Source organism: Equus asinus, chromosome 9 (assembly GCF_041296235.1).
Source record: "Equus asinus isolate D_3611 breed Donkey chromosome 9, EquAss-T2T_v2, whole genome shotgun sequence".
Lineage (NCBI taxonomy): Eukaryota > Metazoa > Chordata > Mammalia > Perissodactyla > Equidae > Equus > Equus asinus.
Window position 1 is genome coordinate 51,711,895 of NC_091798.1, and position 144,179 is coordinate 51,856,073.

At 37.5% G+C, this 144,179-nt stretch overlaps 2 long non-coding RNA genes across 12 annotated transcripts; one reads left to right on the top strand and one right to left on the bottom strand.

The window, feature by feature from the left end:
- The first annotated feature begins 46,822 nt into the window (after positions 1 to 46,822).
- LOC123290211 (uncharacterized) lies at positions 46,823 to 90,311 on the top strand. 11 transcript variants are annotated; one of them, XR_011505867.1, is made up of 9 exons: positions 46,871 to 47,282; positions 50,051 to 50,207; positions 53,150 to 53,221; positions 55,706 to 55,788; positions 57,442 to 57,715; positions 59,637 to 59,862; positions 60,644 to 60,730; positions 66,139 to 66,231; positions 67,731 to 90,311. It is a non-coding gene; the product is annotated as an uncharacterized lncRNA (long non-coding RNA). The 11 variants fall into 11 exon arrangements; XR_011505868.1 differs by having other exon boundaries at positions 68,638 to 90,311; XR_011505866.1 differs by having other exon boundaries at positions 46,823 to 46,907; positions 47,199 to 47,282; positions 60,644 to 90,311.
- Positions 90,312 to 103,906: 13,595 nt separating this feature from the next.
- On the bottom strand, positions 103,907 to 108,365 carry LOC123290221 (uncharacterized). Its single transcript, XR_006534595.2, has 3 exons — positions 108,092 to 108,365; positions 107,512 to 107,625; positions 103,907 to 106,456 (listed from the first exon to the last, which is right to left on the bottom strand). It is a non-coding gene; the product is annotated as an uncharacterized lncRNA (long non-coding RNA).
- Positions 108,366 to 144,179: the final 35,814 nt, after the last annotated feature.

Genomic DNA, 144,179 nt, shown 5'->3' on the forward strand with positions numbered 1-144,179 from the left:
AATTCCATGTGAATCTATCTCAAAACAAAGAACTTAATTTAAAAAAAAGATTTTGTAAAAAGTAAACCAAAAAAATTTGTAGATAGTAGAATATTCAGCACTGCTCCTAATAATGAATTTTCTCAGCTTTTATTTGCCATAAAAAGATTTTATTTCTTGTATGTTTTTAACAGATATTTTCACTGGGAACGGGACGCTGGGATGACGGTTTTATTTTTCCCTGCCTTAAGAATATCAGTCTGTCGTCCTCTAGCTTGTATAGTTTCTGATGAAAACATTCCTTTGTGCGTAAAGCTTCTTTTTTCTCTCTGACTTCCTGTAGGACTTTATCTTTCTCTTTGATTCTTAGCTGCTTGAATATGGTGCATCAAAATATAATACTTTTGTTATTTTTTCTGCTTAAGATTCTCTGCATCATTTCAACAATCTGGAAAATCTGAACTAAAATCAGGTTTTGAGGGATAAATCCTTCACTTAGCTACAAAAGTCAGTTGTAGGGAAGTACTTCCAAATGGCAGACTAAGAACCTCTGAAAATCCTTTCCTCCATAAAAGCGCTAAGAACCGTGCCAAATGGTCAAAAATCAACATTTTTCTGAACTCTTCAAATTAACCAAAATCTTCCAACAATCAAGGAGCATTTATTCAAGAAAAATGGCTGAATCTTGGTATGAACAGCAAGATAATGGTAATGAACCTGCCTTGTGTCCATTCCCTTCTTCCCAGCTTAATGGAAGCCTCGGAAACTATTAGCCTCACAGCCATGATGGCTACGAAACCCGGAGTCTAGCGGCCACTGTAGGGGCAACATTTGTTTGGAGCTGCCCTACAATCCATATCACCAAAGAGTTGTCACTCTTTGCCTTGTATGACAGCTCTCTGAAAAGCTCATTTTCAAGAATTCGTCTTTATTTGACTTGACTCAGAACTCACTCAGTGGGAAAGGCCCTATCCATAGAGTGTTCATTGAAAATAATTTAAAAAGTTTAGAAAAATTCTTTAGACAAAGTGTTGAGGAAAAAGAGGAAGAAGGAGAAGCAGGAGACAGATCATCCTGCCTGCTGTAATGAGAATAGAATTTACAGGTAGATGGGTGGAAAGAGGATAGAGACATAGGGAGTAGTAAGAGGACTGAGAATGGATCGTTGCATTCAGAATGTGGATGTTATTGGGTATTGTACGTAACAAGAGCATTTGTAATGAAGTGGGAGGGCAAAAGCCTGATTGGACAGAGGTTAAGGGAGAAGGGCAAGGAACTGCAAACAAGAGCAGACAATCTGAGAATCATGATACTTGTGACCTCCCTGGTACCTTAGGTAGATGCTTCATTTTGTAGGTGTGGAGTGGAAACCTTCAAGAAATTGACCACAAAACATATATATAGTTAGTTAGTGGCAAAGAGGGAGCTAGCACCCACATTTCTCACTCTCATTTTAAATATCCTTCAATCACACAAGATTGCCTCCTGTTGAAAAAAAGAAAAAAGGTAGATTACTTTTATTTATTATTAGTTAAAAACAGAGACTCTGGACTTTCAAAATAAAGTATTTTTGCTTTGTCCAGGAAGAAGCTGCCCATTATTCGGTTATGATATTCTGGAAAAGATGAAAGTACAGAAATGGTTTCGCCTTCCCTTTTCCATCACTGCTGTCTTTTTCAGAGTGGTTTCAGAGTGGTTTTTCAGAGGGGCGATCTTCCCCTTGGTGACTTATGCAGATCCCACATTCAGCCATTGTTTGACCTAGGAATATTAGCAGCAAAAGGACAATTTCATTTTTGTATTTTGGTCACTTTTTTTTAAGCCCACAAAAGAATATTATCTCTGATTCTTAAATCTTTTGCTTAGAATGAGTTATATCCTGTTTTAGAATAATGAGACTTGAATTTCTCTTTTTACTCAAAATCAAAGCCTTCTAAAGACCTCTCTGCACCCCGTTCCCCCAAACTCTTACTCAGTTTTGATGTTCTCTGGAGAATATAGGCAGGTGAATAATCTCAAGTTTTTGTCTATGTATCACCCAGCTCAGTGTGATGTCATAGAAGAAAATGGAGAGAATAATCCACAGTGGTCAAGGAGCTTAAGACTAAACTTGATCCATAATTAAATAATATTTGCATGTGACTGAGCAAAGAGCTTGCAGCTATTGCTAATCTCTGATGTTCTTTTATAAGGCTTATCTCCATTTGAAAGCTTTCTTTTAAAACATTTCTTTGCCAAATAGTCTAAATTATTCACTGCTTCCAATATTAATTTTTGTTATATATTTATAGTGTTTTCTATACAACGGGGTAGAAACATTTTATGCAGACTTTTAATTAAGATTAGTCAAAGCCACTATGCTAATAATAATAACAAATAGACGCACACCACACATATACACTGTGTAGTTCTGGCTCATTAGACAGAATATGCAGAAAATAGCAATCAAAGCATCATTTCTTTGAACATTTAGTTTAATTATGATACTATATACTACATGTAATATTTATTCTAAGGGTGTGTAAAGGATTTTAAGATGAAAAAGTGTAATTATGGTAATTATGATTTGAGGGCTTTCTTTCTTGAATATTTCCTTTGGAGGTATATGTGCCATGAAAAAATATGAAGTAAAAAAAGGCTCTGGGCATGAACAAACACTTCGTTTTTTAATAATCCTCCTCGTATTCAATGTTGCTGCCATATTAGCATATTGTCATTTCTGCTTTTTTCTTTTCTTAAAAAATCAATTTGCATAATTATGTAGAGTGCAATCTCTCTTTCAGGTTGTTCTTGGGTGTGGTGCACTTAGCATTGCATATTCCTACGGGAGACAAGCTTCTGTAGATATTCATGACTTTTTGGATGTGAAAAGAAAATAAACGTACGTGTTTTTCTCTTTTTTGCTGGTTTCCTTGTGAAGAGGAAAGCTTTGGCACATTAGAACAATGAATGTAAATTTATCTTATTCTCTTTCTGAAATGCCATGTGTCATATAAAAATACATATGTATACACAGGCTTTCATTTTTGTTGTGACGAGAAATAGTTACGTGAAATTCTGACCTCTACATTTCTTTCTGTTCAGATACATAAATGAGTTATGAATACATGATTAAAAAAATAGGAAAAAATTAGTTAACTAGTGGACTTGTGTCCAATGATCCTTAAATAGCACACACACAAACACACTCATACACCCACAAGTATACACTCACATGCAATGAATTGCCTACACAGGGAAAAATATTTTTTTATGTCAATAAATATTGTGAATGAAACTGTTCACATACACCAATTTTTACTGTAATTATTTATGGCTTTTATAAGAAATATCCACTCATATTTAAAAAGAAAAATAGTAAGGCAAAATGGAAAGTTACAGAAAAGAAAACAAAAATTTATTACAAATCTCATTACTCATCACTCAATAATTAGTTTTGGTGGCCATTGAACTACTCTTCCTTTGTTCACATGTAAGCAGTCTAAAAGACAGGAATAGTTTAGACAATGAAATAGTATCATCATAGTATTTTAAACTTAAAATTAAGTTTAATTTTATTAGACTTTAACTGAAAAAGGAAACTAAGGTGAGACAAAGAAGTAACTAAGCGTGTGTGTGTGCCAAGCACAGACGTGCATGCATGGAAGACATACCTCTTAAAGATAGCCTTTAAATAGAGAATAACAAAATGTAGAGTCCTTTATTTTTAGCAAAAATGTCCAGTTTAGTAAAAGATATTATGTAGCTTACAGAACAGTTGGGAGAGCTGGAGGACCAGGTTTATGACTAAAATTCAACAAATAATATGCAGAACCATATCAAAAATCCAGTGTAATAAGAAGTCACTCCCACCACTTCTACTGTTCATATCTGAGATGCTAGAAATGTTACTTGACAAGTATTACCAAAATCTGAACATCTTTGACCATCCATTCCAGAAAAAACAAAAAACAAAAAACAAACAACAAAACTAAACAGCTGGATTTGTTGCATTTCTTGATTTGAAATTGAAGACTCATGTGGAAACTTCTCTCTAGCAGATCCTGGGCCACGTGCCTGCACGCTAGCTGCAAGGTGGCTAGAGAGGCCAGCGTTCTGGATGGTACCTGTGGGAACACAGCACTCATAATATGGGAATTTATCATTCTGTTGGGATTTTTGAAGGATTGGATGGTCACGTATCACAGTTATTCATTGCATATCTCTTGTTTCCTGATCTTACAGTTTCCTTTTTCATTACTTCCTCCTTTTCATGGATCACACTCAACAAAACTTACTGAGAAATTGTACATGGGAGGTTTAATTTTGAGCACTTGTATGTCTAAAAAAATAGTTATTTTTAACTACATATTTCAAGCTTGAAAAATATTTGACTCTGCTGAGAAATATGAGGAAAATATCACTAATACTTCCTCCTACATCTGCTCTTTTAGCTTCCATTTTTAATTATATTATCATTTTAACATTTCCAAGAATTATTCACACTAGAGCATATAACTATAGTTGCTTTGGTTTTTTAATCTTTGGTGTTGGCATAAATGAATTCAACTCTCCCAAACTGTGCTTTTCTACAGTTTCTATTTTCCTAATCTCTTTATTTTGTGTTATCTCTTGTTTGGCTAAGTTTCATTATGCAGCTGTCTTTTACTTTAAATATGAAGGACAAATTCACCAGATATAAATCTGGGGTAACATTTTTTCTTAGAAATTTATAGATATTTCTAGACTTTTTCTGGAACTGAATGTTTCTTTGGAGACCTCTAAAAACTACCTGACATTCCCCTTTGAATGTGACTTGCTCTTTCACTCTTTGGTAAATACCCATATAATTCTTCCTTTGTTCTTAAAGACTGAGGAATTTACAAGAATGCATGTATTTTTATCAATCCCTTTATATCCATTTTTCCTGGAATACTGTGAGATTTCATCTTTAGATTTAAGACTACCAAACTCAGGAGGCGTTAACTGTGGACTTGACTTCCATGATACTTGCTCTGTTCTTGAGAACACAAATTACACATAGCTAGGTATCCTTTGCTGTATCCATCATTTTCTCCATAGTCATGTTCATGTTCTGTTTTGTTTTCTACTGCTTAATTATGTGATTTACTTCAGCCCGTCCGCTACACTTTTTACTTTGTTTTCAGTGATGTTCATTTTTGTGTGATGTTTTTAATGTAAACTTTCAGAACCATTATATTTTTATAGTTCACATGCATTTGTTTCCTAAGATTTATAAGCTCACTTTTTTTTTTTTTGTTTTGCTGAGGAAGATTAACCCTGAGTTAACATCTATGCCATCTTCCTCCACTTTATATGTGGGTTGCTGCCACAGCATGGATGACAATTGATGTATGTCTGTGTCGGGGATCTGACCCTACGAACCCGGGCTACCGAAGCAGAGCATGCCAAACTTAACCCCTGCACCACAGGGCCAGTCCCTATAAGTTCACTTTTCAACTCTTTCTTTCTTTTATATTCCTTTATTTGAACATGTCTAACTCTTTTTCCATTTGTTAAATTTAAACTAATTCTATCATCTGTAATTTCCTTCTGTTTTTCTGATTTTACCTGTATTTCTTTGAATAATTATTTTCTCTCTCTTCTTCATTGGCCTTTTTTAATGCTTTTAATCTTCTATATAAAGTATGCTTTAAAGAGTGGTTTTTATGCTAGAGCTCATCTGATTACTTGATGAGAGACACATCAGGATGGCCCTGGAGCCTTCTCCCTTTTGATAGCTTAGCTGATAGCCGGGTTGGTGGACTGAACTGACTGCAGGGAGCCAAGATCTTTGGCTCATGTCAGCATTCCTGGTATCTAAGACTGTTTCCAGGGCTCTTGGTTTGTATATCTTGAATTTTTTTTAGTAATTTTTATTTAATTAATTTTTGAGGTAACACTGGTTTATAACATTACATAAATTTCAGGTGTATGTCATTATATTTCAACTTCTGTGTAGGCAATATCATTTTCACTACTCAAAGTTTAATTGCCATCCATCACCATACTCAAGTACCCTTTTACATATTTTGCCCTGCTCCTTCCCCCCATCCCCTCTGGTAACCACTAATCTATTCTCTGTAGCTATGTGTTTGTTTGTTGTTGTTGTTTTATCTTTTACATATGAGTGAAATCAAACAGTATTTGGCTTTCTCCGTCTTACTTATTTCACTTAGCATAATGCCCCCAAGTCCATCCTCGTTGTCCCAAATGGCAAGATTTCATCTTTTTATAGCTGAGTAGTATTCCTTTGTATATGTACCACATCTTCTTTATCCATTCATCCATCAGTGGACACTTAAGTTGTTTCCAAATCTTGGCTATTGTGAATAAGGCTGCAGTGAACGTAGCTGTGCATGTACCTTTTGAGTTAGTGTTTTTGTGTTCTTTGGATAAATACCCAAAAGTGGAATGGCTGGATTATGTGGTAGTCCTAGTTTTAATTTTTTGAGAGATCTCCATACTGTTTTCTCTAGTGGCTGCATCAGATTACGTTTCTACCAGCAGTGTATGAAGGTTCCCTTTTCTCCACATCCTCTCCAACACTTGTTATTTCTTTTCTTTTTAATAATAGCCATTCTGATGGGCATGAGGTGATATCCCATTGTGGTTTTGATTTGCATTTCCCTAATAATTAGTGATGTTGAACATCTTTTCATGTGCCTGTAGACAATCTGTATATCTTATTTGGAAAAAATGTCTTTTCAGATCCTCTGCCCATTTTTAAATCAGATTGCTTGGTTTTTAGTTGTTGAGTTGTACAAGTTCTTTAAGTATTTTGGATATTAACCCCTCATCAGATATATAATTTACCAATATCTTCTCCCAATTGTTACATTGTCTTTTCATTTTGTTAATGGTTTCCTTTGCTGTGCAGAAGTGTTTTAGTTCGATGTGGTCTTGTCTATTTTTTCTTTTGTTTCCCTTGCCTGAGGAGACATATTCAAAAAGATACAGCTAAGATTGATGTCAAAAAGTGTATTGCCTATGTTTTCTTCTAGGATTTTTATGGTTTCAGGTCTTACATTCAAGTCTTTAAACCATTTTAAGGTAATTTTTGTTTATGGGGTAAGATAATGGTCTACTTTCATTTTGTTGCATTGGGCTGTCCCGTTTTCCCAACACCATTTGTTCAAGAGACTTTCCTTTCTCCATTGTATGTTCTTGGCTCCTCCATCAAAAATTAGCTGTCCATAGATGTGTATAGTTATTTCTGAGCTCTTGATTCTGTTCCATTGATCTGTGTGTCTGCTTTCTGCCAGTACCTTGCTGTTTTGATTACTATACTTTGCAGTACTTTTTGAAATCAGGAAGTGCAATACCTCCAGCTCTGTTCTTTTTTCTCAGGGTTGCTTTGGCTATTCAGAATCTCTTGTTGTTCTGTATAAATTTTAGGATTCTTTGTTTTCTTTCCATGAAAAATGTCATTGGGACTTCAGTAGAGATAGCATTTAATCTGTAGATTGCTTTAGGAAGTATGGACCTTTTAACTATGTTAATTCTTCCAAAGCATGAGCACAGAATATCTTTCCATCTTTTTGCATCTTCTTTGATTTCTTTCAACAATGTTTTATAGTTTTCAGTGTACAGGTCTTTCACTTCCTTGGTTAAATTTATTCCTAGATATTTTATTCTTTTTGTTGTGGTTGAAATGAGATTGTCTTTTTCATTTCCCTTCTGCTATTTTGTTGTTCTTGTATGGAAACAAAATTGATTTTTGCATGTTGAACTGGTACCCTTCAACTTTACTGTATTTGATTTCTAATAGTTTGTTGGTAGATTCTTTAGGGTTTTCTACATATAAAACCATGTCATCTACAAATAGTGACAGTTTTATTTCTTCCTTTCCAATTTGGATACCTTTTATTTCTTTTTGTTGCCTAATTGCTCGGGCTACGTCTTCCACTACTATGCTAAATAAGAGTGGCAAAAGTGGGCATCATTGTCTTGTTCCTATTCTTAGAGAGGTAGCTTTCATTTTTTCACTGTTGAGTGTGATGTTAGTTGTAACCTTTAGATATTTATTTTCTCTTGAGTACAAGGAAAAGTCAAAATAGTTACAGAAGGATATGTGTCATGCTTGAAAATTATTTTAAATTCTTTTACCTTTGTTCAGAATTCTTTGATGTCTAATAAATGTTATTTTCTAAGAAAAGAAAATATTAAAATTTTAAATATGATGAGTCAAAACTTTTGGTTAGCTCTTCTTTACTTCTTCTGTTTCCCAAGTTGAATAGAATTTGTGGGTATAAACAAGAAATTACCAAAGATGGCACAGCACAAATTGGAAAAACCTCTCATTACTAAGACAGTTGAAAAGAGCAAATGTTTATTGGATTCTTTTCTTCCCAACTCTTTAATGAAAAAGGATATCAAGAGAAATTGTTTTCTTTCCTGCCCTAGTGATGGAGAATTATTAAAATGAAATAAAAAAAATAATGCACCCTGCAAAGATGTACAAAAATTCCACATTTCTACTGGTCTCAGTTAACGAGAAGTCTTGATATATTCTCACAATTCCAATTCTTTCCACATAGTTTGTCTTCTGATATTTATAGCATTATAACTTACATTTCATTATTAGCTACCACAGTAAACAAGTTCTTTAATATATTTAAGGAGTTTTTCCCTTATTCAAAGCTAAGATTTTTACTGTTTACATATAACTCAAGAATTTTTGTTAACTCTTTTTCCAATGAGTTAATAAAAAATATTGGTTTGCCTTGTAATATGTGGTTATGGTTATTGGGCTATATTGCTTAAATGGATATCCTACATTGCCTTTTTATATCAAGAGACAACACAATATGGCATAAATACTACACCATTTCTCAATCACAAAGATTTTATTATCTTCATTAAATTGTCTTCTCTTATGTCACTAGCTTATGCATTATTAGGAATACTCATAAACGATATTTTCCATTGAGGAGTCAGTCTCTACACAGAAAACATGAAGGTGGGAATGGGGGAGAAGACATTGCATCCATGAAATGGTAATATGTAAGTACTATTAATAAATTATTATATCCCCATTGTAGGAAGAACTACTGAAATAGCTGTGTTGTTAATTAACTGTGTATATCAGAGGAAAAAAGACTTGGAATAATTAAGAACAAAAAGGTATCTGAATACTTCCAAGTTCTGAGAACTACTGTAATCCTATTTATGCAAAATTATGCTATTTGAATTCCAAAACTTCCTTTCCTCAACAGATATTTTATATTCCACAAGACAGAGTGTCTAATGTGAGGCAGTTCCTCCCAAAAGGTGCTTTTGATTCTAATTAGTAGTGAGCAGTAAAAAATGTTTCTTTGGAGTTATCAACAAAATATTAAATTCCTGGAGTAAACCTCTTTCATTTCCAGGTATGTTGAATTACCGTTCTGCAGATTAAAGCTCCTTCTTAGAGCAAATGTAAAGTTAAATAAAACACAAAAATCTTCTGTTTGAAGGCTTTAGAGAAATTCCAAGGGAAGCAGGCATTAGAATGCCAAGATTCCAGATGGAAGGGAATGAAAGAGTGGGGAATTGACATTGTGTAAGCCACCTTTCTCATAGAGGCACCTGCTGATACTTGGCAAAGTTGGAAAGGCTGAGAATATGGGAATAGGTCCACAGACAAGAATCAGAGCAGCCAGCAATGCCTCTGGCAATTTCCCAGGGCTAAAGAGACCAAAATTTGGAGTCTAGACTCTAGGACTGCCAAGATAGTTAGCACTCAAGGGACTAACATCCAGAGGGAAGGAAGATGTGGAAAATTAAGCCCTATGCTTGTCATTTCCCCAAAGTGCACTTCCACTTATGTAAACTTCACAGGGAAAATTGCTAAGAAGGTAAGTAGAAAACTTTTGAAAAGCAGAATGAAGTTTTCAGTGGTCTCACTATGCTAAAGAACAAAAATTGAAGATTAGAATCTTCCAGGGAAGAGAGTCGCTAGTAAACAATCCTGGATCTCACCTGAAACCTCAAAGAGCTATCCACTGGAGGAGGTGTGAACCAAGGATAGGCAAAGTTTTTATGAAAAATATAATCTAGTCTGGTGCCAGCACAGTCTTTGATTTGATTGAGGTAATCTGCCTTCACTTTATCCATCTACCACAAGATAAGGGAACTGTCTCTGGAGGAAGATGGCATCAAGATCCTCAACAAGTTTTCATACACAATGTCTCATATTCAATCAAAATTTACCAGGCATGCAAAAAAAATTTCAAGCGGAAAAATAGAACACACAATAGAAAAAGATACACAGGTGATTCTGTACTGGGAAGCAAAATCTTGATATTTAAATCCTAAACAAAATATCTCTTGATAAACTTAGTCATTCTAATAATACAAGGTTGATTTAAGAATCAAAATCCCGTTTGTATTATTTACCTCATTAACAGAATGGAGGAAAAGATGCGGAAAAAAGCTTTGATGAAATTCAATATCCATTCAAGATAGAAACTCATAGCAAACTTGAAATAGATGGAAACATCTCTAATTTGTTTTTAATAAGATTTACAGTAAGTATCACATTTTACTGTGAAATATTGAAGGTCTTCCCCATAAGACCAAGAACAATGCAAGAAGGCCCCATATCATCATTTCTCTTCAACATTTTAGTGGAAGTCTTAGCCAACGCAATAAGACATGGATAAAGAAGATATGAGGGTTAGAAAGGAAGAAAGAAATATGTCATTATTCATAGATGACACTACCTTTCTGGGGATAAAACAAAACAATCCGAATGTTCATGAGTAGTGGAATGGGTAAATAAATTACAACTGAATGTTACACAACACTGAAAATAAACAGACTACTGCCACACCTACCACAGATGAATCTTAAAAGTTGGCGTTGAGTGAAAGGAGAATATACTATGCGATTCCCTTACACGAACCTACGGTGTTAGAAGTCAGGATAGCAGTTTGCTTGAAGGGTTTAGTGACTGGTAGGGGCATGAAAGGATTTGTGCTGATAATATTGCAGTTTTGTGTGTTGGTTATGTGGTATGTCCACTTTATGAAAATTAGATGAGCTTTACCTTATATTTATGTACTTATTTATGTATGCTTAAATAAAATTTATTTATAAAATTGAACAACTGGATGAAAAATAAAATGTTCAGTCAATCACCTAGCTATTTCCCATGTAATTCTGCAAATTCTATCACGTTTAAGAGAGAGTCATGAGCCCAAGGACCCTCAGCAAGTCATGGCTTTCACGCAGTACCTTCTTTGTGCCCACTGCTACATTGGCTTCTTGGGGAGAAAATTTTAAAAAAAGAAAAAACAACTCTACACAAACTCACTTTATCCCAAAGGTAGTAACAATTATTTTTGAAAGACAGAGTGAAAAATGATGTGAATATCTTAAACAATTATCAATAGTGTGTAAAAAGGCAGAGAAAAGCAATCATATATTTGGACAGGATTTTATGTACTTCCAAAGAAGCAAATAATGATAGCCAACATGATTTCAACTTTCTTAGAAAATGACATCAAAGTACTTGGTAATGTTATCAATAACACGAAAACTTAGGAGTGTGCCCGACAAAGACACTGAGACCTCTGTGTAGTCCTTGAAGCACAAAATTATTCTATGCACAGAATTATACTTTTACACACACCACACACAGATGTAAATGATGTAAATATCAATTTTTAAAAAGGTAGAATAATGCCACCATCCTATTCCCTTCACTGAGTTGTTAAAAGGAAGATAATTTGAGGGAAAATCTTTCTAATAATTCCCACTACATAATAATAATTATTATTAAATTTTAGCCTTCACAGTAGCCAAAAACCAGCATAACTCAAATGCTAACTTTGATGTAAATATTATGCTTTTCAATAAAGCTTTATGATACTGGTAATTAACCGTATGTGCAGCTAAGATCTACTTTATGGACTTGATAGTAATGAAAAATCAGATGTTGCTGTTTGTTTATTAAGCTGATACTTGCAGAAACATTCCTTGAGGCACTCAAAAGACCAACTGCAAAGGTTTATAGATTTAATTTATGCCCACCACACCTCCAAAGGGATCTGACGCAGCTACAAACTTTAGTAAGTTATAAATTTGGAAAATATTCAGAGCAGCATTTTACAGAATATGTTCTGCATAATATTAGCTCCATGGGAGGTTAAAAGTGTAACAAAGGGGAAAAAAATAAACTTATTTTATTGCAGTTAAACAAATTGAAAAATGGTAGGTTTATTTGGCAACACCGATTTCTTCAGCGTAGGGCTTCATGAACTAATGTGCACTGTGAATCCACAATGGGGGCAGGACATGTGTCTAAGAAAACCTCACAGTTTCTCCTTTACTCACACACACAATACTTAACACACCAGACGTGTGGGGGTTCCCCTCCCCCACAAAACAATTCTCTACAACACCAACGGGGTGTCCTTAATTCAATTTAATTCTGACACTAACCAGAGTTAGGACAGACACCAGGGGTTGAGGGCTCAGTTCCACAAGGCTGCTTCCCACTTCAGACTTCAACCTGGCACTATAGGTCCCCAGTTAGCCACAGCTTCTAACTTGGTTGCAAATTGGAGGTTCCTATGACCTCCCCACCCCCTTTGGATTTGATCATTTGCTAGAACAGCTCACTCAACTCAGAGAAACACATACATTTACCAATTTATTATGTAATAAAGAATATGATAAAGGACACAGATGAACAGCTGGATGAAGAGATACCTACAGTGAGGTCTGGAAGGGTCCTGAGTGGAGGAGCTTCTGTTCCCAGGGAGTTGGGGTGCACCTGGCACAAGGATGTGTTCATCAACCTCGAATCTACCCTAACTCCTTACTTTTGGGGCTTTATGGAGGCTTAGTCATATACTCATGATTGATTATTGTCTCCATTTCTAGCCCCTGTCCAGGGAATAGGGCATTGGGCTGAAAGCTTCAACTTCTAATCATGGCTTGGGTTTTCTGGTGACCAGCCCACATCTGGCAGCCCACCAAGAGTAACCCCATTAGAGCAAAAGAGCTTCCTTTCACCCAGGAAATTCCAAGAGGTTTAGGAGCTCAGTGTCAGATGCTCCTATCACTCAGGAAATTACAAAAGTCTTAAGACCTCTGTGTCAGGGTCAAAGGCTAAATATGAGAACAAAAGATCCTCCTAGCACTTCTACTTACAAAGTTTTAGGAACTCTGTGTCAGGAACTGAGGCAGAAACCAATATATACATTTCTTCTTATTTCACAACATGTTATGTTTCTCAGATATATTTGGACACTGGAAACAACTTCCTTGACGACATGTCACTTAGTAATATGGTCTGCTATATGCATTTTGGGAAATGCTACTTTAAACTATAATATGAAAGAATATCATTGAGGATTTTCCTAGTTATCCTCTTCAGAGCTACTTTTAATTTTATATCCAGCTACTCCTCAATCCCTTCTGACAACTGGTCAGGCCTGTAACTAACAGGCAGAACTAGGACTAGACTACCAGACCTGTTCTCAGGAGGCCTACAGTCGTAATGTGGTATGGCAGAGAAGGAAAGATATGCAACATTCAGAACTTCTGCCCTTGTTGTACAAGACCTTTCTCCTCCACCTCCTGTGCCACCACCAGCAAACAGTTCTTTGGCAAGATCTCCTTGCCCAGATACAAACCTCTACTTTCTACCATCAGTCTTAGGTTGGCTTGCGTTTTAATCCTCAGTCTTACTGTCTTCTTTTTCTCAAGGCATTGTGGCTATCTGATTTAGTGAGTGTCATAGGACAAACATATCTGAAAGAGGCCACAGCAGGGAAATGATAACAAAAGTGCTAGCAAAGAGCATTACAGCAATTACCTCAGATATGAAATTTCAAGTGTTAAGGCAGTTGGAGGTCAGCGGCAATCTCTGGCACATTTCAAAGGCTTTGGAGCTTACTCTTGCTCTGTGGGAGTATTGTGGTAATAAAAGCATAATACAAGCCTAAGGACCTTTAAATGCCATTAATTAGATTCACCATAAAAGGATTGTGAAATTAGAATTATTATGCTCTCAATTATGATTTAATTCATTAAGATGACACAATTTTGTTTTACAATGACGGTTCAAGACAGTCAATAGAAAGTGATGCTTTGAATGTAGAAACTTGTTTTATACTAAACTCTCTGAAATGTATGATATACTGTTCAAAGGAGTGGCCATACAATAAAAAATATGATTACATGAGCCACACATACACAATCACATGGACAGACAATTATGTTTCCTTTGGCATGTGAAGGGATACTTGAAATTAGGTGGTTACTCTTTTTCTAAGAGATATTTTTATGTAATTAAGTGTAAAAGAGGGAATGATATAATTTTTAACATGATGTATTGCAACTTGTAAACATCTTATAAAAATTCATTATAAAAGTAAGAGGTAGAAATTGATACTAAAGTGATACCTTCTAAAACTGTTAAAAAAAACATTTCCAAAGCTGGCTTCTGTTCTGAAAAACTTTTTATTGCTTAAAAATGATCAAAACTTTAGGGGCTGGCCCAGTGGCATAGTGATTAAGTTTGCACACTCTACTTCGGTGACCTGAGTTTTGCAGATTTAGATCCCAGGCGCAGACCTATACAACACTTATTAAGCCACACTGTGGTGGCATCCCACATACAAAAAATAGAGGAAGATTGGCACAGATGTTAGCTCAGTGACAATCTTCCTCACCAAAAAAAAAAAAAAGAAAGAAAGAAAGAAAAAAGATCGCAATGCTAAAAATGCTCTGTGACTGATGCTGGTAGTCATTAATGCTATACTTACCAGCTTTAGTTAGAAATAATAGAGAGAACTGAGGTGTTACATTGGGGTGTGAGCATAATGGCAGCCAGGAGAGCAATACAAACCCTCTTACATATCGAAAGAAATACTTGTCTGCCGAAAGCAAGGAAGGAAGGAAATGAGAAAGGAAGGAAGGAAGGAATGGAAGGAAAGAAGATAGCTAGATCAAGGGAAACAGCCACATAATGAGAAATTAGGTGTTGGTGTGGGTATCTGTGTGTGAGGAGAGGGGTGAGTATATGGTTTTAAGACTATGTATGTGTGTATGTATGTGTAAAGGAGGAAAACCTCTTAATGACATCGATTTTCCCTAAGTTGACTCATAAATTAAACACGATCTCAGAAAAATATCAGTAGATATTTCTTCCTCTGGAGCTAAGCAAGTTGATTTAAATGTTCACATGGAAAAATAAGCAATCAAGAATATCCAGGAAAACTCTCATTAAAGAGAGCAATACATGTATTGGAGGAGGGGGGGCTTACCCCACCTGATAGTAAATATATTATAAAGCCATTATAATTAAAATAGGTTGATATTGGCTGATTAATAGTCAAATAGAAAGTCTAAAAATGGACTTATTTGTTTATGAAAATTTATTATATGATAAAAGGTTGCATCTTCGGTCATCAGGAAAAATGGACTTAAGTGAGTGATGATGTAGGGACACTGCATAACCATCTGGAAAGAGAGAAAATTGGCTATGTACCTCATGTCTTGCACCATATTAAATTAGGAAGGGATAAAGAACTAAATATTAAAAATGAAATCAGGGGCTGGCCTTGAGGCCAGGTGGTTAAGTTCCCGTGCTCCACTTCGGTGGCCCAGGGTTTCACCAGTTTGGATCCTGGGCATGGACGTGGCACCGCTCATCAGGCCATGCTGAGGCGGCGTCCCACATGCCACAGCTAGAAGGACACACATCTAAAATATGCAACTATGTACCGGGGGGCTTTGGGGAGAAAAAGGAAAAATAAAATCTTAAAAAAAACCACGAAACCATAAAAACTAGAGGAACATATGAATGAATATATTTATAATCTGGAAGTAAGGGAAACTTTTCTACCTAGAACACAAAATCTAGAGGCAAAAGCAAAGACAATTAATACATTTGACTACATAAATATTTTTTAAAAAATAGCTTTTGCATGGCAAAAATAAGCAAAGAAAAAAGAAAATAGGTGAAAACATTTGAATATATATCAGAGACAAAGGGCTAATGTCTCCAATGTGCAAAAAGCTCCTACAAGTTCTTAAAAGAAAAGCCAAGAAATCAGTAGAAAAATGGGCAAACTTTATGAACAGGCAGTTCATAAGAGAAGAAATTAACTTGTCTATTAAACCTATGGAAATCTTCTTGACCTAACTCATAATAAGAAAAAATTAAATTAAAACCTTATCTTAACACTATTTCTTACCTATCAGATTAGCAGACGTCCAAGAATTTGACAATATAATCTCTTGGCAAGATGGCAGAGTGACACACACTCTCATGAATGTCTGATCAGAATGCAAAATTTTACAATCCCTCTAAATATTTGACAGTATCTAATAAAATTGCATATTTCTTTGTTCTTCAATCCAGAAATCTTACTTGAATGACTACATCTCAAAAATACACCAGGAAAACTACCAAGGAACTTACACACGTGGTTATTCATTGCAGCATTACTTGCAATAGCAAAATACTAGAAATAATAATAATAACCCCACTGTCTTTTAAGAGGGTACTGTTTGAATAAACCAGGGTATGTCCTTGTGATGAAGTACTATGTAATCATAAAGGGAAATAAAGAAGGTCTCTATATAATTGCTCTTCAGAACATATAGTTAAGTGATAAGAGCAAGAGGCAGAAGGGCAGGAGACTACAAATATGCATGTGAATATGTGTATTTGTTGTCCTATCACCATGAATGTGATAACCAGACATTATTGTCCTGCTGAGATGATATGCTGTGAAGAACGTAGAGCCACCTGTGAAATATCTTATCCAACATGAACTTGAGTTCAATCAAGCCTTTAGTGATAATATCTAGTGCATATTAGATAGCAGGAATAGAGAACTACAAAACTCTTGACCTGGTGTCTTGAACAAATCATATAAACACAAGAAGTATAAAGTACTATTATAGCTTACAGACACTCAAGAGTCATAACAATTTTGTTTGGATACCAACTAGATACCAATTTTAAGACATTTTTTAAACAATTAATGAAATTTTAATATGGAATTTTTCTTAACTACCTTAGATAATGTGAAGTAAACAATAGTTATATAAGACAATGTCCCTAAATTTAAGATGCATGCTAAAGAATGAAGAAGTGAAATGACACGATGACTGAGATTTGAATTAAAATACTTTAGCAAAAAATAAGAAGGACTAATTAAAACAAGTGGAGCAAAAACAAATGAACAATAATGAAAAAACTCCACTATTCAATGTTTAGGGTGCAAATATGGAAAAATAGAACTTTGCAGTGTTTCCCTAATCCTTGCTCAAATAGAGTTCATAAGGAAAGGTTTTTAAATTCAATCAGTTAAGAAACAGTTTTTTTTACCCACTGGAAGATTTCAGGGGATATGGAGCTAGGGAATTATGATTTTGGGTGATTCTCTTGCTTTATTGGGATCCCCTAAACAGAAATTTTCAATTTACACGTGTATTAGTCAGCATTCTCCAGAGAAACAGAACCAAAAGGATATATTAGCATCCATATATGTGAGGAGATTTATTATAAGGAGTTGGCTCACACAATTATGGAGGCCAAGAAGTCCCACAGTCTGCCCTCCACAAGCTAGACAAGCAGAAAAGCTGGTAAGCCAGGTAAGCCAGTAGTTTATTTGAATCCTAGTCCAAAGGCCTGAGAACCAGGAGTGCCAATGGTGTAAGTTCCAGTCTGAGTCCAAAAGCCCAAGAATTGAGGGGAACAATGGTGTAAGTGCTAATCCTAGACGGAAGGCCTGAGAACCAGAAGTATCAATGTACAAGGGCAGGAGAAGATGGATGTCCCAGCTCAAGCTGGGAACAAACTTACCCTTCCTCCACTTTTTTGTTCTATTGGGACTCTTAGTGGATTGGGCGATGCCCACCTTCATTGGTGATGGAGACCTTCTTTATTCAGTCTACTGATTCAAATGTTAATCTCTTCTGGGATCACCCTTACAGACACACTTAGGAATAATGTTTTGCAGTTGTCTTGCCATCCCTTAGCTGCATCGAGTTGACATATAAAATTAACCATTACAGCCTATATGAACTTTCACTCGCACAGTGGCTGCAAACTGAGAGTGTTGGCATCTGGAGACACTGAAATAGAGTGCCATTTCCCACCCTGCTTATCACTTCTCTAACTGAGATGTTTTCATTTGAAAGCGGTGTTTCATGTGAAAAGAAACTATAAGAGGTAAAATTAAGGAGTGAGGATAAAAGAAATCTGTCAAGTAATAAACACCAAAGTCTAATTAACTTAAACTCAAGTTAATAACTTCGTGAAATCTTTGCCTTCATTACTCCATTCTTTCTTCTGTGAAAATGAAATAATGAGCTCTACGTGTGAAACATTACTAAAAAAGTATAGAGACCAGGTCAATTTTATTAATTGCTGTAAATTGCCATATCCATTTGTTGTTGCATAAAATGTGCCAATCAAATAAATAACTTTGTATTCTAGAATAGCTCTGTTTATTTAGCTTTATGCAGGCATAGCCATAATAATATGCTGAAGGGGATTGTACATACATTAACTGCTACTTGGCTATGGGGATCCTGCAGCCATTCTGGAAAAAATGAAGAAAGGAATTAGTAGACTTTCAGATCCTGGTCTTTTTGGAGTAAGAGTGGTGAAAAGGAGAAAAAGGGACTAATATGTTTGGAGCGCATGCTATAAATGTTAGAGACAGATTTGAGTGTCCCAGGAAGAGATATTTATTTCTTACATCTATTTTGGTAGCTTAGCAAGGGATGGTCTTAGCCATTTGGGTTAGATCAAGAGAAGAGGATGATAACAACCGTTGAACTATGGACATGGCCCCTTCTAACAAAGAAGCTTTGTCACCCAGGAAACATCATTGTTAGGCAGTTATATAGGTATCCTCTGCACTGCACTTCCCTCTCATTCCTCTGCACGTAGATGGTCTATGGAAGCAGTGTGTTGTTCTTGGAGCTTTTGACATGGTGAGGCCAGTTCATTTACGCCCAATGAAATAATCCTGTATTTAGAATAAGAGCTCAGAAAAATATGTCTGCTTTCCTATCTCTCTGTTTATGTTTCCTAACAAATATGATTTTACCTTACACCATGTGGCACTTGTAGTATGTGTGTCCATCCCCTATTTGCCTCAGAAAAATGTTAGGCTCTTTTACGTATATTTTCTTTCAATCTCTACTCTAAGGTGAATTTTGATACCCTCATTTTATAAACAAGGAAATGTACACAAAATTCAGTATTTATTCAGGGGGAAAATCTACCAACAAACTAGAAATAGAAGAGAATTTTCTGAATCTGATTAAGGGACTCTGCAAAGACTTAGAGCTAACATCATACGTGATGGTGAAAGACTGAAAGTTTTTCTCTTAAAAGTGGAAAAGAGGCAAGGATGTCTGCTCTCACCATTTCTAGTCGACATTTTACTGGACATCCTAGCCAATGCTACAAGACAAGAAAAATAAACAGAAAGTCATGCAGATTAGAAAGCAAGAAGTAAAACTGTCTTTATTTGAGGGCAATGTGATTGTCTATATAGAAAATTCCAAGGAATCTATAAAACAGCTACTGGAATTAACAGATGAATTTAACAACGTCTCAGGGTGCAAGTTCAATATTTAAAAATCCATTATCTCTCCATCTTACTTCTATGGTAAGCAGAATAATGACCCCTGCCCCAAAGATATCCACAGCCTAATCCTCGAAACTTGTGAATATGTGACCTTATCCAACAAAGGTAACTTTGCAGATGTGATGCACGATTATCCTGGATTATCTGGATGGGCCCACTCTAACCCTATTCTAAGTGGGATTAAGGTCTAAGTTTATTTAAATTCTTAAAAGTGGGGAATCTTTCCTGCCTCTGGTCAGAGAGATGTAAGGATGGAAGAAAGCTCAAAGAGATGCAAGATTACTGGCTTTGATGATGAAGGAAGGAGGAGACAAGGAAGGAATGCAAACAACCTCTAAAAGCTGAAAAAGGCAAGACAATAGATTCTTCCCTGGGGCTTCCAGAAAGGAATGCAGCTTGACTGACATCTTGATTTTAGCCCTGTGAGACATGTTTTGGAAACATAATACAATAAAAGTTGTTTTAAATCACCAATGTGTGGTAATATGTTACATCAGTAAAAGAAAATTAATATCAATAGCAGTGGAAAATAAAAGTAAAGAACAATATAATTTATAATATTATCAAAAGTATGAAATATGAAAGGATAAATTTAGCAAAATATATGTAATACACATAATGGAGAGCTATAAGATTTTGCTGAGAGAAATTAGAGAAGACTTAAATGAATGGAGATAGACGCCATGTTCGTGGAATAGAATACTCAATTGAAAATTGAAATTTTAAAACCAATAGCACTTCCAGTGGCTATAACCAAAAAACTTAAAATATTTGGGAATAAGTTTAATAAAAATATGCAAGACTTTTACCTTAAAAGCTAAAGCATTTCTGAAAGAGTGTAAAGACTATCTAAATAAATGGAGAAATGTATGCTGCTCTTGAATTAGAAGATAATGTTGTTAAATTATCTAATGTCCCAAAATGATCTATAGATTCTATGCAATCCCAATCAAAATTCAAGAAGACTTTTTTTGTAGAAATTGACAAGCTGATTCTAGAATTCATATAGAAATACAAAGGTTTTAAAATTGCCAAAATAATTTTGAAGACAAGAGCAAAATTGAATGTCTCACGTTACTTGATTTCAAGACTCACTCTAAAGCAACAGTAACAAGATCTTGTGGCATTGGTATAAGGTTATACATATAGATCAATGGAAAAAGAATTAAGGGCTTCAATCCAGAATGTATAAAGAATTTATACACCTCAATTATAAGAAGAAAAACAACCCGTTATGGGTTGAATTGTGTCTACTCAGAAGATATTTTGAGCTCCTAACTCCCGATACCTCCAAATGGGACCTTATTTGGAAATAGGGTCGTTGCAGACGGAATGGTTGAGATGAGATCATATTGGAGAAGGGTGGGCCTGACATCCAAGTTGACTAATGTCTGTATAAGATGAGAAGAGACACAGACACTGAGGGGACAATGCCATGTGATGACAGAGGCAGAGATTGAAGTGCTGCAACTACAAACTAAGGAATGACAGGGATTACTGCCAAACCACCAGAAGTTGGAAAGAAGTAAGGGAGGATTCTCCTCTACAGATTTCGGAGGGGATGTGACCCTGCCAACACCTTGAGTTGGACATCCAGCCTCCAAAGTATGAGACGACGAATTTCTGTTATTGTAAGTCACCCGGTTAGTGGTATTTTATTGTGGCATCCCCAGGAAACTAGTACACGACCCAAAAACAACAAAATGGCCACACTCAGAGAAATACACAAATGGCAAATAAGCACATGAAAAGATGCTAAAAATTATTAGTCATTGGGGAAACGCAAATGAAACCACAGCGAGAAACCACTCTACGCTCACTAGAATAACAAAAATTTAAGTATTCTCAAAGATGTGATGCTAATAAAATTCTCACACATTGCTGGTTAGAACGTGAATTTTATAGTCACTTGGAAAAACAATGTGACAGTGTCTTGCAAAAGCAAATGTACATATACCATATAACTCAGTCATACTACTCTTTCAGCAGTGTTTGGTATTACCCACACCCCAATACACACACACACACACACACACACACACACAGTCTTCTCAAATGTAGCTTTATTCAAAATAACCCAAAACCGAAAAAAGCCTGTAACAACTAGAAACAAACTGTCCATCAACTACAATCTGGACGAATGGCTGTGCGGTACAACCATACCATGGAGCAATATTCAGCAATAAAAAGGAATAGACTACCTATTCCACAACAAAATGGGTGATTATGAAATGCGTTATGCTGAGTAAAAGACCCAGACACAGAGCCAACTTGTTGGATGGTTTCTTTTATATGAGTTTCTATAAAAGGCAAACCTATAGTGACAGAACACAGATCAGTGGTGGCCAGTGGGTAGAACTGACAGCAAAGGGGAATGAAAGAACTTGTGTAGGGTAAGAGGGCTCAATATCATGACTGAGCTAGGGGTTACAACACTCTATATATTTGTCAAAGCACATAAAATTGAACAAAGTTGGCAAATTTTACTTTACGCAAATTACATTTCTAGGAGAATTATAAAAATTTCATGGTTTCGTTTTTTATATAACCAGGTACATCTTCCTATGCCTACTTACCCAGCATTTCATGTTTATATGCATAGAGATGACTAAATAAAGGTTTCTCAGGGTTAGTAGTCATTTCTAGGTGACACAGTTTGAAGATTTATTTATTTATTTATTTATTCATTTATTTGAGGAAGATTAGCCCTGAGCTAACATCCGCTGCCAATCCTCTTCTTTTTGCTGAGGAAGATTGGCCCTGAGCTAACATCCATGCCCATCTTCTTCTACTTTATTTGTGGGATGCCTGCCACAGCATGGCCTGATAAGCGGTGCATAGGTCCGTGCCCGGAATCCAAACCGTCAAACCCCAGGCCACCGAAGCAGAGCATGAGAACTTAACCGCTGAGCAACCAGGCTGGTCCCTGAAGATTTATTTTTCTAACTGTGTGTATTTTGCTGCATCACATGAATTCTTCAAAATATATCATTTCATTAAAAAATTCATTATTTTGGAATAAATGTAAGAAAAGTGCTAACTATATTTTCATATATTGTTGTAAAATATGCCTTTAAAAATTTTATATTGCCATTAAATTGGATCAGAGAGCACATGATACTTGATACTGGATCTATGTATTAATGATTTAGGAAGCATCTACTTTCTAATCTTGTTGGTAAGATCTGGTCTCTGTTATGCAAGTTATTTTATTTCAGCATATATTGGTAATATCATCTGATGTTATCAAAATGGGAATGCTTTCAAGCATTACTCACAGAAATAAATTCCTCTCTGAGACCATTACTTTGCTCTCAACTTTAATCCAAAGGTAGATTATATCTCATCTCCTTTAGTATTCCAGTGATGTATTATGTTTTTAAAGAGATTCTATGGTGAAATGAGTTTGGGTAGCTCTGTTTTAGAAAACATAACCCGTGTCCTAATATGCACAATATTGGTAAGTTGTAAAGCCTTTTAGAGTTTCCCAATTTTCCAAACAGTAGCCTATAAAATTGGGAATAACTGCATCTAAAACCTACCCTTTCAGATTCTGGGATATATCGGATACTAAAAATTCTTCAAAAGATATCACATGTTTAGGGGACTGGCCCCGTGGCACAGCAGTTGGGTTCACGTGTTCCACTTTGCTGGTCTGGGGTTCACTGGTTCGGATCCCGGGTGCGGACCTATGTATCACTTGTCAAGCCATGCTGTGGCAGGTGTCCCACATATAAAGTAGAGGAAGATGGGCATGGATGTTAGCTCAGGGCCAATCTTCCTCAGCAAAAAAGAGGAGGATTGGCAGCAGATGTTAGTTCAGGGATAATCTTCCTCAAAAAAAAGAAAGAAAGAAAAGATTATCACAAGTTTAATAAGGTGTTTTCTGTATTTTTCTGACTACCTATGTACATATAATCCATATATATCAACATCTACATGTCTATCAATTTATCTATTGTGATATGTACGTTAAACATCAAAGAGATTTACAACGTAATTGCATGAATATGAGATGTAGGTGTATCTGAGATACAGCAATATCTGTGCTGTAGTGAGGACGTACCATATGTTTGTGCTTTGTATGCTAAGTACATTCCCATGAGGTTAGATGTGATTGAAATAAAAATACTGATTTGAGTGGCGTGTTTACATTGTAATACATTGCTTGTATTTCCCAGGTCTGTCTTTATACATGAGAGTAAAGCACCCACTTATTAATCTGATTTTAAGTGTACCTGTCTGCGTAATGTTTCAGTTTGGAAGAATTCTAGGTTTGTTTTCAAGGTTCAGGGGTCCCAAAGATATCTTCATTCTTTTTTGGCCTCTTGCCCCACTTCAGTGTCCCTGATTCTGAGGAGGTGGGAAATTCCTACTTTGGAGGAACATCACCTGAAAGTGGAGGTGACATATTTTAGGTCCCAGAAGTATTTATATTTTAAAAATATGCCATGCATGCTAGACCCACAAATGAATCTCTTTGTGGCACTGCAGATCTTTTGAAATGTATACAAAGGAGAGTTTGTGTTAGTGTAAGAGCTTTTGGTCAGCCGTCCAAATACTCTACTAGCGTCTTGTCTTTGACGTCTGCTGACAGGAAATCTGACCAAGTTAAAACTTTTTTATTGTAAAACGTGGAAATATAGCAAGCCTTTGCTTTATTGAAAGTAGAAAAATAATCTCTAGTTATACACTCATCTATGGTAGGACAATGATGAGAGAATAGAATCTTCTATCCCAGGATACAGTGTAAAACATATTCATGACTCCATGCGTTCATACGAACTATGGAGGGTTTTTTTCTCTAATAAAAGCAAATGACTCTAGCATAAAGCAGTCTACACACCAAGCATGAAAGGATTTCACTGAATATGCAAAAAGACACATGATAAAACTGGCAAGTGAGATGTGCGAGTTAAGCTAGTATGTCTTTGGAGCTGGCTGCATATGTAAAGCTTTCAACAGAATAATATTACACTTTACTGACAATGAAATGTCCATTACATAGAAGAATAATCATTATCATTAAGTGAATTTCCTGCTGAGTACATTTTCCACTGTGAGCAGGCTCATCTCTTGGGACATTTGCAAGGTAGTCTCTGTAAAATTGTTTAGATCAGAGAAAGTAAGAGCATTAGTTGTTTGATTTAGTTGTCAAATAAGAAAATAACTTGAGAAATTTTAAAGCAAGCCACCAAGGTAAATTTCTCTTCTAGCCCTTTAGGACAAACTTGTAAACTTCTTTCTTGTATTTTCATCAAAGTAATTTAAAGAGGAGGAGCAGAGATGATGACGTTCTACTTAAAATAAACCAATCCTGTTACAGATGAATAGTTTCTATCGTCCTTATAGTCACAGACATCTGTATAGCAAGGCAACTGCCCCCAAATTCACATTGGTCAAAGGGAAATTAGAAAAACCCTTTGAGAAGGACACTTGTATTCTAATAACACTTAAAATATGAATAAAAACCAAATATTTTTCTATTTAGTCATGGAAAGTTTCATTTTCACTAAATTATCGATATTTTCTAGTTGATTTCACATCTTTGTTTGTTTCTGGCCTTCATGACACTTTTGTAAATACATCACAAAAAGACCTCTCAAAATACTTTTATTTCAAGCTCCAATTTTTAAGCATTCCTTTAGCATCAGCGGTGTTAAAGGGTTACGGGAACAGAAATTGTTCAGATTTTGCTTATTCCCCAGCTCTCCTTTCCTTTGATAATAATCTAGTTGGTAGAGTCAGGAATGCTCATATTGGTCAAAGAGAACGTTCGTGAATATTATGGATTTGTGGCGTCATCACATTCCAATCAAACATATTTTCTGAAGAAAAAGTGTAATAATGGTAAAAATTAGTTAATATTTTATGAGTGGTTATTATGTCCAAGGCACTACTGTGAGAGTTTTGGTTGAATTGTTTTATTTAACCCTCTCAACCACACTGTAAGGCACTCTGGTTATCTTTATTTTAAAGAAACAGAAATTGAAGCTCAGTAGAATTAGGTGATTTTCCAGTAAACAGAGAAGCCAGCATTCCAATCCAAGCGCTCTGACTGTAGAGTGCATACCCTCAGGCATTACACTGTTCTGCCTCTCTGTGGATCAGCCAGCAACAACCATCCAAGTGCCCATTGCATAAAGAGAAGGAAAAAATGTTTGCTGAGTGTATATAGTTGTGTGGATCGGATCTGTTAGCAGAATTCTTTGATCTTGACCTATATTGGTTTTTCTTATTTGTATCCCACAAAGCAGTTGGAAGGAACATAGATGTAAACAAGCCAAACAGGTTTCCTACAGTAGTCTTCCAGCCATGAACCAGAAAGGTCCTTAAAATCAGATTTTCTATATTTAAACCAAGAGGTTTGTTTTGTCATATAATTTTCTTTTTCTTTAAGGAAAATATTAGTCTTAATAGCTAATAATGATTGTTCTTAATCACAGCAGATGCTGAGTTAAGTGCTCCCCATTCCCTAATTCATTTAACATCTGTGTCTGTTGTGCAGGGCACCAAAGCTTGCCCACGTATCCAAATCTGATGCCATAATTTCTTTCAAGGTAAAGCATGTTTTCTAAGAACCAGGATCATATCCATAAGACCAACTATTCTATTGTGCATATATGTGGAAGTGGAGAGCTGGAGTGCAAAACACTCTGTAATTAATGCATACTCCAATGAATTTAGTTAAAAGATGATCACAATGACCAGTCAGTTTTATTATTTCAAACAACAATTGAATTAGATCTACTAAACATTTACCTAATTAACGTCTCAGCAGTAGCCTGTGTAACTGCTAAAAACTATTGGCCCTTTAGTTAGAGCTATATGGATAGGTATTATTTTAATAACGTATTTACTAGCTCACTTTCCAGGATGTAAACTGTGCTTTTTTTGTATGTAAAATATACATGCACTAATATCCAAGAAACAAATCTGTGATTTAATAACTTTCATGCCTTATTTGCAAAAATAAGATCAGTTTATTTCTTAATTGTTCATTCTAATCAACTCTCAATTTTGGTATACTGAGCTGAGTTAGTTATTATACTTTACCTGTGGCCAACTCTGTGTCTTCACTCATGGAAATGGCTGTTCTGTTTTCCTACCAAGTTTTATTATATTTTGCATTTCCACTATATCTTTGCCTTAGAATTAGAATTTCACGAATATCACTGAATTTCATATTTAGGCAGTGAAAGAATTCAGTGCGTTAAGAAATCCATTCTTAAAATTAAAATGAAGTAGATAGAATATAATGTAACTCTTCTTTGGAGTTAAAACTAAAGATTTTGAATCTTAGCAGATCCTTTTGTTGGAGTGTAGTTCTCTATGGGATCCCTTTCTTTATACACGCAGATTTTTAATAGAGAAATGTTCATAGGACATTTAATCTCTACTATATCAGAAACATTTCACAGGCTCAAAAAGAACCAGATCAGAAAGATAGCTACTCATAGATCATTGAGATAGAAAAAGTCTCAAGAGGTTTTCTAATCCACAGCCTTACAATTGAAACCTGAGTAGAAAAATAATAGTATTCTAACTTTTCCTACGCTTGCTCTTTAAAATCAGCAAGAACACCATTATTTGGTAACACTTAATATAACAATCTCCTTTATATTCAGAATGCTCTTCACAGTTCTCATAAAGCTCTGTATTTAAATTCAGTATTCAAATTGATCTCAATAGAGACCTAAAATCTCATCTTCTATGGAATCCTCACTGTCTAGCCAATACTCCCGAGACAGTTACTGCCTCTCCACAGTCTGACAGCCAGCAGACTCCTTTCCAGACTTCTCTTAGGTGTAGTATTACTCTAAATGAGCCCTGAGCAATATCCCCCCAGTGCACAATATGCTCTCATACAGTCCCTAGACCCAGAGGACGTTCCATCTTAGCTCAGTCTGCTAAAATCAAGCCCAGCCCTATGCCACCTCCTTCATAAATGCCATCCAAAAGGGGTATACTCTTTTTGCTTCTCTCTGGCACTGTGTATCTCTCGCTTTTTAATCCAAATATCAAGTGTGTGTGATTTGCTGGACTAATGAAATTGTCCATAGGAGGTGATGAGATGTGCTGGACTTCCTTGAGATCTCTCACTCTTCCTGACATGGAAATAGGATAAGAGAGACTTTTTTAGATATTCTCTTTATTCTTTTAGATAGTCTTTCCCTGCTCATTTCTTAATAATGTTATTTCCTTTTCTTTTTTTATTCTAACTTTGAGGTATTTTATCTAACTCTGAATTTCAGCAATGCTGACTGTAATTGGTGTGTGTGTGTGAGAAAGAGAGAGATTGAGAAACTATATAGTCCCCACAATCCTAGTAGTATTAGTTTTGAATATCTTAAAATGGAAAACTAGACTCATATTCCCACTTAGGTACTACGTAAATCAGTTAAAATTGCATAGCTCTTCACCTCTAAAATAAAAAAAGAAGTAGCAAGACTTCATTGCATACACAGAAAGTGGAATAAATGTAGTTCCTAAAAGTGTCAGAATAAAATTTTATATTCTGATAATTTACAGTTTAGTCTATGGTTTTAGTGTGTAAAGAGACACATATCTAGTGGAAATGGATGAATTGGGTCAAGTAAAATTGGAACCTATTAAAATTCCAGCCTGAACCTTTGAGGGATAGAGAAGCTTGGCCACCCAAGTGATGTGTTATATAGCCCATTTTTTTTGCTTCTGAGTTTCCTATTTTTCATGTGACCAAGAAAATAGAAGGCTCAAGAATCCTCCCCAGAAACTCTTTATTTTAGAAGCCATGTTGGAACAGTTAAGAAAAGATTACAAATCACTGAGTAATATCTGCCCGTCTGAGGTTTCAAACAAGTCTTTAATGCAAAGAATTTTGAATCACTCAGATTCTTGCATTTATCTCAAAACTCACTTTGTCACATGATGCCTAAACTCTAACGGCATGTTTCCATTCAAGATCATTATTTTGTCATTACAACAAAGGCGCCAAAATAAGTCTGCATTTGCTAACCATTCAAAGAGGAAAATCTGCATGCTTCTCACTTGTTTGGAACAACTCGTTTCAAAAGATGCAGTATATTTATATGCATAAAGCAGTATCCCACTAATTATAATTTCTTTTTGCCTATTCAAGAAAAACACAACAGATGTATTTCTACCAACTCTTGGACTGTCACATTGCAAAAGAACAATTGAATAAATGCTTCAAATACGTATTCAAGCACTTCAACAGGAATAATTTTTCAGCATATTCTTGTTGCCATATTACGGCATTTAACCCTAATACTATCTTTGTTGGGAACGCAGATGATGAACAAGATGGTTTGCATTCTACTCAGATCACTCTCCTCTGTGATCAGCGAGCATCAGAAACAGAATCTACAGATAGCAGAGCAATTGCATTTTAAATGTCACATAGCTGCCTTTATTATTCCAGCTGGCTTGTGGAAAGAAAGGTCCCTCTGTTAACGAGACTAACACTGCCAGTCCCATTATAATAGATTTAAGCAAATAAATAACATGTTTGCCATTTCTTCTCTTGTTTTTCATGCACTATTTTTGTCACTGATCTCATCGCTACAGACTTTTGAGTGGAATAACTATAATTGTTGCATAGCTTAGGAAATGAACATTACACTTGGAGTCTCTATTTATTTCAGACAATTCAACATATTAATCCAAATTATCCCAAAAGCCTATTCTCCTCATAGTTCTTGCTCACATTTGCCATTAATGCTAACATGACAAAAAGATACAATGGTTTAGGTTTAGTGGTTCACTAATGCGTGGTGGTATCTATTGCACAATTGACAGAATGAGAGGAATAATAACCATGTAACTTCAAAAGGAACAAAGTCTCCTGCAAGCTAGAAAAGGAATAGTACAAGATCTGTCTAAATTATTGCCAAAATTGATTTGAAAATAGAGACCACCCATTTCTGGTGTTATGTAATTCAGGGAAATTAAGAATCCACTGGAAAAAAATTCCCATCTGTATTGAGGAGCCATAAATATCATTTTATGGAAAAGTCTGCTGTCTAATTGCCCACAATGTTAGCATGTTTAACACTGACTCTATGGCTAAATGGGCAAGCTGCACTATATAACCCATACTACCTTAGCCCTTTCCAATTTAGCAGTTCTCATGTAGACACTACATGAGTCGCATAATGGTTCTTCAACGTATTGAGCTTTTCACTATTTATAGGCTCTCTCTGGGCCACCTAATGAGGAGCGTGTCTTTAAATATCACGTTATACTGATGATTCCCAATCTAGAGTTCCAGTTCTACCTGTCCCTATAACCCCAAATGCAAGTATTCAGCTGCTTAGTTGACATTGCTACTTGAATGCTTAAAAGACATCTCATATTAGTGTGGCCAAAATAGAATTCTTTACCTACAGACTGCCAAAACTTTCTATCCTCATCATTGCCATTCAGTAAATAACAGCACTACCCACCCACTTACTCAAGGCAAAAATCTCAGAGTAATCCTAGACTTCTCTCTTTCCTTTCTTCATGCCCTCCCAACACACACACATGCGTGTGCACACATACATCAGTAAAACATGCCCGTTGGTTCTACCTCCCTCCTACCCCTCAGTTTGTTCACTTCTCTTATCTCTACTACTATCACTGTGGTGCCAGCTATAGCCTTTCACCTGGACTCCTTCAATAGCGTCTTGTCTGGTCCTACCTACCCCTTCCTCTCTCCCCTTCCTACTCCTCACCTCTCCTCTCCCTCCTCTCCTTTCTTTCTAGTATAGAGAGTTCCCATATGTCATTTTAAAATGAATAATGTCAGAATTTCCTAAACTACTTTTAAACAGAAAAAAAAATAGTGGGAGACAGCATATGAGCATTTTTATATTAGAAATATTTAAACTCAGAGAATAAGAAGTGTCTTACATACTCATAGATTCAAACGCAGTTGGGGAATTCACCAACAGGTTTCTGTGCGGTGAAGTGAGTCTGGAAACTCTTCCGTGTAACCTAATCTCTAGCATAAACTCTCTTAATTCTAATTATTTTTAAGTCTGTTGTGTTATAATGATTAGATAGCTAATTATAACATTTATATTGCTAAATTATGTATCATTTTACTTTAGTTTAATGAAGATGTAAGCCCTAAAGAGTTCCAAATATTTAAACTCTCAGAGTTATATGCCTAGTTAAGACTGAGAAATACATCGTCCTCACCATTGTCTTTATTGTTCAATAATTTAGGAATAATGCAGCTTAGAACTGCTTAATTTTAAAAAGGGAGCTCACATTATTTCACCTCCTTGGGATCAGGCAACTGTCAGGTAGGTTTACAAAGAAAGTGAATAGCCAGAGGAGGTAATTTTGTAACGCAAATATAACAAAATTCTTTCTAAATGCACTAGCTCTTTTATTTTGTTGTGGTGCTGGTGGTTGTTTTGATGTATTTGTTCTGGGACGTCTTCAGGGAGAGAGGAGGAGGGAGATCCAGAAAGAGTGACATCTGTGCATATTTCAAAACTGAGCGGTAGAAATCAGTACTACTCAAGAAGCAACACCGAGCATGTTTATCTTCATATATTTTCTTTTAAGCTTCAGTAATGAACCTCTAAAATTGTTATAGTACACACAGATAATAATCAGTGAGGTTTTTCACATTGCTTCTGGAAAAACTGCTTTGTGTTCCAGTTTTAATTAGTGTATTATTATCCATTGCTAATTTGAGGGGTTTAGTCTAGAATTAGCACACAGCTGCAGAGAATGCAAGCACATGAATTGCTGGATTAGCTGGAGGCCACACAAAGGGGAAGGAGTAAATGAGGGAGATGCAACAACCCGTATCCTCCAAATGGCTCCCCAAATTTACCAGCTATTACCTATAATTTAAAAGTGAGTTCCTTGATGGGAAGGAAACTATGTTTCTGTATTTGGGTTATTTTACAATATAGTAATAAAATTTAGGATTATCTGATTTCCTTTTTTTTGTTGTTGTTGGAAAGATTTAAAACACTCAGAAAACTAAAGAGAATAATTTAACAGATGGCTTACCTCCCACCCAGATTTAAGAAACATCAAAATGTTGCCTTTTTGGTGTGGATTTCTTCTAAAAGCGATAAAACTTTGCAGAAGCAGTTTTAGTCACCTCTGTAGCCCTCCTAACCCCTTCCCCCCTTGTCTTCTCTCCCTCCCCAGAGGTAACCAGAATCCCCAGAGTTGGTGAGGGCACTTTCCATCTAGGTTTTTATACTCTTGCCAGATGTTTGTAAATTTATGACATAGCCAGCAGTTTTCCATGTTTGAATCTTATATAAATGATATGCTATATCTATATTATGCTGCTGTGATTTAGTTTTCTCACTCAACATTATGTTTGGATGACTTCTCCGTTGTGATATACATACACTTGAGTTTGTTCATCTTAACAGCTGCAGTAAAAATCTTGTCCATGCTTCCAGTGCACATGTGCTGGAATAGGAATCCTTTACAGCAGAGGTTCTCAAATGAGTGTGATGCCACTCCCAGGAGCATTTGGAAATGTAGGGGAGCTTCTTTCTATCACAATATATTAGTTTGCTGGGGCTTCAATAAAAAAATGCCACAGACTGGGAGACTTAAACAACAGAAATTTGTTTTCTCACAATTCTGGATGCTGGAAATCCAAGACCAAGGTGTTGGCAGGGTCAGTTTCTTCTGAGGCCTTTCTCCTCAGCTTGTAGATGGTCATCATTTCCCTGTGTCTTCATATGCTCTTCTCTCTGTAACATATCGGTGTACAAATTTTCCCTTCTTATAAGGATGCCGGTCCCATTGGATTAGAGTCCACCCTAATGACTTCATTTTAACTTAATAACATCTTTAAAGAAACTTTACTCCAGACACGGTCAAATTCTGAGGTACTAGGGGTCCCAACTTTGACATGTGAACTTGAGGGGAAACAAACCATTCCAAAACACACAACGACTAGGGTTTGCTACTGGGTAGAGAGGGCAGGGGCCGAGGACCCTGACTATCCTGCTCTGAAAGAAGACATTTCACCCGACCCCAGAACGCCAATAGGATACTTCTATAGGATAGACACAAAAAAGTGGAATTCCTGGGTTGGAAGCGTATGTAATTCAGCTTTATCAGATATCATCAAAATGCCCTTTAAATAATTGTGACAATGTAAATTCCCAAAAAGCAGCATATGGAAACTCAGATTTCCCCGTATCCTTGCAAGCAATTGGTATTGCTCTCAGATGTTTAAAATATATGCCAGTCTCATGAGTATGAATCTCATAGGCACGCTCATTGCTTCAATTTTCACTTTGATCCCAAATGAGGTTGGATAAATGTATGTATATGAAGATACATATGTATCATTCGAGTTACCTACTCTGTGAATTACTCCTTAGAGCATTTTCCCGTTTCTCTATTTTATATTTATATTTTATATATCCGGGATACTATCCTTTTGTTGTTTCTATGTTTTTCAAATATCTTCTCCCAACATGTAACTTGCCTTTACCCATTTTTCTGGCGTCATACTGAAGAAGAGTCTAATGTGGTCAAGTTTATCAATACTTTCCTTTGTGTAAGTGGTATTTGAACTATATTTAAGAAAGCTTTCCTAACCCAAAGGTCATGAAGAAATCTCTTGCAGTTTTTTCTAAAAGATTTCAAGTTTTGCCTTTCAAATTTAGGTCTTTACCTAAATGTTATTTTTGTTATTATGCAAGGTAGTAGTTGACTTAGGTTTTCAATATGAATAGCAATTGGCCCATCACCATTTAGTGAAGATGTAATCATTCCTCTACATCTCTCAGATAATAATTTTCCAGTTATGTGTGGTTCTTTTTCTGAGTCCTCTGCTTATACCCATTTGTCTATGTGTTTATGCTACCACCTAGAAGGTTGTGACTGCTGCATCTTTTTGATGTCAATATCTCCTAGGGAAATTATCTCTCCTTCTTGTCCTTCAAAAGTGCCTTAATTTTCATGGCCTCTTATTCTTCCATCTGAATTTTTGAATTAGCTTGCCATGTTCATGAAAAAGAGAAATACGTGAGATTTTCTTTGAAAGCGCATTAAACTTATAGATGCATTTGGTAAACAATATTCATCTTTAAGTATTGTTTTCCTATCATGAACATGTTATATCTTATTAATTCAGGCTTTTAAAAAATTATTTCTTTTAGTAATATAATGTTTTTTCCATATCATGCATCTTAAATTAGATTTATTTATAGTTATCGTAAAACATTTATTGTTATTATGAATGGTATCTTTTCTTTGTTACATTACTAGATTGGGTATTAATGGGTTACTTAAAGGATGATTTTGATTTTTGAATGTTAGTCTTAGATTCCAGCAAAGTTACCAAATTCTCATTGTAATTCTAATAGTTCATTTCTAGAGCTTCTTGGATTTTATATGTAGATTATTTGTATCAACCACAAATGGTCAAATTTTCTCTTATAAAATTTTATGCCTTCTTTTTGTATTTTTGCATTGGCTAGGGCCTTCACAAAAATGTTGAGTAGTGTCAATCGGCATATATAATTTTTTGTCTGTCTTTCAATAAGAATGCTTCTCAAGTTTAACTTTTTTTTTTTTTAAAGATTTTATTTTTTCCTTTTTCTCCCCAAAGCCCCCCGGTACATAGTTGTGTATTCTTCGTTGTGGGTTCTTCTAGTTGCGGCATGTGGGACGCTGCCTCAGTGTGGTGTGATGAGCAGTGCCATGTCCGCGCCCAGGATTCGAACTAACGAAACACTGGGCCGCCTGCAGCGGAGCGCGCGAACTTAACCACGCGGCCACGGGGCCAGCCCCCTCAAGTTTAACTTTTAAGTGTCATGTTTGTTGTAGATTTTTAATGGATACTCTTTAACAATCCCCTATTCATAGTTTGCAAATTTTTTTAAAGATTAATCAGTTTTTATTTTTGCCAAGAAAATGTCTGTGTCTATTGAAATTATCACTTGGTTCATCTCATTTAGTCACCTAAGGTGGTGAATTTCTTGAATTCTTGGGACAAATCTTGATTGGTCAAGCTGCATTATTGTTTTCTATGCTGTGACAGGTTTGTTTTTCTCCTGTCTTATTTACATGGATTTTCATTAGTATATTGTGTCTGTAATTTTCTTTACTTGAACTGTCCTGTCCAGTTTTGATTTTGTATTGAAGTTCTACTTGATTCAGAAAATGATTTGATTAGTGCAGCAGAGGCGTTTACTTACCTTCCAACATCTCTCTCAATCATTTTCCCTTCCCTTCTTGATAATAGATGTCTGATAATATTTGGGCATATTTCCTGTTCACTTTTATCTAGGTGTGACCATGTAGTAAATTCTGGTAGGGCTGTCACCTTACTATGTGAAATGCTTCTCCTGGAATTATGCATGCACAATATTAAAGTCTTATATTATGGCTCTGCATCTAGTCAGGAAGATACAAACAGAAAAGTTGCATGAGATTTTGGGGAAGTTTTCTTAAAAGAGAAGATATGCACCCTTATTTTTCTGCTTTCCTTCTTCTGTCTGGCACACTAGACATGATTGCTAGAGCTCTGTCTGCCATATTGAATCATAACATGACCTTGAAAATGGAAGCCCACATACTGAAGATGGTGGTGGAGAAAGATTAGAACCTGGATTCCTGAAGATGCTATAAAGTTGTCCTGGCTTTTTGCCATGAAAAATGTGTGTGTGTGTGTATAATGAAACTCTATCACATTTAACCTCCTGATATTTTAAGGTTTTCAGTCATATACAGCTGAACTTAATGCTTATTAGTACTGGCAGTAATTTTATTCTTTTTATTTTATTCATTGAAATAATTTGTTTAAAATAAGAATTATCTATCCCTTAATGGTTTGTTAAGAATATCCTGTAGATCCTCTGGCCTTAAGTTTATAGTTTGTCTCAGTAACTCCCCGTCCGAGTTTCCTTCTTTGAAAAGGAGGCTCCTGGTAAGCATGGAGTTGCTATTCTCCAAACATTCATGAGGTAGATCTGCATGGTCCAAGCAGTAGACCGTGGACTCAGGAAGTATGCTGCTCATATCTTCCTTCAGAAAAAACTGTCAGGGAAAATGTAGTTGACTGAAAGCCTTCAGGCTTCAGATGTCACCCTTTTGAATCCACTGCAGTGTTCATGCCAAGGATACGCTTACACCGAACTACTACCAGTTAATGATGGAGGATGATAAGAGTGCTGACACAAGTTATTTCTGCCCAACATGGGACTATCCTAAGTGTCAACATTTACTCAAGGACTTCCTTTTGACATGGTCAAGACTTTCTCAGAACTTTCCTGTCATCAGAATCTCTTTCTACTCAGTCCTCATTCCTACCTTCTCCCCTTCCTCAGGAGACAGACCAACATCATATGCAAAAGGCATTCCCTACTTATTCCTCTTTTCCCTTCTTTATTCCTTCACAAGATTTCCCTCAATAACTGACTTACATGTTTAATTTTGTTTTGGTATATGCTTCTCAAAGAACCAGTACTAACACAGAGTCAAGGGGTTAGAAATGAAAAAGGGAGGCACTGCCAAGTAAGCGAAGAAATAATCCACTTAGAAGATCATCTAGATAATTAGTAATAAAGCCACATGGTCTCAATGTATGCAATAAAAATAAAATTGCAAAAAGACCTAAGAAATTCAAAGCCAGAGTGGTAGGCCTATAGCTCCAGTGTCTGCAGTTGGCCTCCAGTCTACAAGCCACCTTGTGTTCATCCTACCTGATAAGCATGATGTCATTGATGAAAGAACTTCATGTGAGGTTCTGCATGATATCCATTAGAGAAGTCCCACTCCGGGCAAAAATAGCCCTTTTCTAGTCCCTCTAACATTACTCAGGCTGCTGGCAGCAGTTCAGGGCATACATGGCCTTGGAATGAATCTCATGAGGCATCTGAAGATGCAGCAGCTGTGGGCTGTCAGTCAACTATCTCTCCTCTTGCCCCAGCAGCAAGTCCTCTTGCAAAGAAATCTGGGAGGCACAACTCTCTGTCGCAAACCCTAGATTCCATTTTATCTAATATTAGTACTGGAGCATCTATGTCCATGTAGAATTTTATACATGCTATATCTGATATTATATTTGATATTATAACTGCTATTAATACTACTGCTAATTATCTGGTTGTTAGCTTATTGATTATCTGGACTACTTGATTAGTGAATTGTTGTTTGGTTATGTATGCCATTTTCTTTATTATTTTTTCTTGTCTTAAATTTTATTCTACTTGTTATTAATGTTGCTATACCTTGTTTAATATCAGTTTCCTGAAATTTTATAAATGCAGCAGCCATTCTCTTACTCACTAGTAAATATCATGTTTTTTTTTTCATTTTCAAGGATTTAAAAATAGAAAACAAACATTCAAATAGTGTATTTCTTACAATCAAGCATATTTAATCTGAATCTCATAAAATGAAAAAGTAATTCTCAGTAAATAATTCACAAGTACGAAAGCTATTGATGGGGCGGGGCCTGGGAAGGAATCATTGTGATAATAAAACATCAATTATCTCCTATTGTCTTTCAGAGAAAACACACAAAAAGTATTCTAGTCCATGTGGGTAGGTACCAACAAGACGTGAACGAACAGGGGCCGTTGTTTACTTCCACCAAAACCAATTCTGGGTGGAACTAAAGGAGAAACTAATGATATACCCAATCTGAAAATCTTGAGACTTTCCCTCGGGGAGACTGACGTCTATTTGTGGACTGGTTTCTATGTGTTGATTATGTATATGGAGGCAGAGTGTAATAGAGTGAGCAGCCTTGGGTAGAAGTCAACCAGAAGTAGGAGGAGATTTGTCACAGGTGCAAGGTTTTAAGTTCTGCTCTAGCCTCTTTGTCACATTGCCTTTTAACAATCTTTGGCTGTCTCACCTCCATGTAAATTAGGTAGCCCTACCTGCATTGGAGGAATAATAACAGGACGGCACGGAAGTCCTACTGGATGAAGAGTGATGGAAAGAAGTGATACAGACCCACCACCTTCAGGTCTCTCCCAAATTCTGAATCTCTTCATTTACATTGAAATCTATAGATTATGTATAGGTTTTTTAAATTACACCAGTCCCTTTGAGTCTATTTCCATTGTCTGTCATTTTTCTTAGTTTCATTCAAGTTAAATTATCTTTTCATGGGTGTAATTACTTTTTATGAATATCAGACATTGTATATGAATGAACATTTTTAAACATTAACTTCTCTACAAAATATTGGCAAATCAAACCTAGCAATATAGAAAAAAGGATAATACATCGTGACCAAGTGGGATTTATCCCCAAAAGGAAAAGTTGGTTTAATATTAAAAAATTATCAATCCATTTTATCGTGTCAACAGACTGAACAGGAAAAATAAAATGATCTTCTCAATAGATGCACAAAAAGCATTTGACAAAAATTCAAAATCCGTTAACTATTTTTTGTAAAACTCTTTCAGTAAACTAGGAATTCAAGGAAACTTCCTCAACCAGATAAAAGACATTGATTAAAAAAACAAACAAAACAAAACAATCTGCAGCTAACATCACAGCTAATGGTGAAAGACTGAACGCTTTTCCCTTAAGATTGGTAACAGGGCAAGAATGTCTACTCACCATTTCTGTTCACTGGCAGTTCTAGCTAGTATAGTAAGTAAGAAAAAAATAAAAGCTATGTAGATTGGAAAGGAAGAAATAAAACAGTCTCTATTCACAAATAACATGATGGTCTGCATTAAAAATCACAAAGAATCTATAAAATAGCTGCTGGAACTAATGGGTGAATTTTGCAAGATCATTGGATACAAAAATCAATATAAGAAAATCAATTATTTTCAATGTAATAGCAGTGAAAATTTAGAAACTGAATTTAAATAAAACAGTGCCTTTTATAATAACACTAAACTATGAAATACTTTGTGATAAATTTAACAAAATACATGTAAGATTTGTATGTTGAGAATTACAAAACAATATTCATAGATTGGAGGAGTCAATATTAAGAAGTTAATTCTCCTCAAAAATATTGTTTAGATTTGGTGTAATCCAAATTAAAATACTAACAAATTTTTTGTGTGTGAAAATCAAAAAGCTGATTATAAATCTTATGCGGAAAAAGTAAAGAGGCTAGAATAGCTCCTCAAAAACCGAAAAAAATCAAAGTTGGAGGACTTGAAGTACCTAGCTATAGGACCTACAGCAATCAAGACAGTGAGCTAAAGAGAAAGGACAATCATACAGATCAACGAAACAGGCTAAAGGGTCCAGAAATAGACTCACACATATACAGTCAATTGATTTTCAACAAAGGTTCCAAGGTAATTTAACGATAAAATTAATATTTTCAGTAACTGTTGTTGGAACAATGGAGCCATATGCAAATAAGTGAATGTCAACCCATACCTCCTACCATAAACAAAATCTAACTTGCATTGAGAATGATAGACCTGAATGTAAAACTTAAAACTGTAACACTTATAGTGTTATAGTAAAAAGCACAGGAGAAATCTTAGTGACATTGGGGTAGGTAAAGTTGACTTAGGGCACAAAAAACACAAATCATAAAAAACAAAAGTGATGGTTTGGACTTCACCAAAATTAAAGACTTTTGCTCTTTGAAAGATGCTGAGGGGGCTGACCCGGTAGCGCAGTGGTTAAATTTGTGTGCTCCGCTTCAGCAGGCTGGGGTTTGTAGGTTCAGATCCGGGGCAGGGACCTATGCACCACTAATCAAGCCACGCTGTGGCAGCATCCCATATACAAAATGGAGGAAGATGGACACTGATGTTAGCTCAGGGCTAATCTTCCTCAGCAAAAAGAGGAAGATTGGCAATGGGTGTTAGCTCAGGGCCAAACTTTCTCACTGAATAAAAAAGAAAGACACTGAAAAGAAAAGCCATGTGATAAGATAAAATAACTATAAAATATGTATCTGATAATGAGCTTGCATCCAGAATATATGAAGAATTCTCACAAACAAATTGGGAAACAAAAATGCTCATTAAAAATATGGACAAAAGATTTGAACATCAAAGAAGATAAACTGATAGAAAATAAGCTTACAAAAAAAAATTCAACATCAGTAGTCATGAGGAAATAAAAAATTCAAACCACAAAGTGACAACAGTGCACACTTAGAATGGCTAAATGTTTATTTAATCAAAGAAGAGAAAACTTGACCATATCAAGAGCTGGTGAGTGTATGAAGCAACTGCAGCTCTCATACCTTGTTGGAGAGAATGGAAATGGTTACAGCCATTTTGGAAAACTAATGAGCAGTTTCTTTAAAAATTGAATATATACTTATCATATATTTACCATATGCAATTCCACTCCTAGGAATTTATCCAGGAGAAGTAAAAATATACATCCACTCAAAAATCTGTACATAAATAAATATGTCAGATATATAAGTATATATTTGATATATTTATAAATACAAATGCAATATATGTGATATATTTATAAGCTTTATTCAAAAATGCCCCAAACTGGAAACCATTCAAATGCCCATGAACTGATGAATGAGAAACTGTGGTACATCCATACAAGGGAATACTACTTAGCAATAAAGTGGGAAAAAATGACAGATTTATATAAACACAGAGATGAATATCAAATGCACTATGCTAAATGAAAATATCCAGACTCAAAAGGCAACATACTGCATGATTCCATTTGTATGGCCTTGTAGGGAAGAGGAAACCATGGAGACAGAAATCAAATCACTGGTAGCTGTGGGCAAGGGTTGGGGGAGGCTATTGATCACAAAGGGACAGGAGGGAACTTTTTGGATGATTGAAATATTTAATATCCTTATCATGGAGGCAGTTACTCGAGTGTATGTGTTTGTCAAAATTCATAGAACTGTACGCTAAAAAGAGAACCTAACTGAACATAAATTGCACCTCAATAAGCTTCATTTTAGAAAAATCTGTCAATTAAGGATGAATATGATGTAATTTGTACATTTGTTTTAGTAGACAACTGGTAGCACTAGCAATCTGGGATCATTTCAATCACTAAAATTGGATTAAAGTGACTGGAAGCTGGTGTCAATCCTTGCAACAGCTGGTCTATAACCAAATCAGCCTTGCTCCTGGAGTGTAGCCATCAGGGTCTCCTAATCCTTGGTGGTCCTTGGACTTCAATTTTTGTCCCTCTAGCTTTGCAAGTCAGCCACAAATTCTACTCAGCTTCTGAGCCTCTCACTTGCCTATTCCAGAATTGGCAGCTGTCTTTAGGAGAAACTGTCCTCAAATATTGTCCCCATTTCTCTGGATTTCTTGTCTTGTTATTAATCTTATTCCCATAATTCTTTGCTCTTTGATAGCTATCAGGTATCTTCAAGCAGATTTAATAATACTAATAATAATAGTGATTATCTAGATTTTCTGATGATCCTCGTCATGAGAGTTGGTTTAATTTATCTATTCCACTATTATGCAGGGGAGCTCTGCCATTTCCAACATTCATCTTCCAAGGCTGTCTTAGTCATCACTATTTCTAAGCAATAGGAAAAAAATGAATGTTTAGAGCAAGAGTTTTTTGTTTTGTTTTGTTTTTTTAATCCAGTGATATCCATTTGCTCACCTTTCACTGGGGAAAGCTTAGTCTTGACCACACATCTCTAAGGGAGTCTGAGAAATGTAGTTTAGATGCACAGCCCAGGAAGAATGAGACACCAACCACCTCTGCCACATGAGGCTACCAAATAATATTCTAAATTCATATTTTGCTTCCTGTAGCTCATCAACTCAGAGATCTGCTCCTCATTTAAATCTTTAGGGTGATAGATATCTTTTCTTGTTATGTAATATTTTTTCATATGCTTTATGATGAACTTTTAAAATTTATCCTAGAATAGAGACTTATCTGGGCTTCCCCTTTGTACACTCTCAAGGCTTCTGGCCTCCTCCTCATCCTAGAGGGAAGATCACACTTAACCCCTAGTCTAATTCCCAGAGTTTACCAGCCCTTTGTCCACAGCAGTCCTGCGGCCTTGAGATGAATTCTTTGTCTGGTCCTGACCCTGGATTTGCATTTTAATTCCTGAAGCTGCAGTCCTATCTCCCAAAGCAAACCGCCGACTCTCTGCCTGGATTTCTGCGTGTTTTGGTGGACCATCTCTTTCTGTTCACAGTCAGAAATCACAGCTAGTGTGAAGGGAAGGAAGAGATGGCAACGTACTGCTTCAGAATGTAGCAGCCTCGGTCCTGAGAACAGCTGCCTGGCTTGGTTTTCAGTATGGACAATTTTCTGAGGCAGGGGTGAAGCACTAGGAAAGAAACGAGGGGCTTTGAACCACTTTTGAGGGAAATGATTTCCGCTGTTTCTAATTGTACAGAACCTGGAAGTCATTTTATTTGTTGTTGTTTTAATTCGGAGGTAATTGGAAACGCCCTGATTCTGGTATTGGTTAACTTCAAGTCCTGTTTTGGTGACAGCAGATGAGTATTCATCCCTTCTGAGTTTTAAAGAAAATATTTAGTGGGAAAATTGGGATAGGCTGGGTCAATGACTGCTTTCCAGACCTCATTTTAAATCAGAATATTGTTGTGTTTGGCCCTATTTTACCTGATTTTTTTTTCATCACTTAGTCTTGAATTATCTTTAGAAAATTTTCCAAATTCTTCAGCCCCCTTCATCAGGTTTAAGAGCACTAAATTGAAGCCTTCCTAATGTCTACGGTACTTGGACAAAAAGATAAATAAAATCAAGGGCATAGCTCTGCAACTGGGAATTGCATTATACACTGAAAATGATTTAGTATCTGACAAGCCATATGAATAGTAAAAAAATGTTAGAAATACTTTCTACTCATATCTGCACAAATTCCGAAGACCAAATCACAAATACCAGAGCCCTCATTTTATGCCAGTGAGTGTTAAACTCTGGATGCAATTTTCATGCACAGAAAGGGATCAGAGGCAGAATTATATAACTATTGAACCTCTACTTTTGTGAGGATATTTTGTTTTGTTTTTAAACTCAGTGAGTTAGTTCAATATGTTTTTTTGTGATGAAAGGAAAAAAAAACATAAGAAGAGGTTAGCCACTTAATGCACTCCAAAAAGAGGGTGAAAATGAAGCAAATTTTCCACTTTCTTGGTTATTATTTGTGGGGCTATAATTATATCCTTTGGAATAATCATTATAATTCATATATTACAAATAGTTACTCTCCTCCTTTTGTGGCATAAAATGTAATGATCCTTTCCACATCTACATAAATAAACCTCCCCACCCTGTATCTTTACAAATCACTGTGACATAGCTCCCAAACTAGACACTCCATTAAATTGATGAGTGAATAAATTACAAAGACCAGCAGTCCTTCCTAATTTATACGCTACTTAAAGGTGTTATAAAACAAAACTTGCTTTTAACATTTCCGGGCACTACACTCAACTAAATTAAATAAGATTCACATATTTGATGGGTAGAATATGCTATTTATATTTATGTATCAGTGATTACATCCTTTGCAAATGGCTAAACCACCATTAAGTAAAGCAAACACACAAAATGCATGATTGTTCTACAATTTCCGCAAGCCTAGGGATGCGTTTTGCTTCTACACACATTGGCAGAATGCAGTCTTTATGTCTTGGAATAGGAGTTCATATACAGCCAGAGAACAGGAGCTAGTTCTCGTTTTTGTCTTTAAATATAATCTGTTTTTGCGATTCATCCAAGTTTTTGCTTTTTTGTTGGATTTTGTTTATCTGCTCCTCTGTGCATTGGACGTTTTATTTCTGTTTTTAACACTAATGGGATGTTCCTAAATGGCTATATTACCAATGAAAATGCTTAAGCTCTTGTTTTTCCCTTTTCAGAACAATATCCCACTTCATTTTCCTAGATTCACTAGGCTTTTGTGGGTTTTCCCACGTGTTCCTTGAGAAGGTTGACAGATCTGGAATTTTATGAGAGGAACTGCACCACGGGTTTCTTTTTTCAAACCTTACTCGTGGAGAAGTTTCTTTCCACCACTTGCCAGGTTCAGGTCACAGGCTCTCTTTGCAGCGTGTCGGGAGCCAATTAGGGTGCGTGTTCGGGCCAGAATGCCCTCTGCTTTCAGACGCCGCAGCCCTTTCTCAATCTGCTGGGCTTTTAATGCGATGTTGAAATCTGCTCCTGCTTGACTCCCACAGCTGGTTTTGATCAGGCTCCTCTAAAGAGGAAGTTTCAATTAGCACAGCTCCAAATGTGCTCTGGAGGTATATTTTTATGACTACTCAACTAATAGCACTCTTTGTTCTTAGTGGTGTGTGACTCCTTAACAAACACAGCCATTTGTGTGAGTCACCAAGTGACTTTATAGCAAGGCTGGGCTTTGCCAAAACCAGAAGAATGAGACGGCCAAATTGAATTAGTGGTTGAAACACATTAATTTATGCTAGATAAATGTTATTGTGGTCCCATGGGCAAGTACTCAGGTCATAGGCTTTATGAACTATTTGCAGCAAGAGGGCTTCATGGCGGTCGATCAGCTCTCCAGCAGGACTGGACAAAGGACTTATAGCCACTTACTCTCTCCTCTTCCCTTAAATTGCTTCTGCCTTCCCCCCCCCATCACCGCTTTCCATGGAGACAGCTCACCATTTTGTACATGTTTTGTGATATTTAACATATAAGCAGTTGGATTAATGATTTGTGTTGGCTTCGCCTGACTCTGGTTGAGACGTGGCCATCTATTATGCCTGCGGCCCTCGCCACAGGCAGCTGTGTGTTTATCATTCCAGACTACAGATCTCAGTGGGTACGGAGCTCTGGCTTAGCACCAGCTTTCGGAGTCGGTGCAGCTGTGCAGTAAATGGAAACCTTGATGTCTCAAACACAGCGCACACAACCATGTCCTGACAGGGCTGTTTCTCTTCTGGGGAGGAATTAGATCCACTTAGGGCTGGATTATTTCTAAAGCAAGAAAAGTAGAAATAAGTGTTTTCTGGCTGCAAATTGTGGCAAGTGAGAGATGATGCCAAGAAAGAATTATGCATAAATGATAGTGTTTAAACTTGTTTTTATGTGTTTAGATGTGCCTCTGCCAAAAAACTGACAAGGTCTCTTTGTTGGCATTTTTTCAGAGAGACCACTCACACACTGAACATTTTCTTAATAAAGAAATAATTGTAAATCACTGGTGTCTAGGCAGGTGAGAACCAGTTTACCTTAAACATGATCTCTTGCAAAACCCAAGGAAAACAACTGTCTAGGCAAAGAGTGAGGAATCGCTGCCTCCCCCATTCCACAACCACCAAAAATGTCTGTGTATCCATCGGGCCCTGGCAAATTCGGTGCTGTGGACAAGGGCGAGAGCTTCAGAGTTGATTCTAGGTTTAAACACTGATTCTACCTCTAACTGGCTCTGCCATCTTGAGCAAATTGCTACTCTCTGTCTGAGTCTTCACATGTAAAATAGAGGTAACAGTAATACTCACTTTTGTGTGTTAAGATTAGTGAAGTTCATGACTGTGAACCATGAACAAAGTAAATGGGGAACAAGGCAAGCTCTTAACAAACGATTGTTTCTATCAGTTATTGGGGTTGCTGTTATTACTACTATTGACCCAAGAGAAGAAAGTCTCTGTTTTTATTTCAATTCCCCAGTGGCTTCTGGAAGGAGCTACTGGTACCATAGAGATTGCCTTTTCCTGGCATAGTCTATCCTCACCTGAAGAATGTTCAAGCCATCATATTCTGCTCAGCCCATTGACCCTGACCTACCTAACTCTTTGGTCCTCCTCTACCCCGCTGTTTGCTTTTTATATTTGCAGACAGCCTCTGTGACACTCATCTTGAATATTTAGCATTGAGCAGAGAGGCTGATGTACGACAGGTGTTCATCACATTTCTGGCGAATTCAATTTCATGTTGACAAATGCCCGTGTGTGTATGCTTATAACTATACGTGTATACTCCTCCAGGGTGAAATAGTCTCCAAAATTCAGCATAAATTCCCAAGATTAGACAAGATATCTTTTTTGGATACCAAAAAACCTGTTGCTGCCCCCTTTTGCACTGGAAAAAAAAAAAAAAAAGAGAAAAGAATGCAATCTACTCCCAGGGCCTCTAAGCTTTCTGAATTAATTCAACTCTGTGTATGTTGTTCTAGCTGAGTTTCCAACTGAAGCTTATTCAACTGTTTGAGTTGAATCTATTAGTTGCTATTCAGTCATTTCCTGGTTACTTGGCTGATTTTAACAACAAAAACAAAAATGTAAATTTAGTCAGAACTTTCTAATGTCTTTGTGTGTATAAGTACATTAAAATTTTTTTATTTGTCCTGATTTTCATTTTAAATTGGACTTCCTTAAGACCAGGTCATGTGTCTTCTCAAACTCCAAAAAATGTCCATAGCACCTTCTTCAATATGTATCTACTGAATGTTACATAAAATGATGTACATGGCTTAATTTCCCATGGCCAATCTAACTTTCTAAACCATCAAATAGAATTTTTCATCCTATGGGCTTTTTACTGAGTTCCTAAGAAAAGTGAAGTATAATCTAATGTGGAAATTGTTGTTGGGCCTCAATACCTGTGCTTTTCAAAAACCTGTTATCCCACACACGTAGGAGTGCTGTCGATCTTCTCGCTCCTAATTTAGTCCCAGCGCCTAAGATGGTCCTTTGGCACATAAACCCTGAAGTATTTGTCGAAATAATTATTTAGTTAATGAAAAGCAGTTAAACAATAAATTAACTCATTTCTTCTCCGTATTTCTGACTTTTCCTTCAAGTCGTGTTTTATTCCCATTTTTTTCCCTCATTCGTTTTGTTAAAACAATAAAACATTTTGTTTTGCTTCTTTACCCATATGTTTTTTACTATTGAAAACACCTCCTCAAGGATCCATTTCTATGGAAAAAAAATTGGAACTGAGAGTATTAAGCTTCATAGTGGACAAATGGTGAAATTTGCATAAGTGTTAGTCTCATCTCAAGGATACTGAGTTTTAAACTATAACCAATTAGTGTGGTTTCTTGTGGCACTTTCTGAGTCACTCGTGTTAAGAGAAGTCCTCGGTACATTAGCAGGCTGCAGTCCAGGGTGTAACATCATGAACAGCATCTGTCTAGGGCCAGGAGTCACAGCGCTTCATAAGCTTCCCATGGAGATGGCTAATCAATAAAAGTTCTATGCTCAGGATTTTGTACATTTTGTTAATTAGGCCAAAGCAATAGGCCTTTGTGGCAATTATTCAGACAGTGATGTAAAAAGATAGCCTGACAAACAAACCTCCGTAATCCACTTACGTCTCACAGAAGCCAAAGGGTTGGAAAAGCCTATTAACAAGCTCCCTGCCTGCCTGTTTGGAGACGTTGTCGAATTGAGAGTCTCGGCACCTGAGGCGGTCTGTTAATAAAGATCGTTTGTAGCAGATTTCTGTTCTATTAAGAATGGACATAAAACAGCATAATTTAAAACATGTCAATAACTCAAGGCAAAAATGCCAAACATAGTCTATTCTGTCTTTATAAAATGGAGCCAAGTATACACAAGGAGAGCGCCAGGAAGGCTTCTGCTGACTGGCTTTAGAGATTGATCATGATGAATAATGCGATTCTTCAAGTTAAAACAACCTCGTGGGTGAGTTTCTCTTTGTCTTTTCTGTACTAAACTCAAGGGATCTTTTTTATTTAAGGGCCAATGAGATTCCTAACCTCCAATCCTGGAAGATGCCTGGAAACCTGTGCCCTTTGTCAGCCTCGTGAATTCATAATAGCATGTGAGTGCTTCATTTTTTTTCCCATTTTTTCTGTTTTTCTCCTGAGTGGTATTTATGGGTTGTTTGGGAACAGATCTTTATAGACACTGAGTTAGGATCGGAATGTCTTAGGAAGATTCACTCAAGAATATAAAACCACCAAGCGCAGAGTCACCACTTGTGTTATGCATTTGATTAAATATGCTAGTTGTTTTCAATGACTCTGCTGTATTTTTAACACAAAAACAAGGACCAGAAAGTCAATATTCCTATGGCATTTATCTGGCACTTACTGTATTACAATAGCAAAGGCTGACTGATGGCTTTGGGATTCTCAATGAGTGCTTGGGGAGGATGAGAAGGGAGATACAAGGGATGACAGCGCGTTACTGCAGACGTGTACTAAACCCTGCCATGTTGAACAGGCCTGTAGATTAAATTTTAACATACTGTCTCCCACATTAGGTTTGGGTGGATGGTTGAGTCTGAGTGATATAATCTGCTGCGTTAGAAAGCCTCTCATGAACGGAGTGGTGGTTTTAATTAAATCCAGTAGGTTGAGAAGAGTGGTTTGGCAGTTTCAATTGATTTATTGTGTTTGAGACATCTGGGCCTGATATATTGTATTGACGTGCAGAATTGTTTTTGGACACTTACCCTACGTATTTTCATTCTGGTTTTGGGGACTCATGGCCTATAAATACGTACCATTTTCATTCTACTGTGATTTAAGATTTCTCTTTGTATTTTTCTTATTTTGGTAGGATAGTAAACTGTTGAATTCATCTTGTTAAAAATGTGATTGTTTGAAAGCATGAGATTTTGTGGGTTTGTGTGCACAAACAGGGCTGCTTCAAAAGTAGTCCTAGGTTGAAGTTCATTATCATCCCACCTAAGTTTGTGGGGAAAGAGAGCCATAGTTGTTTGTTTGTTTTTTTAACTTAGTCTATAAATTGCCAAACTGTTTGCTCCATGTTATGGCTTCCTAAATTTTAAAGTTTTGATTTTAGATATAGAAATGAACACCATGTGATAAGAAGTTTGTTTCCAATTATCTTAAAGTAGTACGCATATTCAGCTGGATATTATAGACAAGTGTCCCCCAACCCAAATTTTACTGTAGGCAAGTTAATTTTAAAAAGTCTCCACTTCAAGCTCCACAAAGCATGTGTGAAAAGGGAGAGAAGGGAGGAGGAAGAAGGAGGTGGAAGAAGGGAGGGGAGAAAAGAGTCAAGCTGCAATTTCTTCTGAAGTGAGAGGGCAAAGAAGCAGGCAGGTTCCCACCAGCCTACGTGATTCTCAAGTCTACGACTGTGTGGTTGCACATCCCAGTGACGGACACCATGATGATGTGTCAGGCTCCCAGCCTCAGAGCTCTCTTTCCTACAGCTGTGGCCAGTTGGCCCCTACCTGAACCCCCGGCCAGGGTTCTGGAACGAATCAGGGAAAATTTAAGGAAGTCTGGGTAAATCTCTCAGGCCAATCAACTCAGATCAGCCTGTGGCTTAGCTCACTTTGAACTTCTGCCTCAGTATTAGGGGCTACGTTCTGCCATTGTTCTTTGTAGTCAGCCTTGAAGTGATGTTTAATCCACTTAGAATGACTTCCTATTTTTTGTTTTTGTGCCCACTTCTCTATCTTGGTAGACATCTTGTTAGTTCTTGTAGATTCCTTTCCTGAAATTCCCAGAGTACAGCTTTGAGCCCAAAGTTGGGACGTACCTGACACTAACCATCTATTGTCTGTGGCAGACTCCACTGATGACCACCTACCATCCAGATGTTTCTCTGTGGGCTACAGCTCTATCTGCCAACTAAATGTAGTCTGCCCTGTTAAACTAGGCTCACTCTCATATAGGTGATTGTACATCTTAACACACAGCATGATCCACTATCTTCCCTTTAAAACCCTGATTTTTTCCCTCGTTTCCTTTTGTGAGATTATCAGTTTAAATAGGAAAGGATTGCTCACCACCACTCTACATAGCTATATAGGGTTGATTTGAAAACTTTTATTTTATTCTCCATGGTACCTGAGCTACTTCAGATAATTCATGAACTTATTTGGTTTTCTGGAGGCTGTTTAGTGGAATTCTCCAAATTGGATGAAATAGGATATCTGAAAGGAAACTCACTCACAGGAGGCACTTACTGAACATCCACCTATATTTAAAACATAAACAGGCATGGATTTTAGCCCAGCATAAAATCTGTTTGGAAAAATCGCATTCATAACAAATTCAAGCAGGAAATAATGCCAAATTACTTTTTTTACAAACAGCTTTACTGAGAGATAATTTGCATACACTTAAATTCACCATTTTAATTGTACAAATCAAAGATTTTTAGTAGTTTTACAAAATTGTGCAGACTTCACCAAAATCCAAGTTCAGAATGTTTTCATCACCCCAAAATAACCTAGTCTTAAAGAGAGAATTAGTTATGATTTTGTAAGTAAATTATCTTAAATTAAGTTAATCACAGGATGATATTCTATACATAATTTAAGAAGAAAGTATGGAGAATGTTACACGTTTAGAAACAGCATATTGAAGTGCTCTCCCAAGTGGCTAATTCAGATGATCTGGTTGACCTGATCTGGGGATCAGACTCTGCAATGCAGCCTGCCCTTCATATGGAAAAAATTCTGAGAGAATTTTGAAAATAGCTCATTCTGAAGTACAATAAGTATATGTGGGCAAAAGTATATCACATGTTAGAAAGAACTGTGGCTTCTGTGCTAAGTTCAGATGAGGAAGGATTTCCTCATTATTAAACGTCATCAATCAGATTTACCTGTGCTGCGGGCTCACTGCACAGACCTGCAAGATCCTGTGCCTGCAAGGGAAACACCAAGATTTCCGGAGCCACGTTTCCTGATAGACTGTAAAGAGCTGGCCTTGAAAGTGCAGCATAAAGAGAAGCTGGAAGAGTGTTCTCAGCAGTGGTAAGTGTGCACTTCTTCACGGCCAAAGATAATGATCCTCCTGGTGTTTTTCAATTGTGGTGATCATACCCACTAGGCTAGAGAGTACAGCAGCAACACATTGAGTGTTTAGGAATTTGGTCTATGAGCCAGGTATGAATTTAATGAAGCACCCCTTCTGAGAAACTAAGAAATTCATCTGAATTATTCAAAATAAAAGGCTGACTCTTTGCTTTTACTTTCACTAAAAGATAATATGACACCTAAGAAATAGCAGTGAGCAAGGAAGAGCTTGGTTTGGCAGGCTCTCCAATCTAGTTTAGAAGTGTTTTTCAAGCAATTTTCCTTTTATGAACAAGACCATATTAGACCATACGGGGAAATGCATAATTAAGTGTTCAGCCTCGGAAGGTTTATAATCTAGTTGAAGAGGTAAAGTGTGCTTCCCTCGGACAAATTATGAGAGTTAATTCTTACTGCAGGAAGTACCTTCCTTTAAATGGCTCTAGGAGTGACTGGATATAAACGATATTTAGTAAGATGGACACTTGGTGATGTCTGATAAATCTGATCAGAACAAAAGCTACCTAGATCCACCATCCTTTTCCTTTCTACCTCTTCATCTCCCACCCAAATCTCCCATTGCCTCTAAGGAGACAGAAAGTTTCCTGTTATTGAATTGATCAGAAAAGTGGTAATCTCTTATTTTTACTGGATTAATCATGGATTTTTCAGCAGAGTAGAAAAGACAAAATAAAGGAGCTCAATAAGCTTGACAGCTAAACGCCCGGAAACAAACTTTTCATTTTTCCTACAAAATGTTCATCTTCTTATGCAAGCATTTATACTTTCCGGGGAAAGACGGTCATTTGGTAGTCTTGCTAAAGTCCCAGCACCTTGTGATTCGGATGTATGCTTGTTTCTGCAGCTCTTTAAGACAGATTAGCAGCATATCCCCTCCTCATTCTCATTTTGTATAAATCAGGGGTTGATTTTGTGTTGACACACTGATACCTCACTATTACAGAAATCGGTGTCCTCTTATCTTGTTCAACATCCAAAGCAGTTGTTTTAAAAGTGACAAATGATATCTATAGGTCCATGGATGCGTGGGTCATATATTATAAGGCTCATGATTTATGTACAGTTTTTGGTCTTACGGGCAGTGGCATTTTGTTTGCAGAATTAGACTGATTGGGTTCTGCACAAGATCAAATGGTATCTCCAGAGGAGTAAAACTCTAACTCGCTTAGGTGGAGTATCTGCCCAAATACTTACTAGTGATGTAGGGGCTGAGATTCTCTTATCCTGAGTTGTTTCCAGTACCATCTCAGGCTAAACAGACAATGGTTTTGAGGAGAACTCTCTCCTGATCAAAGTCCTCGATGCACTTTTTCCTTTGGTGTGGTCTTCCTGCAACCACCTCCTGACCACACTTTATTGTTCCAGAGGTTTTTGTCTTCAGCTGGAATCTGAAATACTTTTTAGTGGTACATTGATGATGGAAGAATTAATCAATACAAATTTAGTTTTATCCAATTCTGCTGGTTCCAAATTAATGTTTGTCTTAAATCAAAGGGATAAAATAGGTTGGGAAGCAGTTTAATCTTAGAGGTGGTTAGAGGTGGTTCAAAGTGTATTTAAAATTTAAGTGTTATATAACTGCCACCTTATTTTAGCAATAACTTTAGGGTAGTGGTTTTTTTTTTTTTTGAGATTTTCATTTGACTTGCAAAGCATGAGAAACCTTAAAGAACTTATCAAGGAATATGGCAAAGTCTTTTTGGAGGGGAGAAAGTATATCTTTTTAACTAATTGACACTACTTATGATACTATAATGAGATTATTATCCCTAAAGCCTTGCTCCTTAAACAGAGTTTAACTGACTTGGTTCATGACCAGAGACTTATTCTGGGCTGGTTGTGGATAAACTTACCATGTATGTTCACCTGGTCAGGCAGGTTGAGGAATAACTGGTTGTGGGTAGACCTGCAAGATGCCAGAAGGAGAAAGATCCTTTTAGAGAGGTAATTTTCATTGACTTTATCATTCTTGAGAGATCTGGTCTTTTAAACCTTCCACTTGTACTCTTCCAGGTCATCATTTTCTTTCTATTTTTATTGTTTTTTCCTTCCAATGGTTATTGTACCCACTTGGTCATTCTTCTATTAAAATACATCATTGTGCTTACTTTCTGGCTCCTTTTTCCAGATGACTGAAGAAAGTCATCACAAAAAGGACCCCCCATCCCCCACCCCTTATTAGGCCTCTGAGTGTCTCTGCTGGTGGTTGAAATCTTTTATTCATGAAGCCTGACATGTCCATTCCTCATTCCATGTTTGGATCCTCTCTGCAGCAATCTACCAGGTAGATTTCCCTGACATGTGGCAAGGATTGAAACCTAATATATCCTGAGATCACTTTTTCTATTTATGGACAGATCAGATTGCTAGAAAGAGCTTCCTTGAGATGCATTGAAATCTGTGTCCCGTAACTTCTACCAATAGATCCTACTTCTGCACTCAGGGGATCATGCAGATCCCCTGATTTATGAACCTTTAAAATTCAGCCATTAGCCCATTATTGGGAAGACTTGTGAGAAAATTAGACTTCCTTTCCAGCTAAAAAATCTCTCTCTTCACCACCTGGTCTTCTTCCCTTCTGGATCCTCCTTCTAAGATTAATCCTCCTCTATGGCCCTTAATCTCATCTCCATCCCAATTAGTACAGGAACTTGATCCAACTTAATCCATACTGTTTCATCACTTAAATCCCTAATTGCCTTCTCTCTACTTTGCAAATTTGCTCCAGTCTACCTTGCACCACATAAAATAAATTAAATAAAGCCTCCCCTTAGCCTTGCTACTTCCCAGAAACCATACAATCTTGTGCCTTTCCTTTTCTGTCAAACTGTTTTATTAGATTTGTATAATCAATCTATGTTTTACATTAATTTTTACAGGCTGCTGAGATGCTAGTCAGCACACTGTTTTATGGATTTCAAATAAATGTAGCAGTTGACAGATTTCTGAAGGTAGGCAATGGTTAAGTTTTGATAGGAACTAGTTTATAAGATCAAAACAAAAAGGTTGATTCTGTCTAATGCATGAATGAATATATGTAGTCTGATCTCTTTCCATTTAGGAATAATCTTTTAGGAAGTTTTTGTCTTTATGCCACATTTAAATAACACGTAACCCTCCTTCCCAAATGCAACTATGCAAAATGAGCATGCAGTAATATACTATTAAAGGATGTTGTAATCTATTAATTTTTTTTGTGATGAGTAGAACATATTAATAATGTGTATAATTTAAAAGGAAAATTCCGAATACTATAGACTTATTGTCAGCATCACTCAATACACAGGTGGCAGAATGAAGTATCTGATGACCTTCACACACTTATTTCCCTTCCCTTCTCACCCTTGATGAGATGATGATCTTTGGTAAGACACAGTAAACTGACAAAGACTGTTACCATGAAAGCATTAAAGATTTTCTATGAATATTTGTGAAATAAAGGCTTATTTTGCGGATTTGTTACTCTGAATAATCTAAACACTGTAAACTCACTCCGAGGAATATTGTGAAAAGCTACGGGCCCTTTCTGATAAAGCAGAAAATGAAGAAAAGAGCAGAGGAGTTAGAAAAGACCTGGAGAAATATAAGAATGAACCCCACTCTGCTAAAACAAATGCCACAGAAGACACATTTTTGAAACAAATAAATGGGGTAAAGAGAATTTTTCATAATATAAAAGTAATTCTTGATTATACAGAATTAATAACAGATTTCTATTGAATAAAGAAGTCCCCAGGTGCATTCAAAATGATTACTTTTCTCATCATTTAATTCTTGCAATTTGCAGGTCCTAAGATGAGCTATCTGTAAATATAAGAGTTTATTAAATAGGATATACAAATAAAATTCTTTGGTATATATGCTGGTTAAAATTTTATGAAATGTTCCAAATTCTAAAATTCTAATATTTTCATATTTTTCTGTAACTCACAGTGATATTCTAGAGTTCCCTAAATTCTGAGTACCATATAAAATTGCATTTGATTAAATCGGTTTTCCTTGATGGAAGAGAACATCATTTAAACGTTTGTGATTTCTGACCCATGGTTGCTCTCTGTTAAATGTGATTCAAAGGTCAAGTCCAACTTAAAGCCATGGAACACAGCACAAATTCATTATCCATTTTAATTCCTGTAGTGACACAGTTAAGATCCCATGAATATCTGTATCTCTGACCCAGAACTGTGAAGGAAATCCATCTCTCTGATGTTGCCAAACCATTCAGGCCTCCATCAATGAGATTGCAGAGGCCCTCAAGGTTCACAATATTCACCAAGACATCTATGGAAATACGCTATTGCTTTCCTACGATGCAAATACAGATCACACAAGAAGGAAAAGTTCCATGTATTTCTCACCACTAAATGAAGCCGTTAATATATGTCTTAACTCCATGAACTATGTAGCTTCCAAAACAACCGAGAAAAGGAGCCAGCAATTAGGATTCGTTATGTAAGTTCATGAACTTTCTCCACTGGAAGGGGTTTTGGAATTAATTCAGCAAAGCCCCTTGTTTTAGAATTAAGGTAAGTGAAGACCAGAAAATTTAAGTGACTCAAGATTGCACAGCTCGTTAGAGGCAGAGCCAGGACAAAAGCTCAGGACTCCTGACTTCAGTCTAACCCACTATACCAATAATTAGTTGCTAAGACAATTTTGTATTCCTAAGATGTCTTTAGGTATTAAAAGTCAACTACAAGAAGTGTATATTTCCCTAGACCATGCATTCTCAACAAGGGCTATATCACCCCCAGAGGCATGAACATGGGTTCTTGCAGATCAAAAAAATCTTATATGAGGGACCAGCCCAGTGGTGCAGTGATTAAGTTTGCATGCTCCTCTTCGGCGGCCTGGGGTTCACGGGTTCAGATCCCGGGCACAGACTGACACACCACTCATCAAGCTATGCTGTGGTGGTGACCCATATACAAAATAAAGGAAGATTGGCACAGATGTTAGTTCAGCAACAATCTTCCTCAAGCAAAAATAGGAAGACTGGCAACATATGTTAGCTCAGGATCAATCTGCCTCACCAAAAAACAAAAAGAACCCCTTAAATGTTAGATACTACAATTGTCACAATTGTTTGTAGTCTTCCTAAGGGCCACAGTATCTAATCAGATATGCAACTTGTCTATGGTATCCAAGTTTCAGGGTGAGGGAGCTGTGAGGTGGGAGAAGGAAGGGTTAGGAAAAGAATGTCTAGAAAAGTTCTTTCAGGGCAACAACTGTTAAAAAGTTGAGAAAGACTGCCCTGGACCAAAGTCCATGGTCAGGATCTTAGGGAACTTGCCAAAACGTTGGCTGAGTACAAATGCTGGAGGCTCAATTCGTTTTTAGAGTTAAACCAGTAAGCTGGGATCCAGAAGCATGCTTTGCTGTTCTCATCCAGTTTTGGTGACCTATTATGAAGCATAAAAATCTGCTTTTTATAGTGCCAAACTCAGCTCTTCGTCATCGTATAACTAGAGGATAAATAAGATGGAAGTTACACTGCGTGCTCAATATTATTAACAAGGTAAGTATAGGGTGCTGTGGGAATTCAAGAAAAGTGCTGAGTGTAAAGGAAAATACTGAGAAAGTGCTCAGGATCTAAACCCTACTTCTGTCCCTTAACACTTATCAGAAAGTTTTTCTACTGAGGTTGTCCAAGTTTCTATTTCGTCAACTATAAATTTAGAGTTATCTGTCTCACATGATTTGGGGAGAAATAAAAGTAATAATATATGTACAGCAATAAACCTGAAATATAGTAGTCACCAAATAAATAACATGTATCATTATTATTATTACTTGTTAAGACCTTCAGAAGCCATTAGACCTAGACTGGTTCTATGTCAATTTATTCAGTAGGCAATTTGTTCTTGGAGTCTTTCTTATCTCCTCTTTTGAAAAACTCCCCCCCTTTGTTTTTGCCCCTTCCCACTTTCGTTCTTCTTGCACTCTTGACACCCCCTATCTCTGCCTTTGGCTCCCTCGTGCTCTCTTAGCTGAGATCCAGTTCTGCTTGCATGGGGATACCTCGGCCAAACTCAGCTGTTATGATTCTGCACGAGCATCACCATCACCTTTTATTTCTACCCTCCCATCCCTAAAAGGATAGAGATAGCTCACTGATTTATGTCTGCCCCATAAGACCCTTAACTCCTTGAGGGCAGAGATTCATTTATTCAACTTTTCCAGCCATTATTCTACAGCTGTAAACAGAAAAAACAGAATCCTGCACTTATGGAATCTGTATTCCCTTAGGGTAGAAAGACAGTATGTAAACAAGTGAGCCATAGCGTTTATTAGTGGTAAATGCTAAGGAGAAAAATAAAGCAATGAAGAGGGATAGTAAGTACAGGAAGGAGTATAATTTTAGTAAGGTGGCCAACTGAAGTTCTCCCCCAAAAAATGGCATTTGAGAATAAGATCAGAAAGAAGTAAGGGGTTTTGTCATGGAGATATTTTGGGGAAGAATCCTATCCTGAGAGCTGAGAGGTGCATTTCCACGGCTGCCACAGGCCCAGGCATGTAGGGCCACATAGACCCTGGCTTTTACTCTGAGGGAAATAGAATCATGTCTTATGCTTCTTAATACGGCAAGTATTGGGCCCAGTGCCTAAAACATGCTAGGCATTGAGTAAATGACTGATGACTGTATCAACTCATTCAACACCACATGTACACACTTACACCAATTAAATGATAGACAAAGACTGGCTTTGTGATGTCCAATTTAGATGGGTACCATCTAGGATAAACCTGAAAACACAGAATCCACCGCAGACAATATAATTTGAAGAAATCATAGCAAAATATATGGCTTTATACCTGTCAGTTCTGTGCAAATAGACAATAACTACAGATTTGGTGAGGAAGCTGGGGAGAGGAGTAGGCAGGGTAAAGTGGAAAAAGTATTAGGAGGACCCTCAGACAATTGGATAGCAACTAGAGTTGGCAGACTTAGCAAATAAATAAATAATTCTGGACTCCCAGGTAAGTTTGTATTTCAGATAAATAATGAATAATTTTCTAGCATAAGTATGTCCCATTAATATTTAACTGGGTGTTCAGTTTTTTTGGGGTTTTTTTGTTTTTTGTTTTCTGTTTTTGGAGAAGGAGATTGGCCCTGAGCTAACGTTTGTTGCCGGTCTTCCTCTATTTTGTACATGGGATGCCACCACAGCATGGCTTGATGGTATGCAGGTCCGCACCTGGGATCCAAACCTGTGAACCCTGGACCGCCGAAGCAGAGCTCGTGAACCTAACCACTATGTCTCCAGGCTGACCCCAGGGTGTTCAGTATTTTATCTGGAAAGCCTACCTCCAACAGACAAGTGTTAAGTGGAACCCCCACGTCAAGACTGAATTCTCAACATGGCCTGACTGCTGTGAGTTCTCATCCAGCAGTTTGGTTGAAATGATACATGGAATGTGAGTCAAAATAATGGAACTTCTAGGTACAATTTTTGTTGTATATATTTTACATTGCATACAATATATTAGTGTAGTAGCATATCTACATATGTAGTTTATATATAATTTACAAATAAACACTTATTGGAACTGAACTGTCAAACATTTATTCCTGATAGGGGAGAGGAATCAAAAGAGTTATCAATAGATGAGCAGCATTGCGACAAAGAGCTTCTATTCCTTTTCCCTTTAACAACAAAGAAAAGATATTCAAATCAGGAAAATCCTTATATGCTTGGTAAAAATGTCACTAAGCTATTTAGTTTGGGGAATTTGTGAAATTGACCAGATGTGCTGAAATATACTTTCTTGTTGCAAAATAGCTGGTAATCCACTAGGATAAATCGCTGTGAGGTAATCACATTCGAACAATTCATTTGGTGCATTCTTCTTCTTACTTAGGGAAAAAAAGAAATTTGCTTGGACTTGATCCTTGCACTTCACAGGATCAGTCATACTTTGTTGATTTGTTCCAACAATTGCCCGCCCATTAAATTTGAAAAGATAAAAAGTGGAAAAAATATAAGAAGCCACAAAACACCCCTTCTCTGTGGAGTGACAGCATTGTAATACCACAGAATCTAGAGACAGATGGTGGCTTATAGCAGACATCAATCTTCAATGAGAGTAAATTTCGGATAATGCCCCTCTTTGGTAATGGACATGTCTTTGCAAAGTTATTGCTGACAGCATCCTCTAACGTGCTGATTTGCTAAGACAAGGTTTTTATTGCATCTAATCTTGTCGTGAGGCATGAAAAGAGTGGCTGGGTACATGTTTTTCATGTATAGTTTTTACAAGAATAGCCTGCATTAGAGAGTGGCTAAATTGTTTTCCATATTTTATGGCACATTTCAAATGTTCCGCCACACACAACATTGATCACTCAGTCCATTAGCTTATTATGATATCCTGAAAGGAGACACTTCCCTTGGGAAAAGCCATAATTTGAAATGAGATGAAGGCTCTGACTCCCTAGGACAGAGTGGGGTGGGATCTACTGAGCAACTGCTTAATTTCATCAAGGGAAATAGCCAGTTAAATATATATAGAAATGTAAATACACACATATATTTTTCAAAATGTCTGACCTATTCAAATCTACTTTGTCTTCTGAGGGACTTGGACACTTTCCAGCAGCTCAAACTGGCTTCAGTAAGGATGGGGCAGCTTTTACAATACAAAACTTTTTCATAATTATGGGAAATACTCATGGCATTATCAGGGTTCTAATAGAAAAAATAGAGGGACTTTAATATAGGGGTTTGTTAACACAGGTTGTAGAAGAGCTGAAAAAACGCACAAGACCATGGAGCATCCCAGAGATCAGCAACAACAGAAAGTGCCACCACCACCAGGTGGTTCTGACGGATCCAGGGCCATTCACTGGGGCTAGACCCATTCTGGGGTTGTCTTTGGGAGCTGGGCCCATGAAAGGAAGAGTTTTCCAGTGGACCTGGAATCACCGTGGAGGTATAGCCCCTGAAGGAGACACCATGGAACAGAAAGCGAGAACATACCGGGTTCCCCCTTCTTTCTACCCTCTGGTTTCCAACAGTTGCCCCCTTTGGCAAGGAAGCCTTGTAAATGCGGTTCCCAGAAATGCAGAACAAAGTAGAAGGGCAGGGAACAAAGCTAGGAGCCAACAGATAAATAAATAACTTGGACAAAATTAAAGCAGCTTCATTTCTTTAGCACTTCGTTTAGTATGTTACTGAGCACTGTAAACTCTATCCTACACATAAAGACACAATTTTTCCCAAGCTAAGTAAACTTTGAAATCTTTGTCCATAGGAGTAAGGATCGAAGTGGCCATTGGGGACATCAAAGCAAAGCGTTTCTCAGAACATTTCAAAAATTGCTGTGAGATGGCTACTCAGGCTCCTAATGGCATTTGTGTTTCAGGAAATGTAACTGAATGGGAAAATGGTGGATGCCCCATTGCATTCTGCACTTCGTCTGTGTCAGAATCTTATGCTAGGTGCTTCCGCGTGTTTCACTTCATCTTCAGAGTGGCCTAAAAGAGGAATTCATATCTCTTGTGGGGATATAAGCTATGATATCTTTATCTACCTCTGAAAACCCCAAATGATGTCCTCCCTGTAGGACGTCCTTTGCATCTGCTGTTGAGGTAGGTCAACAATACCAAGTTCTCCTTCGACAAGAATGCACAGATAACTCCAATTATGTAAAGCCTCTGGTCTGGAAATGTAATAACACATGAGTTACTGTACTGTGTCAGGCCTTGGGTCCAATCAGTTATTTTGTCTCTGACAATAACACAGATGGTTCATGGACTGTCATGTTTGTTCTCTAATAAAATTCTTAAATACTCTTAAGGTTGTACTCCAACTAATAATAGCTTGGACTTGCTGAGTACTCCTAGATGACAGGCACTGCTGTAAGCATTCTACTTTTATTAATTAGCTTAATCCTTGCTATAAACCTGTGAATTTATTACCATCTTCATTTACAAATGAGGAAATAGAGGCAAAGAGCATTTACATAACTTATCTAAATGCACTGAGCTAGTGATTGCGAGAGCTGGATTTGAATCTTGTGTCCTAAGAATTATAACACAAGACTTCCCGATTCCCCATGATGACCTTTCACAGATTCATGGCTCATAATTTTACCTAATTCTTTATGCAAGAAATTTCTTGATGGATAGTTGCAATTATTTCTTTTGAGGAAAGGCAAAATTACAATCATACGAAATATGTACACGTTGAGATATTGAATAGGTTTGGGTTTTTAATATGCTCTTTCAAGTATAGGAATTAGATATGCTTGCTTGCTGGTTCACAATATCTGGCCATCAATATTTTTCGCATCCAGTATTAATTAAATAAAATTGTCTTTAAGCTAGATAAAGCATTTGAAACAATAATATTAGGATTTTTGTTTTTCAGATATGAAATCCTAGGGGAAGGGACTGATGAAGATCTGTTCAATGGAAAGGAGCAAGCAGTGGCCACTTTAAGAACCCTGGGTCCTAGGTAAGTCATGGCACCACAGAAGAGTCCATCATGTTTGCTTGGATTACATTTGAGGCCTGGGGCAGGGTCTTTTGTCTTCTCTTGTTACAAGCAAGCAACTAGTGACATGAGCCCAGCACTGGAGAAACTAGGGCCTAACAGAGTTCACAAACATCGAATCTAATACCAGCCACTTCTACCGTGAAGAACTCCAGGACAACGAGCTTATCCTGTCTTGGGGCCCAGGATGGAGAATGGGAGAGTTTTTATAATTTTCATTCATCTACTTCTCAGTCCACTACAACTAACAAATGAGTTGTTTTTATAAGTAAAACTTCGTGAACAGATGAGGATGATTCTAGCTCTTATCTTAATTCCTCTAGCTAACCTAGAAATTCATTGTATACTCTCCTTTTAATTTACTTATGTGTACAAACTTTGCTAATTCCAAGAATTCCATGTTTGTCTACTATTCACTGCAGAGGGAGACATTGACATTTACCTAAACTGTTGTGTCCAAGAGTTATTCCTAATCATAGTCCTTGTCTCTACTTACTTACCACCTTTTGTGACTTTTTAATAGATTGCTATCTTATCTCTTAGCATAGATGCTACCTACAGATTTAATAGATTTATCTAATAGGTTTAATACATTTAACCTTTTAATCTACAGAACTGTAAGTTTTATTCTTTGATCAGCAGTCTCATTTTCCCCAATGTGACCAATAAAGTCACTCTAAAGAGGTCACACAGGCTTATTTGCCACATTTCATCTGCAGTCCTGCCCTGTTCCATCCTGACTCGAATTTCTTGAGACAAGTAGCCGTGGTCCAGAAATTGGGCTTCTTTTATATAATTGGTAAACAGTGACATTTTTCTGGACAGACTTCCTGGCTCTGACTGCTTGCCAAGTCACTGTCCCCTTCTGAATGCAGAGCCTAATACTACTGGTTCTTTGAGCAGCTGTCACCATGCTTTGTCCTTGGGCCACTGTCCCCCTGCTCATGTTTGGGCTGAATTGACATTTGAGATGTGGCCTGGCTGGAGGAGTTGGTTAATAGATGAATACTCTTCTGGAGAGTAAAGAACTGACTTAATCCAGGCCTCTTGTGGAATGTTCGAATGTGAAACACAGGAAAGGAAGGGTTGATAATAGAGTGGCATAGAAAATGAGAGGCAGATAGAAAGTAGTAAGCGCAAAACAGGAGCAAACAGAAGCAACAAGGGAGTGAATATTATGAGATGGAGAGCAAAATTCTCAGCAACAAATTCAGGGTCCAAAAGCAAAGAGGCGGAGACCAGGGCAGCCAGCCCAGGAGAAGGTCTATTTGACTCTTGCTGGGAATCAGAAACTGGAGTATCTGGACTCACGTTCCACGGATCCCCAAAACCCATTATGCACCAGCTGAGACCTTTTTCGGTGGCTCCTTACTTCAGGGTGTATCCCAAAATTAAGCCCATGACACCACAGTAACAAAGCCCCTGTCATGGGCGCTGCTTCTGGCCTGAGAGAGGCCACACAGCCATTGTTATCCTAGATTAAGGATACCCATACACACTGCTCACATTTTCCACAATTTAATGCAAACTTTTTGGGCTTTTGACCCCAAAATTCTTATAAATAAAAATATGAATTTGCATACTGAAAGTGAAATCCTTTGGAGCTGAGAGGCCTAGCTGTAAAAATGCTGAACACGCTAATCATATGGAAATGTATTCCTAAGGTCCTAAAAACGTAGCTCTTCTTTTATTGTATAACGTGTTGTTCTTCTGTGAAACTTGTACATTTCTGTTGTATTTGGAAAACTTTTGTTAGGACAATGGAATGAATGTTGGTAACTACTTTAGGCTCTGTAAGGCAGGAGAAAGTTTTCCTCAACCCTCTTAGGGTCCCATGCTGGATCTGAAAAGTAAACTAACAAAGACAGATGTACAGGAGAAAGCCTACAAATTTATTTGCTATAAGTTTTACTTGACACGGGAGCCTTTATAAGGAAGTGGAGACCCAAAGAAACAGACCCGTGTATCTTTATGCTAGGTTTGGCGAAGAGTGGACAGTCCTGGAGGAACGTGATGGGTTAAGGAGCAGGAGGTAATTGTAGTAAATGGAGGGAAACTTAGCACGGCCTGTTTGTTAGGATTCTTCTTTGTGTTCCTTTGTCTCTGGAGATGAGATGAGAATGGTCCTTTCCTCTGGGTGTAGGTTGGCCACCTTTCATGAGGAGTTTGTGACCTGCTTCAGGGAAAAAGGGTGAGGTGGGTGCAGAGGACGTCAGAGTGACCTTCCTGCTTCTAATATCTTCTCAAACTCCTTTGGCTTAAAATATTCAATATCCCAAGATGCCATATTTTAGGGTAACATGTCCTGAACCCCATCAGCTCCCACAGCATCCAGTACTTATCTTTGCCAATATGTATTTTCAATTATTTTGTTAGTGCTCATTATTGCTGCAAACTCTCTGAAGATAAGGAACCAAGCCTTCTTGTTCACCAGAGCACATAGTAGGCATTCCATAACTACAATGCAGTCTATACAGAAGGCGAAATATAATGATGTACACCTGAAATGTACATAATATTATAAACCAATGTGACCTCAGTGAAACTTTTTTAAAAAGAGAAAAAAGTAAAGAATAAGTGCCATTTTGTTACCTTTATTTGCAGGTCCTGGTTCATTATGTCTTTAGGGTTCTAATTTAGGGAAACTAAGGACAAACGAGGCACAAAGATGGGGGACTGCTTCAGGGTGTAAGTTTCCTGTTGGTAGAAATGCTCTGGACCATGAAGTCCTTGTCCCTTCATCAATTGGACATAGCCTTTAGCCTTGCCTAAAGATCCAAAGAGCTTTTCAAACGAAGTGAAGTTTGAGAGCATTTCGAAGTGAAGTTTTTGCTTGTTTTATAGTTCTCTGCTGCTTGAGCTGCTTGCACTCACACCCAATAAAATGCACTGTCTCCTCATAGTTTGAATTTTGGTATTTGTACTTGCTCAGCTGACTGCTCCCTGCTGGTTGCTAGTTTGCAGTGATGTCTCTGGCCCTAGCTCTTAGCCTACCTGTTCATATAGGAGCCTTGCCTATTCTGGTGTTTTTATAGCCATATTTTCCAAAAGTAGTCCAAAGAATAATAACTCTGAGGAATGTGAATAGTTGTTATTAAGGATCTGTGATCAAATGGGTGTCAAAAAGCTGGTCTGAATGGGAGATTTAGTAAGATGATTTTCCCAACGTGTTTGTCTATACTTTTTTCTTGAAGCATATCAGTGGAACCTACTTGGAGAAATACTACTTTATGGCATCCTTGGTAGAGTCCAGCATTTTATTTTCTAATAGTAAACTTTTAAGTGAACTATACTGAACTCAAAGAAAGCTGCAGAATCGAATATGCAGATCAATAGATTTTCATAAAATGAACATCCTTATGTAACCACCACCCAGATAAAGAAAAAGAACACCAATGTCATCCCAGAAGCTCCTCATTACACCTCTCTCCAAGCACTACCCTCATACAAGTAACAACTATCCTGATTTCTAATAGAGATTAGTTCCAACTGTTTCTTAGCTTTGTATACGTGGAGTCATTTAGTACATGCTTTTTGTGCCTAAATTCTTTGCTTTACGTTATGTTTGTGAAATTCCTCCATATTGTTACATGTAGCAGAAACTTCTTCCTTTTTATGACTGCATAGTATCCCATTGTATGACTATAGCATAATTTATATATCCATTCTGTTGATGAACATTTAGATTGTTCTTAGTTCAGGAGTAGTATAAATAATGCTACTATGAAGATTATTGTATGTCTTTTTCATTGTACATATGTACTACTTTTTGTTGGGTATATACCTTGGATTAGAGTCATGGGATATGGATAAATTCAGATAAGATTCAAAAAATCTCTATGAGAATGCCAATTGCTTCACATCCTTGCCGGCACTTGGCATTGTCAGTCTTAAACTGCGTCCATTCTAATGGATCATTCCCCAGATAGCTAACGTTTATTGACCACAGGGAGATCTTTTCGTCTGTATATGTGTGTGTGTGTGTGTGTGTGTGTGAACTGCTTTTTTGGGTCCCTTGGTCACTTTTTAATTTCATTTTCTGCCTTTTTCTTATTGATTTGTAGGAATTATTTATGTGTTCTAGATATGAGTTCTTTGTCAATTACATGTACTGCAATATATTTTCCCATTTTGTATATTGACTTTTCACTTTGCTAAGGGTGTCTTTTTTTAAACAGAAGCTCTTAATTTTAATGAAGCAAAATTTACCAATTAGTCTAGCATCCTTTGAACTGATTAGTGATCATGTCATATTTGCTCTAATATCTTTATGAAATAGTTCTTAATAGTCTCTTCACTAGGTTTAATTGATAACTTGTAGCTCATTATCTCATTTATAAAATTTAGGACTTTTCTCCATAGATGCCTTTCCTCATCCATGCCCACTTCAATGCCTTTTATTAGACCCCTCTCCTGACCTTGGCAGATTTTCTCATAATTTGTCTTATGTGATAAAATGATTCACCACCCAGATGGTTCTATCAAAAATGTGACAGTTTCTCTGGCTATTCCCTCCTTCATGACAGTTACAAATATGGTAAATGTAATTTACTCTGGCATCATTCCTTGCAGAACCACAATGTCCCCTTTCTTCATTCAGAATGACTCATTCATTCACCTCTTCAATAAATGCTCATTGAATGACTACTGCAGATTAAGCATTGTACAAGACACTTGTGTATAATAGTAAGCAAAATCAGGCACAGCACTTACCTTCAAGGAGTTTACAGTCTGGAGGGAGAGATAGACATGACTTCAATAACTACACACAGTTATGTAAAGTTATAATTGTGGCAAGTGCTGTTTTAAAGGAAAAGTGCCATTATCAGGGGTGGTCATTTTTCCAAGGAGGTGTGTCAAGGGCTTTGTTCTTCTTTATGGATCAGGTGTGGGACTGTTAACAAAATTTATGATTCCCAGGAGGTCAGGTACAAAGAATTACTGCAACTCAGTGGTTGTGGTTGTGCCAGATGATAGCATGGTAGGTGGCTTGTGGTCTGCTTAAGCGGGAAAACATGGTGGCAGTAACCAGACCCAGAAAATCAGAGTGTGTGTTGTCTTTGGAAAATATGTTGCAAAGTGACAATCCTCATACTGTGGAGTAAAGGTTCATTTTGAAAGAATTCCTGTTCTAAAACATTTATTGTAATTTCTTCCAATTGATTGGATAAAAAATAGTTCATGAATATTTTAAGAGGTATCCCTCCCCTCCAGGAAATGCTGGCAGAAAGCCTGGATTCCTTCATGTTCTTCCCATTTCTCCTATAGAATATTCGAGGTTTTTTGATCAATTTTGTGTGTGTGTGAAAACATTTCCAGCAGCAGAGATTTGGTCGCTTTCTAGCCTTGTTAGTTTTTTATCTTCTTAGAAGTCAACAGTGCTTCAATCTACTTCATCTATGAGAAGCTACCTCATTATTTGCATCCAGGAATGTCTGTGGAGAAAATCTGCTCATATCTTGGTAAATGTATTCTTTTTTCTTTCTTTTTTTTTGATATTTTTTTCTGAGTTTCCAGTGGACAAATAATTCAGTATTGTCTAATGGATTGTAGAGCAGGCTTTGCTTTCAATATAGTTATTTTCAGAATCTCATTTTATCTAATATTTTAACTGCCTTATGTCATAGAGGTATATTATTTGCTTATTTCAAATGACCATGGGGCTCTATTTCTTATAGCATAATGGAATGAGCATAATATCTGCAATACATTTAAAAATAGTAATTTTTTCTCTTTATTATTAAAAAGTAATATAGAATCCTTATAGATAATGGTAATAAAATAATGAAAATTTTAAAATGATCTTACTTTTAGAATTTGGGTGTATATTTTTATTGTCACATATTTTTCTATAAAGATATGTTTATAGAAATAGCATCATACTCTGTATTGCTGCTCTTTCATTTTCTTTTCTCATTTAACTCTAGATAATGAACATCTTTCTGTCATTATATAGCCATAATTAACAAAATTAGTGGCTATTGCATATTCGCTCATTTAATGTGTCATAATGTATTTAACCTTAGTTTCTGTTTTTTTTTTTTTTAAGAATGGCCTTCTCCAAGGTTTTTATTTATTTATGTATTTATTTTTTAATGATTGGCCCTGAGCCAACATCTGTTGCCAATCTTCCTCTTTTTTTCCTTCTCCTCAAAGCCCCCCAGTACATAGTTCTATATTCTAGTTGTGCTGTGTGGGATGCTGCTTCAGCGTGACCTGATGAGTGGTGCCATGTGCATGCCCAGGATCCAAACCCGTGAAACCCTGGGCCACTGATGTGGAGCACGTGAACTTAACCACTCGGCCATGAGGCTGGCCCCTAACCTTAGTTTCTTAATCTAATTCAATTGCACAACAATGTTTAAAAGTAAAATGTGTGGCTAGAAGACCAAAGGAGCGTGTAATACAATTTTGGATAAAAGAAGATAGCAGAAAACAATCACACGAATCAGAAAACATATTTTTTTCATTCATAGTAGAATAAAAATAGAGAAGCTGAGACACATTTATTTTATCAGGAACAAAAATGAACCAAATATTTTAAATATGTACCGAAATTATAATCAAAATTAGATTTGTATAAAAAGATCATCAAAGTGATGGCATACATCAAGAGAGTTGGAAAATGCAGTTTCCGTGTCAATGCACAGATCAAACAGCATGTTTTTTGCCTGAATTATTACATAGTTTACTGGTAGTCTTCATAGGGTGCATCCTTTTCTTAAGTGAAATTCATCCATTCGCCATTTTTCCTTCATTCACTCATTCAGCAATTGTTTATTGAGGACCTGATATCTGCCGATCTCTCTCATATTCCACAGGTACAGTAATGAACCAAACAGATACAGTCTTTCCTTTCCCAAACTGACAAACTAGTGAAATGGGCAGAAATTAAACATATAATTACACATAGAAATGTAGTGGCCTGAGTTTTTACCCTCCCCACTCTCTTTTTCTTCAGATCTGGCACAAATCAGACCAAAGACATAGAGAGACTAAAGGGAATGAGTCCTGCCAGGGTGGGGAGTTCTCATTGTCCTGAAATCACACTGCATGAAGTTAAACCACAGGCTGGTTCTCCCTCTTCCTTCTCTTGCTACACAGTGGACTCCAAAGCGCAGCCTCCCTCTCCTATCCCCACATTGGCTGTGGGGCTGGGTCCAAGAAATCCAGAAGCCGCAGGGAAGGGGGAGAGAAAGAAGCTTCAAAGCAGGAAGTTTTCCCTATTGCCTGGAGAGAGACACTGGGTTTATGTATCCATACATCTATATGCTTGGATATTTACGTTTGGGAACGTAAGGACTCATGCATGTTTAAAACCTTTCAGTACAACTTGTCTACTTTTCTCCTATTTGTTGGAGAAGTATGTTGAGGGAAATAGGAATCAACTCTTTCAGAAATCTTGAGGACTTTTGGTGCATTATAACCAAAGAATCAGCTAATATAATTGTGCATCTGCCTATATCAATATATTACCAATATATAACTTTGTGTGCATTTTATAATCATCTTTCTTATGCCCTGCTATATCTAAGAAGACCCTGGAATAGTGTATCCTGGCTGCATATTGGAATCAGCTGGTGGTTTTAAAACATTCTGAACCCTGGGTCCCACTTCCAGAGAACCTGATGCAGTAGTTCTGGAATGTGGTCTGCGCATTGGGAATCCGGAAACTGCTTGGGTAACTCTAATGTGTGTCAGAGGTTAAAAATCACTGGCCTAAAACAAAGTGTTATGGCTTTAAAAAGAGAAAGAAAAATGTATTTTCCTTCCTTATTAATTGTGCTGTGAATATAAGCATTACAATTGGAGCTTAAACTCTACAGATTAACTATTGTTGTCTCTTGTTTTTCCACACCCCCACCAAGGCAAATGTCTGAGATAGAGTTGCTCCAAGATTCTCCCTAAATTCTACCTATCAGCTCACCAATTCTTGCTGATGATATGCATCACTACTTCACAGGACCTGTGCTGGGAAGTTCCCATGCCTCTGAGAGGCTCTTCCCTGCTTACAGCTTTATACCACGGGAGGAACTGAAGTAAGCATCGTTAAGACAGCAATTCTATTACCGCATATGCTGCTTTCTACTGAATTCATATTCTCAGAACCATGCTTCTTATGGTGAATATGTATAAATGCTATTTCAGAATATAGACGAAACTACACTTAGAGCACAGAGCTAAATGACTTAAGGTGAGGAAATAAACATTTTCCATTTATCCTGTGGCATTTTTACACAAGATTTGAAACATAGCAAATTTTTAAGCTTCAAATAACTCATTTAGTTTCTCTTCTCTAATAAAGATTTCCTTGAGGTGGGGACAAGAGTTTTAAGCTGAACATGGGAAATACGATTTCAATTTCAATCTGAATATACCTAAACTCAATCATTAAATTAAAATGTGAGTTGCTGTGAGTGTTAGACTTAGATAATTTCATGTACCAATTAGATTTTCCTTTAAAATGCTCATCACATTTAAATTGGACATTAATACTTAAATATTTACATTTCCAAATGGTCTGCTTTCTGAAACTTGCAACAAGCATCAAGTTAAATTTGTAATGGGATTCATCCCTCTTTCAATTCAAAATAATATATATATTTATTGAGTGCCTACTATATACTAGGCAATCATCAGCACTGATATACTAAATTGATATTGGATTCTCTTAGAAATCTCATAGTCTAGTGAGGGAAATAGGTAATTAAAAATATAGACAAATAATACAAAATTATAAATAGAGATAAGTACAATGAAGGAAATTGACACTGTGCTCACAAAGGGTGAAGAATAAGACTTTTTTTTTTGGTCAAGGATGTTTCAGAGGTGGTAGTATAAAATTTCTGGTTGTCTTGCTTTTTCTGATGTTAGCAGCCACTGGTGATCATTGCCTAGATCCATTTTTCATTTAATGTTATGAAAAGCCTCTTTAATTTGGTTTCTGGGCAATTTGGACACATATCCTGCCTTATACCTGGAATCAACCATTTCTTTTAGGAACCTTAGTCCCTTTAGTTTAAAACGGCATTTAGGGAACACAATCTGGGTATTCACTGTTACTGGATTGGTCACTGTGGATACAGCTAGGAGACACATTGCACGTTCATACTGATATTTTCTATTTAAATTCAGAATTACCGGGCTTTTATTTAACCTCTTCAACTTTGCATAGAGATATTTTCAACATCATGAGAAAAGATGATTCCCTAGCAAGAGTGGGGAGAGGGCCCATAAGCTGAGTCCTGTGAACATAGATATTTAGGGGATAGAAGGAGGAAGAGATCTGACAAAGCTGGCAGAGAGGAGTGGGAGGGTGTGGTGCCCTGCAAGCAAGGATAAAATGATGTAATGAGAAGGAGAGGAGACCAGTAAACTGGATGGTCCGAGACGTTAAATAATACGATGTGAAATTGTGTGAATTTCTATTTGGCAAATAGGAAGCAATTGTTGTAGTAGAATGACAGGGGCAGAACCCGTCAGAGTGGGTTGGTAAGTAGCTGGGAGTTGAGAAAATGGAGACAGTACGAATTCTGAAAGATGGAAATAAAGTGTCCATTTATAAGCTGTTTTGCCTCAAGAAGTATTTCTTAACTGATAGAACCTAGGTCTCAGTCAAGGCAAGTTCTTTCTTGATGAAATCCGAGACAGAGAGAGTAAGCTATCCATTCTCACAAAATATAAATTAATGGGCATAAATAGATTTCAACATAAGCTTCCTTTTACATTCCTGGATTCCTTAGTAGACTGAATGATTCAGTAGATGAAAATGTATTTACACACAGTCCTTTCGACAAGCCTCTTCTATAAACCAAGAGAAGTTCCTTCTTCACTGAACAGTAGATGTCTATAGGACTGGTAAACCACTGACGTCTTATCACTGGTCCCATCATGCACATCTCATTTCTTTATATTAGCCCTGAATTCCTCTTCTTCCCAATGATTATTCCATCATTCAGACTGTAAGAAGATTCACAGGGTAAAGAAAAAACACCCAAACTTTCTGTCATTTCCATGTGTTGTAATAGATTCACCTACAGCAATTACCTAGACTATATATTCTCAGCCTCACCGGCTTGGCCAGATGGTGTGTTCCTCTCCTCTACAGCCTGTTAGTTTATTTTACCAAACCCTTGAGACTGCTTTAACATCGCATAAATGGGATGGATGAAGGCCAGGTTCTTTCTAGGTTAATGATTTTGAGATCAGTATTTTTGAAACCTAAGCACTGTTTCAGCAAAGGAAAAAAATCAACAGATGGGAGAGAGGGTCACTATCAGTGATTATGATGGCAATAAAACAGCTTACGTAGGAAAAGAACAGACTGTGTGGCTGAGTTTAGTCCTTCCCCATAATTATGCGGTAATAGATACAACAGCAAATCAGGCCTGCCTGTTGCTTCAGAGTCTTTAGGAGTGAAGATAAATGGTAAAATGACAATAGTTATTCTCATGCTTTTTGGTTTGGCAATGTTTTACTTCTTACCAAGAGTTCTTTTTCCAAAATTGCAAGGCCTTCCTTTGAAATGAAGAGGGTCATGTTATTGATTAACTTTTATTTTTTAACATGCAGTCTATAGCAAGTAATTTTAATATTTTTTGAAGAATAGTGATCTTTTAAATCAAAAGAAGACTCCATTCAAATGGACCCAGTGTGACTGCTCAAGTTCAGCAAATCATTTCTCTGGGGGGAAATTTTCTTTGATAACTATGATTAAAAACAGTTTATCTAAAAACAGTACCAGAGAAGACAGGGGTGCTTTTATTACAAAGAAATTCCAGAAAGGGAACGAAGGCAGGTTTTAAAGAAAGGAAAATATGAAGGATTAATAGTGCACTTTGAGCCACATTTCGTTTCTTCGCACAGGTGCAGGGACAATAAGAGCCCACTCTGGCTCCTGGTTTGCTCTCTCTCTTTTGTCTTGATTATTTCTATCACCAGTGGGCTTCATCTTTCAAGCAGCATGTCCAAGAAAGATCAAATTAAAACAGCTTAGGCAGAAGTGAGGGGGGCATGGGTACAAGAGGTGGAGCTGAGTATGGCTAAGGATCACCAATCGCTATAATTTTGTGGGGGGAGAAAATCTCTTTCTTTCAAGCCTTATATTTATTTTTGAACTTAATATCCTAGCTCCTAAATTATCTGCATTTGCTGATTCATGTATAACTGGGCTAAAAGAAGTATTGTACAGAATAGACCAGGAATATAGATTAAATGTCATGAAGAATGGCCTTCAACAATTGCAACACATAATTATAAATGCCTTTCCTATTGGCTAAAATCTCAAGGCCTGTATAGAGTGAAAGCTAAGCTGATTCTCAGAAATTTTGGACCTCAACAATGGCTGGCAATGCCAGTTTTACTTCTATTCCAGGGTAAACAGAATCAGTATTGTGGAAGTGGACCATTCCATTCCTAAATATGAAGTCATGGATGCAAACCACCATTTTTTTCACTAAGTTTTTAGTTACCTATACAAGTTTCACATTAAAACAAAATAATTTGGCTCAAAAGACACCATAAATTTGAAAATGCTTAAGTTGTACAGATTGAGCTGTAGCTCTTTGTAACTCAACATTTTCTTTTAGAAATGATCTTATCCACTTGGAAAATATGCTTCCTTCCTGATTTCCATTCACTTATTTAAATATTTAAACCTAAAAAGCACTTAGCTCCCATTTGCCAAAATGGTTCATATCCTGACACAATCAAAATTGCCTATGCTGATGAAAGTAAGTAACGAGTCTGGGAAGAATAAGGGCTTAATATTTCACACTTTATCCTATTTCAAAATATTTCTCTTGTAAAACTTGGAGGAAGTGAGCCCACTTTGTTCTTTGTCTCTCAAATCGGGAGTATTGAAAAGCCCAGCTATCCACCACACAAAAATAAACCCCTTTTTAAATTCATGATGGGAAGCTGAAAGCCAACAAGGAGAGTCAGTGGGCAACAGCCGATATTCTGGATGTTTTCCTGTCCATCTCAATGTAACTTCGATATCTACTATTTCACTGTCTTTCAGCCTACTTCTAATTATCCTGAAGAAAATCTCAAAGTCTCCTTTAAGCATAAAAGTCAATCAATTTTTTATGCAACATCATAAGAACGAAACATTGTCAAGTTTTACGTTTGAGTCAGTGTCCATCATTTGGAAAAAAAAAGAGAAATCAGAGTCAGAAGCTCTGCCTTCACTTTCTGAACTGAGTTTAGGAAGACTTTTATCTCCCATGTGCAAAGAAGTCCTCTATTTTTTTGTGGAGTCCCTGTCGAATCCTGTTCCCTCGCATTTGGGAATTCCATCTGTTTACATTAGCAATGAGCAGGCTAGGCAGACAATGGAGGAAAAAAATATCAGAGGTGGGAGCCAGAGTCTTGAAAACGTGTGAGAAATGCTCAGAAAACACACAGATACGTACACATTTTAGTAGTTTCCTGGAAACAGTGGAAATCCCTCCTCTTCTTGAAAATCCTCCCTTCCTCCCTCTGCTCTCCAATTCCCATCCGAAAGCCAGTGTTTCAACAGCAGTAATGTTCCTGGAAGGAAAAAGCGTGTTTCCGAGGCAGCATGGGAGACTGAGAGTGGCGAACATATGTGCGGTGTAGTGTAGTACTAAAATGTAGGCCTTTTTAATTAGACCCTAAAACTGCTTTTTTAACACTATTTTTTTGATGTTAGAGAGTTGTATGGTTTTCTGTCATATAGATTCATGCTACCACCCAGCTTTCTTTTTAATTAATACACAAATAAAGGATACATAATGAGTTGCCCAGAGATGGCACATTTATCCTCACTAATGAGGATACAGTGCGAGGATGCTCACTTCTTGCCTAAGGCTATGCTGTCTTCAGTTCTTCATCCTGTAATTGCGGAATTAAGTAGTTTACACTGGCTTTTGTGATAAGGAAAAGGAGAAACACATTTTAGAAGGTTAAAAAATCCACTTGGATATGGCATAGTTAAATTTCCCGTGAGTGCCAAGCCTTTGAAATTTTCTGGATGAGTGATTTCTGTCTTGCCAGCATCTACCCCCAACCCCACCCCCAATTCCCAGAATAAAACGCTTTGGTTGGGAAGAATTAAATAGTAAGAGTTCAAGCCACTCTAATTGACTAATAAGAAATAGTGAGCCAAATGCCTGAAAAGGAGCTGAGAAAAAGTGAGCCATGATGGCAGACAAAAGTCTGGAGAGGGCAAAATATAACTCATCATGTCTTCAGCAAAGGCTTAAAGATGGGGCTTCCTTCAAGCTTCTCTCTTAGGTATTCTGCTAGAGATAAAAACTAGCAGAAACAAACCCTACTGCCAGGCGCAGCACCATCAAGTGAATGAGATGGGACAGATATAAATAATGAAAATATAAGGTAGACCAAGTTTAGCCAAGAGAGTGTAAAAATATTAATGTTGGGAAAGGTTTCTTGGAGGATGTTGGAAATCCAACTGATGAAAAGGTTTAGCAAAATATTTGTTTCAAAATTGAGCTCCTTGCATTAAAGAGTTTTAATTTATTATTGAAATTGTTAACATCTTTTTCCCTGTCCTCTGTCCTTGTGTGCCTGGTGCAATGTAGACCAGGGAAGAAAGGAAGTGCTCAGTGAGACACACGGAGGGGTGAAACTCAGAGATTGACCTGGTAAGGTCAATGACACACTAACAGTTGAAAGTAGGAGTGTAGTACAGAGATCTAGCGGTTTGCATAGCAGAAGAAAATGACCAATATCTCACTTTCTAATATTCCTCACCCCATGAACCTTAGTGTAAGGGTAACCTAGAGTCCTTTCATTTGGTACACACAGAAATTTCACAGTTGGGACCAAAATAAAACACATAAACAAAAAAATCTGTTTGCCATTGATATAGAAAATATTAAATTGCTCTATTTCTGGATGGAAAGATACATGATGTAAGTTACTTATTGACATAAGGTTATAAATTCTAACAATGAAGTTAATATGAATAAATAATTTTCGCACATTTGTATTAGGATATATTTTGTTGTGTTTTTTTTAATGATGATAACAGATGTGGTTACATAGAGAAAGGTTCATTCTTATAAAGAGACTGGATATAAATTGCTTTGTGCAATATCTTGCTAATTCTATCAATATTATGGACTGAACAAAACACTTTATTAGCAGGGAAGAAACCTGTGGTCTAGTCCTGGTTCTGCCCATTACAAACACCATGTCCTTAGAGAAAATACCCCAACTTTTAGCTGAAAAAATAAGCATAATATCCATTCTTCTTTTTTTGTACCAATTTTTGAGGATTGATAGAGTTATTTTATGTGAAAGTGCCTTAAACATTTGCACATTAATGTTCAGTTAAATAGAATCTCGTGAATAGATGCTTTGAAATGTTAAATTTGAAGTGTTAAATTAATAACAAGCTGCAGTAAGCCTCTTACAACTCAGCAGTCAAATCCCTTTACAAAGTTAAAGACCTGACGTTCAAGAGTTTCAAGGTAGCAGTGTTTCCACATGCCTTTGTTTCTTGCTGGAGTTAGATCGTTGCTATAATTATCTAGTCCAGACAAAACACCTGGGGTTTCCAACAAAGTAGCCTACACCAAAGCCATATAAGTTATGATGCTCCTAGATAAATTTGATCCATTGAAAGCTTCATTGGAATTGAATTATTTCAAATAGATATCTTGGACAAACACAGTCAAATGTAGTTGATCGTTTGATTCTAAAAATCCTCAGGAATGATGGACTATTCAAATGTCGTTGCTAATCACCTTGCATCACAAACACATCAGTCTAGCCACTTTACCTAATTTGCCTGTTTTCTGACCAGCATGATTGTTTTATTTTGGAACTGAATTTCCAGAGGTTCTTTCTAGAGGTTGGGCAATGGAGAATTTGCTTATTTTGAATTAATTCAAACATTCTCTGAATAAAAGAGCTCAGATCATGTATTAATTTTTAGTTAAATTTACTTCAGTTAATCTGCCCTTAGAAAGCAATTAAATTGCTATATAAAAACTTCGTTTTGATGCTTGTTTCCATTAAAATTTCTTACAAATTGTGTTATTCAGGGATAGTATGTCAGAATCTTGCTGAAAGAGTTTGTAGCTTCTTGTAACTAAATAGAATTAAAAATACATAGCTCTATTTCAATAGTGTGTGGGTTCAGGTTATTCTCAGCCAATTTTTTTAAAATTTTTTTCCTTCAAAAAGTCCCAAGTTAAGGAAATACACAGTAGATAACTTACCAAACAAAAAGTGGGTGGAGGGGAGGGAAATTGTTAGGAAGGCATCTCACAAAACCAAAGATAGAGAAAACAACTAGGCTTCAGAGAAACCAAAGCAGGAACAGGAGAGCCTCCAGGAGCCAAGGATCCCCTCTGGACCTCATTTGGGGCTTGCAAGGGCTTGTATCTTTGCTTCTCTCTTCACTTCTTTTCCCCCTCTAAATAAATTGTTTTCTTAATGTGTAAAAATCATAAGCGTACAGTTTAATGAATTTTCACAAAATGAACTCACCAGTGAAATCATCACCCCAATTGATAACTACAACAGTATCCATAGCCAGAAGCCCCCGTTTTGCTTCCACTCATTAGTTCTCTCCTCCCCAAAGGTGAACTTCTGGGGCTGGCCCTATGGCCTAGTGGTTAAGTTCAGGGTGCTCCCCTCCGGCGGCCCAGGTGCAGTTCTGGGGCATGGACCTACACCACTTCTCGGTGGCCATACTGTGGCAGTGACCCACATATAAAATAGAGGAAGATTGGCACAGATGTTAGCTCAGGAACAATCTTTCTCACCAAAAAAAGCCTGGGGGGGGGTAAGTGTAAATTAAAACTACAATAAGATGTTAAAGTAACATAAAACTACATTATATTATAGTAGTATATATCCAGGATGAAATTAAGAGTATAGTAACTATAGCATTTTGCAAATCTAGAGTTTTCATTTGATTTTTTTATACAGATTCCTTATGAAGCCTGCATCTTATTATCTATTTTTTGAGCATGTTAGTCACAGCAATATTGAGGTCCATGTGGGTTAACCCCAACGTCTAGATCATCTACTTGACTGTTTCCATTGTTTGCTTTTCATCTTGTCTTGGTCCTATCCCTTGATATACCTTGTAAATTTTGTTTGAAGGCTGAATAGTTTAAGAAAAATTGAGAGGCATTGGAAATGTGACCTTCCTCCAAGAGAGGATTTTCTTTAGCTTCTTGCAGAATGTTGGAATAGGAGTATGACAATTTCGTCCAGTCTTACCATGAATAGATTTGGGACCAGATTTTAGCCTTTTTAAGGATTGCTCTATCTAGTTGTTCAGATGTCCTAACTGAAAGCTGAGCTCTTTACTGGGGTCTTTGACTTTGGTAGGCTCTTAGCTCCTGTTTTTATCTCCCAGAACACTCAGAGTAGTGATAACTATACTTAGGTTTTCAACCTCTTAGCAACTGTTTTTTGGTTGGTTCCCCAAACTTTCAGTCTGTTTCATTTATGAATGACAAGTGCTTCCGGGGAAGGCAGCACAGACTGTCAGGTTTATTTCTCTGAGCTTCCCTTCTTTTCAAAATATCAGACCCTCAAACTTAAGCTGCCTTGGTAGCCCTGAATGTCTAAATTTTTCTCCCCAAGTCTGTGAGCCTCCTGGAAGCTATATTCAACTTTTATATCCCTTAGTCAACTCTTTCTGCTTGATTTATTAACGTGTCAGGCAATGCTACTTATGAATCAGCAAATGGATTGAGGCAAAAGGCAGTATGGAATGTCATGTTTACCTCAATGCGTTTCTCTTCTCCCAGGGGTGTTGACCCATGAAGCATTGGCTGTTTTGATAGCTCAATAATATTTCAAACAGATTACTATTGTATTTTGTCCAGTTTTTGCAATTGTTTATATTGAAAGTTGGTGTGCTACAAGTTAACCCACCATTGCTAGAAGAAGCAGGATTCCTTTCTTCATCATCTCTTCCACTGTATGCCAACATTCTCTGCTTTTTCTCAATGTAGGTTGAAAATGGCCTCTCTGGAACCTCATGATTTCCAAGTCCAATACTCGACAGACATTGAAGGAAGTTTCATATGTCAGTTTCAAATTTTAAGATTCAGTTTAGTTGGTTGAGTGTTATAACTCACCCTGGGGTGTGTGCATGTGTGTGTTGGGGGGTGTCATTTGGCCTATTATCTAAATCACAGGGAATCTGAGAAAAAATTATCTAAGAAGGAGTAGTGGGATTTGAATAAGGCGGAAATGAGAACACTATTACTCAAAAAGAAGCAGAATCAAACAGAGAAGAAAGGCAGATAAGCATAAAAACACTTGGCCTGAAGTCTCAAGCTACAATCTCCAAGGCCCTATTTCCTGAGCGCTGTTTTTTTTTTTTTAGAGATTTTTTATTTTTTCTTTTTCTCCCCAAAGCCCCCCAGTACATAGCTGTACATACTTCGCTGTGGGTCCCTCCAGCTGTGGCATGCAGGACGCTGCCTCAGCATGGCCCAATGATCAGTGCCATGTCCGGGACCAGGACTCGAACCAACGAAACACTGGGTCGCCTGCAGCGGAGCGCGCAAACCCAACCACTAGGCCATGGGGCCAGCCCCCTGAGCGCTGTTTTTTAAGTGAGGAGCTACCATGGTGTCTTTCCAAATTACGATAGTAAAAAACTGTCTGTATATGCTTGATCTAGTTTTAGTTGTATTTCTGTGACTCACATTCTAAACATCTTAACCAATACAGAAAACTCAACCTCTAGGTTGATAAATTGTCTGACATAATACAGGGTGAGAAAATAACAAGCAGGCAATTCTGAAATTCTCTCACACTTATATTGCTCAATTCTGTTGATCCTCTTCAGTAGGTCCTTGATCTGATTACATAGCTATGCAGTGGTTCATAGTGTTTTGATTTCCTTTGCATTTCTAATTGCTAAACATTCACGTTAAGAAATGAGACTCTATCAGGTGGCCTTCTAATATCTTCTGAAAAATGTTGGCTCTCTGTTGTGTCCATGTCACCATGTCCATGGAGTTCAACATTAGTTTATAACTCGTGCACTCCATGCCTTAGTCCCTAATATGTGTCCTGTGTTCATGTAGGAATAGGTGGGGCCATTCAAATCTCACTTGGCTAAAAGAATCCCTAATTATGTGGCTCCACTTTGAAAACAGAGAGTCCTTCATTGAAAACAGAAGGTCTATATAACACTATGAAACATTTCACCCCCAAGTAACTCAAAATCTCTTCCTGGTTAATAGTATATCTTTCCATATTGGATAATTCCATAGTCTTTCTAGACCGACTTAAATCCTTTCTTGAAATAGACCATTCTAAAGACAAACATAAGTAATTTACAACCCTTGTGGAATAACCGTTGTTTATTCATTGAATAAATATGTATTGGATAAATAGTATGTATCAGCCTTACTCTAAGCACTGATGATAGAGCAATGAAAAAGATAGACAAGTTTCCTGCCATCAGGAAGTTTAAATTCCAGTAGTCGAAAACAAAAATCAATGACAATTAAATAAATAAACAAATACATTTGAATAATTATTTCAAATAAGAGTAAAAGCTATGAAGAAAATGAAATAGCATCATATAAAAGAAAATGTAAGTATGGGGAAATATAAGATGTGGTGGGAAAGGGAGAAGGCTTTGAGGAGTTGACATTAGATCAGAGACTCAAAGAACTAGATGTCACCCTTGCAAAGATATAAAAAAGAGGTGACTCACATAGAAGCAAAAGCAAATCCCATACCCTTGTGCTAACCAGACTGCAATGATCCCTTCCTCTTGACAGTTATGCCTTTATATAATATCGTGCCAAAATAAATAGTGCTAACTTGTGTAACCAAAACAACAATGCAGAAATAATGGTGTGTGACTTATGAAGCTAGGTCATAAAAGACATTAGGGCTTCCATCTTGCTCTCCTGGAGCACTCATTCTTGGGGAACCTGTTGCCATGTTGTGAGGACACTCAAGAAAATGCATGGGTAAGGCCATATGGTGAGGAACTAAAGAACTCTGCCAAGAGTCAGTGAGGAACAGAGGCCTCCTGCCAACAGCCATGTGAATTAGCCATAGTGGAAATGAATCATCTAGCACCAGATAAGCCTCCAGACGACATCAGCCCAGACCAGCATCTTGACGGCACCTTTCTGAGAGACCACAAGCCACAACTTACCAGCTGAGTCACTCCTAAATTCATGTACGACAAAAAACGGAGATAATAAGTGTTTGTTGTTTTAAACCATTAAGTTTGGGATAATTTGTCACAGTAATAGATAACTAGTGTAGAGTCTGTAATGAAGTGGAGTGCTGCTGTAAAAAATACCTGAAAATATGTGGGAATGGCTTTGAAATCAGGCAGTGAAAAGATGCAAGGACTTAGAGGAAAGGAGAAAACCTAAAATTCTGTGAACAGACTGTAGGCAGAAGTACGATGACTTTTGAGGAGGCTGATACTGAGGTCTTAAAGCAGAATGAAGGAAAAAGGATCCTTGTTGTATACTGGTAGAAAGTTTAGCAATACTATTATCTGCAGCCCTGTGGAAAGTAGAAAATGTGGTTAGTGAATGAAATGATCTAGCTAAGGAGATTTCTGAGCATCTTCTTCCCGGCTACAGTAAAATGAAACAAGTAAGAGATAACCTAAAGGAAAAATCATTAAACAAAAAGAGACAGAACTTGATGGTTTTAAAAATTCCAAGGATCTCCAGGTGGCAAACAATGCTTAAATCAAGAAATGGTTTCTAGGCAAAGATGAAATATGAGGCCCTTCCAGGAAGACATAGTCTAAGGATAAAGCCAAGGGAGCGGCAGTAAAGATCACTTGCCAAGACCCTATGAAGAGCTAAGGTGGCATCTCAGAGAAACTTCGGTCCAATAATAGGGTTTCTAAAAAGCTTAAGGTGTTGGCCCTCAGCAGTCTCTAGGAAAGGCCAAGGTAGAGAAGGCTTTATCTTAAAGAAATTTCTGAATGTGAATTTTACCTAAAGGATTGAAGTCCAATATGATTGACAAGTAACCTATAGAGTTTTAAATGTTATATCGGCAGAAACACCGACAGCTTGGACTAAAAGAGACAGAAACAATACAAAATGAAAAGAAGATCTTCAAAATTCTATTGGCTAGAAGCAGGCTAAGGAAACTTTGCAGATGCAAACATAGACTACCTTTTGTAGAAAAGGAAAGATGAATGAGAGGATGGAACCAAGAGATCAGAGAGTAGAACCAAGAGCCATACAGGGTTATTCCTGGGCAGGAGTAAGACTGGGTCTGAACAAAGGAACTTCCAATATTAGTCTGGCTGAATTTCAATGACTCCCATGTGCCTCCAATTTTCCTTGTTTTTGAGTAGTTATCCTAGGCTTATCCCACTATTGTATGCTGGGCATACAAGGGGACAGATAACTTATTGCTATAGTTTATAGATCTTAAGATTGAAAGAAACTATACTAGAAGAGCTATACTTTAGGAATTACACCTGAGGAGTTTCGTCTGCACTGGGACCTTTATTTAGATGACAAAATTCTGGCTTTTGAGCTTGACTATATTGGAATGGGGCTTTTAAAGGGTTGTGAGAGGGAGGCGAGTATATTTTGCATGTAGGGAGTGTGTGGTTCATTGTGGGACAAGGGGCAGACTGTGCAAGGCAGCCACCAAAATGATCCCTGATTATTTCTGCCTCCTGGTAGTACCTTCCCATATTGCATAGGAATGACTTTTGTAATCAGCAAGATATTTTGGAAATGATAGAGTATGATTACTGAGGCCAGACTATAAAAGCCATTGTAGTGTCTGTCTGGTTCTCTTTCCTCACTTGCTCTGGGAGAAGCCAGCTGCCATAACATGATACTGCTCAAGAAGTCCTATGAAGAAGGCCATGTGGCAAGGAACATACAGTTCCAACAATCAGTGGAGAACTGAGAGTCTGCTGCCAACTGTGTCCGTGGCTCTTCCAGCCCTAGTCAAGCCTTCAAAGTGACTGCAACCCCAGTGAGCATCTTAACTGCCACATCATTTGAGATCTCAAGCCAGAATCACACAGATAAGCTGCCTCAAATTTCTGATCAACAGAGACTGTGGTATGATACATGTTCATTGTTAAGCCGCTATTTTGGAGGGTAATTTGTTATGCAGCAGTAGATAACTATATGGTTTCAGGAATAGCAGGACCGTTGCAGTTGAACACCGTGAGTAAAACAGAGAATGACAAAAGATGAATTTGGAGAAGAGTTTATGGGTAGATTATACACTGAACTGCAGGCTATGATAAGGAATTAAATTTGATTACAAATTCAAATTAATATCATTAAAGAGTTTTAAGTATAGGCAGAACATAACTGAGGAGAAAGAGAAATAAACCAAATTTAATTGTTTATTCATTCATTCAGCAAATATTTGTTATATGCATATTTATGGCAGATACTGAGCTAGGTGCTTGTGATACAACAATGAACAAGATACATAAAATATCTCCTTTATAGAATTTACGTTTCAACGTTCCTGGCGATATACAAGTAGACAAACTAAAAGTAAAACAAGATAAATATGCATTGTGACAGACTGTGCAGGAAATCCAGTCGCAGCAGAAGCAGTAGCATGATGGGGGAAAGCTGGATGAAAGAAGCTGCTTTGAGGTCACGAGACCTCATGAAGACGATAGGGTTGAAGTCCAGACCTTTAGGAAGAGAAGGCACTAGGCATGGAAAGTAAGTGATAACTATCTTCAGGCATGTTAAAAAGCTCTTTATGTGGGAAAGAACTTGACAAACTACAGAACAGAAAAGAAGCAAGTGTTGTCAGAGCACTTCGAGGGGGTAAATGAGATAAGCTTGGGGAATAGGCAGGAGTCAAGTCCTATAGGGCCTGGGGGTCCAGAGAACGGGAGTTTAGAATTCAGTTTAAATGCAGCAGATAACCACCGGAAGTTTTTGAACAGGTGAGCGTTAAGAGCTGATTTATATGTTAAGACAATATTTGATGCTATCTGAAGAATTTTTAAAATATTTTACATGAAACATAAATAATTTATATGAAATATATAGTATTCAAATTTATATTTTGAAGGGAACAGGAGAAAAAGCAGGAAGACTAGCTACCAGTTATTGAAGCAACTCTAGGTAGAGAAAACGTGGCGTGGGTTAGGAGGGTGGCAGTCTATATAAAGAGAAGTGGATGGACCAGTTGGATCCAGGACGTATTTTAGAAATAGCCATTGTAATTGCTGCTAGATGGGGATGGGAGGATGTTTAGTGAGTTGCAGCAGCCTCTACTCTTATAATTTAAAGGCACGATTTATTTTCCTGTCGAAAGAAGTATATGGCAAATACTTAAAAAATTAAAGCAAATGTAAATTAATTTTGTTTCCAATTGCTAAAGAAATTTATGATAACTTTTGAAAACGTTACCAAAATAAGGAATTACAGAATTAGTAGATAATACTACTTCTTTGAACTTGCCTAAGGTATCTAAGAAAACAAGGAGCAAGCATACATGGTAATGTGTAATAATAAATCCTACAGATAGAAAATGCCAGCAAGATCTGATGGGGCAAATAGAATGAGAATGATTTTCTGATGTGGACCTCTCTTTATTTAGAAATTAGATGTCAAAGCTCCTTCTTTGTACACATATATTCATTTATATGTATTTATTATGTATGTAGATATTTTATATGCATTATAGGTTCTTGTATTTTTACTATGACCAGAAAATCTCATTGCTTTCCTGTCTACCTCTCATACAATTTTAATGTTGCATTTTATATTATCTTCAGTACATTATTTTCACTTCATGTCCCCTCCACTCAATTTTTTCAAGGAAAAAAATCATTCAGTTCTGGTGATTTTTTATTATATTACAATATTTTCTGCAAGAATAATATCAGTTTTGTCAACTGAATTACCTAGAGATTGTTAATAAATATCTGAAATATTAGATATTATGCATTTTCTAGGCATTTGTTTAAGATAAAAAATTCTTCCTTCTTGACAATTGTTCAAGTTGATTTCCACCACTCTGCCATGTGTTTACAACTCAGTTTCCCATTTTCGTAGGTGAAGCATTATATATCAAGCCATATTGTGCTTAAGGAAGCATAGAGGCTGCAAAGTTGTGTGCCCAGTTAAAAGGCAGTTTCCTTGTGGCAATACTTTTCTCCCAAGTCCATTCTTTACAGATTTTGTAGGGCAGGACAAGAAGGAAAAACTTCTGCTTGGAAATCTTCAAGCAAGATGAAACTTGTGGTATAAAATCACAGCCTCTCCTATTCTCATTTTCAACTGAAATGTGTTCCATGTGGTTATTCTCCCTCTTAAGTTGTGTTAACTTTATTGGTTACTTGATTCCTTCCTTCTCTCACATTTTATTCTCCACCTATTCTTGTTCATCCATCCACTTCTTTTTCTTCTTTTTACTGTCTGTAACTCACAATTGTATCTCCTCATGAACTCAGCTACCATCTCCACACCCTTTTCTGATCTCATTTTACTCTATTCTTACTGATTTTCATACCCATAATCCAATGTGTGTATAAATTATTATATGTGTATACTTACAAAGGTATACAGGTGTAAGAATTTTTATATACTGGTGGGTCTGTAAACAGATCAATTTCTCACACTGTATTCTATTCTTCTACCTAAACATTTCCTTCTTCATAGTCTCTTTTCATCTCTCCTAGAATGCACATCCAGCTCTAGTATTCTTGTTTCTGATTCGCAGTTTTTTTAACAGTGAGAACTCTACAATCACAAACATGGAGCTTCCAGCCCTGGAGATTTTTGTTACCATTTGGGAATAACAGAAGTGGCTAGAGATGGATGAGAGGAGCAGACTTTCTAGTAGCTCCCAGAGGAAATTGCTGCAGTGCAAAATCATGCTGGGGGCTGGAATATGTTCTCTGTAGATAACAGTGATTAGTTTGGAGTTTCTTTTCTTTTTTTCCTTATGATAAATATACTTTAAGGAGGAGAATGTGATGCATATATCACATATATTTATATACACATAAATTTGAAGAAAAATAATAAATGTATTAGCTATGTAACCACAATCCAGTTTAAGAAGTAGAATATTGTTTGTTTCTTATAAAACCCTTTGTGCCCTATCTCAAGACATCTTGCCTTTCCCTCAAGGATAACCAATAGCTCAAATTTTGTATTTATAATATCCTTACTTTTCTGTGTAGTTTTATTACCTATAAATTGGCAAGTGCTCCAAAGGGAAGAGAAGTGTAAAATGTCATGTTCACCTTAATGAATTTTCTTTCTCTTAAGGAGATTTACGCTTCCAGTTTTTGCTGCCTGAGGAGTTCCTCAGTGCCTTCAAAGTTTTTTGTTTGTCTGGTTTTTGTGTAGCTCTTCTAGTTATTCTTGATAGGACAATTGGCTCCTTATGAGCTAGTCCATCCATTCCAGAGGAAAGTTACTTCTATATTTAACTAATAATATGAAAACTACAATGTGATATGAAGAACCTGAACCCAGGCTGGGAGGCTTCTTGTATGAAAGAACATTGTAGATGTTTAGAGGTTTGCCAAGGAGGAAGGTAAAACAGCATTTTAGCAGATGGAATCAGGGAAAGCAGTGGGGATGTGGAATGACATAATATCACTGGGGAACTGCAGAGAGTTCTTGGTTTCCTGCATCCCTCTTTCTTTTGAGGGCTGAGGCTTGCCAATTCCAGGTTGTCTTGAAAGCTTGAGTAATATCCCTATCTTTAAGAGTTGGAGAATCAAAAACTATATTAAAGAAGGCCAAGATAAATAGCACGTTAATATGAGTTTCACGATCAGGTTCTCTTTTAAAAACCCCTCCCCTGGACTGACATCAGCATCATGGTGGAGTGAGCTCTTCCCTTAGACTCTCCCCTGACTAAGATACAATGAAAAGAACATTCATAAACCAACAGAGGACATTCACACAACACAATAGACATCTGAGAGATCCACACAGCCATACATCTGAAGGTGGGGGTGCTGGACTCCCCCAGGATGCAGTGGAAGGAAGTAAAGGGATTGCCCCTCCCTCTCATGCAGTAGCAACCTAGGCGCGAGAACTTGTGGTGGCTGGCACATGACTCGAGAAGAGAAGGGGGAGAAGGTAGCCCTCCATGGGAGCACTTGCACTCTCAGTTGGCTCTCAGCTTGTGGGAATGCCCCACACTAAGGCAGCTAAGAAATCATGGGGGCATCCACACCAAGCCAGATAGACGGTGAGTGCAGAGCCAGGGCACTTAAGATCATACACACAAAAGAAAGTGCCCCTCCTCCCCCCACCTGGTGCATCAGCTCTGCCCTACAGCCTGAGCAGGGGATCCCCTCCAGAGCACATGTACATACACACGTAAAGCAGTGGTGGCAAGTGGGTAAACACAGATGGGCACCATCAGCATAGCTTCTAAAGGATATGCAGAGCTGTCAGAGATCAAGGTAGGCTCAGAATACACGGGTCCAGCCCCCCTCACTCTGGGGCAGCAGGTGGAATCTGCAACCAGATACTACCACTGTGCGAAGGCAAAAATCCCACCCCATCAAATAAGATGAAGAGGTATATTAATACTCCAGACCAGAAGGAGAATGACAGGCACCCAGAAATCAATCCTGAAGGCACAGAAATTTGCAATCTAAATGACAGAGAATTCAAAATACCTATCACAAAAAAACTCAATTAGTCACAAGAAAACTCAGACAGATAGTTCAATGAGATCAGGAATAGAATTAGTGAACACAGGGAATTCTTCACAAAAGAGATTCAAATTATAAAGAAAAATTAATCAGAGATGTTGGAGATGAAAAACACAATGAATGAGATAAAGAAAAATCTGGAGTCCTTAAATAACGGAGCTGATATTATGGAAGACAGAATTAGCAATTTAGAGGACAGAAATATAGAACTCCTTCAGGTAGGGGAGGAGAGAGAACTGAGACCAAAAAGAAATGAAGAATTTCTCCAAGAAATATCTGACTCAATTAGAAAATTCAGCATAAGAAGTATAGGTATTCCAGAGGGAGAAGGGAGGCAGAAAGGAGCAGAGAGCTTCTTCAAAGAAATAACAACTGAGAACATCCCAAATGTGGGGAATGAGCTAGAATTACAAGTAAAAGAAGCTAATATAACTCCTAATTACATCAATGTAAAAAGACCTTCTCCAAGCCATATAGCAGTAAAACTGGCAAAGCTAAATGACAAAGAAAAAATATTAAGGGCAGCAATGCAGAAGAAAATAACCTACAAAGGAACTCCTATCAGGCTTTCAGTGGATTTCTCAGCAGAAATCTTACAGGCTAGGAAAGGGTGGATGATATATTCAAAATACTGAAAGACAAAAACTTTCAGCCAAGAATAGTCTATCTGGGAAAATATCCTTCAGATATATTGGAGAAGTAAAAGCTTTCCCAGATAAACAAGCTGAGGGAGTTAATTGCTACAAAACCCTCTCCCACAAGAAGTGATCAAGAAAGTCGGCATACCTGAAAAAAAAAGAAAGTATTTACAAAGCCTTGAGCAAGGAGATAAATAGGCAGACAAAATCAGAACACTGCAGCTCTCTATCAGAACAGGTTAGCAAACAATTAAAACATTAAAGATAAAGGGAAGGAAAAGATTAAAAAAATCTATAATCACTTCATTTTAAGCTCAAACCCACAACAGAAAATGGAATAAGTTGTGACAACAACGACTTAGTTGGGGAAAAGGAAAGGGATGGACCTCCTGAGAACATGGAAATAAGAGGCTATCAGATTTTCTCATCTATGAGATCTTTTATACAAACCCCATGGTAACCACAAAACAAAAAATCAGAACAGATACACAAATGATAAATAAAGAGAAAACTGAGAAAACCCCCATAGAGAACCACCAAACTGAGTTGGCAGTCCAAAATACACGGGATAAGAAACAAGGGAAATACAGAACAATCAGAAAACAAGTAAGAAAATGGCAACATTAGCCCTCATATATCAATCACCACTCTAAACGAAATGGATCGAATTCTTCAATCAAGACACAGAGTGACTGGATGGATTAAAAAACAGGACCCAACAATATGCCACCTCCAGGAAACACATCTCAGCTCTAAAGACAAACACAGGCTCAGAGTGAAGGGATGGAAGATGATACTCCACGGTAATGGCAAAGAGAAGAAGGCAGGTAGTGCCATACTTATGTCAGACAAAGTAAACTTCAAGATAAAAAAGGCAGTGAGTGACAAAGAGGGCAGTATGTAATGATATGAGTGACACTTCACTAAGAGGACATAACACTTATATATATATATGCATCTAACCCAGAAGCACCAAAGTACATGAAGCAACTATTGACAGACCTAAAAGGAGATATCAACAGCAACACAGTAATAGTAAGGGACCTTAACACCCCACTTACATCAATGGATACATCATCCAGACAGAAAGTCAACAAAGAAACAGTGGAATTAAATGAAAAACTAGACCAGATGGACTTAATAGATATATATAGAGAGAGAACACTCTGTCCAAAAACAGCAGAATACTCATTCTTGTCAAGTGCACATGGAACATTCTCAAAGACAGACCATATCCTTGGAAACATGGCAAGCCTCAATAAGTTTAAGAAGATTGAAATCATAGCAAGTATCCTTTCTGGCAGTAATGCCATGAAACGAGAAATAAACTACAAGAAAAAAACTGGAACAGTCACAAAATGTGGATACTAAACAACATGCTACTGAACAACCAATGAATCATTGAAGAAATTATAGGAGAAATCAAAAAATATCTGGAGACAAATGAAAATGAAAATACACCATACCAACTCATATGGGATGCATAGTCCTAAGAGGGAAATTCATAGTCATACAGGCCCACCTTAACAAACAATAAAAATCTGAAATAAATAATCTTAAACTGCACCTAACAGAACTAGAAAAAGAAGAATAACCAAAGCCCAAAGTAAGCAGAAGGAGGGAAATAATAAAAATCATAGCAGAAATAAATGAAATAGAAACCAAAAAACCCCCCAAAAAACAGTAGAAAGGATCAATGAAACTAAGAGATGGTTCTTTGAGAAGATAAACAAACTTGGCAAAACCTTAGCCAGACTCACTAAGAAAAAGAGAGAGAAGCCTCAACTAAATAAAATTAGAAATGAAAGAGGAGAAATTACAACAGAACAACAGAAATATAAAGATTTATAAGAGAATATTATGAAAAACTATATGCCAACAAATTGGACAATCTAAAAGAAATGGATAAATTCTTAGACTCATCCAGCTTCCCAAAACTGAATCAAGAAGAAATAGAGAATCTGAATAGACAAATCACAAGGAAAGAGATTGAAACAGTAATCAAAAACTTCCCCAAAATTAAAAGTCCAGCACCAGATGGCTTCTCTGGAGAATTCTACCAAACATTCAAAGAAGACTTAATACCTATTGTTCTCAAACTATTCCAAAAAATTGAAGACGACAGAACACTTCCTAACACATTTTATGAGGTGAACATCGCCCTGATCCCAAAGCCAGAAAGGACAACACAAAGAAGGAAAATTACAGGTTAATATCACGGTTGAACATTGATGCAAATTCCTCAGCAAAGTACTGGAAAACCAAATAGAGCAATATCTTAAAAGGATCATACACCACAGTCAAGCGTGATTTATACCAGGGACACAGGGATAGTAGTTCAACATCCACAAATCAATCAATGTGATACACCACAATAACAAAATGAGGAATAAAAACCACATGATCATCTAATAGATTCAGAGAAAGCATTTGGAAAGATCCAACATCCATTTATGACAAAAACTCTCAATAAAATGGGTATAGAAGAAAGTACCTCAACATAATAAAGGCCTAAATGAGAAACCCACAGCCAACATCATGCTCAATGAGGAAAAACTGAAAGCCATCCTTCTGAGAACAGGAACAAGACAAGGATCCCACTCTTACCACTCTTATTCAACATAGTACTGGAAGTTGTGGCCAGAGGAATTAGTCAAGAAAAAAAAAATAAAAGGTATCCAAATTGGCAAGGAAGAAGTGAAATGCTTGCTGCTTGCAGATGACGTAATTTTATATACAGAAAACCCTAAAGAATCCATCAGAAAACTATTAGAAATAATCAACTACAGCAAAGTTGCAGGGTACAAAATCAACAGAGAAATATCAGTTGCATTTCTATACTCTAATAACAAACTAAGAGAAAAATAACTCAAGAATACAATCCCATTTACAATTGCAACAAAAAGAATAAAATATCTAGGAACAAATTTAATCAAGGGGATGAAAGACCTATACAATGGAAACTATAAGACATTATTGAAAGAAATCTATGATAACATAAAGTGGAAAGATATTCCAAGCACATGGATTAGAAGAATAAACATAGTTAAAATGTCCCTACTACCTAAAGCAATCTACAGATTCAATGCAATCCCAATTGGAATCCCAAGGATGTTCTTAATGGAAATAGAACAAAGAATCCTAAAATTCTTATGGGGCAGCAAAAGGCCCCAATAGCTAAAGGAATCCTGAGAAAAAAGAACAAAACTTGAGACATCACAATCTCTGACTTCAAAATATACTACAAAGCTACAGTAGTCAAAATAGCATGGTACTGGTACAAAAACAGACACACAGATCAATGGAACAGCATTGAAAGCCCAGACATAAAACTACACATCTAGAGACAACTAATCTTTGACGAAAGAGCTAAGAACATACAATGGAGAAAGGAAAGTCTCTTCATTAAATGGTGTTAGGAAAACTGGACAGCCACATGCAAAAGAATGAAAGTAGACCATTATGTTTCACCTTACACAAAAATTACCTCAAAATGGCTTAAAGACTTTAAGGTAAGATGTGAAATCATAAAACTCCTAGAAGAGAATATAGGCAGTACACTCTTTGACATTAGTCTCAGAAGGATCTTTTTCAATACCATGTCTTCTCGAGCAAGGGAAACAAAAGAAAGAATAAACAATAGGACTTCATCAGACTAAAGAGATTCTGCAAGGCAAAAGAAACCAGGAACAAAATGAACAGATGGCACAGCAACTGGGAGAAAATATTTGCAAATCATGTATCTGACAAGGGGTTACTCTACAAAATATATAAAGAACACATACATCTCAACAACAAAAAAACAAACAACCCAATCGAAAAATGGGCAGAGGATCTGAACAGACATTTTTCCAAAGAAAATATACAGATGGCCAACAGGCACAAGAAAAGATGTTCAACACCACTAATCATCAAGGAAATACAAATGAAAACTACATTGAGATATCACCTTACACCCATTAGAATGGCTGCAATCACCAAGACAAAAAATAACAGATGTTAGGGGCTGGCCCCATGGAAGAGTGGTTAAGTTTGTGCACTCCGCTGCAGTCGGCCCAGTGTTTCGTTGGTTCGAATCCTGGGCGCGGACCTGGGCTGCTCATCAAACCACACTGAGGCAGCGTCCCACATGCCACAACTAGAAGAACCCACAACGAAGAATATACAACTATGTACTGGGGGGCTTTGGGGAGAAAAAGGAAAAACATAAAATCTTTAAAAAAAAAAATAACAGATGTTGGAGAGAATGTGGAGAAAAGAGAAGCTTCACACACTGCCAGTGGGAAAGCAAACTGGTGCAGCCACTATGGAAAACAGTATGGAGATTTTTCAAAAAATTAAAAATAGAAACACCATACAGCCCAGGTCTCCCACTACTGGATATTTATCCAAAGAACTTGAAATCAACAATTCAAAGAGACTTATGCACCTCTACGTTCACTGCAGCTTATTCACATTAACCAAGACCTTGAAGCAACCCAAGTGCCCATCAGCTGATGATTGGATAAAAGAAAATGTGGTATATATACACAATGGAAAACTACTCAGCCATAAAAACAGTCAAAATCATCCCATTTGCAACAACATGTGTGGATGTTGAGGGTATTATGTTAAGCGAAATAAGCCAGACAGAGAAAAACAAACTCTATATGATTTCACTCCTATGTGGAAGATAAACAAACACATGGACAAAGAGAACAGATTGGTGGTTCCCAGAGGGGATGGGGGTTGAGGGTGGGCATAAGGGGTAAAAGGGCATGTATATATGATGACTGAGAAGTAATAATGTACAACTGAAATTTCACGTTATAAACTATGTTGACCTCAATAAAACAAAAAAATAACAATAAATAAAAATTTAAAAAACAAAGAAACCCAATTCCTCCCTTGCTGTCTTCCTCAAGTGGACTTTCAGTGTTGTATTCTTCTGGAATAGTTATCATAAGACCCTCACTCACTGTGTCAACCTCTGATGCGTTGGAGACATGCTGTGCTAGCGACATACCTGACCTTGCTCTATGAGGGCCTTGGTAGCTTACTGAGGATCTGCTCTGTGCCCATCACTCAGTGCCTCAAATAGCTCATCATCGACTTAGAGAGCCAAGATCTAAATACACAAAAAGTCAATTCACCTTAACAATGACTCACTAACACCTGCTATGTCTGGAATGTCACTAATTCCTGTGATACAAAGATACATTGGGTACGTACTTGTATGCCAGGAAATATGTACAGGAATTATCTGGATGTGATAACAAAAACTAGAAACAGTAAAAATATCTATCAAGGGAGAATGAATAAACTATGGTATAAACATCCACTGGAATGTTACAAATAAGTCAATTTTAATTCATTCTCTTTGAATGTATCAACATGGGTACATCAGAGACAGAATGTTGACTGAGAAAAAATAGACTGTTACTTTTTATGTAAACCTTGACCACACACATATGTAGAAACATTTGTACTAGTAATAATAATAGATAATTTATACAGAACATAACATGGCCCTTAAGAACACTTAAAATGCATTTTATTTTCACAATAACCATCTAAGTTAGACTCTATTATCGTCCCCATTTTGCAGATGAGGAAACTGAGAAGTTTAATAACTTGCTCAAGGTCACACAATTAAAAAGTGGCAGAGCTGGATCCAGAGTCTATGCCCTTCAGTGCTATGCTATACTGCCTCATGGAAGCCTGACACTCTTGATGGGTGGCATATTCACCAATTTTGTGATAATGGTTACCTCCCAGAGGAGGAAGGAAAATTGAATAAATGGTAGGACTTTTATTCTATGAATTGCATATTATTTCCTAAAAAGAAAGAAGAAAAGACTTACAGCAGATTTGACATGATAATAAAATTTGCCTTATCTCGTGTCTCATATTATTTTTTTGCCTCTTTTTCTGTTTATTTAAAATGTGCAATGAATTAAAACTTTTTTTAAGAAATAGATTTCTTGTCTGATAAGAGAAGTAATCATGAAAATAAAAACTATCTTGGTGCAATGTTATCATTATAATTAGCAAAATAATTAGAGCTCTTGAATGTTTACAAAGCATTATTATCTCATCCATATACAACCCTGGGAAGTGGGTAAGACAAGTGTTTAATAATTTTACATACAAGCAAACTGGGACTGAGAGAGTTTAAATAGCCAGTTAACGCCATGCAGGGATTAGTGGTTAAGCTAGTTTTTCTTGCCTTATCAAATGACAATAACAACAACACTCCTCTCATTAGGAATAGTCCAGAACACACAAGGCATGAGAAAATGCCTAGAAGGAAAGAAATTCAATGAACGACACAGTAACTCATCCATTCCCTTATGGCAAAGAGAATGCTTCCTTTTCTCTGTCAGAAATCATGGATGAAAGCATGGGCAACAACTGCAAGATATTCCCTTCCCCATCTCCCCACCGTGGCCACCTCCACCATAGCAGAATGAGAAGAGGGACAGGTGAGGCAATCTAGTCTGCACGCTTTCTTCTAGACCTGTGCTATCCAATATGGCAGCCACTAACCACATGTGGCTACTGAGTGCTTAAAATGTGTCTAGTGCAACTGAGGAATTGAATTATAAATGATAGCTAATTTAAGTTTAAAAATTGAAGCAGAGAAAATATTTTTCATTAAATGCAACTTTACTATTTTTAAGACATTTCACTTTAGTATTTGCTTCATTTAAGATGCTATTGTTATAGTGTGCATGTCAGACTTGTTTCTAGTTTTATACATAAATGCATCACTAAGCAAGTCAGATTTAGTCAGATCTAGTCAGTGTCGGTGGATTGATTCAGTTTGAATGATTTTTTATGCCCAGGTGTAACACTGTAATAGGTTTATTTGAATATTTTATGCAAACAGCATAAGTTGCAGTGATACCTACAATGCACAATTCATTTAATTCAACATTAATATGGAACTTTAATCTACCAACTCTATTATGATTTTGTAAATTTTCCTTCTCAGTAACGTGCTTCATGGAATTGTTTGCACTTGATCACATGTCGCACGTCTTAAATACCTAATCTGTTTTTCATAATACTGTCATCCCCTCAGAAAAATCATTTTGAAAGCTTAATATAAAAAGCATTCAGAGAGTTTCAAAGTGAGAAAATAAAAAAAGACCCAATCCCAAGACCTGGCTCGACAGTCTTTCCCCTGCTGCTTGTAGAGCTGTAGAAGGCAGGAGGGGTGACATGGCCATAAGGGGTCAGAAATTCCCCACTCAGACTCGAGGAAGTGTAGGAGACCAAATAGCTTTACTTATCACAAAAGTGGAAAATGGAAGTTTGGAGATGATTAAGCATGAGTTCAGAACAGTGAGGGGATCTCCATGATGCTGAGTCTCATGGTAGAGAATAGCTGCCCCTTCTCAAGAGCCCCTTTCCTTCCTGACAAAGCTGGGAGACGGGCCCTGCTCCCCACCTCTTAGCTTAGACTTAATGAAAACATATAGTATCTCACCACTTGCCTATCTTCTACTCTTGTATATACTCCAGAGCAGTAGGAAACTCAGAATTTCCAGAGCTATGTGTATGTAGGTGGGGAACTCTCTGGTAGGCTTCTGTGGGCCTATCTACCTCCCAACCCCAAATGAAAGTGATTCATGCTCGATGGTTCTGATCACAGGCTATCTCAACACCAGAGAGGATGGAAACAGCTCTGTGTGAGTGCTACCTGAGCGTGAATATATGTGTAGTAACCTTGGCTGACTACTGGACACTATGGACCCATGGTGAGAGCGGTGGTAAAGGACCTCTTCTCTGCTTTCCATTCCCCAGATGGAGAAGGCCTAAGGAAAGAAGGAGAAGAGGAAAGGTTTTAGCAAACTTGAGAGGGGAAAGAGAAGATGTTATTTACAGGCATGGATTACATCTTCAAGTATTATGCAGGTCACTCTTCAGCCACTGGATGGGAACTGGATTTGAAGCTAGGGCCATGATAATTGATCCCTTGCCAAGGCCAACTCTCTCATCCCATGACAGCCCAGCTCTGAAGGGGATCATGGACAGGAACATTCTCCCGAAAGTGGTGATATTTTTTTTTAACTTATAACCGTAGCCAGTTTCCAGTGGATATGAATTGGGTAGGCATTGGTTGAGGTATACATGTGTTGGAGGTAGAAGGAGCTTTGCTGTGATGGACACTGGGCTAGCCGGGGCAGAGTCTAGGAACAGGAGAGATACAGCTTAAAGACCTGTTGTGTCAATCTTTCTGGGAAGAAACTGTATGAGACGATGATTTCTTCCCACTGGGTAGGTAACTTGGGGATGGGAAGCCTCTCCACAGTCTGTTCATTGGGCCAGTCTTGATGACATTGCAGAGCACCAGATTCTCTTAGCCATCAAAAGTGGAAATATTCATGGTGAAGACACATAGTGCCTGGAGAAATAACAGGGCAAATATCAAGGGAGAGGCTGGGTGTAGATTGAGTGGGAAAGGAAATAAAAGAATGAAAAGAGGAAAAAATGTCCCATGTTATGAGGAGGAATAGAAATGTTCCTGTCATGCATTATCACCCCTCTTCTTCTGACAGACACACACAAACCCTGATTCAAGCCCCATCTCCTTGTGTCTGATCAGGGCACTGTAGAGCCCATGGTACCATCTGAGCAAAAGTATCCCTGGACTTTTCTTGGAGCAGAAAGAAAATATCTGCATGGATGTCCTCAAGCATGGCCTTGTCTTCTCTGGTGAAGGAGACCTTGGTGACTTTTTTTCAGTCATGATGGTGATGATGTGCAGATTTTATCCTTGATGCAAACAGTTTAACCATCAGGGTGGGGTGCCACATTGTGATCTTCACTGACTTGGCAGAGCCTTGGAGATCTCCTCCAGGGATACCTGCAACTCATGTCCCACAGGTAAGTCCTGCACCTTGTACCAAGGAGTCAGCCCCTACTCAGCCCACTGAAGCCTAAGTAGGCAAAGTCACCAAATGAGTCCTCCTCCTCAGCTACTTCTATGTGGTCTAGGTCAACACATTTGAAGCAGTTGAAGGACAAATTGGAGCAGCTGAAGATAGATTTTGAAGAGGCAAAGAGAATGAAGGGGTCCCCATAAAAGGAGACACTAAAGCCAACAGATAAACCTCCACTGGTGTCTAGGCCAAGAGGGGTCGAGAGAGTAGGGGCACTGTAGTTCTTCCTGGCTCCACTCCAGTCTTTCCATCCTGCCCTGGATCTCATATTGAGGACCTGGAAAAGCAAACTTTAGCTCCTAAGGAAAATAAGCATAGTCTATAATCTCAGAAGATTTTTATCTGCTCTTAATAACATACTTAATAATATTTTACATTCATCATTCTTTCTGGTTCTCTCAACTTGAAGTTCAGAGAAGCTGAGTACCCTATAAATGGAAAAGGCAGGACTAGAGAACTCATGGGATGTGCTGTTCCATGAGCCCATGGACCAAGGCTATCTCAGCAGGGCAGAGGAGCTGGCATAAAATATCTGAAAGACTGGCCTTGGGCCATACCTGGCTTCTGGATCTTCTCTCACCTTGAGAAACACATGGGACGAGGCCATCAGACAGAATATGTGCACACAAGGCAGCTAGAAAGTGGCGTGTCTAAAATGAAGTACGGCACAGTCCACGTAGGACCTCCACCCTCGCTGTGCCTCTGGCACTCTTTCCCTTTCCCTGACTCCTGATCATACGAGACAACAGGAGAGCCCTAAAAAGCAGGAAAGTCTTTCTCAAGTCTAAAAAATTTTGTCAAATGTTTTGTGTAACACCAATGTTGCACAATTCCAGAAGGCATCATTCATTCACATTTTACAGAATTGTGCCCCAGAAGGTGAACTGACATAAAATAAGACAAGAACGCAGATCCCTGGAGTCATATAACCTCAAGTCTTAAACATGTAATGTTAGGACAACTAAGATGCATGAATGGTCTGGCACCTTGGAGATGGAGAGGGCAGAAAGTCTTTAGAGCCAAGCTGCTGAGACCACAAGTTTCTCTTTCCAGCCAAGTTCTGTCTGAGGAGATTCCTAGGGGATACGTCAATGCTGAGAGTTGCCATTTAGAACTGAAGTAGACTCTTCAGCCTCACGACAGAGGCCTAGGAGACTTTGCATCTGTTTGGTTACCCAATAGGATAACCACTAGGCACACATGGTAATTACAAATTTAGATTAATTACAATAAAATAAAATTTAAAATTCAGATCCTCAGTCAGACTACCCACATTTCAATTTGCCCAACAGCCACCTGTGCCTAGTGGCTAACATATTAGGCAGGGCAAATGTAGAAGGTTATCTTCCTCACAGAAAATTCTGTTGGACAAAGAACTTCTATTAGTCTTGGAATCCAGAATCTAAATTGGCCTTTTATTTTCCTGTGGTCATCAAGACAGCTTTGGGTTTCATTTGGAAGGCCAAGTGAATAGGTGGGGAGGTGTAGGCCTTCGGCAGATGCCTGCCAGCAGAAGAAGGCTAAAATGGCCAGGCTTGAGCAGTCAGTGCCTGAGACTATTAGATAGAAGAGGGTGGAGATGGGCTCTATGAACAGCATCCTTGAGGAGGTGGTGATGAGTTCCACAAGTTGCAGGGTCCTCTGTAGAAGTAACTTCTCTATCAGGTTTTCCGCCTCGGATTGTCACTAGAGAATGTGTCCATTTGGGTGAACAGAATCTTTTGATTATCTAGTGAGCACAAAGATGAGCTTATCTGAGGGCAAAATGGTGTAGATTGTCAAAATGTCTTTCCCATCCACAAAGGATATACTAGGGAAGATACCTATCACCTGTTCTGTGTGTCAAGAAGAAGTGAATATAGCCACATGAACTGTATATGCAGTCCATAAATTAAAAGCACTTGACATTTTCTATAACATATCCCAGTGATATGAATCATCCGCTGTCCAGTAAATGGGTTATGCTGCACATTTGCATTCATTAGCTGAGCTGTCATAAGGACAGTATTGGAACTGTTACTTCTAGTCCCAATTCCAAGCGTTAGACACTTACAAAACAGGCTGACTTTGCTCACATAGCCCCATAGCAGGTCTCTGCATGCAAGCTGCCATCAGCATCTTTCTTCTCTCTTACTGTGCTTTTCAATGAGTGCTAAAGAAATGCTTTAGGAGCTGAGAAAGCTGTCAGATCCCCTGTGAGATTAAATGAACAAGCTCAACAGAACAGAAAGGCAGAAGGACATCTGCTCGTGCACGGGCACACTTGCTTCGGCTTGCAGCTGCCAGGAAAAGAGGGAACTCCAGTGCTGGCAATAAAAATGGACTCCTTCTTCAGCCACTTAACGATATGATTTTCTTAGAAAAGTACAGTTTTCTAATGGGCATGCCCATTTAGACACTTTGGAGAGAATGTTTCACCAAAAAAAATTTGCTTTGCCTTTAAATTGCTTCTGATAATATGCAAACCCTTCCACATAAATAAATGCTTTCTGGGAACTCTAACTCCTTACAGCTTCTCTACTTACTATTGCGGTCAACCTGTGGGCGTATATACCTCTGTTTGGATATGATTGCCTCACATGCACTCTGCAGACCAAGAACACCACCTTCAAAACCAACCCCATCTCCCAAAATACACTTTCCTGCTCAGGCCCAGCAGAGGGTCTAAAAGATGATGACAGAAAGTACGATTTTCTCCTGAATAATCAGATTCACTTTGGTGACACAGCACACCTTTGAAATATGCATCCCTCATAGTCACCTACTTCTCAATGCTCCTTTGCCAGACATTCCTTGTCTACTAACTCTTAATGTCTAAATGCTCCAGAGACCAGTCCTTGAGCTTCCCCAGGTGAGCACCTCTGCCAGGTGATCTCATCCAGACCTCTGACTTCAAGTCCCACGTTTATGCTGCTGACTCCCAAAATCAAATCTCTATCCCCTTAAGACGTCTAGTTTAACTCCAGATGTCCCCATTAAAAACATGGTCCACCCAAAGCATCCCCCATCTTGGTTGATAGCAACTCCATCCTTCCAACTGCTTAGGCCAAAAGCATCCCAGTATCCTTTGAATCATCCAGTGAGGTGCTGGTAAATGCTTCACAATCAACTCTTTAGAAAAAAAAATTGTTGAGTTTGATGATTTCCATGTGTAAATGTTCTCATCATGGCTGGTTTTAAGTTACCAATGTGACTTCACTGTGGGCAGAGGGAAGAAGTGATGGCACAATCAGCTCTCCTAAGCTGGTATGAGCTGGCTCCAGCACACTACTGGGCACTTGCCTCTTGCTCTTGCATCCCACATTCAATTCAGAAGTAAATCCAATTGGCTCTACCTGCAAACCGTATCCAGACTCCAACTCCTTCTTGGCCCCTGCACTGTCCCATTCAGGTTTGAGTCACCAACATCTCTCATCTGGAGTTTTGCAGTATCCTCCTAACTGATCTCCTTTGCCCCAATCTAATCTGAGCCAGAGGGATCCTCTTAAAAGGTAGATCACATCGCTCCTCTGCTCAGAACCGTTTAGTAGCTTCGATCTCACCAGGCAATGTAAAAGCCGCATATAGTTCTCCATTCTTACTTTATTTTTTTGTATATTCTTTATCATCTTCTAATATAGTAATATACTGATTCATCATCTATTTATCTGCTTTCTCATTCTAAAATGTAAGCTCCATTAGGCCACTGATTTTTGGCCCTTGTATCTGAAGCCCCAGCTCCTAGAAAAGTGAATAAATATAAAGTAAGCATTTGATAAAAAGTTGTGGAATGAATGAATAAATTAATAAATGAATCCTACCTCTGACTACTTTGGTCTCATTGCTCCCTATCTTGCTATCCTCCTGATTCCTGGACCTTACCTTCCCCTAGCCAGAATGTGTCCTGCCTCACTCTCGACCTGGATGGCCATCTTTTATTGATTTAGACCTCACATTTGATGGGTCAGGCTCTGACACCTCCCTAATTCTCCCCCACTTCCAGCTCGGCCTGTTCTGATCTGCCTCATTGCCAGCCACAACCTGGTATAATACATGGACTATTCCTTTTAGGCTGCCTCCTAGCATCTTCATATTTTTAGAAACGTGCCCAAAATGAATAATCATATAACCCATTTGCTCTCCGGTATCTGATACTAAGAGGATCACTGAAAACTAATGATTTCAATGAATGATTATACTTTAATATTAAGCAAGTCTCCATCATTACCCAAAAAAGGGCAAATAGTGGACAAGTAAATAATCAGAGTCGTGAGAACTAATATTTATAGAGCTCTTACTGTATGTTGGGCACTTTGCTTCACTTCTTTTCACAACTTTTCATATCCACTCTTGTCAGCTTAGATCAAGAGTTTGGACTTCTGAAGTAACTTTTCAATCAGAATCCTTGTTTTTCCCGTTTTCCCTTCCAAAACTATTGTTCACACTATCGTCTCCCTGACTTTTAAAAGTATTTTAAAACACTCCTGAGCCCTTTCACCAAATTAAAATCCAGACTCTATCAGCATTCAATGATAATATTTAACATCCGTGAGTGCTTACTATTTTCAAGCCTTCTTTGAATGCTTTATGTATAATTATCATATTTAATGCCCTCAACAATCCAATGAGGTAGAAAAGGAGACATGAAGATGTTGAATGGTTTGTTCAGTGTCATGCATTTAATAAGTAGTGAAGCTGGGATTTCAACCCAGTCATTCAACCACTCCGCTGTCCTGTTCCCCAAATGAGTAAACTCGCCAGGGGTGCCACCTCAACTTCACCTCCTGCCATGTGTTCCACCTACCAAGCTATACTCCACACACACAGGCTCACTTTCTGCTCCTGAAACACCTGAAACTTAGTGTCCTTCCTCAGCAAGGCTTTCCTGGCCCACCATTCTAAAGTGAAATCCTCTCTCTTGTAGCACCTAGTTCTTTCTCTTCACGAGTAGTCACAATTTATGGATTTACCTGTTTGTCTACATATTCTTTCTCTTTCCTCACCACATATCTATTTTATTCAAAACAGCCTACACCTAGAACTTTGCCTGTTCCCAATAAATATCTGTTGAATACGTTCATGAATTGAGCGTCATTAAATCCTCACTGCACACCTTGAGGAAGTATACTCTTTATTGACAGAGAGAGTAAACAACCGGCCCAAGGTCAAAGAGCTTGGGGGGGTAAAGCCTGGACTGGAACCCCAACCTTTCTGGTTGTGGAGTACCAGCAAGCTGTGCTACTTCCCGAAGTGCTCAGGATTCGAGGACCCTAAGCAAGATTACTAAAGCAGCTGGCAGATGGGCTTAATAATCTCCTCTCTAATTATCTGCAAATTTGTAAACCTTCAAGTGAAAAATAAATCCTCCCTACTCAGGTTTCTTTTCAGAGTGATGACTGAATGACCGAATGGAGCCTCATCGTGGGGGCTGCGCTGAGCAAATCGCAGCGCGAGGAGGCAGCTAATTGCCGAACTTGATTGCAACTGCTAATCACAGTCATAGGGAAAAAAGTGTGGGGAATTAATTAGGCAAGGACCTTCGGAACAGCAGCAGGAAGCCTCCGAGTGACCTTTATTTACAGTCAGTTAAACAGAAGTGTGACTAAAAATGCCAGGGAGCAAATCAGATTATTAATATTGATTGCTTAAAGAAAATGAATAATTTAGAAGCCAAGTCAGAATAAATATCCAGTGACAGAGATGAAAGAGCACGGTATACCACATTTCTAACATTCATCCGTCATGCAGCAGTGTCCCCTGCTCAGAAGTTGAGAATTTTCACCCTCACAAAGCACAATTAGTTTCATGACCCAGCATGATTGCCACCAGGAGCTATTGTCATTCAGCCAAGCATGGGGAAAATGCAGGGTGTTGAACTAAAGCTTTTGTCAACATTTTGCATGGTAAACTAATTACAAGTTCATGGAAGGTTTACTTTCCAATTTTTATCAATAAAACAAAAGAAATTGGATTGCGTTATCTGTACTTACTGAGCAAAGCTCACAGGTTTCATTTTTGATGACCGCATATTTTTTGTGGTGCATATACAACAGAAGTTTTCAATGGGAAGGGCAAAGGTTTCAGACTAGTTTTAAGTAAAGATTTACAGGGGCTGGCCCCGTGGCCGAGTGGTTAAGTTCGCGCACTCCGCAGCAGGCGGCCCAGTGTTTCGTTAGTTCGAATCCTGGGTGCGGACAGGACAGACCACGCTAAGGCAGCGTCCCACGTGCCACAACTAGAAGAACCCACAACGAAGAATACACAACTATGTACCGGGGGGCTTTGGGGAGAAAAAGGAAAAAATAAAATCTTTAAAAAAAAAAAAAAAGATTTACAGAGATTATCTCCAACTTCCAATAAAGGGTGCCTCTCATATACTGGAGTCAGTTTTATAGCATACATCCCTAGCAACACACCTCTGTCCTAACTCCATTTGGTCATAAGACAGATCTAGAAAATTTACTTATAGCAGATCTTGAATACATGATTTGGAATTACATATTTTCTTTAAGCAGTGATTTTTTTTTAGATTTTCAAGCTTCGTTGAGAGGTTTAAGTTATACTTAAAGTTATACTCTCTGCTACCTGAAAATACTAATTAAATTTCCTGGTGGGGGGTTATTGCAATCATTATGTTTTAGGGCAGTAGATATTAATAGTTTTGCTGAAGTGGAAACATTTCAGAACTACCCCAGCGGCAGAGAATCCAAGCATATTTACTTTGGATACGACTCGGAGAAATTAAGCTCTGTTGCTATCAGATTAATGTAGCAAATTAACTAGCCGTGTTCAAAGCAGCCACAATTTCTATATGACAGTAAACATAATTTGTAAACCAATCAATAAAGCAAGTCAAATCACTCATTTTCTCTATCCAGTATAGGCATTAGTATTCATTTATGCCTATACTAATTTATGTCATTCATATTATGTATCGAGTATAGATATTAGCATTATGTCATATAAGAGAAATAGATACTGAGATGAATGTTTCCCATTTTTATACAGCAAACAGAATTGAATTGTCTCCTCTTTTAAACGTTGTTGTTGGAAGTACATCCCCTTAGCACTCCACCATAGGATATCAAAATGTACCTCTGGATCATTTCCTCAGGTGTTCCATTTCTCCACAGTTGGAGAGGAAACAATTACAAGCCTCAATGAGGGTGGAGATCATTTTACATGTGAATTATTGACATGCATTGGTCTCATTCTGTTGCCTGTTAGACTTTGGCAAATACCACCCAGCTAATTGGTTTGACTGACCTTAGGTGAGACCCAAGTCCAGTAGACTTATGTTCTTCTTGTCAAAAAAGATGGGTACTGAAGGTAGGACGATTGCACCATCCAGTCTGGCTGGATATTGATTTAACCATTAACGGGGTATCTGTCAAAATGAATGAATTCTCAGTTCTTTGTTACAGATAAAAGTTCACAGTCCTAATCTAAAAGAACCGTTTGATTGATTATTTCCCAATAACAGGAATTACTACTACTTTTGACCTATCCAAGGGAGCAAAAGGAAGAAGGTCATCCAATTATGTGTCTATTTTGTTATATGGACTTTTTTCATGAGAATTTAAATTAATATAACACTGCTGGCAGAGCCAAAAATGGTCGTGGAAAATCAGACTTCTCAGTCCTCAATGGAAAACACCCATATGCCAGCAGATGGATAATCTTCGGATGGAAGAAATCTCCTTCACTTGATACGGTGCAGGGAAATTGAGGTCAGTAGAAGATTTTTCTTTGCCTCACAAACTTGAAAAATATCATTATTTATAGGCTATTTCTAGTATCTCCTCCTGGATGTTTTAAATTAGCTGGTTGCTTTATTTAAAAACATGCAAAACTCATGCTCAAAGGAAATGCAACCCCAACAACAAAATGCAGAGAGCTTTAGCTATATGCCAGCATGAAGCCTTAATCACGTTTAGTGTTCATGTAACGCGACTTTTATTGAGATGTGCTAAATGATTCAGGTAGCTGGCAGGTGGGTTACCACAAGTCATAAGATTGTGAGAGGATTCTATGGGCTTTTGTTTGCATCTAGAAGCTAGCACATTGACTGTGGAAACCTTTCTTCCCCAAAGCAATTTTCATTTTCGAAAAAAACCAAACCATGAAGAATTATGACCTCTCATTTAGATTCCAGAAGCCTACCTAAAATAGGACTAGACTGTGGGTAGAAATTAGAGCTCACCATTTCTGATTCTTTTTCTAGTTCCAGGCAACAAAATGAACCAGGTTCTTTGGAAAAGCAATCATGTACAAATGTGCATCTTTTAATACATGAAAGCTCACGTTAAATACATGACGGTATGGCATTCTTAGATTTCTCCCTTTTGCTACAAGAGGGTGGTAATTTTCACATTAATTGTACATCATTTGTATTGGGGATGCCTGGCTTTACATGCAGATGCTCCCTATTCCTTCCCATTATGGGAGGCAAGTAGTATGATTGCAATAATTCCTGGTATCAGATTATAAAAGCAGCATCTTTAGAATTTGTAAATGCTCTGTTTTTGTTTTATTCCTTTGTTTACACACAGATTAAAACATGATCCCCCATGACTGCAGCCTGTAATTGAATAGAGTGTTCTGAGCTTGCCACAGAGCCATGGAGCAATGCTCGAGTGACTTCCGAACAGAGTCAACACCTGTGGAATAATTTTTCTCCTTGATTTTTCACCACGGCCTTGAATTTTTTGATAATGTTGAAAAGACACAATAAAAATGATATTATTTAATAAGCCAAGAAATGTAGCTAAACACTACACTGTCTGCTGAAGGAAAGAAAGATTTTTCAATATTACTTGACAGATCGGGGGGGGGGCATATATTTTCCATGTAATTAATTTCATCTTAATTTGCTTAGCTTTCTGTAGAAGATCATCAGATTGAAACTGCAATATGTTTCTTTGTCTTTTTTATCCCCCTGAAGTCTCAGCATAATTTAGAACGAGGGAAAAGTGATTCTTTTGCATTTTGCATGCAAGTCACAGTTTCCTTATTGGGTTGCAGAGGATCTCTGGTCTCTAAGCTGCAGCACACAGCTGCCACTGCATATGTTGCTGCTGAAAACTAAAACTTGCTGAAATAATCATTCCCTATGTTTTTAAGAGGGGCTGTTTAAAGTACTACTTGACACATCTCATTCTTTAGGGAGCTTGAATTCATATTGCAGAAGAGCAGAGCCAATAAAAACCTAAGATTTCTTTTTTTCTACTTAATATTGAATATTATGAACAATTCATCGAGTCACTAATAATCAGAATTCTTTTGAACCTGAGGCATTGTAGGTACTTGAGCTTCTGGAGTGCAAACACAAATATAAACTAACACCATATAGTGCACATAAAATACAGATACTTTCCATGTACATGATTGAAAATAGAATTTTTTATACAAACACACAAAATTAGCATCCCTTACATTTAAAACCATTAGAAATTTTAACTTTTTTCCTTCTATGATCTTGCTAGTGATTATTTCCAGCAACTTTTCAAGTAAGTAGCAGAAGTGGAAAAATAGTGTTTTAATTGCTTTACAGTATATAAAATCCATACTAGTTACATTAAATCATAGGATACATGAGATACCTCCACATAGGTAGAAATACCTCCACGCCTAGATGTCCACGGACTTCTACTTCCTCTATTACATATAAATAAGACAGTAAAAAATACAGCTTCCAACCAATGATTTCCAAAGCTAACACAGTGAAAGAACTATTTGGGCAAGCGAGGATCTCCATAAATTTTAAAGTTACTTTTTTGCGGAAGAACATTATTTCTGAAAATAAAAAGCTTGGTTTTACTTATTTATTTATTTATTCCTAGGACTTGAAATTAAAAATATAAGTTAATGGAAGATAGTCTGGGCAGAATTCACGACAGCTTGAAGAGCAAATTATCATTTAGAATTTCCTACCGTTTTCTCTCAAAAAAGTCTTAATAAATAAGGATACCAAGGCAATTTTCTCAAAAGCCCCAAGCATGTTTTGTGGAGGATTTGGTTTTCTTCCAGCTTTTTTCCCCATTTCGGGCTTCTGGATTGTTCAACAGGAATAGGAAACATTTCTAAATGAAACATTTTTCTAAGTGTGGTTTTAACCCAATAATCATTACCACATTGAATTTTAAACAATTCTAAAGATTTTTGTTTTCTTTTTGAGAGAGAAAAAGGGAAAATAAGTTGCATTGAATATTTCAGTGGTTTTGTAAAGAATATTTATCTTTAAATTTGAATGCAAAGTGTGGAGAATTTGAGGTGAAATGGAATTCAGTAATGATAGAGTCTCCTTTTAGCTACGTTTCAGTCAGTGTGGAAGAGGATCTGCCTTTTGTGGCTTCATTGCATTCAGATGATGTCAGCGGATTCTGAGGCAGGAAATCAGATACATGTTCCTTTGGTGTTTTTCTTGGGAAAGTTGGGAGTACATCCCGTGGGGAAGATCCGTTTCTCCTCGCCTGCTTAATAGCCCCTAGAGACACAGAAAGTGACCAGAATATCTATATTTGATTACTATATAACTATTTGATGTCTGAATAATTCAAAGATTTTTTAAAACATTTTTCTTAATTAGAAAGTTTATGTGTTGCCAATACAAAATAATTTTTAAAAATCCCTTGTCATTAACTGCTTATGAAAAAAAGATGAAAAAAGCTATCTATGACTTGACCCATTTAGCTCTTTATAGATAAAACCTATACTGATCAGACACTGGGCTACCAAGATGGCCCTAACAATTCATATGGACCATGTTTACCATGTCATAATCTATTTTATGTCCATGATTAATTCTCAATAAATTCATCTTTCTTTACCAAACCTGCTGAAAATTAAAATTCTCAATTACTACAGTTATTAGGTTTGGCTGTATGAATAAACTTTTATAAAATACTTATTTTAATCTTTTGTTCAGCTATCTTAATAGAAAGTTCTAATAAACGGTGTGAAATCCAGAAAAGAACATGTTTAGAATACCAGATACAGCAAACCAGCACTAACTGGAATTAAATTTTATGTAGATTTCATTATCCCATGTGAAGATTACTACTCAAAATACTTACACTTCTCCAAAAAAACAAATTATAGATTGGGAGCATTATTCATCCTTATACAGCACATCTAAGAAAAATACTTTATATAATATCTTTACCCCCAATTGAAGTTGTAAAAGAATTGTTTATAAAACAGTTTACAAATATCTTAACTTGAGAGGGAAAATATGTTTTAAAAATATAGAGCCAGTTGGCTAATTGATTGCTTATGTGGGAGTTTGCACAACAGAGAATGGGGTATTAGTCCTCAGATAACAGAGGGTAGACGGTGATGTATAAACCCTGAGGTGACACTGCTCCCCAGCTTGACTGATTGCTGTGAGAAGCAAGAGACCAGAGGCCAAGGGTGACTTTAGATTTGCCAGCCTTTAGATTTGGGTAGCCCAAAGGCAAATGGCTATATGAGGAGAAATAGGGCCAACAGAGGAATTTTTGGATATGATAATGAGTTCAGCTCGGAATCTTTTGAGTTTACCTGAACTTCCAGGTTAGGATATCCAGATGAGAAATAGGAACAACTAATGGCCTAAAGATCTTGAGGCTTGAGATACAGATGCGGGAGTCATCCATATTCGTATCTATACATCTACTGTTGAAAATAAGAAATGAACATTTAATAAGAGAAAAATTACGTATAATCCTGCTACCCAGAAACAACCAAATAATACAATATAAAATAAATACATTGTCCAATCTTTTCACTACACACATGTGCATACGTGAATGTGCTTTCCAGCCACTCACTTGCGTGCATAACTATTCTGTTTTGAAAACCTGTAAGCAGGCAGCTGAGATGTTTTAGCATCAGCATTGTTCCAAAGCCCTAGAGTTAATTTGTCACCTTGTGACCAATTGCAGTAAAAGCAGCTAGGAGGAAAAATAATAGACTAGGAGAACACCTTTGCATATTCCAATATATTAAGGGCTAGTAAATAAACTTTTTTAGCGCACCTTGTTTCAAAAAAGATTTGAGGCAAAAAAACCCACATCAAAGAACACCTCTGTATCTTAGGTTAATATATCAAATCAAAATAGTCCCACTTATTCCCTTCTACCTTCTTCATACTTGCTCCTCTTCAGTTTCAGACATGATTTCAGCCAAGTTAAAGTAAATGCTCATTAGGATGATCAAATAACTGATTGGCAAATCAAACGTCTCTTCTCATGTTAAGGATAAGAGAGCTCGCTCTAAGCTGGTATACATCATGGTTACGGCAGTCCCATTGGACCTGTGATAACAGTCTTAGGCATTATAGCCTCAAATTGCTAAGTTTCAGACTCCAAGCGGAATTGCATTTCGCTGTAATGTCTTAGTGCAAGCACACAAGAAGTGAAAAAAATTTGCTCAGGGAAGAAAATTGCATGTAAATAGAAGGTATGAAAAAAATTGCCTTCATCTGTACTCCAATAACAGAGTCTAAAAATACAAAGAACAGTGGGTGTGTGTCTCTCCGGTTTCCAGTTGAGAAAAACACGCAAAAGTTCACAAAGCTCAATTGTTTTTCCAAAATGCCCGATTAGGAAAATCAATTAACTAGGCATAATGGGCCCTGTGGAGAAATTGCTTCATTTCATTGGAACAGGAAGAGAAAATGTGAAAAAAAAAACACATTTTCTTCTATTGATTTACCCTTCCACAAAGCTATGAAAGAGAGAGGGGGAAAGAATAAATAAGAAGACGCTCAAATGTGTCTCCACCTGGTTAAGCCTCAGCTGCCAGTTCTGAAATCCCCAACCTCTTTCTCACAGAATTCTGATTTCGATGCATAATTCCTGGGCAGGAGTTTACTCCTGAGGGCTACCACTGAGTCTTAGAGTCCTGGTCTCCCAAGACTAGCTTCTAAATAGGATGGAATCTCTCCAAGCTATCCTTCCTTTGGAGATCTGGAAAATAAATGTACCAAGATTTTTCTTTTTTCGGTTTCAGTTTTCATGCTAATAGTGGCTGAACATTAGCAACAACAGCCAAGCAAACACAATTACGGAGTTTCCAGAAATTTTCCAACTTTATCTTGGTGATTAACCCAGATACCCAGAGACTCTTGCTCACATATTTTGCTCCAGAGCATGAAGTTAATCAAACTTTGCTTTCCTTCAGTCCCTGGGCCTTCTCTAGCTAAGAATACTGTGTTGTTTCGAATCCAGTTGATGCGGTGGAAAGGCCTGACAGACCCATTGGTGTGAGAATAGGGGTTCATCCAGAGAACATTTACACAGGGCTGAGTTTATGAGGATGGTTTGTATTTCTAGAGATGACAGGGCTCTGACTCTCAACTGTTAAGTGCCTTCTACTCTACGGGTCCAAGATCCTAGAAGGGCGTTTTCTCACCATGAAAGCTCTGAACCATCTCAACAGAAACTACAACCTGGAGGCCTCGGATCCTACTTGGATTTCAACCCCAGCTCCACCAGATACTGCACAAGTGAGTTCATCTCTCTCTGCCTTCATGTTTCCTCCGTCAAAGAGAGATCATAATATTACCTACCTCAGAGGGATGCTGTGAGAATTCAATAAGTTGTTAAGTTAAAATAGCCCATGACTGTGCCTTTCACATCATAAGCACTATATAATTGCTATCATTGCCAGGATTCATCTCGCAATGAAGTTTTGTTTGACCTACAATTGGTGTTACAGGCTGAATTGTGTCCCCTCTAAAATTCATATGTCCTAACCTCAGAACCTCAGAATTCGACTGTTTTTGGAGATGGTCTTTAAAGAGATAATTAAACTAAAATGAGGTCATTAGGGTGGGCCTTAATCCAATATGACTGGTGTCTTTAAGAAGAGGAGATTAGGCTGCAGACACGGAGAGAGGGCCATGTGAAGACCCAGGGAGAAAACAGACATCTGCAAGACAAGGAGAGAGGCCTTGGAGGAAACCAACCCTGCCAACACCTTCATCTCAAACTTCTGGCCTTCAGAATTGTGAGAAAATACATTTCTGTTGTTTAGAACACCAAACAAAGTCTGTGGTACTTTGTCATGGCAGCCCTAGCAAACTAATACGATTGGACTTCAAAAATTGAAAATTTCTAATGAAAGTTGTTGTTTAGGGGCTCTCTTGAAAGTCAAGAGATCTGACTCAGCAGACCCCCCTCAGCTACATGGCAACAGCGGAAGGCAGCTGACTAATAAAGATTGTTTTCTTTAGAGAGGAATGGATTATCCAGCTGACCACAAGGCCACCATTTCCCATTTTCTCACATCTCGTTCATTTTTAGTGATTATTTACATTGGTTCTTAGTTTTCCAAACTTAGCTAGACAATCCATATTGCAAAAAAATCTTTTTCCTGCCCTGACACCCATGGAAAACCTTCCTGTGGATGATAGCATACCACTGGTGGGCTTGGGGTTGTTCACAAGTGGTTACCTCTGTAATTCTACTTCTTTCCCCTCCTACCCCGTATGAACAGTAAAATACACATTTTACAAGTTACTTTGTGCTTGTGTCTGTGTGTGTGTGTATTGGTGTGTTGTGACTCCAGGTTGGAGAATTACTTTCAATGGGACGGAAAACATTTCAGTCTTTAAACAAATTTGGATATCACGAAGCCATAGCCTTCATTTTCCTGGTGCTGGCTGGAAACTCACCCACTTTCCCACATGCAGCGCATCACCACCTCATTCTGTAAAGCACCATCATTTCTAAGATACCAATCAAAGGCCCTGGTGACGTGGCGGCAGCGAGGCTGGGCTATAATCCCATGCTGAGCACTCTGTAATGAGGACAACTCCTGCTTGGAGGCATTTCTTTTCATGCGTTGCAGCTACCACCAGAAGTACGGTTCGTGTCTGCTGCCGGCTGGTCATAGAAATACTGTCAGTTTTTTCATAACAAGCTCTAAGCACTTGCAAGTCAAAGGGAGGGAGGGAGAAAGAGGAGTGTGCCCAAAGTCATTTCAATAGGCAAGCTCCAAAGTATTCTAAGGTTAATACTGCCTAATTAATGACAGCACCAAATGGAGCCAAAAGCGTGAAGTCTGAAATGGCTAATAATGAGGGCTAGATAGATATACCCCACTTCCCATGTACGTTCATAGGGCTGCCTGCAGAATATAATTGAGGTAAATAGGGTTTTCTACTTATTTCTTATTCTTTAATTTAATGCTGAGAAAGCGTTTGCTATTCTCTTTTCTTACCTCAGAGAACCTCAATTAATTGTAGCAAACCTTACACCTGGTAATGACACTGAACGAATCCTTGACACAGAAACCCTTGAAGGGCATTTACAGAAGGACGGGAGACACAGTCATATGCATACGGTCAGCATGGGTTTCTCTCCTTGCCTCCGGACCCTGAATCCTGGGTTGGGGAGGAGGAGGGGGGATTGTTATTTTCAACTCCTCATGCTTGTGAAAACTGAGGCTTCCCAGTCTTTCTTTTAAACGCTCAAATCCACATCAGTTTTTAAGTACCATGACCCTTTAATGAAAACAGCCAATAAGATAGGATCTGAAAAAGCAAGACAGATTTTAGGAAGAAGGGATTTTTTTCTCGTGCTTTGTTTCCCCCGTCTTGAAATAATCACAGCTGTCTTTCACCAGCAAAGGTTATTTTTATCTAGCATGTTTTAAATTAAAAAACAACAACAACAAAGGGAGCAATCGGATGTTCTTCCAGCTCCCATAACCATCCACAGAAAAGAGGGAAGCATTGGCTCTGCGCAGCTAAGAATCCAGCTTTAATTATATCTTCCTTGTGTTTACGTGAACTCTAGTTTGCATTTCAGAAGCCTTATGGAAGGATTCCTGTGGCTGACCCAGGAGTAGTAGGGAATTTCTCCATCAAGTGAGTATCGATGAGCTGCAAAGTTCAGTGAACAGGAAAATTCTGCTCCTTTTATTGCCAATGTGACAGGTTACTTTATTACCATGCCTTTCACAGCAATTTAACAGTTACCCTGGTAACGGATTCGGTGAGGTAATGGGATCACAGGCCTCAGAGCAGAGGCAGGCTGGCCGCTCGGAGCAGCCATCTGCTGGCTGCTGTTCCAAGGGCTGGCTGCCCCAAGGAGCCCTGACAGTCTCGGGGCCTGCATCGCAATGAGGCAGGTGAAACCGCAGGCCTGCCCTATTTAGCTGTACTCTGGTGATTTGTCTTTCTAATTCTATTGAAATAATAATCAGGATTTGTTTCTGATTAATTAACTAACCTTTTGGTAAAAAGATTAGATAATGAAATTGCTGCCTATTCAGAGATAATGAGATTTTTATTACTCTGTCAAAAGAAAAAAGTACATTTATGTGTCACCAGCCGCTGTGTCAAGAGGAAAAAAAAAAAAGATTTAAGTCTTTGTCAGCTGTGTATATTTCTAAACAGACCAAGGGTGTGCTTCTTCTGCGGGAGCTCCCCAGTCTGATTTGAAGCCGCGAGGAAGAGCTTTTAAAACAGCAAACAAAGTAATAAACACATGTAGGCCAATAGGCTTTTGGGGAGGGTGCTAATTTGTTTTAAAATGTCTCCTAACGGAAGAGAAATGCTTGGGAGTCTCGGGAGCTCGCCTGCACTGTGTGGGTGTATTTATGTAAGTGTGAGAGTGTGAAGAAAGCAGTAAAATCTCCACGCAGGCTTTAAAATGACATATGTAGACAGGCTGCTTTTCCTCTGCTCTGCAGATATGTCTCCAGCTTGCAGTACATTTGTCTTCTGGCAGGAGTTGTACTTGGGCAATGGGAAGGGGAAATCATCCGAGCTTAGCGGCTGGGAGGTCACCTGTGACTGTCACAGGTAGGCTGCGTTCGGAAATGAATTATTCTAACTGGCTGAGTCAAAAGGGAAGCAGCCCTGTGCCGTTTCACTCCAAAACGCACAGCCAGTCGATTTAACCTTTTCTCCTAAGAAGTCACAGCTCCATCCTTTGTCAGGGGGCACTTTTATTTTCTCATTCCACTGTGGCTTCTTCAACATTGCAATACCAAAAAAAAAAAAGAAAAACCCCCAGGAAAAGTGCCTCCCTCGGATAAAGAGATGCCAAATGAGCCAAACAGGCTGTGTGCGGCAGTCAGTTCGTGGGGAACAAAGCACAGTGTATTTCCAAATAAAATTTCACAGAGCTACAATATTGTTTTAATTACTAAAACCTGAGGAGGAAACACAGTGCGTGTCTCTTCCTGCAATGCAATCAAACCGAGGAGCGGGAGGGAGGGCCAAGTGGTGGGCTGGGACCCAGCTGAGCATTTTGTTAAAGTGTGTTCGTGTCACTGCCTTTTCAGATTCAATGAGACACTTATGCGTCTTGTGACATCCTGTGGCCTTGGCTGCCTCAGTTTGTGTGTATGAACATGAAAAGATTTCAAGTTCTAAAAATGGAAGTTTCTGTTCTGAATTTCATATGGTTCACAGACAAGTTGAAACAGACCAAAAAAAAAAAAAAAAAATGTGAAGGGAATCAGATGTGAACATTCCAGAGCCTACTTTCCTGTCCTGGGGTTCCCACTCTCCAGCCCCCTTTATTCTCAGTCCCTTCTGCATCTCTGGTTGCCAGCGAACGGGCTCCATTTCTGATAACAGATGCTTGACAAAGAAAGAGAAATAAGACATTAGGAAAGAGAAGGCTGCTGCCGGGGTGGGGATTTCTGATAGTCCATTGCCAATAGCTCTTTACAGGAACTTGCTCCTGTTGGCTCTCGACCAACCAAAGGGAAAGAACGGGGCGGGGGTGGGGCACCTTTGTCTTCCAACTCCCAGTGAAATATAGGGTTAATATTAGCAATTCTTATTAAAATTAGCCAAATGTTATTAAATGATCTTTGTATAAAAGAATAAGTATAGTTTTCCCTTTGGCAGACAATGACATCTGCAGCTCTACATTTTCCTGAAATGACTATACTTAACAAAAACATTACTTCATTTTCATGGTATTTCTTTTGTGCCTAGGAGCAACCCTGTAATTGTTCCCTTCAATTACAACATTACTATTTTAAACTGAAACCCATTTTATCTGCATGCCAGCTTTTTATTTGTTTTACCAACTATATCTATTTCCATTACTGCAAGGCTGATGGTTTGTCTCAAGAGGAAATCAAATCCATTAATTCAGAAATTTCAAGCCCGACTAGCTTTGCCATAAGCAGCATTTCTTATGCTAATAGCAAATGTGCTGAGACTGAAAGGAGCTGACATGGCCCTGTTTTTTATCATAACTTAAGCATTTATGTAAGAAGGCAAATCTAATAGTACTAGGAAACTGTAAGTGTGATTATATATAATTCACTTTCCTGAGATCTGGACAAGCCTCTGGTTTGTGTAGCCATGGTTTAAATCAGGCTGCCACGAGCCTTTAGCTCGCCTGACTTTTCCTATTTAGCCAACATATTGCTTCACAACAGATACAGCCGGCATGAAACTAGATTTGCGGGTGGCTGTTGTTTTTTTTTATCCTCAACTTTTTTTTCTCCTTGAAAGGGAGACTTTTGCCAATGCAGAAAAAAAAAATTCCGTTTGGTATTCAGGTGATGTCTGAAATGTATCTCTGTAGCAGCCCTAGCCTGAGACAAACCTGGCCCCATTCTGCTTCATTTTTAATGCACACTGCCTGGGTCCTATCACATGGTTTGTGTTCAATTAGATAGCTTGACTCGATAAAATCTGACTCTGACCCAGAAAAAAAGAGAGAGAGAGAGAGAGAGAGGGAGATTGCTCATGACTCCTGCATAAGCTTTTGCAGGCGCTGTGACCTGTTTATGTCAAAGCTAAAGTGTAAGAGATTCCTATCACAGACCCACATCATCTGCTGGGATCTAAAAAATACAGAAAGCTCTCAAGGACCCTGGCCCGCCTTTGTCACCGCAAAACCCTTCAGTGCTGTAAATCAGTCCTCATTGGGAGCTCTTATATACCAGCCGTCACCGATAAGCTTTGGAGAAGTAGACAGGCTTTTAGGAATTGCTGAACCATGAAGTTGACCTGCTTAGGGTTTTGTTGTAGGCTATTAAATCCAGGATGGCCGTTTTAAGATGATTCTGCTTTATTCTTCCCTTGGCCTGGTTAAGCCACTCTACCCCTAGCTCATTATTTGGCTGATGATTAAAAAAAAAAAAGAGAATGGAACAACCTGCTGTTCGAGAATACTACCTTCACACATCAATTTAATGAGAGTGACTTATGCTGACGTAGTTTACGGGCTCAAGCAACTTGACGCTAATTTTGCAGCTAAGAAAAGATTTACTAACTGTACATACCGCTCTGCTTTTGTTGGCATGGGTACCCCGATTCTTTTCTCCAAAAACAAACTCAAAATCTTTTGTAAACATGCCTTATTTGGTTAACACATTGTAAATGGATCCCAGTTGTGCGGCACAAGCGCTCTTCACTATTATGTAAACAATTATTCACTGAAAGGCTTGCTTTAAATTGTAAATGAATATATTCCAGCCGTAATGTTGCTTTCAGACCTGCCCAGTGGTATAAATCTGGTCATTTGTTTTTTGCACTCTGCCTATTACTAACCAGTTAGAAATGTGCTGATTATTTGCACAAGCCTTTCACACTGCGAGCACAGTTAAATTGCTGTTTTATTTTTCCTGTGTTTGATGAGTGTTAACAAGAGCGCCATTTGAGGAAACCCAAACCAAATACAGCTCTTTAATTGGGGTTGGGGGTGTTTGGGAAAAGCCACCCGGTGAGTAATTCCACTGTTTAATGTTTGAAAGTTCACCCACCCCACCATAGGACTTATGGCAAGATTAATTAAAGGGGATTGACAAAAATTCAGTGCCTTGCTCAAGCAACATGAATGGCTTGAAATATGGTGCATCCAGTCATGGGGGAGCAGATGACTTGGCGCTGAGTCGAATTCCCAACTCCCTCTTTTAAATGCCTGCAATTGCCAATCAACTCCATGTTTGGATTGGGTGGTTTTACATTCTATATCCCTCAAAAAAGGCGCAATTTGGAGAGATAATGATGGCATGCTCTCATTGGGCACATGACTTGCCTTCACAGGGTCTGCTCAGGGGCTGATGAAAGTTCCAGCTGACTCAGAGAGCTTTGTCTTTTTTTTTTTTTTTGCCTAAATAGTCAATTATTCATTTTCAAGGTTTCCCCAACCCTTGCAGTTTAGTGGAGTTTCACTAATGTGCTGATCTGCAAAGCTTTGGAGACAGAACTATTATGACCTCAGATGGTCGCGTTGGTATGAACCAGAACGAGTGTTGCAGCTTTATCTAGCTCCATTGATAGAACTACAAGACTGTACATGCATTGCCTTAGATAATGCTGACCTCGGATCAAGCCTAGAATAATGGAAAATGCCCCAAGTTCTAGCCCTGGATTTGTCCTTAACTAGCTCAGTGACTTTGGACACTTGTTTAACCTCTGTAAGCTTTATTCGTGACATGGTGGGTTGAGTCAGAATGATCATTGTCGTTCTTCCCAAACTAAAATTCTAGGATGCCTGTAGTGCATAATTCTAGCTGCTTTTTTTTTTTATTATTTGAGGAAGATGAGCCCTGAGCTAACTACTGCCAATCCTCCTCTTTTTGCTGAGGAAGATGGGTCCGAACTAATATCTGTGCCCATCTTCCTCTACTTTATATGTGGGACGCCTACCACAGCATGGCTTTTGACAAGCAGTGCCATGTCCGCACCCGGGATCTGAACCAGCGAACCCCAGGCCACTGAGAAGCGGAACATGCGCACTTAACTGCTGCCCCGCTGACCGGCCCTGGCTGCTTTTTGTGCATCCATAAATAAATATAGAAGAGAGACTCAGTAGTCAAAATACATGGTATTTAGTAGATAAAAGTATGAGTCTTTTTGTTTCCATATTGAAAATTAAAAAGGAGATCGGTAGTTTCTTTGTTACTTCAAGTTCTGTAGAGTTAATGTAGAATAGGTCTGCTTCCTTCGGCGACTAGTCTTTGAGCCATAAATGTCTCACCTATCACTGAGTTAAGCATAGTCATATGTATTAGATCTAAAATAGTTTGTAAGTGTATTATTTCCAATTTCTTTAATATACTTTCTCCTATAATAATCAGGATTCAAGCTACCTTTCTCTTCCTGACAAGCTATTTATTCAGATATTCTATCTTACGTATTAAATTCAATTTAGGTGAAAGAATGAAAGTAATGTGCACACAATATGTACCTGTGAAAATAAAGGAGAAAGCCTCCCCCATCTGAAACTTTCTGTTCTCCAGATATCGATCCAAGTTATCACTCATGACAAATTGGTACCATAAGCCTGAGCATGAAAGCCCATTTAAGAACCATTATTATCAGCTTTATTATGATGGCAAATATAGGATGTATTCAGCTCTTTTGCTGTGCTAAACATAGTTTTCTAAGTAAGAAACAAGCTCCTGTAGCATTTCTCTTACCCACTATATATGTTCTATGTGTAGTTACACAGAGCAAATAGAAATATTTTTGAGTTATATATGTTTTAGTTAGAAAAACACTTTGGAAAAAATATGTATATATTGTACTTTTCAGCTAGTCCTGAGTCCTGATAGTTGGTTCATTTTACAATTTAGCTATAAGACCAAATTGAAATATTAGCAATGCGTCATTCTATCAGTTTTCCCCTCTGCTAGGCATTCAGTGCCTCCTAGAAAAAATATATTTGATTGCTTCATGCTTTACTGTTTTCTTTGCCCACTCAGTTGCTGTCCAGATAGATAACTGTGTTGTATGATTTTACTATTCAACTTTCCACCTTATAACACAGTGTCTAGGAATGCCCCATCTAAAAGAAGGAACTGCTTATTTCAAGCCAAACATGTGGAGTATTGATACAGTCCATTCTGAGCGGAGATGTGTAGAGCAGCTCCCTGGGGTCTGCTTGACATATTGAGGGGGGGAAAGGTGTTTCCAGTCTTTATTGTGGTCTTGGCTCTTTATCAAATAAACTTTCATGTTTATTGCAATAAATGGTCACCTAAATACCTGAAAGAGTTCAAGTAAGTTTTTCTATCATTTTGCTGAATGAGTTCAAAAATTTTGAATATTCTAACATATAGTCCAGCCATGGCTGAGTTGAGACTTTCCTGCTATTGTCAATTAACCAACACACTCTAGATGGAAACTATTCTGTACCATTTTCAAGAGCAGACAAAATTCCCTTGACGTGACCTGGATCTCAGAAGATGTCCAGGTATTTCAAAAATCTTTAAGATAAAAGTCACACGGCCTTGATTGATATGTTCTCTTCAATTACTTTAACTCTAAACTCTTTGAAGGTAAAGAATTTACCTTCCTCATCTTTCTAATCTGAGCTCTAGCACAATGCCTCACATTTAGCAAGCATCTAATAAATGTTTATTGAGCTAAATAATTATGGCATCCTGAATGTTCATTCTTCCCTCTAAGGTGGTAGAGACAAGTCATGTAATCATCTATGTGTATAAGTTACATGTATAGGAAAATGTTCATTCCTATTTAGAGAATGTCCTATTTGTGAATTTACCTATGCCTAGACACAGATTCAGAGACTAAAATGTCATTCAGATTACAAAAATGAAGATTTCCCTAAAATACAATTAAAATAATACACCTGTTTGAGTTAAACCAGCATGCCAGGGGAACGAGGGAAGATTATAGGCACAAACACATGAATCTCAGCATTTAGGAGAGTCCTGATTGTGAAAATGTCATTCTGTTATTATGTACCTAGAATGTAATTTTCTGCATAAACCTGTGCAAGAACCTGTAGCCACACCTTCTTCCGCTTTTAGACCTATTGGTGTGAGGACTTATAATTTAACGATCACTTATTTAAATACTTTAGTAGCAGGAAGAAGATAATTTAGTGGTCATTGTCATATATTATTTTGCTCTTTTTAAATAAACACGTATTATTTTTTGTAAAAATAATAAAGCTGTTTTGAAAAAGAAAACTGAATATGCCATTCTTCCCAATGCAGTGTGACATCAAACCCAGACAAAAGGAATCAGGAAAGCTACCATGCAGATAGATGTTACAACTATGCTGAGTCTTGAAGGATAAGTGAATTTAGCCTGAAGAAAGGAAGCTGAGATTCATTTTAGGCAGAGGGAAGAGCATCTCATACCATGTTTAAATCATACCATGTTAGAAATGGCTTTCCTGACAATTCAAACGTTATTTATATGCTATAAAAATGTAATAATTTAGGAATAATCTCTACCTCTTCCTTCAAAAGACTATTTTCTTTTTTAAAATGGAAGTTTGAGATTTATAATAAAACAGCTATTAAATGGCTCAATTTGACCTTGTTAATTTTAACTTCTGAAAATATTTAATCTTGTTTATTCATTCAACTATTCAATAAAATTTTATTGAATCTATATAAACCTTCTCTAAGAACTATTACAGCTACTGGGGATGTAGGGGTGAAAAAAAACAAATGTGGCCTCCTGCTGTCATGATCTATGAGAGCTTTGAGGCCATCTTCTCCTGAATCATCACAAAGAGTGAATGGGTCCAGAAGAAAATCTTCAAGAAGTAGATACTCACTTATTACTATTTTGTTTTGTTGTTGTCATTGCCTAACAAATTACCACAAAACTTAGTAACTTAAAACAATGATCGCTTATTATCTCACAGTTTCTTCGGATGGAGAATTTTGGAGCAGCTTTGCTGGGCTGTTCTGACTCAGGGTCTCTCAGGAAGTTGCAGTCAGATGTTAGCTGCGCCGCCATCTTCAGAAGGTTAGGCTTGGCTGGAGGATCTGCTTCTAAGACCTCTCAGATACATGGCTGTTGGCAGGAGGCCTCAGCTCCTCATCACGGGGCTTCTCCACACAGCTGCTTGGGTGACCTCATGGCACGGCACTGGTTTCCCCTAGAGCTAATGATCCAACAGGGTGAGTTGGAAGTTGTGACTCCTTTTAAAACCTAGCCTCGGAAAACACATGATTAGTTAATATGTTAGTATTCTACTAACAAGCCTTGATTTAGCGTGGGAGGTAAACACACTAAGGCAGGCACACCAGGAGCTGAAAACCACTGGGAGCCACCTTGGAGACTGGTTACCACAAATACTAAGCCTTGATTTAGAAAATCTCCACATCTCCAAATCTAGTTTATGACGTAGTCATCAGTTCAGAGCTCTCATTTAGTTCACCAATAAGTTGAAGCTAACAGTTCTTTTACTTAGAAGAAAGGAGCTAATAAGTTTAAGGAGCAAATTTTCAGGGAGTATTGGGCTTTTTGTTGCTTTGTTTTTGCTTAAATAATCATCCCTAGTACTTTGAAACCATTGTTCTCCATCAGAAATTCATGGCCTGGAGTGAGCTTTTGCTCTGTTCTCTGTGAAGCATAAGGGCCCCGATATAGTGCTGGAGCACTTCCATGAACCATGGTATATTCTTCCCAAGTAGCAAAAGTTCCAACCCACTGAGGAATCACTGTAGTTCTTTTATCTGTTTTATATCCTAAAATTCTGAGCAAGATATCAATTTTTCAAAATTTCTGTTGCAGAAAAAAGAAGTTCAAAATACTGATCTAATTCAATCAAGTGCAAGAATTCTTCATACAGCATCCCTTACAGATGGTCAATGGGTGGCTGGACTACTTTACATACAACAGGCTCACTTCCTTATGGAAAACAGCAAATTCATACTCAGTGGAAAGCCAAAATCAACTCACTGAAACTTCAACCCATGGATTTTAACTGTGCCTTCTGGATCAGTGTAAAACAAGTTGGCCCCCTTTATTGAATGACAACCGTTCACATACATAGCTGTCATTTCTTCCCCTTTATAATCAAGTAATAAGTTAACTACAAATTGATATTCTTACTATAAGTCATTACTATTTAAATCCTCTGAGGCCACATTCTATTTACCTAGTTTCAAGACTTCATCATTTCCTTAAAGATATTGCTTAATTCAAAATTTATCTTCTTCTTCCTTAGTCCAAATTAGTGAGATTTTACTAAATACAAAAGCAAATACTTATTAGATTTCTTGGAGATTGTGAATTTAATTTCATGGCCCTCTGGAAATCTGAAGCTTAACTGAAGCAAATTCCTTTTCTGCCTTCAAATCTATTTCCTCACAGAAGGACTTAAAAATCAGATTGCAAATCCTAACTGCTACTGCCGACTATCTGGTTGACAGGTATGCCTTGAGTTTACTTGGAGTCAGTGATGAGATTACCTCATCCCAAGAGTCCTATTCTCCCTTTTGCCTAAGGCCTTCCTGGTGTTAATTAGGTATAAGGAGAAGCGCAGAATTAACTCTTTGAAGAAAAGCATTTACCTTCCTCTCGTTAAATGAACTGCAGCAATAATGATGTAATAATACACTGCTGAGGTTGCCATATTTTAAAGGAATCCCCAGTGTACCGCAGAGAGTTCGTCGATGTAATTCTCAGCCAGAGCACTAAGGGAAGGACTTAGATTTGTTGACGGTGTGCTCAGTATCATTATTCTTGGGGACTAGCTAATTTGAAAGATTGCCTTGTTGGTGGTGGCTGACTTGCTATCTTTTCTCTGACCTTCATAAATGGTAAAAATGCCTATCTCGTAGTAATATTTCCATCTGGCTCTGTGCTCCTTTGAACTGAAACCACGTGGAAAGATTTTTCTCTTGCTCTGTGTTCCTTAACAATCAAGATGGTTCATTCAGGCTTTCTGGAGAGTTTTATCAATGCCAATAGCTTGCCCTGTCAGTGCCCACAATGACAACGATTGCTACGTTTTTTTAAATGCACTGTTGTATAAAAGTCTTCAAAACCATGTTGAAAAAGTAGCATCTTTATTTATATAATACAGACAGTGTTTTGGAACTACTAAAATCAGTGATTTATGCGCGGTCAAGAACAAGGCAAACGTGCCTCATCTCTCCATATCCATTTCCCATTAACTTTCTCCTAAAATCATTGAGTATGAGACGCAGCTGAAGGAACAGTCCCCTTCAAGTAAGAGGAAAAGATGTGGCCTTGCCGAAGACAGAGCCAGGGGAAGTCAACTCTTCCCTCAGAGGTGAATGTTTTGCGTTTAAGGAGTAATTAAAAAGTCTTGTTAAAACAGGCTGTCCATTACGTTTAGAGAGCCATGCTCTTTTGGTAAGTGGAAAGCTAGGCTGTAAGAATTCTGACAACTAATTTAAGACTTTGGAGATTAGTCATGGCAGCGAGATGAAAACTAAAATCTGATTCTCATTGCTACTTTTATTGCCTCTTTCTAATTTAAAAGTCATTAATGAAGAAGGTGTAGTTCATCATTATAAGAACTCATTGAGTTCTTAAAACTCATAATCTATTCGTTTCCAGGAAAATTAGAGAAATTTCTCTGGATGTCTTTTGTTTGCAACTAATTTTTGAGCATTTGGGGGGCTTTATCATGTTTGGAGAAATGGACTTCAAGGGGATAAAATGGTCTTTTAAATTTTTCTACAGGTTGTATTTGAAGAAAGGTATCTGAGGAAATGACGGGAAAGAAATCCTTCCACATGATTCCTCTTACTCTAAAAATTAACTAAGCTCAAAAATTAGTTCTAGAGATGATGTTATCCTACTCAAATGGTATATTACATTACTGCTTCAGACGTTCTGATCTTGATGAATCTACATATACAGAGTTGTCAAAAAGAAAAAAGACAACGCTAAGTACTCTAAATAAATAATATTTAGCCTATCAATAAGAATGTATTTAAAATGTTTAAAGCACTATATAATACTCAAAATGGTCCCATGTCATATGCTCCAAGTCTTAAAGGAACAGTATGAAGTCACTAAAATTGTGTGTTACTTCTACTTTACAGATGACTAAACTAAAACAGAAACTTAATGATGGTAATGGATGGAGATTACGGGGCAATTAATGACTCATTTTGTGTACCTCTCATTTTCCTCTCTGAATTTACCAGAGCTCTATAGCACACTATTATAAAGAATAAAACTCTCTGGCTGCAATCTCTGTAGTTATATTTCCATTTATTATATATACAGTAATAAATCATATTAAGGCTGGTACATGAATGGCATGAATTTATCAACCAAACCAGGGCAATTTTGAGAGTGAAAGGGGCTGCTTCTAACAATTATGCTGGGACCTTATGTGGTCACTCTAAACATGAAGTAGAGATTGGAAAACTGTTGACCAAAAAATTTTTGTGTATTTTTTTTCAGTTTTGTCTGCTTTGTTTTGCCACAAGAATGTGAATCCTTTCTTTTGTGTGTGAGAGGTTTTTTGTTTATTTGTCGCCAGGATAAGAGGTAGTTGAGGAGAGTAATTCTGCTCCTAACCAGGATGGGGCATTTGTTCCCTCTTCACTTCTTCTTCTTCTTTTTTTTTTTTTTTGAGGAAGATTAGCCCTGAGCTAACTACTGCCAGTCCTCCTCTTTTTGCTGAGGAAGCCTGGCCCTGAGCTAACATCATGCCCATCTTCCTCTACTTTATACATGGGATGCCTACCACAGCAAGGCATGCCAAGGGGTGCCATGTCCTCCCCCTGGATCCTAACCGGCGAACCCTGAGCTGCCGAGAAGCAAAATGTGCGAACTTAACCGCTGTGCCACCGGGCCAGCCCCCGCTCTTCACTTCTTAATACCTCTCAGGGCTTTATGCATGTTAGACACTCAGACAAGTGATACAAAATAATAATTTTAGGGAAAACTTTTTATCTTCAGATGTTTTCCAGGGCATGTGTATGTGCATGTGTGTATATGTGTACTTATACATGTATTTTTTCTTGTCTTAAGAAGATAGATGACAGTAATGGAAGTGACTAATGTTGAGTACTTTTTAAACACTCAAATGTTGCATAAATATCTTTAGATGCTCACTAAAATTTCATTTTGGAATACTGAGAGTTACAATCTCAGACAAAATAATCCAGTGCTTACATTACTAGATTTTAATTTTTATTTCTCAATAGCAATTACTCAATCTGAAATTATTGTCTTTTAATAAGGGATTTCAACGTATTATGTTATCACTAAAATATTTGTACTTATTCTTACTATCTTCTGTTAAATTTTTCTCCTATTCTGTTTTATTTCTTATTATTTTGCTTGTTTACTTTTTTCTTTCCTGAATATTGTTTGGTTGGTCACATTTTATTTGATCCTTATTTTTTTCAAATAGGTAATTCTAACTTTATTACTATTTTACTAGTAATACCATATATTAGTAACAGAAAGATTTTGGATGCGTTTTCCTAACAACATCGAAATGCATCAGTTAACTGTATTAGTCAGCTTTCCGTTGATGACAAAGAACCTTTAAACCTCAGTGGTTTACCGCAAAAAGCTCATTTCTCTGTTATGTTTCATGTCATCTGTGAAGGTTGCAGGTTGACTGTGGCTCTATTACATGTATCTTCTTCATTCTAGAATCTAGGCTGAATGAGTCCTTTTTAGGAAATGCATTCTTTTGGCAAACGAAAATAAAATAAAAAGAACTAAGGCACTCAAGACTTTCAAAACTTCTGATTGGATATGATGTATTTCATGGCTGCCCACCTCTCATTGGTCAAAGCATAGCACATGTCCCTGATATCAAAGGGGGTTGGGATGTATGCTCCTCCCACAAGACGGTGCTTCAAGTCATATGGCAACAGAGAGAGTAGAAAATAATTGGAAATGCTGGCACAATTTACTACAGTAACCTTAGCCTGTTGTTTTAAGACAAGATCAACGTGTACTGAGCTCATCTAGGTGCAGGGAACTGGAAGAAACAAAACTATCTGTGTTTTTTTTTGTTTGTTTTTTGAGGAAGATTAGCCCTGAGACAACATTCGCCATCAATCCTCCTCTTTTTGCTGAGAAAGATTGGCCCTGAGCTAACATCTGTGCCCATCTTCCTCTATTTTATATGTGGGATGCCTGCCACAGCATGGCTTGATAAGCTGTGGGAAGGTCTGTGCCTGGGATCCAAACCAGGGAACCCCAAGCCACTGAAGCAGAGTGCGCAAACCTAACCGCTGTTTCACCAGGCCAGCCCCAAACTATCTTTGTTTTGATGAAACGTATGTTCAGGTTGTGACTTTCCTACCCCACCACTATTCTGGTGTTGAATTGAAATTATATGGAATTTTCACTAAATTTTCCCGAACTCTGACTACCTTGCAAGGCAGCCTATTCTTATTGTATGAATTTGATATCCTGTCTAATGTCTCTGGGGGTATGAACATCTACTTTAAAGTTTTCATCTATTTCTGGTGTCAGCTTTACTTTCTCAGGTTACAGTTTATCCTTTTATGTAGTTTTGGTACTTTGTTCTATGTTGGCTTTTCTCATGTTCCTGGTGATTCATCTTTATTGAAGACTAAAGAGGTCTTCCTCAGTTCAGGTAAATCTCATTGTTTCCCAGACAACAACTGTGGGTTCTGTTAACAAGTCATTGGCTGTAGTGAAGAATCAGCAGCAAATAACCAGGAAGGGGTAGTGAACACATTGTTCAACTGGTTTTATTTTAAGGTACCTGGGAGCTTATCTTCTGCATACAGGTCATTTTTATATATCATGAGAGTTATTAGGACTCCTGCTCTATTTCTTTCTCAAACCTCAAAGAGCACTCTGTTAAGTTTCCCAGAGAAAAGTTGCCGTATTATTTAAATAACTTATCTCCCTGATCTATTGTGAGGACAAACACCAGAACCAGGGCACTAAGTGTAGGGTCTGGTTGAGCGATTCACAATCTTTTAAATAATATCCACAGACTGTCTCAGAGCCCACTCCTGCTGCTTCTGATCTGAAGGTTGCTCCCAGTACAGCCAAGACTAAGGTGAGACATGCAAAATGAGTGAGGTTCTTGCCTCAGGTACAAAATTCAAGCAGGTACTCAAACAGTCTGTAAGCAAGGTAAATACTATTTTAGTGCAATATTTTAAAGGAATCAAAAGTAATACAAAAATCTGGGATGGTTAAAATACCAAAACTTTAAATAAATAAAGTCACTAACAGTGCCATGCCAAGCCAAATTGGAACATAAGGCAAAAGGAAAAATCAGTAATACTGGTATTTTTTTAATCATGGAACTTTTGCATTAATTTTTATTTTAAAAAATAGTATTTATCTTAATTACTGCAATTTTTGGCACTTTCTCAAACTGCATTCAAGACAAGTGTCTCACAGACCTCATTCACCTCACCCTAGCTGTGGCTCTGACTCAGGGCCCTTCCAGGAAAACCTGCCATTTCAACATTTCTATATTATACCTGTATTATGTGAGCAGTTCTTTGGCTTTGTTGCTTTAAATGAAAAATCTCACCTATCAACTTTAGAGATTTTACAACTTTCCCAATATTATTGTCTACTGATGGAACTTTTTTTCTGCACTGCTATAGATTTATTTTTATTTTTGTTTGGGGTTTTTTTTTTTCCCTAGTAGGATTTTTTTTTTTTTTTTTTGGTGAGGTAGATTGTACCTGAGCCAATATCCACGTCAATCCTCCTCTATTTTGTATGTGGGACACCACTACAACATGGCTCAACGAGAGGTGCGCAGGTCTGCACCCAGGATCTGAACACTTGAACTCCGGGCTGCCAAAGTGGAGGACACAAACCCAACCACTACACCGCTGGGCCAGCCCCCTCAGTATGATTTTAAGAGACAGAGGAAAGGTAAGCTTATGTGTATACGTGTACTCAGTCAGCCACCTTGAAGTGGACGATGGCAACAGATGTAAAAGCAAGAGAAAAATAATGGTAAAATAAATTATTTAAATTTAAGGCATGTTGTGGGGAAAGCAAAGATAATTATAAAAGATGAGATACCTGAGTAAAAGACTCATAATTATTTTTTAAATGGCCACTGTTTTTCCTTTAAAACTAATGGAAGAATTTGAGGTGAACATATTTTAGAATTTGGAAATAAAATGTTTGAGTACAAAGAAAATAGATAAATTGGGTCTTCTCAATCCAGCCATAAAGAAAGAATCTAGAAAAGTAGGGAGACAAACTACTCTACTCCCATTTCCTGTGAAGACTCCAAAGTATTATATAGATAGATTCATTAGAAGAGAGACGCATAACGGAGCAAATAGGAAAACTTTCAAAGCATTGCATTATTAAAAAAATCTTTGAATTCTGGTAAAAACATAGTCAAAGGCATCCCACCTTGTGTTGTGACAGAGACCTAGACCGGCCTTGCTGACCTGTCTAGCTCTAACAGACCTTCCTTATTGTTCTATTGGCAGTTCAAGACAGCACACTAAATGACTAAGTTGTGCCTCAAATACTGAGGTGTTCAAATAAAAATATAATATCCACCACTTATTAATTGCTTAATATGAGCCGGAGACTAAGATACTATCTCATCGCTTCCCTACAACACAAGAAAAAGTAGGAATTAAAACTTTCTTTATTTTATAAATAATGAATCTGAGGCTAGAGACGTCAGGTCACTTCATCAAGATCACAGCCCTCTCTAGTCCAAGGCCTATAGTCACAACCACCAGAATGCATATTACAGTTTTAGCACAGAAGGGGTATCGTTCATCTATATTGGTGATCAGGCTAATACTCCAGTAAACATGGACCAGTAAATAGAAGACCACAATTACCTCTTTCTTCAATCATTTCATTAAAAGCTGTTCATTATGAGTGTGCTGCATTGTTTGTACTTCAGTTTTCTCATGTGTAAAATGAAATGATGCCTAAGATTCCTACCCACTTGATAATTCTGTGGTTCTCTGATTATTATCAACCAGCTGTTTGTTCTAAGTAGGACATAACTGGAGACCCTGGTGGACTTAAACGGGAAACTAAGGGAGTAGGATTCAAACAGGCAAATTTGAAGGTAATTTTCGTGCAGCTCTTTTTATTCTCATTCTCTTCTTTTCATCCTGAATCACTCTGTTTTTTGTGTACCAGCCTTACCTTTATTTCCTCTTGTAGTGGTAGCACCAATAAAACTCCATTTGGCTCTGCTTCCTCTACCCAGCATGCCCCCACCTTTTAAAACCGAGCCACCTTTAGGTGAGCAAAACACCTGATGGTCCACCTCAGGGGAGTCCCTACATCTCCCTAGGGGGCCATGCCAGCTCATCCATCCTGTGGGAATCTCAAAGATAGCCTATTGTGTTACTCAAACAGCCAAAAATTGTTTGCTGAGCTTTACTTTCTGAAGTTTGTTTCTATTAAAATTACATGTTGTCAGGGAACTTCAAATTAAAAGAATGAGATCCCATTTCACAACCATTAGACTAAAATTTTGAAAGTGTTGGAGAGGATATTCGGCAACAGAGACTGTTACAAATTGCTTGGTGGAGGGGAGGGCTAACTTGTACAACCATTGCAGAGAGCAACTTGTCAAAATATCAGAAATTTGAAGATACGCATTCCCTGGGACCCAGCAATTTCATTATCATACATGTGCACCCAGATGCATTCTAAAAATGTTCATTGTAGCATAGCTAGTAATATGGAAAAACTGTAAAAATCTTAAATGTTCATCAGCAAAAGAGCAGATACATGAATTGTGATAGACGCAAACAGTGGAATGCTATTCATCAATCAAAATGAAAAAACCAGAGCTGTGTGTAACAGCATGAATAAATCTAATCTAGAAGCGTAATAATCAGGGCAATAAAAACAAGTTGCAGAATGCTACATACTATATGAAGCCATGTAAATAGTTTAAAAACCTGTGAAACAACAGAGTATTTTGTTTATGGATATATAACTCAAAACTCACAAAATGGGCTTAGGGGATAACAAACAGGATTAGGAAAACTGCTCCTTCTGGGAAGGAAGTGATTGGCTTCATGGTGCAGAGTTTTGTGTTTGTTGGACCTAATTCTTAAGTGGCTAATGTATACTTAGTTACTTGTTTCACTATTTTTTACACTTTTTTACATGATAAATATTTTAATCGTGAGTAGATATATTTTTGTTTTCTAAGTATGAAATCATATAATGAAGTTCAATATGTTTTTTGAATTACAGATATTTTTCTCCCTAGATAATGATAAGTCCCCAGTGAGAATGAGAATCATTGCTCTAACCAATCTACCTTTACTGTTAATTTAATCATCCATCCCAATTTTAAGTGCCAACCCTGTGTTAAGCAACTTGTGCTTATTAACCAAGTGCTACTTTAGGGTGTTGACCGCCATTTTGATTCCCCCCTCTAGGGGACCCCAAACTTTCTGGGAAATAGTAGAGGCCAGGAGAGCAATCTAATCAGCTAGTTGCTGGATTGGTCCAACCCCAACAAATTTTACCCTGGGCTCAGGGCTGTCGTTGAGCAGAATGACACTGACTTATTCAAAATCAAAGGAAAAACTTTGGCCAGCAGCCCCAGAACTCTAAGTGCACAGGCTTGAGGTAACCCCTGAATGTATCATTCAGACTCTTTCCCTTCCTGACATCATTCTTGTGTCTAAACTGTTTTGTAAGTTTCCACCCAAAGTGAAACTAGGGAATTAATGTGTGGCCAGGCCTCCAGTGAGTCTTTACTTCATTTTGTTTGTGAGTTTCCTCAATAAAAGGTCATTAAAATAAGGTTTGATTTCCACTGCCAAGATAACAAGAATCATTGTACACGTGATTTGGCTCTCACTGAGACCTGGAACTCCATTTCCTCAGAGTCCTACAATACCCTTGGCTCCCTTACTCCCACATTTTCTGCAGGTATTCTCAGCACAAGAACTGACAGGTTTTTTCTCTTAAACTTATTTATTTACTCCCAGTAGTCAACCTCTCCTGGCCAACCTCAATACCTCCCACCTCTCCTCAGCTACGCATTCTATTACCACATCTACATTTCTGTCTTCAAATGACCCGTCTCTTCATTAACTTAGTTCACTTTACCTCTTTTACTCAGGTTTTATCTTGTGCAACCATTCTTGAGTAAGAGCTCCAATTCATTAACTACACCCCTGCTTTTTCACTGCTGATAACCCTCTTGTTCTCTCTCTTCCCTGGATGGGATTCCAGGAGCCATCACGGCACTGAAATCCTTCCTTTGCAAATGCTTTCAATTCCCTGGCCTCTCTCCCTCCATGGCACTCACTTAGCAAATACTGGCTCCAGTTTAAACCCAGGTATGTGTTTTCTCTGTGGCTGAACCTAAGCAACTAAATATTGCTGGAGAAGAAATTACACAATGTGTTGACTTTTTTAATTTTTTAAGTTATTTTTAATACAACACACAAACCTCAAACAGAATTCAACACTAACCGTGATTCTATTGTATTTTCCTACTAAGTTTTTGTTCTCACTCTCCAAGTGAGAAACTCGTGATAATTTGAAATTCTTCATAATTTTTCTCTACAGTTCTTAAGCTTCTCATCCCTTCCACCTTCCCTTTGCATTACTCACAACTTAAAATCTTGCCTCATACTTAATTGAGAAAAGAAAATCAATAAAACTGAAATTCCCTAATAATCTAGCAAACATATCTACCAACTCAATGTGCATCTGTACCCATACGCTCTATCTTCTCTCCTTTTATAAAGATCCCTGTCTCTATTAATAACCAATCTATCCATTTGTGCTGTATATCACTTCCTATTTTGTCTTCTCAAGGACTTTACTCCTGGGATGTATTAGTTATCTACTGTTGCATAACAAATTCTTCTGAAACATAACAGCTAAAAACAACAAACATTTATTATTTCACAGTTTCTGAGGGTCAAGAATCCAAGCATGGCTTAGCTGGGTGAATCTGGGTCAAGTTAGCAGTCAAGCTGTCTGGGACCTCAGTCATCACACTGCCTGATTCAGCTGGAGGATCCACTTCCAGCATTCACATGGTCGTTGGTCAGTTCCCCACTGGCTATTACCTAGAGGCTTCAATTCCCCACCACGCGGTCTCTCTATAAAGCTGCTCAAAATATGGCAGCTTGCTCCCCCTAGAGCAAGAGATATGAGAGAGATAGAGAGACTGAGAGACAGAGAGGCCATGTAAAAGCTGGGGTCTATTATAAAATAATGTTGGAAGCAACCACTGCATATCTTCTGTTTTATGCTCTTGGTCATAGTTAGATAATAGAAACTATATATATGGGTCTCTACCTCTGGTTCCTTGTAATTTCCTGAGTAATAAGAGCGCTAGGAGCATCTTTTGTTTTAACATTTGCTCTTTGACCCTAGTTCCTGACATAAAATTCATAAGTCCCTTGGAATTTCCTGGGCGATAGCAATGAGGTGACTAATGAGGTGACTCTTGGTGGGCTTCTGGATTGGGACTGATCACAAGAAAGACCAAACCATGATTAGAAGCTTGGAATTTTCAGCCCAATCCCCATTTTCCAGGAAGTTAGAGGGGCTGGAAAAGGAGTTAATTGTCTATCATGCTTATGTGATGAAGCCTCCATGAAAATTCCATAAGTAGGGGGTTTGGAGAGCTTTCAAATTGGTGAACACGTGGAGATGCTGGGAGAGTGGAGTGCCTGGGAAGGGCATTGAAGGGGCTCCATGCCCCTCCCCACATACCTTTCCCTATGCATTTTTTCCATCTGGATGTTCATCTGTGTCCTTTATCATATCCTTTTATAACAAACTGGTAAACAGGAAGAAAATTGTATCCCTGAGTTCTTTGAGCCACTCTAGCAAATCAATTGAACCCAAGGAGGGAGTTGTGGGAATCAGTTTATATGGCCAATGACCCAGAAGTACAGGTGACAACCTGGGTTCGCGATTGGCTTCTGAAGCGGGGATGGGAGACAGTCTTGTGGGACTGAGCCTTTGACCTGTGGGATCTGATCCTCTCTTCAGGTAGATAGTGTCCGAATTGAGTTAAATTATAAGACACTCAGCTGGTGTTGCAGAGAATTGCTTGGCATGGGAAAAACCCACACACATCTGGTGTCAGAAGTGTTGTGGGTATGGTAGTATTGTTGGCGTAAAGGAGAAACAGAAGGAGGGCTGAGGCTTTTTTCTTTTCAGCCGCATAGACCAATCCTAATGTAATTGGGACGAGTCTATCCAAGGATAGGAATACTAAGAAGTGAGGTCAGTGGGAGTCATCTTGGAGGATCGCTACCACGTGCAGTTACCGTTGTACAGCCTGAATTGTAAATATCTCTCTTCCTATTGAAGCATTCCCCTCAGCATGCAAAGTTGCTTCTATCAAAAAAGAAAACTCCCATGGCCTCACATTCCCCTCCATCTGCCACCTAAGCTATTTGCCAAATCTCACTGCCAAACTTCACAGGAATTGTCAATAACCGCTGTCACCATGCTGCAGCACTGTTCATTCATCCTCTAATGCCCTCCTCTTTTTTCTGGCCACACTACTCCTCTGAAATAATTCTTGTCAAAATCAACCATGGTTTTATGTTGCCAAGTCTAATGGACCCTAATCGGCTTTCATCTTACCATAGCACTAGCAGCAGTTTGAAATATTGTTTCTCTCTTGGTGTGAGTGCAGAGGCAAATTTAATTTTTGTAAGACTGGAAGATTATACAATTTTGGCCGCCCTATTTAAGAAAAAGAATTAAAAATCATACTTGTAATATTAGATATGCAATAAACATTTATTTAGAATGGAAAGTATATCACACAAAAATGCAAATATTAAAAACTTGAAAATGCCACCAACACTGAAAATAGAGCAGAAAATAACACAACTCCTCTATTAGTCTTTTTCTTACAGGTTTGGCTGTGTACTCTTCTATTCCCTCTTCACATAATAATGATCTTGATATATTATTTTCTATAACAAGAATAGAAATATAAAAGCTTCTCTTCTGAAATGGTGTATCAAAAAATCTTTTTTTTATTATTTTAGTGTAGAAAAGTTACTTTTAGCCTCACAACTCATCAATGATTGTTAGGATTATTGTCCAATTTTGGAAATTTTCTATCAGTTCGGTGCAAACATGAGCTACATGATTTTGATGAACTTTCCACAGACTGACTGCGACTCCATACATTTCAAACCTTACTTCTTCTCCACTTCAGGTGTCGAGCATCATGACAAGCCCTCTGACTCTTCCCACTGCCTCTTCCCCCTGCAGTAGCACTGCTGAGTGAGTTAGCATCGTTGGCATCCGGGGCACGCTTGGAGGCCATTCCTACACTGGGATGGCTAACAAAACTTACCTGTACAGCAGAGGGATTGTGAACTACAAAAATCTGTCCCACAGAAGCCCTAAATAAATGAATGCATGAATGTGTTATATGCCAACATGCAAATGTATACGGTGTCTGTAGGTTAGTTTTCTGTTGCAGTGTAACAAATGAGCAAAACCTTAGCAGCAGAAAGTAACGCACATTAATTATCTCACAGTTTCCACGCGTCAGGAGTCTGGGCACAATCTAATGGGGTCCTCTGCTTAGGGTCTCAAAAGGCTGTACTCAGCATCACCCAAGACGGGGTTCTCATCAGAGGCTCAACTGGGGGAAGACCCACTTCCAGATGCCCTCAGTTTGTGGGCAGAATTCATTTTCTTGCATCTGTAGGATTCATGGCATCCAGCTTCTTCAAAGTCAACAATGGAGAGAGAAAGTCTAGCAAGACAGATGCTGTACTCTTATATAATTGCAAACATGTAATCACTCATTCCATCACCTTTGTTGCATTCCACTGGTTAGAAGCAAGGAACATGCCCTGCCTGTAATGAAGGAGAGGGAATTACACAAAGGCATTACCATCAGGAGGTGGGGATCACGGGGCCATCTAAAGTCTGTTCACCACAGTCTGTCTTAAAGAATAGATATAGAATAATATAAAATAATACTTGCCATGTAGAAAAATAATTTTAATGAGTTCAAAATAATTTGCATATATCACTAAGTTTCAATGGCTCTATGAGGTCATATGTGTCTGTTTTCTATATAGGCAAATGAAAATTTTAACTTTTTCAGATTTCAAAGCCAGATAATTGAGCTAGAACTTGAACTTCTCAAGTTTCAACTTCTAGTTGATCACTCAATGATAGTAGCCTCCTCTAGAAATACTATAAAGTTGAATTTTTGTTCCTTGAAATAGCTTTTGAGTACCAGAACCACTCAAGACACATGTGTGGAGAATTAAAATCCTAGTTACCATTTATGTACAATAAAAATACATTTTAATCTTGAGGTTTTTTGATATATCACCTAGTCTTCAGATTTATAAACCCAAAGATTTTGTAGACTTGACTTCGTTTTTCTTTTGCAGGTACTCGAAGCTATCCTCATCATTTAGTACTCATTTTTGTTTTCTAAAGACCCGTATAGCGATGTTCATTGCAATCTTTAATTTGTTCTAAAAAGGGCAGCAAGAATACTTCTTCATGACCTTAAGAGTAAGTTTTCACTGATAATAGTGGTTAAGCTATAACTTGTTTAATTTCAAAGGCCCTGCATGTTTTTTCTTTGCTATCACTCCTTACTAGGTACCCTAATCTAAGCATTCCTTGTTATTACTGTTTTATCCTCCACACAGATATGCTTTTGAATTAAACGACCATGTTCTTAAAGCAGAGAAAATACAGATATTTCCACTTGTCCAGGACTCCACACAGCCATGATATTAGTTAGCCATTTAGCAATATATGCCACATTAGCAATCTGAGTGTTTTTTGAATCAAAGCTGAAATTTGTAGTGCCTCTAACGTGTAATTCAGTTGCACGTTTTTACCATGCATTCGTTCACGCATATGGGTTTTATGATTGAACTCTAAAGATTGTATTTTGGATTCACTTCTACTCTAATAAAAGTGTACACATACCAATGCTTCTGTTCCTATTTGGAGACCCAATTTGGTACAGTTTGGTCATCTGTTATAGAGTGTAGATATGCTTTCCTTCCTCTGTTGAAAGAGTAAGTCATGATAACTTAATTATGCAAAATCACATTACTAAACAGCAAACTGTTTATATTGTATCCGCATATGGTCATTCAAAAAGAGCCACCTGATGATGTGAGCTATCAGTGTCCAGAACAAACATCATTAGAACTAATATGCTTGATACTTTGGAGGAGATACGGAATTTAAAAGCATGAGCTTAGTTCTAGTGTTATTGCTCTTAATCAACCAAGCTTTCAAATAAATGTTCATGTTTATGTGAATGTCTAAATTGTGAATTTTAAGAACGCTAAGATTACATTCAAAAGTATTTCCAGATTTTGCTGAAAATATTACTTTTGTATGCTTTTGTTTGTTTGTTTTTTGGTGAGGAAGATTGGCCCTGAGCTAACATCTGTTACCAATATTCCTTTCTTTTTCATTTTTTCCTCCTCAAAGCCCCTTAGTACATAGTTGTATATCCTAATTGTAGGTTCTTCTAGTTCTTCTAGAACTTCCAGGTGTGGGACACCACCTCAGCACGGCTTGACATGCGGTGCTAGGTCCACGCACAGGATCCGAACTGGTGAACCCTGGGCCACTGAAGCAGAACACGCGAACTTAACCACTCAGCCACAGGCTGGCCCCCAAAATATTACTTTTAATGTATTCTTTTTTATTGCAATTGAACAAAGTTGAATTATATCCAACAAAAGAGTATAAGTAATCAGAAAATTTATTAAATCTTTTTAGACAAGCTTTAAAGATTTGAATTAAAGTTAGACTTTTGGATAAACTCATACTTAATGGTTGTCATCTGTGTACAGTGTGATTTCAAGGGCTGTGATAACGTAAGTAAAATTTAAGTGGTTTTGCATTTACTCTTCTGCCCTTATGTAGAGATGTTTACGCATATTTTTCTCACATTAATTGAACCATTAATTGGGGCAGCCATTATTATAGTCTTTTAATAATTGAAAAGAAATTAACACTACAATGATGAAAACCATCAAATGGGCATTTTCAATTTAAAATTATTTCCCAGAAAATGGATTTAGAATATTATGCTGATTCATTACAAAGTGAATGGAGTATGCATTTGTTATTTCAGGATGAAAACATAGTAATCGTGAAAATTTATTGAGCATTTACTTCTCTAAAGTGTTCATTTCTATGTACTAATTTACTTCTTTGTGTGTAAACATTATATCTTCCCAACTTTATAGGGAAGTACTATCATTTTCCAAATTTCACAAAAGAGGAAACTGAGGCACAAAATGGTAAATGACTAGTAAAAGGTAAAGCTGAGATGCCAACCCAGGAAGTCTGGCTCTTAATGACCAACTTAACATCATCTTCAAGAAGTCCGCACTGACTGGAAACTATATTTTACTAAGAACTTACTCATAGTCTTTTCAAGAAAATGTTTCTTTTAACAGTGTAAAATTCATGTTTTGTCTTATCTGCTATTGAATTGTATAAAAAATTGATAAAAGGTGCCCACAGTCTACCCTGTTTTTGTAACACAACACTCCAGCAAAAACTCAAAATTATCACACTGGTTCATTTGCTTTCATACCATTTCTTCAAAGTACCACCAATGTCAAAAATCTGCTTCCTCTTTTGTTCTTCGTGTTCAACGCCACTTCCCTGCCTCATACCCACCAAGTAATGACAATAGATATTCTTTAATTGCTCAGCCAACTATTTTGCCCAAACGATTGTATTTATTAAAATAACCAAATTGATTTTCTGTCTATAAGAAAAGACATTTTGAAATCTATATGCTTCTCGGTCAAAGGTTATGTCAATAAAATACTCAGTAAAGTGAAGATTTGGAAATTATCCAATTAATTTGATCAATAGAGAGACAAACTCAATATATTAAATCCTAATGGTTTTTTCCTCTTCTGAATTACTGTCTGCAGACTACGTTGATACGATTAGCCAGATAATCACCACATCTCACTGCCACTTGTGTGCCATGGGTCACTTGCTCCCCAGTATTGTAAACAATTGGTAGACTCTGCAGTTTCTTCAAATTGTGACCCTTCTGTACAGTTAGTGAACAGCGAGGTAAAGCAATTATAATTGCTTTATAAGTGTGTATTTTAACTGAATTATAACTAATTACCCTAATGAACTACCTGACTTTGATTATAAGAATACGCCAATTAATATGAATGTTCTAGATCACTTTAATATGGATATACAGTGTTGACTTTAACATTTCCACCAAATGCAGAGATTTGCATAGGAACTTTTGACAAAATCTATTTCACCTGTTTTGAAATTTCACCTTGTACAGGTTTTAAGCAGGAATTCAGAGAACCGAATGTCAAATCAATATTAAAATGTTGTCCTGACTTTACAGCTGTAACAGTAACTGGGGATTGCTCCATTTCACTCTCAAGGGTTTTAAAACACTGATCATGTTCAGGTCTCCCATGTCTTGTTCCTTCTGTTTCATGATAATATCAAGAGTCATCAGAGGCCATGTTTTGTGCTGTGAGCAAGTCCAAATTATGTGTAATGAAGAGTCTACTGTCATTCTATTAATAGCTACCTTTTCCTAGGGAAAATAATTTTTTTCATTCAAAATAGAAAAAATGTCAACTCACTTGGTTTAAGCCATAAGCTTTTATTACACTCAGTGTCAGAGAAAAGATTTGGGCATTGAAGCATAATTTTGGACTCTTTGGAGCTCATTAAAAAAATCAATTAAAAGGGGATTAATTACCTGTTTATGATGTGTCAATTTAGGGAAAATACCAAATGGCGTGGAAAGACTACACTTAGAACAGTCTAAAAATAAGAAGTATAAGAGTGAGGCAAGTGGTTCTTTGCATGTATTCATGACACTGTATGATTATTTTGCACCTTAAGCTGATTTGTAACTGTTGAAAGAGCTGACCCCTTCCCAGAAAAGGAGAGGATTTCGCAAATATAAGGAAATCCAATATGAACTTTCTGGACCTATTAATGTGCTGACTAGCTTTGGATACCCTCCTAATTACTTCTTCATGTTTTGCACAAGTCATCAAAACCTGCTAATATGTCTGTTGGGCCCATGATTGGAGATATATATGCATATATATATATACATATAATATGTACAAATATTTATATAAAATGTATATAAATATTAAGATATAGAGGGAATACATAAATATAGATTATATGATAGTATGTATCCTTTAACACCAAGTTATTTACCTCTGTAGAACCACTGGAATTTGTGAAGCACATATGATTTTTTATTTTAATGTTTTGGCCCAATTTTTGGCCCGTTTTCTGTTTCTCTATTTCTGCTTTGTGCAGGAATTATGTCCAAAAATACCATGTGAATCTTCCATATGTACTCATTTAAACTTAAAGCAATTTTCCTTAAGAGTTTTTAGACTCCATTAAATCATATAAATATCTTGTTTTCTTACTTTTAAAGTGCCTGCCTCATACATATGTATTAGCGAAAGTTTAATTGGTCTAGTTGATAGGTAGTTACCAAACAGAGCTGTTAAAAATATGATCTAAGAAAAGAATAGCTATTTTCTAAGTTATCTTACCCAAAGATAAGATAAAAAATTAACTTGATATTTAGGAAAATATTTTTGAATAACAAACATTTTTCATTTTAATTTTTGGCCTGATTATAGTTGCTAAAATAATGCTATCTGGAATCGTTCAAATTTAGGGAGAAAAAAGAAAAGCATTTCTATGATTTTTAAATTTTTCATTACATTAAAAAATAACAAACTAGAAGTGTTCCAGTTTTCAAAATACTACCCAAAATACTGAATTAAGGGGAAAGTACAAAAGAAAATTAGATTTATAACTCAATGTAAACATATGGGATTTACTTCTAACATTTATTGAAATAGGCACTGTAGGTATCTAGGTCAGAGACCAAACAGAAAGGCAGAAACCATACTGGATATTACAAACAGAAGACGTTTAAAGAGACAATTAGTTACATAGGTGTTGAAAATCTGAAGGAGCAAAGAAAGAAAGCTGGTATGAAGAGATCAACAACGTAGAAAGCAGTCAACCCCTTTCAACTGGAGGAACTAAATGGAAGAAGTGATGATACCAGAAAGTAGATTGAAGTAGAAGCTCTTGTGAGACTGATGCTTGAAACTCTGAGAGTAGCATCCATGGCTACTGCTCAGACCACCAAAAGGAAGTGCCACATATCTCAGATGTGGACCTCTAAGAGATGATGCTTTATCAGCTATGCTCAGTCTGGTGGAGATAGCATGTGAGGGCACAGCTGGTATTTGGGAGGTGGAAGATAGGGTGATTGGGAGGGAGCACAGCTAGTATTTCAATCACTGAGTGGTATGACACAGCTGGTGCTCTGACTGCTGAAAGACATGGACCAGATAGTGCTGGAAGCACTAAGAAATTGCAAGCTGATGTATTCACTGTCTGCTGCTCCTGGAAGCATACAGACTTAACTGGAAAATGGATACGAGCCCATTGCTTCCTCCTCCTGCCTTCAAATAACCCTCTAGTTCCAATTCCTCCTTCTTCTCAGCCACTGGTGACCACAGATTTACTTTTTATTTCTGTGAATTTGCCTATTCACAGAAATTTGCTTACTCTGAATATTCCAGAAAAATGGAATCACACACTATGTGACTTTTTATTATGTCTTCTTTCACTTAGCAGGAAAGTTTAGAAGATTTGTCCATATTATAGTATGTATTAATACTTTGTTCATGTTTATAAGTAATATTCCATTGTATGATTATACCATATTTTGTTTATCCATTCGTTAGTTGATGAACATTTAGGTTATTTCCACCTTTCAGCTCTTATAATATAGCTATGAATATTCATGTACAAATTTTTGGATGCACATATGTTTTCAGTTCTCTTGGCTATATATCTAGAGTAGAATTGCTATTATGGTTGCACTATCTTCAACTTTTTGGAGAACTGCCAAAAAGTTTTCCAAGTCAGCTGTGATATTTTGTATTCCCAACAGTAATGTAGGAGGGTTTCAGTTTCTCCACATCCTCACCAACACTTGTTGTTGGGCATCTTTTTTATTATAGCCATCCTAGCGGGTGTGAAGTGATATCTTACTAAGGTTTTTGATTTGTATTTATCTAATGAGTAATGATTTGGAAATCTTTTCATGGGATATTGGTCATTCATATTTTTTTTTGGATAAATGTCCATTCAAATCCTTTGTCCATTTTTAATTGTGGTTTTGTTTTTATTGTTGAATTGGAAAAAGTTCTTTATATATTCTGGATACTGGACCCTGATCAGACATATGATTTGCAAATTTTTTTTCCATTCAGTGGGTTGTCTTTGCACTTTCTTATGATGTCCTTTGACAGCAGAAGTTTTAATTGTGATGAAGTCCAATTTATTTTTCTCTTTGGTTGCATGTGCTTCAGGTGTCATATCTAAGAAACCATTACCTAATCTAAGGTCACAAAATTTTCTGCTAATAGTTTTACAGTTTTAGCTCTTACACTTAGGTTTTTGGTCATTTTGAATAAATTTTTCAATATGCTATAAGGTAGGGATCCAACTTCATTCTTTTGCATGTGGATATTCAGTCGTCTGGCACCATTTGTTGAAAAGCCTATTCTCTTTCTCCATTGAGTGTATTGGCACCTTTTCCAAGATCATTTCACAATAGATGTATGTGGGATGTTTTTCTAAACTCTCAATTCTATTCTGTTGATCTATATGTCTAGCCTTATGCCAATACTACCCTGTCATTTTAGTTATATTTTTAAAGTCTTTATCTTTTGCAATTTTGCATTGATGTATACAGAGATAAAATGATATGAGGTCTAGGACTTACTTCAAAATAATCTAAGAGAGAGGTCAGGAGGAGTGGGTAGGTATACAGGTTAAATAAGATTGGCCATATGTTGGTAATTGTTGAACCCGGGTGATGTGTGCGCAGACGTTCTTTACACATTCTAATTTTTATATGTTTTATATTTTGATAATAAAAAAATAAGTAAAATATCCACCACTGCCTCCATCATATTACGGTTCTGGAAGAAGTAAGGGAGTAACTTCGGTTTACATTTCTCAAGAGGAAATACTTTCCAGCGTATCTCAGGAAATGTATATATTTTTCCTACTCCCGAATCCTGAGAAAAATTAGTCAAAAAACCAGGAAGACAGAGGAAAAACATTATATTTCTCCTGTAAGATTTAGAGCTTAACAATCAACGTACAGACATTGGTGGTTAGAAGAAACTGCTGACGTCAAGTTGAAAGCAATAGCAGGAAATGCTGACACGAGAATGAAAGGTTAAGGTTGACATTTCTAGGAACCAGGACAGGAGCATATTGAAGGGAAGCAATTCTGATCTAATCCATCTTACTTGTAGTTGTCGTCATGTTTTAAATATGCTCCTGACCTTGATTGCTGCTAAGAGTGAGGCACTTTGGCAAATTATAAATATTAATAAGATTATTTACATAGCACACTTTATACAAATCGTATAAGTGATGTTCTAGGAAATAAGTTTTGGAACCAAAATACATCTTTAAAGTCAGTAATTTTGACATGTCATTCTGTGTATTGCTGTGAACTTTTCTAGGGGATTTTAATGTTATGTTATTCAAATGCTACCCAGTGGTGCTCCTTGGCATTTCCCAGGGATGGGATATGTGCTGTGGTACAGTTCTTTGTAAATGTCTGAACAGAAGGAATACAAATACAAGAAGATGTTATTGTGGAATATTCCAACAGGAATCCAGAAACCGATCTAAAATCTGTATTAACAAAAGCAATATTGATTTCAATGATAAAACCTAAGTTAGGGCAAATGAACAAAACATTTTCATCATTAAAAAGAAAATGAGATTTATAGAGCAACAGGTGGGACATTCTTATCCCAACAGGTGGAGTATTCTTATGGATACATTCTTAACAATTTGATCCACATTTGAAAATTAAATGAAATTTCTCTGGGCTGGAATATTTGTCATGAAAAAAAGATCAAGATTATATAATTGGCAATTAATGCTTTGCAAGTTTTAGAACTTTATTTTAAGAAAGATAATTTTTAATTGTTAAATGTGTTGCATTATCTTTCAATTATTTAAATGACTTTTATTTGTCATTTGTTTTATATGAACATTATTTTCTTTAATGTTTTCTGTCATAAAATGTCCATATCAGGTAGAGATCATTTTTACATGTTATTGAAAGATATATTCCTGTTAAAGCCATACTTTTATTATATCATATTTGACATAAAATCTTTGAAAGTATAGTATAAAAATGGTTTACAGTTTATTATTATTGCAGAAAAAATATTATGAAAAATACAGGAAAACTTATAATTCCAGGACTGCCTGAGAATTTCCAGGAATTCTGGTTTCTCATTCCAGAATCCTGAAGATTGTTGTCTGTCAGGAATTTGGAAATCCTCCCGAAATTCTAATTTGAGGATGAAAACTAGTGTCATGATGGGCTGGCCCAGTGGCACAGCGCTAAGTTCATACATTCTGCTTTGGCAGCCTAGGTTTCGTCAGTTTGGATCCCAGGTGCAGACCTACAGACCACGTGTCAAGCCATGCTGTGGCAGGCATTCCAGATATAAAATAGAGGAAGATGGGCACAGGTGTTAGCTCAGGGCCAGGCTTCCTCAGCAAAAACAGGAGAATTGATGGCAGATGTTAGGTCAGGGCTAATCTTCCTCAAAATAAATAAATAAATAAGTAAATAATAAAAAAACTGGCGGCATGTAAGTGTTGGCCTATTGTGCTCCAGAGGGACAGTGGCCTGAAGCTAGGAAGCTTTTAAAAACGACAAGTGAGGGCTAGCCTAGTGGCTTGGTGGTTAAGTTCGCATGCTCCGCTTTGGTGGCCCAAGGTTCACAGGTTCAAATCCTGGGCACAGACCTAGCTCTGCTTGTCAAGCCATGCTGTGATGGCATGCTGCATAAAATAGAGGAAGATTGGCACAGATGTTAGCTCAGCAACAATCTTCCTTAAGCAAAAAGAGGAAAATTGGCAACAGATGTTAGCTCAGGGCCAATCTTCCTCACCAAAAAAAAAAAAAAAGAAAGAAAGAAAAAAGATGAGTGATCTCTTAGACTGATTTAATAGAACCATTCCTCAGAGAGATCCAGAAACTCAGTAGGGAAGGACACTGGTAAAAGACTGGACTTCCTATATTTCATGGAATGGGGGCTCAAAATACTATTTGGCAGGGCCAGCCCACTAGTGTAGTGGTTAAGTTCACATGCTCTGCTTGGGCAGCCAGGGGTTTCACGGGTTCAGATCCAGGCAGGGACCTACATCAAAGCCATGCTGTGCTGTGGCGGCATCCCGCATACAAAATAGAGGAAGATTGGCACAGATGTTAGCTCAGGGCCAACATTCCTCACTATAAAAGAAAAAAAAAAAGACACAATTATTTGGTCCTTATAGAGAAAGGTGACCCCTTAAGGCTAGAACAGTAGGCGGTATCTGAGATTTGGAAAGAACTTAAGTTCCAAAAGTAAGATTTAAGTGAATGCTAGAGGCTCAGCCTACAAGAGAGAAGGGTACTCAATTACTGTTGTATAGGGAGTGTCCAAAACCACCATGGGAAACCTGATAGAAGGAAATGGAAGTGGTTTCAAATGGACATAAGCAACCACTATTTGGCATCAGGATGATAAACATCTAGTTAATTGTAGAATCTGCAGCTTTAGAGATGTTTAGGAAAAGGTTGAAAATTACTTATTCTGAGTAGTGAAATCTGTCTGTCTAAAGGAGCGAGGTTAGGTTCTTTGTGTTCTTCCATAGTTATTATTCTATGGATCTTTCTAAGAGTCAGAATTTGAGGGTTTATTTCCTTTAGGCTGTAGGCTTTAATGAGCTTAAGATCTTTTTACTGTGCTATGATCAAATGAGAAATAAATCCATGTAGTTAAACATAAATTGTCTTGAAATTTAAATCACAAGAAATATGGAACTTAGTTAAGTGTTTATTTCTCTTCTCTTGGGACGTTAGTGGGGGAGGGTTGGGGGAGGGGTGGAAGGTGTGAGCATGCGTGTGTGCACATGTGTGTGCAGGCAATGTCGGTTGTAGGGAAGAGGTGATGCTATATGTTTATGTCACCAGCCCACTATTAGATAAATTCTTGCTGAAAAAACATGAAGTGATACTTTGGAAACATGAAAGATTTAATGTACTTTCCAAGAAAGCATTTCTTTGCCTATTAGTCAAGATGATGAGGCTCAGTGACCATTTCATAGATACAGCTGACATTTTGCAAATTGAAAACAAGCACGGACAAGCTATTTTATTTTCAAGTTATTTTCAGAGTCAACAGAGAATACCGTACCCACAAATATGCTTACCTGAAATAGAAGAGCATTTCCATTCACTTTTCACACGAAAAGTTTTGACAGTTGAATTGAAGGGAATTGACTTTGACAATTTTTCTGTTTGGCTTTTAATACTTGCTGCCTTTCTACAGAGAAACTTAAAGATCAATTAAGTATATTATGCATGTTGAAATTGTATAGCATTTAACTAAAAACCTAAAAGCAATAATGCTTTTCA